The 142,605-nt window shown below is 46.3% G+C and overlaps 4 protein-coding genes and 1 long non-coding RNA gene across 9 annotated transcripts; 3 read left to right on the forward strand and 2 right to left on the reverse strand.

Annotated features, from left to right (window-relative positions):
• Positions 1-24: 24 nt before the first annotated feature.
• LOC310697960 (protein FAM162B-like) lies at positions 25-7,606 on the reverse strand. Its single transcript, XM_083484550.1, has 5 exons — positions 7,588-7,606; positions 5,046-5,143; positions 2,921-3,026; positions 1,403-1,511; positions 25-582 (listed from the first exon to the last, which is right to left on the reverse strand). Exons 2-5 carry the CDS (start codon positions 5,125-5,127, stop codon positions 469-471), a joined length of 411 nt encoding a protein of 136 aa, XP_083340676.1. The 5' UTR covers positions 5,128-5,143; positions 7,588-7,606; the 3' UTR covers positions 25-468.
• Positions 7,607-12,503: 4,897 nt separating this feature from the next.
• LOC310698847 (putative CENPB DNA-binding domain-containing protein 1) lies at positions 12,504-14,514 on the forward strand. Its single transcript, XM_083486613.1, has 2 exons — positions 12,504-13,153; positions 14,078-14,514. The coding sequence occupies exons 1-2, from the start codon at positions 12,671-12,673 to the stop codon at positions 14,369-14,371; spliced, it is 777 nt and encodes a 258-aa protein (XP_083342739.1). The 5' UTR covers positions 12,504-12,670; the 3' UTR covers positions 14,372-14,514.
• Positions 14,515-21,731: 7,217 nt separating this feature from the next.
• SLC6A14 (solute carrier family 6 member 14) lies at positions 21,732-76,102 on the reverse strand. 2 transcript variants are annotated; one of them, XM_083486425.1, is made up of 14 exons: positions 75,530-76,102; positions 48,055-48,214; positions 47,284-47,415; positions 45,279-45,443; positions 42,886-43,021; positions 41,283-41,415; positions 36,920-37,060; positions 35,586-35,814; positions 32,309-32,434; positions 31,383-31,501; positions 30,072-30,171; positions 28,312-28,421; positions 26,941-27,108; positions 21,732-24,711 (listed from the first exon to the last, which is right to left on the reverse strand). In XM_083486425.1, exons 1-14 carry the CDS (start codon positions 75,713-75,715, stop codon positions 24,562-24,564), a joined length of 2,055 nt encoding a protein of 684 aa, XP_083342551.1. In that variant the 5' UTR covers positions 75,716-76,102; the 3' UTR covers positions 21,732-24,561. The 2 variants fall into 2 exon arrangements, with proteins under 2 accessions (XP_083342551.1, XP_083342552.1); XM_083486426.1 differs by lacking the exon at positions 75,530-76,102 and adding an exon at positions 51,876-52,094.
• Positions 52,100-94,965, forward strand: LOC310698881. Of its 4 annotated transcripts, XR_014521770.1 has the most exons (5): positions 52,100-52,237; positions 55,147-55,358; positions 75,022-75,217; positions 82,460-82,547; positions 88,570-89,783. It is a non-coding gene; the product is annotated as an uncharacterized lncRNA (long non-coding RNA). The 4 variants fall into 4 exon arrangements; XR_014521767.1 differs by lacking the exons at positions 75,022-75,217; positions 88,570-89,783 and adding an exon at positions 94,829-94,965 and having other exon boundaries at positions 55,147-55,362; positions 82,463-82,547; XR_014521768.1 differs by lacking the exons at positions 75,022-75,217; positions 88,570-89,783 and adding an exon at positions 94,829-94,965.
• Positions 94,966-102,080: 7,115 nt separating this feature from the next.
• LOC310698867 (uncharacterized protein) lies at positions 102,081-108,268 on the forward strand. Its single transcript, XM_083486652.1, has 5 exons — positions 102,081-102,151; positions 103,108-103,219; positions 105,530-105,678; positions 106,192-106,342; positions 106,745-108,268. The coding sequence occupies exons 2-5, from the start codon at positions 103,171-103,173 to the stop codon at positions 106,810-106,812; spliced, it is 417 nt and encodes a 138-aa protein (XP_083342778.1). The 5' UTR covers positions 102,081-102,151; positions 103,108-103,170; the 3' UTR covers positions 106,813-108,268.
• Positions 108,269-142,605: the final 34,337 nt, after the last annotated feature.

Genomic DNA, 142,605 nt, shown 5'->3' on the forward strand with positions numbered 1-142,605 from the left:
ATTAACTATTTTGATTGTGGGTTGGGATGGGGATATAACAGTTTGGCAAAGGCCAGCCTTCTTGGATTTCCAGCTTCCACCAGCCCCAGCCAATTGTGTCCAGCACTGCAATCCAGCAGCCTCTGGATGGCACCAGATTCAGAAAGGCTGGTGTACAGAGAGAGATTTGGTCACAGGTGATGGTTGTCCTCTAATCAGAAATGCTCAGCTGAGTCCAAACGTTCTCCACTGTCCAACTCAGGTCTGAAAGATGGAAGTATTTTAAATGGTCACAGTCTATGGGCAGAATTAAATACTGAAGTCTTGAGATTGGTTCCCCTTGGATTCCATTAGGCTGTCTACAGTTACAATAAAAAGGAAATGATTGTTTTCCTATCAGGTATAGAGTAGACACCCAAGTCTTAGAGGAGCATCTGCTTGATGGCGCTCTCTGTATGGACCACTGGTCATCCTTTGGGATTATCCCTTTCATGGTTGCTCAGATTTTCCAGCCATTTCTTCCTTTTCCACCTGTCCTTCCGCTCTCCACTTAGCTTTCTTCTCTGCGTTTATCTTCAGCAGCGTGTCTTCTCTTTTGACAGCCTTCAAAAATAAGAACATCTGGTTGGTAACATTCCCTACAGCAGAGATCCAAGGTAAAGATCACAAGGGCCCCACACAGCTGACTGTTTCTTGAGCAGCCCCCAAGTGCAGGCATCACTTGTCAGTGTTTGAAAAAGAAAATGTTCTTTGGGAGAAATATAGAGAACTCAATTTCAAATTAGAAACATGAGAAACTTGGGCAGATCCACACCATATATTAAAAACATGTCCAATGCTTGTTGAAAGCCTATGGCTTCTTTCCAACTGGAACTGTAGTTTAGCCTTTACAGAGCTACAATTCACAGGATCCTTAACAAACTGCTGTTCCCACGAATCTTTGTGGCAAGTCATGTGCCGTACTTTAAATGTACATTAAATGTGCTTTGAATCTTAGGCGTGGCTCTACTCCAAGAGAAATCAGAATGGACAGATCTGTCCATCTCTGGCGGTAGCCCTATACAGGTGTGATCCCTCGCAGGGAAGCCGCTCTCAAGTAGACACAAACAGCAAGGCATGTAGAAGCACTGGTGGAGGAAGAGGGGGTGGCGGGTGGAGCGCACCACCCCCAGCAGCACGATCCCGGTGGGGTTCCATTGTGGTTGCCCCCCCCACGCTGGGTCCACAACCCCAGGCCGTGCACCACACCCCTGTGGGCGGTGCACCATGCCCCTGGGCAGAGCACCAGCCACACCACGCCTGCTCTTTGCCCCCCCCCCCAGTGCCAGAGCACTGTATGTGAACCCCTCTCTCTGTGTATGTGTTTAAAACACGTTGGGTTGTATTTCTTGGTCTGAGAAACAAATGAAGTCAATTCCTTTACCATTTTACCAGAGATGATCATGGCCACGCATCCTAGCAGAGTCAATGCAATCATGATGTAGCAGATTCGGATCCTCAGCTGGCTCTGAGCAGCCTTGAGGACTTCAACTCTGGAAAACCAGAAAACAATGGCATTGTAGTGTCATTGACTACTCTAGGCTCCAGGTGGAACCTCCTGGTTGTTTAGGGACTCCATCAGCTCCAACCAACATGGCCAACGGTCAGGGATGGTAGGACCTGGAGCTCATCATGTCTGGTGAAGGGTGAGAGCCACCCGTGATCTAAAGTATGTCCTCTCTTCAATTAGCACAACACAACACCCTAGATACTATGCCACCAAGTACAAAGTACCACATGTTGTCACGTATCAATTTTCGGGCAACAAGTTTTGAAATCAGGCCCCCAAAACTGCACTCCCCTCCCCCTCCCCTCTTCTGGCACAGCTGCAGGTATATATGATTCTAGGATATTGGAGCTACCACAATAGTTAATTGATCTCTGGTTTTATTATTTTTTTGTGCTTTTTGCAATACGATCTCATGTTTTCTTGGTGTAAAGCACTGTTTTTTTATGAATAGCAATATACATTTTTTATTACTATAAATAAATATATGAATAATCTTTTGGAAGGAGGCAACAGCAAATTTATTTTGGCTTTCCCCCACTCTCCAACATTTGTGTGTTACTATCAAGCACCATACAGATGAACCATGATAAAAATGCTGCAGAGATCCTCTGTGTACCTTGTCATGGAAGCAGCTGAGTGCTACAGTAATTTGCTTTGCAAAATTTCTCTCAAAAGCAAGTGGAAGCGGTTATGGATAAACGAATCTTCCAACTTGGTTTGGTTTATTTTTGGATGGAGACAATGATCGGCGCCCACACACTGAACTTCCTGTATCACACACAGCCCCGGTGAAGCTCTTCCAGAGAAAGTACACACTTGCCATTAAATGTATTTTGGGTGACAAGGGAATTAATGGCTGCGCAGGCGTTATTATGAAGAGCAAGCAAGTGAGAGAGAGAGGAGTCGGGATTTAGTTCTCTCTGCTTGGAGACAGGAAGTTGCTTCTGAGACAGCAGATGGGTGGAATGATGCAACAAAATGTGACAGGGTCTTAACTCTCATTTCGCTGGTCTTGCTGCCACCCCTTGTTTCACAAATCTGGCAGGATGCCTCTGAATCCCAGGAGCTGGGGATCCCAAGTGGGGAGGATGCTGCAGGTGCCCTCAGGACTTGCTTGCAGGCTTCTCAGTGGGGCACCTGAGAAAACGGTGTGCAGTGTCCTTTTACTGTTGAATGAGCACTTTTAGTTAACGATGTTTCTTTTTTAAAAAAAGTCTGATGTATTCTAAATTTGGCATGGTATGGGGTTTTTTTTTTGGGGGGGGGAGTAAGCAGCTTAATAATCATGCTAGTGTCATATAAAGAAGCCATGAAGGCTGCACTTGACCCCTGGCTCCCTTTCCTTTTAAGGATATTGTAATAAATAACTAGCGAACCCCTGTGGCTACTTACGACAAGAGGTGTGGGATGTCTTCTTCTTTTTTAAACCGTCCCAACCACAGCAGTACCTTTTTGTCAAGCTTGGTTGGTCTTCTTTCATTTCTGAATGCTCTGTGACCTTAAAAATATAACCAAAGTTCAGCAGTTGTTGGTTCCAACTGCATCCAGCACAGGATCCTTGACCCCCCCGCCCCCCACTACTGAATCAATGGATAGGATTAACCACTCTAAATAATTGCCTTGTAGGATGGGATTTGTGGATCATCCCTTTCCAGCAGGCAAGTGATGGAAAAGCCACAAGTACTTTTCAAGGTGAGATGATGTTTTCTTCCCTTAAACTTTGGTTAAAGGGCAAAAGGGTGTGGGGAGGTTCCCCCCTCCTTTCCCTCCACCCAATTTTTTTAAAACACACACAGCCCAGATGGAAATGGCAAATGTCTCGTCTCCCTTTAGTAATTCTCTTCACTGAAATCAATAAAGCTCACAGCTCCCAGAACAAGCTATGCAATGAAAAGAGTCTTTAAATGATTTATAGTTTGTGGGAAGAAAGTACCCAGAATAAATTGCTAAGCCGGGAAGTTATAACAATGCTGCTGCAGCCCAACTGGGTACATACTTCAAGAAATAGATTATTTAAAATAAGATTTTAAATTTCATTTAAAAACACCCTTCTTCATTTCTACCCGTCTACCTTCTGCAAGGAAATAGAAAGACTTTTACAAGAGAAAGAGAAAAATCATATGCATGCCTCTCAAGTCTTCCATTATTCAGAAGTGAGCTGTTGTTTTTTTGCTTTGATTTTCTAATAACTAAAACAGGGGGGACCAAGCTAGGTAACAGATCAGGAGTGGAATTAGATGCAGTTCAAATTCCCTGCTTCAACTCTGAAGATTGTTTGGTGACCTTGGACCAACCACCATCTTATTTCTTTCTTTCATTTATTAGGTACCCAGTAACAGCAGATTTTGAAAAAAAGGTTGCACACGAGGGAATCTGGCCCTTAGGTGAAAAAACCTCCCTACCTCAGGCTTACTGTTTTCCTAATATTTCATTTATTTGAACTATTTCGATATCACATAACTCCAATAGTCCAGACCCTCCAAGTGTCCCTATTTTCCAGGGACATCCATGATTTAGAGACGCCATCCCAGTTTCTGATTAGATCCCAGAATCTCCCACTTTTTCTTAGGATGTCCCTGTTTTCACTAGATAAATATTGGAGGGTACAGAGTTATCCGACCCCCAAGCCTTCTGAAGGCAATCTTGTATAGGGAATGTTTTTAAATGTTGTATTATGTTTTTATTTATGTTGGAAGCTGCCCAGAGTGGCTTGGGCAACCCAGTCATATGTGTGGGGTATAAACAGTAAAACTATCATTATGGAATGGGGAGTCCCTATTTTCTTCAGAGAAATATCAGAGGGTATGATAGTCTCCAAGCAGTTTGGAAAGGTACAATACCAAAAATAAATAAAAGCCGGTTAAAACTATAAAATCAAACCTCAGTTAAACAAATGCTAGCTGGAATGACAAAATAAAATAAAATAAAATCTTCAGTAGATGCTGGTTGTTCAACAGGTAGAGAGCCTGTCTGGACTTAACTGGGAGGGACTTGTACTAATTTGGGCACGTAATATTGAACACAGGGCTTCTGACTGATAAAAGCTGTGCTCTAAACCATGGGGGACCATTCACAGCGACTCCCCCAAGGATCCCAGTGATTTGGCAGGGAATAGACAGGATTAGGTGGTCCCTTGGACCCAAGTTGCTATGGGCCTGATAAAGTAATGCAAGAACCCTGAACCTGGCCTGGAAGCATGGAAACAGCCAGCACAAGCTTTTGAGCACTGGCATTGTGTGATGTCGATTGTCTGTTCCCATCAATGGCCTAGCTGCAGCAATTGTACCAGCTGGAATTTCTGGACAAGGGAAGGATGGTTGGATGCGTGCACACACACACACACACACACACTGCAGTAATTGAGACTTGAGGCTAAGATTGTGTGGCTTATGGTGGGCAGACTATCCCTTTACAAGAACGGTTGCCTGCTGTGCCCTCCCCCGTGTATATTCCACTTGTTCCATTACTTTTCACACACACACAAATTCTAAACAGCTTTAGAACTGCTCTTACCAACCTGAAAAAGTTCTAGGAGATGCCAGCCTACTCTTCACTGAGCCCTCCGTTTCGGGCAAAGGGGTTGTCCTCGCCAGTGACATTCCGGTGCCATGGCTCCTACAGAAAGCACCTGTTTTCCACAGTGTGGCTAGAGGCCTGTGTCCAAACAACCTTGCAAACATGCTGGCAGCCTCAGTGCTCCCTTTGGAGTTCTGGCTAGGTAGGCAACACAGGAGCAATTGAGTCTGTTGACTGAAGCAAGGCAGTATGGAACAGGCCGCTCCCTCCTGAGGTGACTCAGAGGCAAGTTCAGCCTTGGAGGTTTTCTTTCTGGGTTAAAGCTGATGATCATTATATTATCATGAACCTTCTCCCAGTTAGATCTCCAGAGTAACAGTGACAACATCAATCAAATCTGCTTCCTTTGGCTGTGTACACACCATATATTTAAAGCAACCCCCACCTTCCAAAAAAGAATCCAGGGAATTGTAATTAACCCCTCATAGCACTGGATTTAGGGTGGTGCAGGCAGCTCTGCCATACAGGACACTGAACCAAGAGGGTGCAAAATTGAGAAGATCCATTTGGGGGTGCTAAATTTTGATCTCACACAGTGCACCATATAGTACTACAAAAGATTACCAAAGACCACACCTGCCCTCACAGATATACAATTCCTAGCACCCTTAACAAATTACAGGATTCTTGGTGAGTGTGCTTTTAGAAGTACTGTAAATGTATGGTGTGCGTTCAACCTCTCCCTTTTGCCACAGGCCATGCATCCCAGAGGAGTCTGGCACGGGAACAGCTTGGGAAGCAACCTTGCAACGTTCATATAAGTCACCTTCCTTCTCCAGGGCAGAACTCCCATAAACATCCAAATGTAATAGCGCCACAAAACTTAGCTGTGGGTGGTGATGGTTGGCCAGTACATGTGACGCTATCAGGACACTTCGCCCCTCAATCCCTGGAGAAGTTCTGCAACTTTTTTTAGAAAGTGGTTTTGGTGTTGGGGAATAAAAGGAAGGATGAAATGTACATAGAATTGCAGAGTTGGAAGGGACCATGAGGGTCATCTAGACCAGTCCTCTGTAGTGCAGGAATCTTTTTTGCCCAACATGGGGCTTGAACTCATGAGATTGAGAATCATATGTTCTGCCAACTGAGCTAGCTCATCAAAATTTCATTTCTAGAAGGCAGAGGGTTCGTATGAAGTAGGGTGGGTTCTCCCACACTGCAGGTCTCCAAGCAGACAGCCATCTCTTGAAGGTGCACTTGTTCAGGATTCCCTGCACCAAGGGTCCTTCAAGTCTGACTCTATAGTCCTGTGTTGGAGTGGGCTAACCCAGCGTTTGACTCCATGCAAGGATGGGAAAGTGGGAAGGAGCCTGGCACACTAGGAACAGAGGAACTTGGCTTCTACTTAGTCAGGCTAGCTCAGTATTGCAGTGTCCGGCAGTGGCTTTCAAGGGGTTGAGGAGGAGTCATTGCCAGCACTATGTGGAGATGCTAGGGCTGCTGTGACTTTGTTCATGCATATAGCATACCCTCCAACATATGGGTGATCCAAATGGGATTTTTGGTCTGGTGCTCTGGTCCAAGCCAGTTGACTCATGTCAGAGCGCCAGACCAAAGAATGGGATATTATGGGATCCAAGCAGAAGCCAGGTATGGCTTCCATAATTCCAGGATGTCTTGCTTAAATCAGGATGGTACAGCAGTATCACATGGAGGGGACTACACCCTGTGACTTCTCTTTAAATATTGATGCCTGCTCTTCATGCCCCCAGTGACTCCCATTTCTCGTTGCTACACATCTTGCTAGAAAAGCCAACAGGTGGCATTCAGTGTTAGCCATACTCAGAGCAGACTCATTGAAAAGAACTGTGATGACTTATTTAGGTCTGCTCAGTTCAGCTGGTCCATTCTGAGTGTGCGTTAGTTGGCGCCTGACCTACAATCTTCCACTTACATATTTAATATGTCAGCCCTGGCAATGAAAAAGAATGGTACTGGTGAGGGATTTGTCACAGAAGGCTCCTGGCCCAGTGAACTTTGGTTGAATATGAGTGTGATTCACCTTTGTGGCTATAAAAAAAGAAACAGCAATGTTTCTATTTTTTAGGGGGGGGGGACATTTGCAGGAAGCCAGATGATCCCCAGGGAAGTTGCAGCAGGAACAAAGCCCCCCCCCCCGCCGCCTTTAGTGAAGAGCCCCAGATCTGCTTACCCCACCCACACCTTTTAAAACAGGCATGGCCAAACTTGGCCCTCCAGCTGTTTGGGGACTACAATTCTCACCATCCCTGAACACTGGGACTGAGGTGTGCCACCCACTTGCCTGCCATTTTGTCACCCTCCTCAGTCATGACACCCGGGTGGACTGCACCCACCACACGCCTCTGCCCTTCCCAGGTTGGAAACCCCCATCCTCCCCTCACTTCCCTCTTCCGTATGCACAGAAACTGCCTTCTTGGCCTTTGGACCCATGACTGGTCTCATCTGCTCAATCTGCCAGAGCCTGTCTTCACACGCAGGGCACAGGCAAGTCCCTAACTCACCTGATTCACTGAGAATCTGTTGGAGATGTGGAGACTTTTGGAAAGATCCTGTGAAAATGTGGGAGACTTTGTGAAGGGCTTGTCTGAGGGATATTGGACTTTGTCCCAGCAAGAACCTTATAAGCTAGAGCCCAAGCTAGACTCAGAGAGTGAAGACTTCTTGCAGCAACTGTAAACAGTGTTTTTATATAGTGTGTGTGTTCGTGTTTGCTGTGTAAAAGCTGTATCTGCAATACTGTTGTTTCCTGTGGTGAGCCTAAATGCTTGACTGAACTTCTGTGGCACATACTCAACACAAAACACCCCACCCCCACCCCCACGCAAGTTTTGTGCTGAATGCCCCCCTTTTGAACACCCTAAAAATCTCAGTGACTTTCCAGTTTAGCAGAAGCCAGCCTTCCTCGCTGAATTAATATGAACTGCTTGTTTGGAATCAAACTAATTGAGCATTTTGACGTGAAAGGTTAGTCTTGTAGATATCCTTTAGACTGCATTTAATCAAAGTCAAAGCAAACATGATTCAAAGGGGCTGAGGTACTTAGACAAATATGATCCACATGAGAAATTCCAATGAAGTTGATGCAAAACTCCCAGCAAACTTGAGTAGGTAGAAAATAAGGCAGGCTATAAAAGACAAAAGGGCCCTCTTATGCCTATGGAGTGTAAAGGTTTGGGTAATGGCAAGAACACACCCTTTGCATGTAAAAGTCCCAGGACCAAGCCCTGAGATCTCCAGGTAAGGCTTGGAAATACTCCCATAGAAGAACCTGGAGGGTTGTTGCCAGTGTAGAAAATGCTGAATTAGATGGAATAATAGCCTTCTATAAATCAATTTCTTATTTTTTCTTGTTTTATCTCAAAATGCAATCTGTAGACTGGAAGGTAATTTCAGATCACAGCTTCTGATGTGATGAGGTGAAAAACCTGTGAAGTTTAGTAGGTAGTTTCTATAAGTAGCGGTCATGAGGCCCCCACTCTCCTCATGGATACAATACCCAGAGTTCCCTTGAAAGAGGGATGGAATGTTAAACCAAGGGTGGATCTACACACAGGAAAAAACCACAGTATAAATAATACAGAAATTAAATGGTTATAACAAAAGAAAAAAAATGCTATGGGAAATCTCAAGGAATTTTTTTTGCTCTCCATCGCCATCTGGTGTTGCATGTTTATAACGTATTCAAAGCACTGTTTTTTGACTGATGTAGGTAGGTGAGTTCCAGGTCCTTAGTATGTGGGCTGAGAATTGCAGCCTTCAGGGGCACCAGTCTGAGCTCTGTCCTCTATGAACATCTCCATCTAAAGTCACTATGCTAGGTTCCCCTCTCCCTACAGTAGCCTTTCACATGACCTCATACCTTCCAACATCCCAGTGAGACAAATCAATGGAGGCCATGTCCCTTCTCAGGCCCCACCCCTTCTCTGTTCTCAACTCCCTCCCTCCCTTGGGGCTCACCAAATTCCCACTTGCACCATCCTGCTGGTGGGCCCATATGCACTTTTGCCCACCACCACTCCTTCAAGAGCCACTGCGACTTGGCTTTCCAGACAGCATACTTCTGGAAGCCGGTGCCACTTCTGGAGGGAGGAAGAGGAGTGTGTGATGCTTGGGCACAAGGTGAGAGAGCATCTTTTGGTCTCATCTTTTGGTCCCATGCTTTGGTGGGAGTCAACTGACTCGTACCAGAATGTGGAACCCAAGAGCACGCATATTTTGGTCCTGTATTCTGGCACGGCCAGAGCACGGGAGCCACAACAGGACATCTGGGAATGTGATCAGAAGCCAGGGTGGCTTCTGTAAATCTGAGGTGTCCTTTTAAAAATGGGACAGTTGCACAGTATGTGAGCTGCCAGGCCTGAGAGCTCTTAAGCCTTTCTGGGCAGTAGGCTAGATTAAATGTTCCATACCCAGGTTTCCTAAACATGTGAGAAGAAATGATCCCCTCACTTCAACGGGACCTGGTAACACCCACTTTAGCTAATATGTTAATTTCCCACCAGTGACGTTTTTCCTCATTTGTTACACTTTGTGGTTTTTATTTGAATGCCTGAAACTGTGGTTAATGCTGATGTTTAATTACATCCCCAGGACCCGTCCCCATGACATCTGTGGGCCCCCACCCCCGCTTCTCAGGTTTTGGGAATCTCAAGGCATTTCGAAGTCTGGAATGTGCCTGACTGTGCTGCAGATGAAGCTCTGGAGAAAGTCTGCCTAGTTCCATTTTTGAGGCTGTGCAGGAGGCAGTAAGACAGGCCTGGCCCAGTGCACTTTAGGGACTTGTGTTTGCCAAATTGATTTTTGTCCTTGTTTCTGAACAGTATTCAACGACATCTTTGATCTAAATGTATGATGTTTCTGCTGTCATTTGTATAATGTTTGATATGTGTTCGGAGGATTTTCTTTTCTTTCTGCCTGTGATTCTTGTGTTCTTTTAGGGTGGTCTGGGAGCTTTCTGTTTTCCTGTGAACTGCCATGGGCAGCCTTTGCAATCATGTGCCCTCTATGTTTGGGGCTACAGCTAAATCATCCCCAGCCAGTTGTTGCCTCCAGCTTGTGGAGGGCACCAGGTTGGCCAAGGCTGGTTTCAAGTAAGCTCAGTTAGAATAGGAGGCTTATTAGTGGGATAGGCAACAACCTATTACACTGTAGTTTTAGGTTTTTTAATTTATTTTTCAAGCATCCATTCTAATGTGCTTGCATATTGGTTAGACTAAAGCTGTGCATGCACTGACTCATACTGCTGGCATGTTGACTCCTGATTATGTGAGGCTCTGGGAATCCCACTTATGTGGAAGCCTATAAGTCACTGACTTGCACTGATTTAGGCCAACAGCATTGTAGATCAGTATTGTCTACACTGCCTGGCAGGTGCTGTCTCTGGTTTCAGTTAGGCATTTCTCCTAGCCCTACCCAGAGAAGCGAGATTGACCCTGGGACCTCCTTCTACATGCAAAGCAGATGCTCTACCTGCTTCCCCAATATACATGCAGGTTTCCATGCTTAGATTTCATCTGTATAGGCTTCTGTACAGCAGGGCCCCACTTCCTAGTATAAGTGGGCAAGCCTTTGCATGGCGAATGCATGAAGGGAGCTGCTGTTATGCCCCATTACACCTGGGGGCAGCAGGACAGGGGCAAGCACTCAGCTCTTTCCTCCAGCAGCTAGCTCTTGCTGATTGTGTGTGTGTGGAGGGGGGGGCGGGAAGCACACTCTATCAAAGAGGAGAGCCGGCCCCGCTCTGCTGTTCTGTAGCTTTAAAGGCAGTTTTTGCCCTAGCCTCTGCCTGTTCTGGACCACAGCTTTTGGTGATGTAAGCAGGATGCTGAAGGTCAAAGAAGAGATATAATACAGTAGTGCCCCGCAAGACGAATGCCTCGCAAGACAAAAAACTCGCTAGACGAAAGGTTTTTCCGTTTTCGATTTGCCTCGCAAGACGAATTCCTCTATGGGCTTGCTTCGCAAGACGAAAACGTCTCGCGACTTTGTTTCCTTTGTCTAAAAACCGTTAAAACCAAGGGTGCTTAGCTTGAGCAGCTGCAGTTGCAACTTGGCTTCGAGGAGCAACTGTTAGCACGTGGTTTGGTAGCCTTTTCTCAGACTTTGCTCACTTTTGAAGATTTTCCAAAACTTTTCCAGAACGTTTCCAGAACTTCTCTTTCATCCATTTGGTAAGTTAAACTTTTATAACTTTTTGGGGGGGTTTTGGATTTTGGGTTGGGGTGTTTGGGATTCAAGGACTTAGTGTTGGGAAGGGGTTTGCAAGAATCTGGGGGCTTGTGGGCCTTTTTTGGGAATTTTTATGATTTTCTGTGACCACTGGGCCAGGTTGTTGTTTTTTTTGAAAATTTTTCTGAGTTTGAATTTCTGAGTGCTGGCTGGCTGGGGGAACAGTGGGGGAGGTTTCTGCAGAAATCTGGGGGCTTGTGGGTTTTTTTCTGGAATTTTTATGATTTTCTGTGACCATTGGGCCAGGTTGTTTTTTTTTGAAAATTTTTCTGAGTTTGAATTTCTGAGTGCTGGCTGGCTGGGGGAACAGTGGGAGAGGTTTCTGCAGAAATCTGGGGGCTTGTGGGGTTTTTTTTGGGAATTTTTATGATTTTCTGTGACCATTGGGCCAGGTTGTTTTTTTTTGAAAATTTTTCTGAGTTTGAATTTCTGAGTGCTGGCTGGCTGGGGGAACAGTGGGGGAGGTTTCTGCAGAAATCTGGGGGCTTGTGGGGTTTTTTCTGGAATTTTTATGATTTTCTGTGACCATTGGGCCAGGTTGTTTTTTTTTTTGAAAATTTTTCTGAGTTTGAATTTCTGAGTGCTGGCTGGCTGGGGGAACAGTGGGGGAGGTTTCTGCAGAAATCTGGGGGCTTGTGGGTTTTTTTGGAATTTTTATGATTTTCTGTGACCACTAGGCATGGTTGTTTATTTTCAATTTTTTTTCTGAGTTTGAATTTCTGAGTGCTGGCTGGCTAGGGGAACAGTTGGGGAGGTTTCTGCAGAAATCTGGGGGCTTGTGGGGTTTTTTTGGAATTTTTATGATTTTCTGTGACCACTAGGCATGGTTGTTTATTTTTGAAAAAATTTTCTGAGTTTGAATTTCTGAGTGCTGGCCATGTTGTTATTTTTTGAAATTTTTTTTTGTCTGGGTGGGGAAGCAGTTGGGGAGGGGTTTGCAGCAGTAGGGGAGGGGCTGGGGGAGCAGTTGGGGAGGGGTTTGCAATTTCTGTGTTGTGGGTGGGTGGGTGTGTGTCTGTGGGAGCAGTTGAGGTTTTTGAAGACATTGGTGATTTTTGAAGCTTTTCCTAAACTTATTTTGCAGCCATTTGAGGTTTCTGAGGACTTCGGTGGTTGATTGCTGAAGCTTTTCCAGAATTTCTCTTTCATCCATTTGGTAAACTAAACTTTTAAAACTTTTTTGGGGGTTTTTGGATTTTGGATTTTGGGTTGGGGTGCTTGGGATTCAAGGCCTTGGTTCTGGGTTTTAATTTCTGCGTGGTGGGTGGCTGGGTGCTTTTGTATTTTTTGGGTTTGAAGCACATCACTGATTTTTTTTTCTTTTTCTGAGTTTACGAAGGTAGGACCTGTGCTGCCATGGGACCCAAGAAGACTGCTGCTGCGGTGGCCGGCGAGAGGAAGAAGGAGAAGGTGACGCTGGAAATGAAGAAGGAGATCATCCGGAAGCACGACGGCGGAATGCGTGTGACGGACATCGCCAGGGAGTACGGGAGGAACCCATCGACCATCGGGACCATCCTGAAGATGAGGGAGAAGATCCTGGTGACTGATGCAGCCAAGGGAGTCACCAGGATCGTGAAGAACCGCCCAGCTGTCCTGGAGGAGGTCGAGAAGTTGCTGCTCATCTGGATAGAAGAGAAGCAGCGTGCAGGGGACACAGTGTCTGAGGCCGTCATTTGTGAGAAGGCCAAGGCCTTGCACGCTGACCTCATCCGGGAACAGCCAGGAACCTCAGCCGAGCCAGAAGTCTTCAAGGCTAGCAGAGGTTGGTTTGACCGGTTCAAGACAAGATCTGGCATCCACAGCGTGGTCAGGCATGGAGAGGCTGCCAGTTCTGATGTTCCTGCGGCTGAGGACTTTGCAGCGGAGTTCCTGGAGGTTGTGAAGACGGAGGGCTACGTTCCGCAGCAGGTCTTCAACTGCGACGAGACCGGGCTGTTTTGGAAGAGGATGCCCAAAAGGACTTTCATCACTCAGGAGGAGTCCAGGTTGCCTGGCCACAAGCCCATGAAGGACCGTCTGACCCTGCTCTTCTGTGCCAACGCAAGCGGCGACCTGAAGATCAAGCCCCTGCTGGTGTACCACTCGGAGAACCCACGGGCCTTCAAGAGACACAAGATCAACAAGGAGCGGCTGAGTGTCATGTGGCGATCCAACAGCAAGGCTTGGGTCACACGTGTGCTGTTTGTGGACTGGGTCAATCTTGCTTTTGGCCCTGCTGTCAAGCAGTACCTGCTGGACAACGACCTGTCGCTGAAGGCTTTGCTTCTGATGGACAATGCTCCTGCCCATCCTAAAGGCCTTGAGGTGGACTTGTTGGAGGAGTTCAGCTTCATCAACATCATGTTCCTGCCTCCTAACACCACGCCACTGCTCCAGCCGATGGATCAGCAGGTCATCGCCAATTTCAAAAAACTCTACACCAAGGAGCTTTTCAGGCGATGCTTCGAGGTGACTGACTGCACCACCATCACCCTGAGGGAATTCTGGAAGGACCACTTCGACATTGTCACCTGCTTGAAGATGGTCACCACGGCCTGGAAAGGGATCAGCCAGAGAAATTTGAATTGTGCTTGGCGCAGCCTGTGGCCGGACTGTGTGGCACCAAGTGACTCTGATGCACCAGAGTCAACAGTGGTGCAGGACATTGTTGCCTTGGGGAGGACCATGGGCCTGGAGGTCACGGAGGAGGATGTCTGCGAGCTGGTGGAGGGGCACGACGACGAGCTGACCACCGTGGAGCTGGTCGAACTGCAGGCAGAGGCTGCGCAGGAGCAGGCCTCACTGGAAGAGGAGGAAGCAACTGAGGAACGGCTGTCCTCCGAAAGACTGAGGGACATTTGCCAGAAGTGGAAGGAGGTGCAGACTTTTGCAGATCTACACCACCCTGAGAAGCACATGGCACATGACGCTGGGAACTTTTATGATACGAGGGTCATGTCGCCTTTCAGGGAGGTGCTGAAAAGGCGGATGAAGCAGCAGACTATGGACAGGTTCTTGACCAAGAAGCAAAGAGTGGAAGAGGAGCCTTCTTCGAGTGGTCCCCCAGAGTCTTAGAAAATGTACTGTACACTTTGTTGATTTTTAAATGTTTTTCTGTCATGTTTATAAAGTTAATTTATTTTCCCTTCAATTTTTGAACTGCTCTTTACAGTATGTGTGACTTTAAAGAGCAGTTAATAAACTGTTGTTGTACCAAATTTGGCTTTGTTTGGACTTTTTTTGACCATAGGAACGCATTAATTGATTTTCAATGCATTCCTATGGGATTTCGTGCTTCGCAAGACGAAAAATTCGCTAGACGACAAAAATTGCGGAACGAATTAATTTCGTCTTGCGGGGCACCACTGTAACAACAACAACAACAACAACAACAATAATAATAATGTTTTTATTAGTTTTCCACTATTTCCCCAATAATAGCCAAATTATAACAATATCATTTTTTTTCGAATTTATACAATTATTCAAATGCCAGAGACAGTTTTAAAAAGAAGGAACTTGACAGAGATGGATGGTGGTCAGGTTGAATCCTGACAAGACTTAAGTACTGTCTCTGGGGGGCGGGGGGACGACTCCCTTGTCCTGAATGGGGTAACTGTGCCCCTGAAGCACCAGGGGCATAGGCCAGGAGTCATTTTGGACTCACAACTGTCCATGGAGCCGCAGGTCTAGGACAGCTGTCTACTAGCTCCATCTGGTATGCAGGATTGGACCCTACCTGCCTGCCGACTGGCTTGCCAGAGTGGTACATGCCCTGGTTATCTCCCGCTTGGACTACTGCCATGCGCTTCACATGGGGCTACCTTTGAAGGTGATTTGAAAACTACCACTAATCCAGAATGCAGCAGCTAGACTGGTGACTGGGAGCGGCTGCCGGGACCATATAACACCAGTCCTAAAGGATGTTCACTGGCTCCCAGTACATTTCTGAGCACAATTCAAAGTGTTGGTGCTGACCTTTAAAGCCCTAAATGGCCTTGACCCTGTATATCTGAAGGAGCATCTCCACTCCTGTTAAGTTGTGGGTGAACATATCAGTTGGTCAGTCACCGGCGAGGAGGCCCAGGAGCGGCTTGTGGTTGGTGATGAGGTTGAAAGTCCTGCCGTAGAGGTATTCATGGAACCTCTTCACTCTAGCCACAAGTGCCAGTGCCTCCTTGTCGAGCTAGCTGTGATTCCGTTCAGTCGGAGATAGTGTCCTGGAAACGTAGGTGAGCGGTGCTTCTCTTCCGTCTGGAAAACGGTGACTGAGGGCAGCGCCGATGCCAAAAGGTGAGGCATCGAAGGCAAGGACCAGTGGCCTGGCTTCACTGTATGGTATCAGCACACTGTCCTATGAAAGGAGAGCCTTGACTGCGTTGATGTGGCCCCTTCTGGAACACTTCCGACAGATGGCATCTCTGAATCGACACTTGGCACAGGAATGGTTGCCTCTGCAGCCGGCACATTCCGGTTGGCCCTTGGACTTCTTTTTGAACTTCCCGCACTCCCCTTTGTCTGGTGCACGTCATCGTCTTCACTGGAGGATGCCTCATCACTGCTGGCCTCTTCGTGATGCACTGGAACTGGCTTCCTAGCAAGACATGGGCTGCTGGCCTTGCGGATCTCCTGGGCAGCTTCCGAGGCCACAGCCTCCTCAATGGCTTTCTGCAGTGTGAGGTCTGGCTTGGCGAGGAGACACCATTGCAGACGGATGTCCCAGACCCCGCAGACGATTTGATCCATCAGGGCATCGTCTAAGTCTCGGAACTCACAGTGCATTGCGGCCTGTCAGAGGGTGGCGGTGTAGTTGTTAATTGACTCCCCCTCTGCCTGGTTCCGGTGGTAGAACACATGGTGGGCAGCAATCTTGTTTTTTTATATAAATATTTATTAAAGTTTTCACAGTATTACATAATGAAAAATAAAAAATAAAAAACAGTTAAAAATAATTCCATCTTTTCGTCACTTATCTTTCATTTACTTGTTTCCCGGACCTCCTCATACCTCCCTTTTTTGTATTCCAGTTCAATTTATTAGTTCAGCAATTCCGTTCCCTCCTTATTATGCTGATCTTTAATCTTAATATATTGTAACATTAAATTTTTACCTATTAAAAATCCAATTTTTCCATATTCTTTTATACCATTACAGCTAGAAACCACTTAACTTCAATCAAACATCATTCTAACATTCATTAATTTTGCAGTATTTCTGTAAATAGTCTTTAAATTTCTTCCAATCTTCTTCCACCGACTCTTCTCCCTGGTCTCGGATTCTGCCAGTCATTTCCACCAATTCCATGTAGTCCATCATTTTCATCTGCCATTCTTCCAGAGTGGGTAAGTCCAATACTTTGCAATAAGTATTCTTGCTGCTGTTGTAGCATACATAAAGAAAGTTCTGTCCTTCTTTAACACCGATTGGCCGACTATGCCCAGGAGAAAGGCCTCTGGTTTCTTCAAGAAGGTATATTTAAATACCTTTTTCAATTCATTATATATCATCTCCCAGAAAGCCTTAATCCTTGGGCACGTCCACCAAAGGTGAAAGAATGTACCCTCAGTCTCTTTACAGTTCTGGGCACCACAGTTTAAGAAGGACACTGACAAACTGGAACGTGTCCAGAGGAGGGGAACCAAAATGGTCAAAGGCCTGGAAACGATGCCTTATGAGGAACGGCTAAGGGAGCTGGGCATGTTTAGCCTGGAGAAGAGGAGGTTAAGGGGTGATATGATAGCCATGTTCAAATATATAAAAGGATGTCACATAGAGGAGGGAGAAAGGTTGTTTTCTGCTGCTCCAGAGAAGCGGACATGGAGCAATGGATCCAAACTACAAGAAAGAAGATTCCACCTAAACATTAGGAAGAACTTCCTGACAGTAAGAGCTGTTTGACAGTGGAATTTGCTGCCAAGGAGTGTGGTGGAGTCTCCTACTTTGGAGGTCTTTAAGCAGAGGCTTGACAACCATATGTCAGGAGTGCTCTGATGGTGTTTCCTGCTTGGCAGGGGGTTGGACTCGATGGCCCTTGTGGTCTCTTCCAACTCTATGATTCTATGATTCTATGATTCTACATTTCCAACATTTGTTATCGGGCAAATGGTAGATTTTTGCAAGCTTGACTGGGGATATGTACCACCTGTATATCATTTTCATAATATTCTCTCTTAAGGCATTGCATGCCGTAAACTTCATACCTGTGGTCCACAACTGTTCCCAGTCAGCAAACATAATGTTATGTCCAACATCTTGTGCCCATTTAATCATAGCAGATTTCACCGTTTCATCCTGAGTATTCCATTTCAACAGCAAGTTATACATCTTTGACAAAGTCTTAGTTTTGGGTTCTAACAATTCTGTTTCTAATTTTGATTTTTCCACCTGGAAGCCGATTTTCTTAAACAAATTGTATGCCTCCATTATCTGATAATAATGAAGCCAATCACGCACTTTGTTTTTTAGTTTTTCAAAACTCTGCAATTTCAATCTATCTCCATCTTGTTCCAAAATTTCCCAATATTTCGGCCATTTGACCTCCATATTGAGCTTTTTCAGAGCTTTCACTTCCATCGGTGACAGCCACCTTGGGGTTTTATTTTCCAATAAATCCTTGTATCTTATCCAAACATTAAACAATGCTTTCCTGACAATATGGTGGGCAGCAATCTTGGACGCCCTTGGCGCGTAGTGGTTGCGGAGCTTCTCTTGAATCATGTCCCATGGTGCTGCCTGGACTGCTTGAGGCGCAACTAATGCTTGGGCCGTCTCAAACACCTCGGACCCACAGAGGCTGAGAAATAGGCCCCACTTACACTCCTATGACACTTCCGTCAACTCATTGGCTTGGAGGTAGCAGTTGAACCGAGCGAGGTAGGAGTCCCATGATTCAGAGGCTGGGGCAAAAGGCAGTAGAGGCACGAGTGAAGCCATGGTTCCAATGCCAATATGGAGGGCGATGGATGGAACACAGTGCTCTAGCCAGAACAGTCAGCTCTGAATTATGATTTTGCTTGGTGTTTCAGCTCAGTGATTCAGCTCAGCTCAGAGGGTGGCCGCATCTGGCTGTGCTCTGATGTCCATCAATCCCATCCTCATCGCCAGTGTTAAGTTGTGGATGAACATATCAGACGACACAGCGATTCTTCAAACAGCTCTTGTTTATTCACAGGCCAGAACAGAACTGAACTGAAGGGTTCAGCCAGCCTGCTTATATAGAGCTCCACTACAACGCAACTGTAACACTTTCTGTAACTATTCAATCATTGAACGTCACTTTCAATCCCTTATTTGCATATGTGGACCTGAGTGAAAACTATCTACAGTATCCCCCTGCTGGTCCAGGGTGAGAACATCAGTACATAACAGGTACCCTCCCTGTGGAACGCCCTCCCATCAGATGTCAATGAAATAAACAACTACCTGACTTTTAGAAGATATCTGTAAGCAGAGCAGAAGGTTTTTTATGTTTTATGTTTTATTGTGTTCTTATATCTTTTGGAAGCTGCCCAGAGCAGCTGGGGCAACCCAGTCTGATACACGGGGTCCACATTAAAAAGTTATAATTATTATCATTATTAGAGAGAAATGTAAACTGCTTAGAGTTGTTTTATGATGGTGCAGTGTAGAAACTTAACTAAACAAACAAACAAACAAACAAACAAACAGAGAAACGTCGAGGAACAGGATTACAGCTGGGCAGCCCTATGCAAAGCTGGGGAGTACATAACTGATCTTGTTCCCAGTGCCACTTACTTTGTAAGAATTGGGCATGGTAACAGCTTGCCCTGCAATGAAATGCACCAGGCATGGCTGCAAATTTGCAAGAGCAATGACGCTCCATGGTATCCACTTTTGATAACACTTTTTTGTTCTCCCAAGTTGTTCTTTTTATTATTATGCATATGAGCCAATAAAATTGCACCACGTGCAAACTACGAGAAGGGTGCATTTGCTGAGAACGGGGGCGACAAGGACAAGGAGGCAGCAGAACACCTTGAGCTCCCCCCCCCCCCCGCTTCTCTTTCCCCTTGTCAAGGTTGCTGAACTAATCAACAGGAAGGCATCACGTGGGCTTGGGGATTTGCCCAAGGCCAATTACTCTGGCAGGTGTTTGTGCGTGTTGAGTGGAAGCTGGGTGTTTCTTGAAAACCAGCCCATAGAGGGCAGCATAACCCAGCACTAAGCATCAAAAGCACTTTGTGCGCTGATGATGAAGATTCTCTAGCCCATATGGGGACTCCTGCACGACAAAGTCCCAAAAAAGAAGGTGGATCCAAACAGCACAGTTGCCTCTTTTCCATTTCTTTATAAAAGGCTCACACTGTGCAATTTCGTTTTCAGATTTGTCCCTTTAAGTTATATCTCAGGGCTACTACCGTGAGAAGCATTTTTAAGCCTGCCAGGCATTGCACAGAGTTATAAATGGGAGGCCTTGAGGGTAGAGAAGCTGCGCAGGCAGCTTCTACGATGCAGAGGGGATTGGTGTATTAGTGAGCCTCTGTGGTGGTTCTTAAGAAGGAAGCCTCCACCTTCAGAGGCAGTTTACCTAGGGCTGCTATGTGTTGAGGACAAACAGCAATGGCTGTCCCTGTCTGACCTGCTTAGAGACAGGGTACTGGGTCTATTTTGACCTAAGCTGGCAAGCCAAGCCCTCTGCTACTGGTTCTCTCCTCCCCACTTGATGTGGATAATCACCCCAAGGAATTGTGAGATTGTAAAAGATAAAGGTAGGTAAAGGACCCCTGGACGGTTAAGTCCAGTCAAAGGCGACTATGGGGTTGCAGCGCTCATCTTGCGTTCAGGCTGAGGGAGCTGGCATTTGTCCACAGATTTCTGGGTCGTGTGGCCAAACCGCTTCTGGTGCAACAGAACACCATGACGGAAACCAGAGTGCATGGGAATGCTGTTTACCTTCCCGTCGGAGCGGTACCCATTTATCTACTTGCACTTTGACGTGCTTTCATACTGCTAGGTTGGCAGGAGCTGGGACAGAGCAGCAGGAGCTCACCCCATCATGGGGATTCGAACCATCAACCTGATCGGCAAGCCCATGAGGCTCTGTGGTTTAGACCACAGCACCACCTGCATCCCTTGTGAGGGTGTACATTGTTAGGGAGCCAAAGCCTCTAGTCTCAACCCCGATCTCCTTCTTTCCTGTTCCTTTAAAAAACACCATACAGTGGTACCTCGGGTTAAGAACTTATTTTTTTTCTGGAGCTCCGTTCTTAACCTGAAACTGTTCTTATCCTGAGGTACCACTTTAGCTAATGGGGCCTCCTGCTGCCGCCGCCATGCGATTTCTGTTCTCATCCTGAAGCAGAGTTCTTAACCCAGGTACTATTTCTGGGTTAGCAGAGTCTGTGACCTGAAGTGTCTATAACCTGAAACGTCTGTAACCCAAGGTACCACTGTAATTGTATTTGTTTCACTTTGGTTACAGGGTGTGTCCAGAGGCATGTATACTTATAAATTAATGCATTCAAATTTCATGTCAGTTTGTGTTATGGGCCTTTTTAAAGTACCTCACGACACTTCTGAATCACCAAGCATTTGCAATTTGACCTTGTTGCTACCACATGCAAATCCAGCTGAGGTTTCAGTGAAATCTCATCTTGGGAGACCTTGGTGATATCTTGCTGGAAATCAGCACAGATGCTGGTGGCAGAAGGTCAGTGGGGGCTAGGTGAGGTGCATCACCTTGGGAGCTTCTGCCACCCAAGGTGGCTCCTTCACCCCACCTCATGGTTGGGCTATGCCAGGCCTGCAGCTGAATCAGACAGACAGAAATCAGGCAGCAGGAAGTGGGTGAGTTCTTTTGAACTGCTTGTTAGGAATGCTGCAAAGTAAAAACCCAACAATGGCATAAGCTGAGGCTGCCCTCTAAGGGCGAAAAGTCTTGAATGCACAGCACACCGATGTCTCTTGCAACTTGCTTGTCAAAACTTTCTGTGCCTGTGGACCTATTTCCAAACCGAGGTCTTATCCATAACGACTTAAAAGCTGCCTTGTTTTTCATATATTTTGTGTGTGGGTGAACCACATCACATTTCTATAAAATGGCTGATGTGCTGGTTTTGGGGAAGGCAAAGATCCAGCTTCCTACTAGCAGGCAATAGCACAGATCCGATTACATGGCAACTTGCCTGCCAGCCTGTATTTGCCAAACCTTGGTTTTGTGGTTAGCCCACTTTCCCCTCTCTCCCAAGCCACTGAACCTCAACCTTCCCTTCCTCCTTTCTTTTGTTGTCGTTGTCACTGCTGTTCATTTCCAGTTGCAACTTTCTCTCCTTTCTGGGCGGATTTACCTGGGAGGTAGTTTCTTTGCACTAAACAGTGCTTACTTTTGAGTAGTAGGGTTTACCAGAGGTACAATTCTGATTGTTAAACCACTCTGAGAATTGTAGCTCTGTGAAGGGAAAAGGGGTCAAGCAGGTCAAAAACAAACAAACAGAAATTTTATTGGTTTTGAGATGGCAACATGTTCATTTCCCAAAACAGACATTATGTTTTTTGCAGTACAAAAACACACCTGGGGGAAACCCAGAGCTTCCCACCTATCACCACAGGCTTGGTGTCCCTGGCAAAGAAAGTGTCCTGGCCCTATTTTATGTCATGGACTGTGAAGGCAGCTAAAGGACTCTTTTCAGTGAAAGTAGACTTCCAGGACATTGGCCTACAATTGACAGGAAACGTGGAAGGAAGGTGGGTCTAGTGGTCATGCGACTGCTTGGTACGGCAGCTGGAACATCCTGCCACATTGCAGTGGCATTTTTCTACCACCCACCCAGAATCAAACATCTGGGGACAAATGGTGGCCACATCCACACTATGAGTTGAAAGCACCATGACACCACTTCAAACGGTTATGGCTCCCCCCACCCACCCAAAAAAGAAAAAAGAATTCTGGGAGCTGTAGTTTTTTAACGCCACTGAGAGTTATTAGGAGACCCCTGTTCCTCTCACAGAGCTACACTCCCTAGAGGGGCTTAACCATCCCTCTTCACAGGGAACCCTAGAAATTGTTGCTCTGTGAGTTGAATAGAGGTTTTCTAACAATTCTCAGCACCTGCTTTAAATTTATGTTGTGAATGTGACCTGTTTCTGGGATCCCTCCTTGTGGCTGCCATCAGAACCAGAGTAGCCAATGCTGCCTGACCTGACGTTGTTGAACTACAAGTTCCATCACCGGCTAAGCTGTTTGCGGCTGGTGGGAATTAAGAGTCTATCAACATCTGGAGTGCATTGTGTTGCCTACCTTTCCATTAGAACAGTGTTTCCCGAACTTGGGTTTCCAGCTGCTTTTGGACTACAATTCCCACCATCCCATGCTAGCTAAGGATGGTGGGAGTTGTAATGCAAAAACTGCTGGAGAGCCAAGTTTGGGAAACTCTGCATTAGAAGGATGAAACAACTCCACTTCCATTCTTCAACTGAGATGACTTAGGGCAAAGGAAGAGTGTTCTTGTTCCCCCACCCTGGGCCCAAAGAGGCTGTTATCTTTCAGAGCATGGGCCAGGGCTCAATAATTGGTGTCCTCTAGATATTATGGGGAACCTGTAGCTCTCTGGCATGGGCAGTGGCTGGGGATGATGGGAATTGCTGTCTAGCAACATCTGGAGAGCTGGACATTCCCCCTCCCAGGTGTTCAGTGGGACAAGGCTATGGACATCTTGCTGCATCCCATTATAGAACCACAGAACTGTAGAGCTGGAAGGGACAACAAGGATCATCTAGTCCAACCCCCTGAGATGCAGGAATCTTTTGCCCAACCAAAGGTTTGGACCCATGAGATTAAGAGCCTCAGGCTCTACCAGCTGAGTTATCTTCTAACAACAACAACAACAACATTCTGAAATAATATATATATATTTAAAGTCACTTTTCTCTTTTGGAAGTAAACAAATTTGATGCCATAAAACTTATAGAAGGAGCTTCAGGAAAGTTCCTTTGTAACTCAGGTTGCCTGAGGGTTTAAAGAATGGCATTTTTGAAGAAAACTAGAAAACAAGTGCTGACTCACTTGTGCAACATCCTTAAGAAAAATGACCCTCTCCAGAGACACTCACAAATTAGAGATTCAGGAGAGAATGGGGATGAAGATGGATGAAAGGAAGAGCCTCTTGAGAAGATCGCAGCCATTACCAGCTCAATACAAGATCAGGCAGAACAGAAGCATCGTGAAAGTCAGGTCTTTGGGCTGGCCAGCCAGCCACTCTGGGCTTTCTGAGACTAACTAAGGCCACAAAGCACAGAATATGGCACTAGGCACAGGACCCAGCTTCTGAAGTGTCGCATTTGAAAAACAAACTCCAAACACCAAGCTGCTAGCCTATATTGCTGGGACTGTGACAATATGCTTAAAGGTGTGGCAGAAACACCAGCTGAAATCCCCCAAAACCAAAGAGTTGGCTGGATCTTTAGCAACTGCATGAGGGGTGGAGAGCACGTGGCTTATCCATCCAGAAGAAAATCTGATCATCATCATCATTATTTTGCAAGAGGATAAAAACAATAAATTATGCAAAATAAAATAAAAAGTGCACGTCACTCAGGTTTCTGTGGTGCCAAATTTGGAATGCCTGGATGCAGAAATACAGATATAGATCTGATGTATCATACACATAGTTCCAGGAACAGGAATACAGAAACAATAGCTAATTGTCAAAAAACTAATCTATTTGGGATTACATCCCACTGACTTCAACAATGCTTTCTTCTAGGTAAGGCTCTTGTGTGATACTGAATCACCTTCGAGCATTATGGAAGTGTATTCCTATCACAAAGCCTGTTAGGATGGGCAAGGCTGCTGCCCTTATTTTTTCAGTGGAGGATTAAGACTCCGGGGAGGATTTCTGCAGGGTCGTTACAGGAATGGATCATGATGGATCATTAGGGAATGGAGCCCACTCCTAGCAAGATCTATGTCACAGCCTGCCCTGGGAACAGGGACTAAACTCTGGAACTTCTTCCAGCTCTCCCCATGCATAGCATGGACCAGTTTTAGCACCAGCTAAGGGGTCAGGAGACATGCTGTCTTCCTCACTATATCTAGCAACTGGGCAGGTCAATAGGGCAGTACATGTTAGCGACGAAGAACCTGCCTCCACGCTCCGTTGACTTGCTGTCCATTGATCTATCACAATATACAGTTCTCAGAATAAATAATATGGCTTCCATTATATAAAAAAAACCCGTTCACAGAAACCCAAAAACCCCACTCTCTCTGCTGCACATGAGTGCCAATTGTCTCCCAACGGGCCACTTCACTCTGGCTTGTGTACGTAGGCATCCACAGTCGGGATTTCGATGTCTTTCTCCTTCTCTGTGTCAACCATGTTGCGGTATCTTTCTCCACGATTGCGCTCTAGGGCGGGACCCCAGTTGGGCTGGGGCTTGCAGCAGAAAGTAATGCGCTAGAAGGGGGAGAACCAGAAAGGGGGAATGAAGGCTCAGTCTAGAGGTGTCATCCTAGTAGCAGACACAAGAGGCCTGGCGCAATTCTCTGCTGCAAGGTGTGTAGGTGAAAGCTTCTGGTTTAGATAGCTCCTCCAAACAGATTAGGTCAGTAGTATGGAACCTCAGGTTTGTGGGGGAATGAATGTGGCTCCTCTCCCCAGGCCTTTCTATCTAGCCCCTGGGATTCTCTCCAGACCATGCCCTTTCTTCTCAGACCACATCCCTCACCACTCCTGCTCCATGCCCTTATGAGAAGTGTCCACAAGTTTCTAGTCCTTAACATTATGAAGAATGACTGGAAGGCCTGTGTCAGTTATGAAGAATGACTGGACATGGCCTGTGTCAGTATGTGACACAAAAACTCAGGACCCCAAGGGACAGGAATCTGAGCAGCCGCCATGCAAGGGTTCAGAGGCACCATATTCCCAAGAACATTGAGGAGCTGACACAAAATCTTATGTCGCTCCATGTCTGGCTTCATGTTAGGCTTCAACAATTGGGGGAGGGGCCAGCTCCCTCAAAAAAGAAAAAGATTGGTGGGGGGGGGGCAAAGAGCCTTAGGCCCCCTGGAGCTGTTGCCTATGCAAGGTTTCTTGGCCAGCAAGTCTTTGCGGAAAGTAGAAAGCTTATAAACCAATGCTTTAGATTGCTTAGCAAAATTGTCCTAGCATTCATGGGAATTTACATATGCATTATTATTTGCTATTGTTTCAGCTCTGGCTGAACTCAGTGCCTCTGGGTGCCTCCAGGCTGATGTTTTACTGTGGGTGTACAGTGGTGCCTCGCAAGACGAAATTAATTCGTTCCGCAAGTTTTTTCTTCTTGCGAGTTTTTCGTCTTGCGAAGCACGGTTTCCCATAGGAATGCATTGAAAATCAATTAATGCGTTCCTAGGGAAACCGCTTGCCAGGCTGGCGGTGCGGAGAAGGGCTTTTCTCCCCACCGCAAGCCTTCAGCACAGGTACGAGAACAGAGGGGAAGGCGCGCAGCGCTTTCCCTCTGTTCCCGGGGCTTGCGTGGGAGGAGGGTTTTTCCTCCCCACCGCCAACATTCAGAACAACATTCTGAATGTTGGCGGTGGGAAGGAAAACCCTTCTCCCACCCCAAGTCTTCAGGACAGCCATCCGAAGGCTGGCGCGGGGAGAAGGTCTCTCCGCCCCCCCCCCCACGCCAGGCTTCGGTGCATCCTTCAGAGGCTGCTGCCATAGTCACGCGTCACTTCTCCAGCTGGGAGAGGGTCGCGGGGCTATGGCTTCTTTAGACCCGCGCGCGCTCTCCCGGCTGGAGAGGTGACGGGCGCCTATGGAGGCTCCTGCCATAGGCGCGCGTCACCTGGGAGAGGGTCGCGGGGGGCTTCTTTAGCCCCGCGCGCGCTCTCCCGGCTGGAGAGGTGACGGGCGCCTATGGAGGCTCCTGCCATAGGCGCCCGTCACCTCTCCAGCCGGGAGAGCGCGCGCGGGGCTAAAGAAACCCCCCGCGACCCTCTCCCGGCTGGAGAAGTGACGCGCGCCTATGGAGGCTCCTGCCATAGGCGCGCGTCACTTCTCCAGCCGGGAGAGGGTCGCGGGGGGCTGGTTTAGCCCCGCGCGCGCTCTCCCGGCTGGAGAGGTGACGGGCGCCTATGGAGGCTCCTGCCATAGGCGCGCGTCACCTGGGAGAGATTTCCCTATGGGCTTTCGTCTTGCGAAGCAAGCCCATAGGGAAATTCGTTTTGCGAAGCGCCTCCAAAACGGAAAACCCTTTCGTCTAGCGGGTTTTCCGTCTTGCGAGGCGTTCGTCTTGCGGGGTACCACTGTATTCTGCAACATTTTCTTAACATAACAAAAGTGCAGTAATAGCTGGTTTTATCTGCTTTAGTTTGGTCTGTGAAGTTTCTCCAATGCCACCACATTATTGATGTCTGGAGGGGCTACAGCAGAACAAAAGCAGGGCACCCGCCTGCCAGAACATTTGTGGTATGAAAAGTTAAGGAATTTCAACCGGAAGTTACAGGGTATGCACTGATGGGAAATGAAGCTGCCCCAAAATCTTTACAGGCACAAACAGTATCAGGATTGCGTCTAACCACTTCAATAGCATTGTGATCACAAATCATCACGAATGCACAATTAAAGGACATCTGAAGGGACCCAGAGAAGGGCGACTATCCCATCAGAGCAGAGTTCATGATACCTCAAAGCACTCACCTGCCACAAGCTCCCTTTTGCTTTTGATATCTTGTAAATGGCAATGATGGGAATCCAAATCAGGCAGAACATGATCATGCACCAACCAACAGCAGCTCCCCAAACTGGGTATTCCACAGAGCCAAATGTTGGGCGCTCAAATGTGACCAAAGACCAAATCAAAATTGCCTGTTTGGAAAAAAAGTTAGAGAAACAGGAGAGTCAAACTTAGCCAAGACTAAGCTGCATGTGCAGCATTGAACAAGACCTGATCAGGCATGTTTCAGGCCCAGCTTTCAAGACTTGGTTTCCTAACCTCAAAATCTGGCCAAAAGGGAAAGCCAGGATCTGAGACTGAACCACAGCTGTAGAGCTGGTGGCCCCTGGTAATGTCATGAGGTGGGCCTGGAGATGGACGCTAATTGGAAGAGGGGAGCAGAGGAGGGCAACCCCCCCCCCAAGTGTTTGTGCTATCATTTGCAGCCAGCTCCTGCCAGACTGAAGCCTGCGCTGTCTTCTTACTATATATATTTTTATTAAAGGCACCCTTGCTCACCTGGAGATCCAAGCTCTCCACCTGACACCTGAAGAGGCACCAGGCAAACCTGGAGACTTCAGAGCAGACCTAGATGTCTGGCAACTGCACCAGGGAGAGAAGCTCACCTTGGCCTGTTTTCACACTGCATTTGAACATGGTTGAGCATGGCCCCATCCTTGACCTATTCATGCTTAATGTTTGCAGAGTGCCAAGGAGAGTCAATGTCATTGTCTTCAGTGGTGCAGCCAAGCCTAAAATCAATGTGGCTTGTTTCCTTCTGTGTACCTAAGAACCATTCCAAGATAAGGCATGCCCCCCCCCCAAGAGAGGCATCTCATGGGAGTGCTGGGGTGAGGGAAATATTTTGCTCTCTCTAGCCCAGGAGCTTATCCAGTCAGCCAGGATATTTCTGGGCAGCCCACAAAAAGACTACAAAGACCTCCAATATTATACGTCATGGCATTACAAGGAGTGGGAGCAAGTAGTATTAAGCTCCTCCCTGTGCTTCTGCTGGTGAGCCAGATTCTGCAGGATTTGGGTGTGCAATGCAGTTTCCTGCAGGGGGCGGGGCGGACATCTCACACATCCAAAGGATTCCTAGATGTGCATGTGAGTTTAATCCTGCTTTCTGCAGGAATCAACCATGCGAGGTGCTGATCCAGCCATGTTGCCACCTGCCCAATACCTGACACCATATATGATGTCAGCTGTGGAGATTAGGGACTTGGATTTGGGAAAATATGGGGAAGCTTGGCTGGGGGAAAAATGACCCACGGAGGTTCCCTGTAAGCCCAGCTCTACCTCCCCCCAGCCTCAGAGCTACTGAAATCTCTTGCTAAAAGTTGGCTACTTACGAGGAGGAGGAAAGGTGTGATGAAAAACCAGCAGACTCTCCACCACAGCCAGAACAACCAGCTTTTCTTCCCAATCATCATCTCAGTGTCTTCGATAAATCGGTTTCCACCTGTGCAAAGGGGACACAAACCGCTGGGTTAGTTCTGTGTTTGTGAAGAGTCAGCTTTCTTTTACTCCCCTTGAGAGTGATGGGATGGCCTGCAGACTGTCCTCAATTGCAGGTGTGTGGCACTGAGGTTTCTGCCTTGGAGTGGCTGAAAAACTGCTGCTAAAGTGTTTTAAGATGGGGACAGACAGAGAAGGCACAGGACTGGAGTGATGGAGTGGATTCCAGAATCTAATCCAAGATGTGACCGGCTTGGATCAGATCCTGTGACTCCATGCTAGAGTCCTGCGATTCCTCCCCACTCCTTCCCTGCCTACCTCACAGGGTCGTTGTGAGGATAAAATGGGGAAGGGAAGGAACATGTATGCACCTTCAGTTCTGTGGAGGGAAGATGGGACGCAAATGTAATGACGAGGATGATGATGATGCAAGAATTAAACCTGGGACCTTCTGCATGCAAAGCAAGTGCTCGGCCACAGAGCCCCTTCTCACAGGCATAGTGGTTAGAGTGCTGGACTTGCACCTGGGAGACCAGGGTCTCATGGAACCCACTGGGTGACCTTGGGGCCAGTTGCTGCCTCTCGGCCTAGTCTACCTCACAGAGTTGTTGTAGGGATTAGATGACAAGAGGTTCTTTCTGTGTGAAATAAACAAGCTGAAGGTTCCTGATGTTTGGGTTATACCCTCAGAGCGCTGAGTACAGCTGGCTTAAACCGGTTCTCTTATCTCTTTCTGTCAAGGTTGTGCTGACTATGATAATCGGCCAGAAGGAGCCTGGGTTTAACTGTCTCTTTTTATCTCTTTTCCTTCTGGTGTGGTGTTTTGTACATAGTGTGCTTAGTATTAAGGTTTAGTCTTATTATAAGTTATTGTAAATTTAAGTTAAGTCTGCTGCAACAGGATTTCTTATGGACAGTGCCAATCCTGAATATATTGGATTTTTAACCGTTATGCTCATTTGCCTTCAGTAGCAGTAAAATTCTTCTGGATAAAATATAATTGCCTCTGGTCTATTTTGAGGGGAATCTTGCAATGTGTTGAAGTTTTTATTCTGCTAACTATACTCTGGAGTTCTGCTCTGGATCAATATTGAGTAGAATTTCTTGACGGAACCATGTACACCACCTTGAGCTCCTTGGAGGAAAAAAACGGGATATAAAAGCAACAAACAAACAAACAAAGCTGCTAATTCAATCTTACAATTATGGGTGTCACTGGGTCTAGCCATTTGACCAGGGCGAAGTAGCATATAAAGCAATGCATTTGGGAGACTGAATTATCAAAATTTAAGTTAGATGTCAAATGTTGATCACTGGCAGAGGGGGGTGGGGGGAGCGCACTGCCCCCGGCACCACGATCCCGGTGGGGTGCCATGGCAGCTGCCCCCCCGCGTTGGGTGCCACGCCCCCACAGGTGGTGCGCCATGCCCCCAGGATGCACGTAACGCCCCTGCGGGCAGCGCACCACCCCCAGGACACACGCCAGTCTGCCCCCACCTGCTCTCTGCCCCCCGTGCCAGAGCATGAAGCTCCACCACTGAGGTTGATGAAGCCTTCCTAATCATCAAGTTGCTGTTGCTGCTTTGGAACTGGGGAGTGTTTGGTGAGGTTAGTGTTTTATTAGGGGCTGGGTGACACGGCATTCATCATTTACCATAAATCCAGCAGATCCCCACCAGCTCCAGGACAGCTGCAAAAAGGATCCCCCAGCCAGCACAGAAATGGTCCACCAGGTTGACCCAGTAGATCCCTGCCTGCAGAAACAGGATGAAAGGCAGCAGAAAAGTTAGTTCCATTTCACACAGATCTCTCTCAAGTGTCTCTAGATTAGGGATAGACAAGTCTGTCAATTTTTGTTTCCTCTGTTTCTCAAGTTCTTAAGTTCAGTTCACATTTTTGCAGCATTAACAAAATGCAGCAATTTCTCATTTAAATCTTCATGAAAATTTATCAGCATTTTAGTGTGATTTTTTCCTAATATACACGTTTATTGTATGCAGTTTTGCCTAATATACACATTTTTGCAAAGCCATTTCCTCCACTGTATTGCATTTTCGTGTTATTTTCAACAGCATATGCATTTAAATTGGATGCAATTTTTGTACCCAGTACTTGGCTGGAGAACTGCATTGCAAATTTCGGAGGAAGATGAATTTGGGAGCATGGGTGTGTTTCAGTTTGTATACTGTTTTGGAAATCCAGTGGGTTTATCTTTCAACCCAAACTTCAAATTAATTTCTCCCCATTCCTTCTTCTGAGTGTCACTACTTCCAGGAGGGACTGAATCACATCTCAGAAATATAGCCTCACGTAGTTAAAAGGGCACTCTCTGGCCCTGCACAACAAATCCTCTTATCCTTATTCTCCCTTTAAAAAAGACTTTTTGCAGCTAGGGAAGTGACAGGAAATGCACTGAGAAGTGCAGGGTGCACAAATCTTTAGCAGGAACATGCAGGGCCAACCAGGATGATCACTCAATAATGATGGGAACAGGGCATCAGCTGGGCCATGATTCAAAGCAGTATCACACCACTTCAAACAATCATGACTTTCTCTAAAGAATCCTTAGAAGTGTAGTTTGCCATGGGTGCTGAGTGTTGTTAAGGAGATCCTTATTCTCCTCACAGAGCGACATCTCCCAAAGCTCCCTGGGTAGAGGGAACAAGTGTGCTAAACCACTCGGGGAGTTATAGTTTTGAATAGGGTATAGGGGTTCTCTTAACAACTCTCAGCACCATCACTGTTTAAAGCACTACCACAGTTCTTTAAATGCATAGTGGAGATGGAGCCACAGTCTGGCCAGTGTGTAAGCTTCATGCACATAAACCAGGGTGCATGCTCAATAGGACAGTCATCTGGAAAAGGCTATAGTGATTCCCACCCCCCTTTGTCCCTGAGATGAGAGATTCACAAATTCTATCCTCAAGGGAGAAGGTGGGCCCATGGGGGCTTTGCTCCTTCCTACCTGCGTAACACAGACAAGCCCAAGCAGGAACAGCACGGTGCACAGGCCCAAGGTCACTGGGATCCTCATTTTCTTCATAAGTTTGGGGTAAACATCTTGGATGGTGGTTGTAAGGGTCTCTGCAGGATAAGGTGAGCGTTAGTACTACTGATTTATTTTATCATTTCAAGCTGCGCTATACACACACTATACATTTAAAGTGTGCAACTTCCCCACCAAAGAATAATGGAAACTGTTGTTTCTCAAGGGTATGAGGAACTGAATCCCTAGAACTACAGTTCCCAGGGTTCTTTGGGGAAGCTGTGTGCTTTAAATGTGCGGAAGTTCGCCAATCCAACATGCATTGCAAATAATTCATTTCTGCAGAAGGGTTTGCAGAGTTTAAGGGACTGTAATCCTAGGAAGACAGTTCAGAGTGGCAACCTGATGAAATAAAATTTAATACAATCTCTGCCGACTGATTAATCAAGGGTTCATTTGAGGAGGTTTGAAATGTTAATAAATTATTAACTAAAGAGTGCAATCCTAAGCACACAACTTTTCTGTTCAGGCCAGGCTACCCAGACATGGAATTTTGTTGTATATATTGCTTGCGAATCTTATCATGTCTATTTGTTTATAAAGTCTATTGATTTTATTGCTATTTCCCCATCATACTAGGTTTAAAAGCAATACATAAATGAACACCTATGAATAGGCTTGTGCAGAGTTTGTCTGAGGCCTGGGGCTGGAATCTTGCTAGAATAAAATTATAAACTTAAACAAAAAAGGAGCCAGTCCTTGGCGGAGCCCCCCCCCCCCCAGCCAGCTTAGCTTTCATCTTTGCGTCAGGAAACCAGCTGCGTGAATCAAGGCTGGAGATTAGCATGAAGGTCACAGGGAAGAGTGGCTGAGATAGGAACAGCTTGTTTTGTAGCATGACTCACCTACAGTAGCAAACTGGGAATCGAGCCCCAGGAGCAGGAGCATGAAGAAGAACAAGAAAGACCAGAGGGGGGCGACGGGGAGCTTCGAAAGGGCCTCTGGATAGGCAACAAACGCCAGATCAAAGCCTGTAACAGAAGAGAAACAATTGTGGGATGAGAAGGCAACAGGAAGTGGTTTCTTGCGGTGTCTCAATGGAGGCCTCTGATGCTATGGATCAAGGAAGAGCAGCAGGGAGGCTGCAATCTCCAGCCTAGTTTCATCAAAATCAGCTCTCATTCCATTCATTCTGCTGCAATTCGGCATCTGCTAAAATCTACCTTGTTCATCTTGCTATTTGCCATGGCCAAAACTAATGCAATTAATTACATAATCATGCATTTGATTTCAGTGGAGGAAAACAGCATATTTATTCAATGCTTGTGGACTAAAAACAACTCACAATGACAGCGAATGCCGCTTATAGTTGCTTGTGGGATTTCTGTTTCTGGCCTTGGAATATATGAACTGATGGGATTTTTTCTGCTTCCAGTTTCAATGAAATGCTCCAACTTCCCCACCAACACATATCCCAAGAGCAGCACAACCCCCGGACACCCACAGCCTGTTATAGCAAAAGTAGGTGCCCCAGCAGGCTCTGGCTGCAGATGGCCAAGTATCCTCCAGCTGTGCTGCCCAGTGGTCGGAGGGCACCAGTTTTGGCAAGGCTGCTGTAAGATCATCAGTAGAGCCTTGCTGCATCAGAGCAGCTGGGCTGGCACAGAAGAACATTTAGCCACCTAAGGTGAAGGAGAAGGTGGCGTCTCCCCACATGTCAGGGGGGAAGCATCCTCTGTAGCACCTGAGGTTTTCAACCTTTTTGGGTCCACTGCTCCCTTGACCAACTACATTCTTTCTGTGGCTCCCCTGTGGGGCTCAGGAGATCAGTTATGTCCCCCCCCCCCTTGCCTGCAGAGCTGGCAGCCCCTCACCCTTTTTCAAACACCCTCCCTGGTGGAGTGCTCCCTCAGGCTCCTCTCCCCTCCCCTTGGGAGTCCTCTGGGCAGCTGCCCCCACCCCCTGCAAAGAGAGGTGCCTCCTCACACCACCCCACAGGGGCTTGGGAAGAAGACATTCCTAGCCTTGGTGGCCCAATGGAGACTGACCAAAGGTGAACATGAGGCCAGCACTTTACCTTGGGAGGCAGCAATGGCGGCATCAGGTGCTGCCAGGCCTGCATGGCAGAAGGGCTCCCCTTTAGCACAGGGCACTCAGCTCCCAGGTGGGCCTTGCACACAGTGAGCACAAGAAAGGCCAGTGTAATGGCTGTCTGCCTGCCCGGCCTCACATTTGTCTGTCCATTTCCCAACAGCAAGGGCTGCTGGGCTGGCTGTCTGGGCTCCCTTGCCCGCTTGCTTGCTTACACCAAGGCTGCCTGAGCTCCTGGCAACCGGCACCCCATGGCCAGTCCCAGTCACCATTTGCCTGCGAAGCTTGTAGCCAGGGCTGCTGCAACAAACAGCTGGGCAAGCCTTTGGCAGGCTTGAGAGAGAGCATCAGAGGAGGGAGGGAAGGAAAGAGGGACAGAAGCCAGGGTTGCCCGCGGCACCCCTGACTATCCTTCAAGGCGCCCCAGAGTGCCACGGCACACAGGTTAAAAACCACTGGGCAACCATATAGGGTATGGGGCAGGGCACAGGGCACACAAACCTGTGCTCGCTCCCCATCCTTCTGTACCCTCAGCTCTCTCTCTGCCTCATGGTAAGGCTAGGATCCAATCTGTCACAGTTCTAAGAAAGCTCAGGAGAATTAATGGAAGATCTTTTTTATTTTGCTTCTCCCAGCTTGTTTGCTTTTTCGGTCTTAGATTCTCTACATTCTTGAAGCAATTGGTGTACTTTCTTGGTGTACAGAGGCATGAAAATGTGCCAGTGTTTCATCATTTTTGTGTGTGTGTGTTCGTAATCAACACATTTTTTGTATATTATTTTGACTGCAAACATTTCTGCAAGTCACTTCCCAGTTCTGGGGAGGGCAGGAAACAAATAAATAAATACCTAATGGAATGAATTTTTGTATGTCATTTCCACGAATGCTTTCATTTTTTAGGCATGCTTTTCTCTGAAATAAGCATTTTTGTAAACATTGGTTGGTAGGAGAGCTGCATTGCCAAATTTGGAGAAGTGCATATTTTGATGGCTGGCTGGCTGTGCTCTGCTTCTCATATACTTCTTGAAAGTGCAAACTTGATAGATCCAACTTTAAATGCAAACTGCATAGAATTTCTCCCCCACAGCCCACTGATGCTCTATAACACCCAAGAGCGCCACATTTGAATGCCCGTTTTCTCTCCCCACATTCCAGGTCAGGACTGCAGGCAGATGCACACAGGGTCCATGGCTTCAACACCAGCCAGCCTTTCCTCCACCCAACCTTTACTGCTTAGTATCTAGTGTGATGAAAAGCCATGGAGAACCCCAATGTTGGCACACTATCATTGTGATATTTTATTTATCATTAAATCATTTGCTTCTTAAAATAAGGCCCGATTCATCCTTTCCCCAAATAACCGAGGGCAGCAAACCACTAACTTAATAATTCCAGTACAAACACAGACTGGGAAAAATCTCCGTTTAAAAGAGGAAGGTGTTCAGTTGGCACTGGAAAAAACATCAGAGGAAGTGTCTGTCTAATATTTAATGGGAGGGAGTTACATAGGATAGGTACCACAACACAAAAGACCTGATTTCTTTGTTGTGTGGAAGAAATCTCCTGATAAGGAGGCCTTCACATGCAGAGCACAGTAATTGATTGGGGTGAGATAATCTTTCAGGTTTCCTGGTCACAAGCCACACAGGGCTTTATACACTTAAGCCAGCACCTGCAACTTGGCTGTTAACTGCTAATTAATTGGCAGCCAGTAGCAATTAGGCGGGCACTTTGGTTGAGCAAATAAAAGTATTGCTGTAATTTGGATTAAAAAAGAAGATTCTGAGCTACAGGAGGACAGCTGTCTTGAGCCTCCCACCCTTACGTCTACTTATTACTTATAGTCCTCCTTGTCAAGGAGCCACTGCAGGACAAATGCATTTGGTGCATCTTCACCCAGGCATGAACTAGGAACACATCATACATTAAAGCACAGAGAATCTTGAGAACAGAGCTGCAATTCCCTGCACCCTTAACAAACTGCAGTTCCCAGGATTCGGGGGGCGGGGCGGGGGGAAGTGTCGCATGCTTTAAATGTCCCTTAAAAGTACTCAGCCATAGATTGATCTAAACAGTATTTCTCCAGTCTACCTGAATCGACGACTTCTGAGACTTTCTTGCCTGCCTCGTGTGCCATGTGTCCCAAGATGGAGAAAATCGCAAAACCAGCAAAGACGCTTGTGAGGCAGTTTATCACGCAGACAAAAATGGCATCCGAATAGCAGTTGTTGTTGAATTTGTTGTATGAGGAGAGGGCGACCAACCCTCCCCACGCAACAGACAGAGAGAAAAAAATCTGCGTGGCAGCATCTTTCCAGACCTTGAGAAAGACAGATGGAGGTGGGGGTGGACAATATAGATATTATTGCATCACAATCCCTGCAATGTAATAGGCATGTGTGTCACAAAGGCTGTTGTACACAGGTATAGGCTGGGGTAGCCAACATAAGAACACAAGAGCTTGCTGGATCAGGCCAAAGGGGCCCATCTAGTCCAACATCCTCTTCTGACAGTGGAGGAAACATCTCTGAGGAACAAGGGGAAGTTTAGGTGTGTGGCCTGATTCTGCTCATATTTATTTTTTAAAATATAACGTCCCTGCTCTCTTCATCTAGCAATGTTAGACAACAGGAAGTTTTTGCAATGATGCCTGCCATGTTCAGACTGGGAAATGATGCATTTTTAATGCCACACTGGAACTCATACTTTGGGGGGGGGGCAGAGGGGAGGTATGTAGGAATTCCCACTTTGCCTGTTATCAGTAGTGTGGAAAGAGGATAACAGGGACTTGATCCCTCTTAGGAACATCATAGGAAGCTCCTTTATATAATGTCAGACCATTGGTCCATCTAGCCCAGTTATGGAGATGTTAAGAGGTCATGACTCCCCAAGGTTTCAAGGAGAGGACACCCCAGCCCTGGAAAGTCTGTTGGGGATTGAACCTGGGGCCTTCTAAATGCAAAGCACTTGTTCTACCATGCACCAATGACCTTTCTCTTAAAAGGTAAGGCTTCTCTTGGTTGAAGATAAAGAGCTGATTTAATGGTACATAAGAAGCTGCCTTACCTAGGACTAATCTACACAGGTGAGTTATACTGTTAAAAATGTGTTATAAAAGTGTGAGGGCACTGTAGAGCAGCGATCTGTCACCAGTGGGAAATTGCCCTGAGAGCAATATTTTTATAGCATTTTTATAGCGTTCTCCTGATCAGTGTAGATCCAGCCCTAGAGTCAGACCCCTGGGCCTATCTAACTCAGTATTGTCACTCTACACTGATGGGCAGCAGCCTTCCAAGTTTTCAGGCAGGGGACATTCCCAGACAGTGCTCTAACACTGACCCTTCTGTGGCCCTTCTGTGCTGCTATCTAATATCTGGCAGAAGCCATGCTCAGCCCAATTCCACCACCTGCCAGGACACACTCACCTCTGCCTCTGTGAGCTTGGTGAAATTAGACTGCTTTCCAATGTAGAACTCAATGCCCTCCAGAGCACCGTCTAGAGTGGCACCTCGGACCAACAATATCACAAGGACAACGTAGGGGAAGATTGCTGTGAAGTAAACAATCTGTGATGACGAGAAAAGAAATGAAAGAATGATCAAGATTTTGGATTTGGGAGGAGGATGTAGAAAGTGGAGTCAGGGTGGGACCGAGTCTTAAATGGAGGATTTCACTAGATCTGGAGCAGGGAGCCACTTGCAGCCAATGAGATGGATGCCTTGTGTCCCTCAGCAGCCACAGGTCATTCTGACAGATGGGCAGAGATGCCCACCCATCAATCACCCAATGATATGATAATGATAATATCATTATGTTGGATATTATAATATGTTGGAAAAGAGGAGACTGAGAGGAGATATGATAGCCATCTTCAAATACCTTAAGGGCTGTCATATGGAGGAGGAAATATGCCTGTTTTCTCCTGCTGTGGAGGGTAGGACTCGAATCAATGGCTTCAAGTTACAAGAAAAGAGACTCTGACTAAACATATGGAAAACTTTCTGACAGTAAGAGCGGTTTGGCAGTGGAACACACTCCCCCGAGAGGTGGGGGACTCTCCTTCCTTGGAGGTTTTTAAGCAGAGGTTGGGTGGCCACCTGTGATGGATACTTTAGCTGAGATGCCTGCATTGCAGGGGGCTGGACTAGATGATCCTTGGGGTCCCTTCCAACTCTATAATACTATGATTCTATTAAATAAGTAAGTAAGTAAGTATGTGAATAAATAAATAAATAAATAAATAAATAAAGAGTGTCTCAGAGCTATTTAATAGAAAACCAGTGCTTTTTAAAAAAGATGGTATGCAACAGTAGGCTGTACTGCCACCTCTCCCCCCGCCCCCATGCTACAAATTCATGTGACCCTTTTATCATCGCCAAGTGCCTGATTATTGCAAAAAGGTGGTGCCAGAGCAGAGGCGCTTTGGCACAATCCTTTTGTGATTGTCAGGCAAGTTCCTGGAAGGCACTTTGCTGATCATAAAAGGATTGCGCCAAAGTACTTCTAGGATGCAGCAGGCAAAGGTGTGAGGGGGGAGGGAGTGGGCGGGTGGGTGGGCAAGTGGGGGCCAGCATGGTGGCGGAGGGGGGTGCGAACAGGCAAAAAGCAGCAGGGTGGGAGAGATGGGGGGGGCATGGTGCGTACTGGCACCATTTCCCCTAGAAATAAAGCACTGTGCATTACATACATACAGTTGTTAAATAATATGTGTAATGATTGCCTATAGAAAATATTTCTTGAAAATAATTATAATTGTAAAAGCTGCTCCTTCTATCTACATGCAAAGCAGCTGATCTGCATTTCATAGAATCATAGAATCATAGAGTTGGAAGAGACCACAAGGGCCATCGAGTCCAACCCCCTGCCAAGCAGGAAACACCACCAGAGCACTCCTGACATACGGTTGTCAAGCCTCTGCTTAAAGACCTCCAAAGTAGGAGACTCCACCACACTCCTTGGCAGCAAATTCCACTGTCAAACAGCTCTTACTGTCAGGAAGTTCTTCCTAATGTTTAGGTGGAAGCTTCTTTCTTGTAGTTTGGATCCATTGCTCCGTGTCCGCTTCTCTGGAGCAGCAGAAAACAATCTTTCTCCCTCCTCTATGTGACATCCTTTTATATATTTGAACATGGCTATCATATCACCCCTTAACCTACTCTTCTCCAGGCTAAACATGCCCAGCTTCCTTAGCCGTTCCTCATAAGGCATCGTTTCCAGGCCTTTGACCATTTTGGTTGCCCTCCTCTGGACATGTTCCAGTTTGTCAGTGTCCTTCTTGAACTGTGGTGCCCAGAACTGGACACAGTACTCCAGGTGAGGTCTGACCAGAGAAGAATACAGTGGCACTATTACTTCCCTTGATCTAAATGCTATACTCCTATTGATGCAGCCCAGAATTGCATTGGCTTTTTAGCTGCCGCGTCACACTGTTGGCTCATGTCAAGTTTGTGGTCAACCAAGACTCCTAGATCCTTTTCACATGTACTGCTCTCAAGCCAGGTGTCCCCCATCTTGTATTTGTGCCTCTCATTTTTTTTGCCCAAGTGCAATACTTTACATTTCTCCCTGTTAAAATTCATCTTGTTTGTTTTGGCCCAGTTCTCTAATCTGTCAAGGTCGTTTTTGAAGTGTGATCCTGTCCTCTGGGGTGTTAGCCACCCCTCCCAGTTTGGTGTCATCTGCAAATTTGATCAGGATGCCCTTGAGTCCATCATCCAAGTCGTTGATAAAGATGTTGAATAAGACCGGGCCCAAGACAGAACCCTGTGGCACCCCACTAGTCACTCTTCTCCAGGATGAAGAGGAACCATTGATGAGCACCCTTTGGGTTCGGTCAGTCAGCCAGTTACAAATCCACTGAGTGGTAGCATAGTGGTAGCATTTGTGACGGCCCCTCCCTCAATTCTGCCGGTACTGCAAAACTTCCTTCTGGGTAACAGCCTCCCTCTCCTCTGCTGCAATTGTGAGCAGGCGTGCAGGTTCTCTGGAATGCATGAGTGTGTGAGTGATTGTGTGCATGAGTGAGTACACTCCCATAGGTGATACCCCACAGGAGCCTCAGCTCTTGTCCTTGGGATCACCTCCAGATGAGCAACATAGATAAGAGCAACCCACAGCTTCCTGCCAAACTTGTCCTTCTATGCTGGCCCTGCAGAATTGCTTAGGAGAACCCAAATGCCGTGCCAAACTAGACTCCTCTGCCACGTTGTTAACTGCTAATTTTAGTGGAATCACCCTGCCGATGATTCTCAGTGACTGGAGAAGGAAAGGGAGTTGGCCCCAGAGCTTAGCAGTGCTTAGAATAATCATTGCACTCTCAGGATGTCATCACTGAGCCAGCCAGGCTGGTTCTGCTCTCACAAACAGAAGCCCTCTCATTGCTTCACCACCACCACTTGCCAGAAACCCTGTGCAGATGGATAACCCTCTAAATCTCTCTCTCTCTCCACCCTGAATTTAAAACACCATGATACTGCCTTAAACAGTCGTGGTTTCCCCTAAAGAATTCTGGGAGTTGTAGTCTGTTAAGGGTGCTGAGAACTGTTGGAAGACCCCCTTATTGCCCCCACAGAGCTACAGCTCCCAGAGTTCCCTGTGAAGAGGGATTGACTGTTAAACCACTCTGAAAATTGCCACTGCACCCTTAAACTACAGCTCCCAGAATTCTTTGAGGGAAGAAGCCAGGGAGGTTTAAAGTGCTTTAAATGCATGGTGTGAAGGCGAACTCTCTTCCAACTCAAGGGAGTTCTGAGCTAGGCTGCACAATCTCTTCTCAAGGGGGATTTTTTATTCTGTAGATAGGTATGAAACAAGCCTGAACATCCCACATTGGAACAAGGGGACAATTATGCCATTGCGGCTGACTGGAAAGAAATGCAGGCTCTCATAAGCTCATGTATCTGTGAGCACCAGTGGCGTAGCGTGGGGGTTGCAGGGGGGGCGGCCGCACCGGGCGCAACATCTGGGGGTTAGGGTTAGGGGGCGCAAATCCACGGGTTAGGGGGTGCAAATTACTTGCCTTGCCCCGGGTGCTGACAACCCACGCTACGCCACTGGTGAGCACAAGTCTAGGCAGTGGCTGCTGGTACTCTTGCTTTGGTGCCCAAAGGTGCTTGAACTATCCAAAGTTATTCTGGATTTTCTAGAGTGGGCCTGACCACTGCTGCATAGGAAGCTGCTGTAAACCAAGTCAGACAACTCGTCTGCCTAACTCAGTAACGTCTACATCTAGATAGCTCAGATGGTTAGAGCATGATGCTGATGATGCCAAGATTGCAGGTCCGATCCCCGTATGGGACAGTTGCATATTCCTGCATTGCAGGGGTTTCGACTAGATGGCCCTTAGGGTTCCTTCCAACTCTACAATTCAACGATTCTATGGTTCTTTGATGGTCACAGCTCTCGAAGGTTTCAGGAAGGGTTCCCTCCCAGCCCTACCTGACATTGGGGATTGAACCTGGAACCTTCTGCATGCAAGGCAGACCCTCTACCATGGACCTATGTCCCTCCCCTTGAAAACAGTGTCTCACTATAAATAAAGGGCTGGACTTAGGAAACTGCTTTGTCCATCAACTTCAGTACAGTATGCACTTGACAAGCAGTTGCTCTCCAGGGTTTGAGATAGGGAATTCATCTGAGTGTTTTCCTTTCAATGTGTTTGCATCCCATTGGAGCACAGGCTTGATCAAAGAGAGGGAGAGCAGATCTGGTGGACTGATTGTATCCTTTCCTCACGCAAAGGAGGCTGGCACTGCAGCTGGTAGCCCAATGTGTCTGGGTTAAGCCTACCTTTCCCGAAGACTTGATTCCTTTAAACAAGGCCACTGCCACAATCAGCCAGGAAAGGAGAAGGCAGAGGGCGAGGTACCACACAACCTCCCCGGTCTCGTCTAAGCCACTTGAACGCTGAAGGACCTTGTTGCTGGGGGGAGACAAGGGAAGCATCAGCAAAGACATCACTTAGAAGGGAGTGCTGTAGCCAGCTGTGCAAAATGAGGTGTTCTAAAGGAGGCATCTGTGTAACCTCCAAAAGGGGCTCCTACATCCTGCAGACCCCAGTTTGGCTTAGGAACTTTTATTTCACCCAGGAATGGGAGAATGGCCTAAGAATATGTTACAGGCCAGACAAAGGAGTTTAGAAGCTATTTGGTTTTGATTCACCAAGATTTCCACTGACAATAAATCAGTTGTCTTAATCTTGACTTGGTCATACACCACGTCTGCATGTCTGAACCAGATCTAGCTTGCCAGGTTTTCATCCTGGCCCTGGGCACTGATTTTTTTGCCTCTGGGTTTTGAGCTTGGAGAACTGATCTTGTGAAGTCCCACCACCAGCTTGCAAGGTTTCCCAAGCAATATTGGCAATGTCACATTTCTCAAAGCAAACCAGGATCCATTTCTCTCTTCTGGAGGTTGTACCATGTTGTTTCACTAACAACATAGCTTTTATTACTCATATTACTCATCAGGCAAATGTGCCGCAACCCATAATGATTAGTGCACAAAAGAAGCAGGGCAGGTGACACACCTGCAAATTAGTTGTGTTCAAGTGTCATTACCACTCTCCAATGCCTGCCCCTTTCAGGTTGTATACACCTGAACAAAGGGGTCACCTAGGTAGATGCTTAATGATCAATGAGTTTTGGGTGGGAGACAAAACTGCCTAATATTTCAGGATCTGCCCTCCTGTGTTGTTAAACTGCTTCAGGATAGGTAGTGATTGGGGGGGTGGGGGGGTTGCAAAAAGGTTGATGATAGAGGTGGGTGGACAAAGGTCAGCTTGGATATGGAAGAACCCTGTTGCTCATGTTTGTGACCTTGGGCAAGTTTCTCAGTTCCCCATCTGTAAAATGGAGGTCAGCAGAGTCTTACCTCACAATGCCATTGTTTTAAAGGTCATAGGTAGTTGCCTATGGCTGATGCAAACCAGACCTTTAAAGCACATTATTCCTCACAAAGAAACCTGGGAATGGTAGATTACCTCTCACCAAACTAAGGTTCTCAGCACCGATAACAAACTACAGAACCCAGGATTCTTTTTGGGGTGGTGTGCTCTGAATGTGCTTTAAAAATCTGATGTGTACTAGAGTTTGACTAAGTGAGACCACTGGCCTATTTAGCTCAATGCGGTCTGTACCTTCTTTCTCCACTTGCTGCACATCATCCCTGGCCATCAACAAGAGTCGTGGTCTAAAACATCCAGACGGTACAAGGTTGGGCAAATGCTGGTCTACACTGACTAGGCATTTTTCCACCTGGGGATGCCAAGGATCAAACCTGAGTTCCTTCTGTGTGTAGCTGTTGAGCCACAGCCCCTCCACCCACTGAGGGCAACCCCAATGACACCTGCAGACCACATTTCAACTGGAAGAGCAACAGGCCCAGGACTCACTTCCAGTATTGTTCGCTGGGAGCCTGGGTGTTCGCAAACACCTTGGTGCCATTGATGCAGGTGTAGTTGTTTTTCTCAACCCAAGAGTAATTCGCGTTGATAGTCTCATCGTTTAATGTAATGTTGCAGTCTAACACTGAAAGACAAAAAAAGTGTTGCTCAGCAGTTCTGCAGAAGGAACGGGGTACAACAAGTATGTGAAGCAACAGCAGCAAAAACATTTTTAACCCCCAGTGTGATTTTGACCTCTGACCATTTCTTATGAGCAGAATGCCCATCGCAATGACACAAAGGGTGTGTGCCGGTACGGAACAAGCAAGGATGGGGACCTTGATGTTGATGGATGTTGTTGTGGTTGTTGGCATTGTCACATTTATTAATCACTTCCCAAACCACTGTCAGAGTGATTTATACATATGACAAAAACAGTTAGAAACAGAAAAACAGCAAATACCTTTAGAGCAAAACTAAAACCGTAACCAGTGAACACTTACGGTAAAGAGCCATTTTATCTAACTGGGAAAGCCTGTTGGAGCAAAACTGTCTCCAATGGTTTCTACAAGGTGCAGGTGATGGTCGTCTGTTGTATATCAACAAGAATGCTATTCCACAGACAGGGGCAACACACTAAAAGCCTTGCTCCAGGTTACTGCAAAGCAGGCTTTCTGAGATCTTTGGAACTTGCAGGAGAAACTCTTCTGCAGAGCACAGTGAATGTATAAGAGATAAAGCAGGTCTTCCAGGTAATTTGGTGCTGAGCAGTGTAGGAACCTATACTCTCTGCTGTATTATGAATCCCCATCATCCCTGACCACTGGCCATGCTGGCTGCTAATACTGAGAGCTGGAGGCCAGGAACACCTGGAGGAACCAGGCCAGGGAAGATTGGCCTACAGAAAATGATGGGGGGCCTGATAGCCACCAATTAACACCCCAATTGCATTGGTTCTTTTTATGTGGTGCTTTGTCAGTTTGCATCAGCACTTGCACACATAGGTTAAAACACTGTAGAAAACAGGCCATCTCAATGTGACTGCACATCCAGGTGTATTAAGAGTCTTGGTGTGGTGTTTTACCACTATGCATGGATGCCTATACCTATCAGTAGATCACCCTGAAAAATGAACTGAACATAAGAAGCCTCCTTAGACTGAGTCAGACCATAGGCCCATCTAACTCATATTGTCTACACTGACTATCCAGGGCTTTGTACAGGAAGTCTTTCCTGGCCCAGCCTGGAGATCCTGGGCTACTCTACCATTGCACTACAGAGCTTCCTTGCATTGCAATCATACATATGACCACATCAAGTTTGCTCTTTTGCAGTGTTTTATCAGTCCACATTCCATACTGGTAACATGGAGGTTCAAATGAACAGAAGTTGTTGAGCATGGAAGCAAACTCTGTACAGTGGTGCCTCGCAAGACGAAATTAATCCGTTCCGCGAGTCTCTTCATCTAGCGGTTTTTTCGTCTTGAGAAGCAAGCCCATTGATGGATTAGCGGATTAGCGCTATTAGCGGTTTAGCGGCTATTAAAGGCTTAGTGGCTATTAAAGGCTTAGCGGCTTAGCGGCTAAAAGGCTATTAGCGGCTTAGCGGCTTAGAAAAGGGGGGGGGAGTGAAAAAAAAATTGGAACACTTGCAAGACGTTTTCATCTTGCAAAGCAAGCCCATAGGGAAAATCGTCTTGCGAAGCAGCTCAAAAATGGAAAACCCTTTCGTCTAGCGGGTTTTCCGTCTTGCGAGGCATTCGCCTTGCGGGGCACCACTGTATTTCCCCAGAGAAGTAGATGCAGGCGGGGGGGGGGAGGTAGAGTAGTAACTGTTGGGGGGGGCACCGGTGCTTAGCGGACCTCCCGTCTCCAGTTTTGCTGCAGCTTACCCAAAAGAAGGAGGAGTGGTGAGGTCAGCATAGTACAAATGCATTGGTAGGAGTGCCAGATTGGTTCTGCCAGTGTGTTTGCACTGTGCCAGCCTCATCCCAGGTAAGAGCCACTTGCCCCACCCTGGCAACCACTACAGACTTAGAGGACACCATTAGCAGTAGGGTCCCAGCTTGCTTTCTGCCCATGGTGACTTGGCCACAGAAAACCAAACTCGCTTCTAACCGCATAGTGCCACGTATGCATGTCCACACGCTTCATTTGCAGAGTCCATCTCTGTTTCTTGGTCACACACTGATGTGTGATGGACTGTTGCAACATTGCTCTTATATACTGAGGCACCATTTGGGAGGGGTAAAGAAAAATGATGCACTAATCCAGACTCCAAATAAGCCATCATTCAGCAACAGCAAGAGACCACGGCATCAGTTTACTGTAAATAAGTTGCAACACAATCAAGGATTATTGAATGAGCTTGAAAGAACATTCTTGCTGCTATGGAAGTCTTACCTAGCCTCGTCTTGCTGCAATTTGCATTGGCCCACTCAGGATTGCAATCTGCCCAAGGGAGGACGCTTTGGAAGGAGGCAAACAAGTAGTAGAGGCTGTAGCCAATGATGACATTGTAATAGATGGTCACAAACGTTGAAATGATCACCATTGTGACTCCGACTCCTAAAGGGATAGAGAGGAGACACCGTGATAAGAGCAGGAAGAGCATTTCTAATGGCCATGATGTTCGTTCCCTCAAAATTATTTAACAGACTCACTGGATTGGAGAATAAGGCTTGTGGGGAGCCGTCCCTATCTCATCCCTCCTGCCCAAACTGTCCTCCAAACTTTCTAGTTGAAAACGGCATTCCACATGGGTTAAAGCACTTTCTAGAGCAGAGATGGGCAACACTGAGCCTAAGGGAAGCATCCCTTTCCAGGGGCCACATACTAGATGCAAAAGTGGACAGAGCAACAAATGTTAATTTTACCTCTGTACAGTACCCTGGCTTCTACACCTATGCAAGAGGCATGATAAGAGTTTAAGGGCACATTTCCAACCAGGCAAAAGCAGTCAAGGAGGATACAAATCAGATGTGTTGTTGAGTTTATGAATGGTCCCCAGGGATCACGCCTCCTACCTCTTAACATTTTTCATCCAAGGGGTGGTGAATATCCCGTATGCTATTATTGTAGCACAGTTTTGACCACCAACCATGCAATTTTGCTTCCTCTGCTGCTTTCCCAATAAGCCACAAGCAAGGAAGATGCAAAAGACGGAGTGGATGGAAACTGATTGACTCAAGTTCTAGATCAAATTCTTTTGGGGGTAAATATTGTGGGATGTAATCCATGAGAGGCAGTCAAGTACAACATTCCTTGAAAAGCTAGAGAAGACGTGTGAGGGAGTGTTTGGTTCAGCCAGTCGAAACTTCCCGTTCCTCCTGGCTAGAGCATCCTTCTTTTTGCATGTGATAGAAGGTGGGCGTGATGTAACCTGTCCAGGTATCAAAAGGACGAGTCACGCAGCACACCTCTCTCTTTTTCACTTCTTTCTTCATTTGACCAGCTTCTAGCTAGGACTGCTCTGTTAGCTCTCAGCTAGCAGAACACTGGGATTACTCCCCCATATGGGGTAGATCCACATGTACATATTTGTAACTAAGTCTGCCTTCAGGGATTCAACTCTGAACTGATGTAAGTAAACTTCTTTTATTGACTTCTTTATTCTTTGAAGAGGGATTCAAGGGAACTTACCAGGAATGTACAATTGAGACAGACTGTGCATTTTTAACATACAATGTCTATGGGTCTCCCTCCACTGTTGGAGGCTGTGTGCCTCTGAATACCAGTTGCTGAGAATCACAATTGGGGAGAACGCTGTTGCACCCACATTGGGGCATCTGGCTGGCCACTGTGAGAACAGGATGTTTGTTGGGTTAGATGGGCCTTTGGCCTGATCCAGCATGGCTCTTCCTATATTCATATGTTCAAGGCTGTTGTGCTGATATATAAACCCCTGAACAACTTGGGTCTAGGGCACCTTAAGGACTGCCTGTGGTCCAATCCCTGAGATCACCTGGAGGAGTGCTGTTTGTTGCCCCTCACGTTGCAATGGCCCAAATGGCTTCATCCGTAAGTCAGGCGTTTAGTGTCACCAGCCCCATTCTGTGGGGCACTCTTCCAGCAGGGATCCAGCAAGCACCTTCACTTCTCAGGCATCTCATAGAGGTGTTATCTTGATGGCAGGCCTATGCAGTTGCTTAAAACTCACACAAATTGTCTGTTCTGTGCTGCTTAAAAAAATGTTTGTATGTTGCTCTGCACCACCCTGATATATTATGAGAGGGTGGTAGATTAAAATACATTCCAAAATAAAATAATGAGCACAAACCACCCTCGATTTTGCATTAGAGAGCTACAAACAGAAACCTTCCCAGGAAGTGTTGTGTATGTGTGTGAGTGTGTAGATGTTTCATAGCAGCCCAGTGGAAACCAATGTGGAAAGGGTAACAATGCCTACCTTGTAAAAGGGGTAAAATCCTCCAAACCGAAATGGGTCCCAAGCTGGCAAACTGCCCAAGCGAGCATTCCAGGAAGAACAAAGGCAGCCCAGCCAGAGCCAGCATGATGGTATAAGGTATCAAGAAGGCCCCTGCCAAGAAGACAACAAAAGGAAAGAATGTGAGCATTGGACCAGCCAACCTTCCAAGACGTGTGTATATACAAAGGCAACAAAATGTTACGCACCACAAACATACTGGGGAATAGGCAGATTAGCAGCCTGCTGATGGTGTGGGCACAGAGAATCATAATCGCTCCACCCCCACCCCGGAAAAAAGCACCCTTAAACAGGCATTTGGCATTTGGATGAATTCTGTTGTTAAAGTATTACCCCCAACTTCTGCGTTAATCTAAACCGGGCTTCTAGAAATCTGGTGTTTGGGGCTCCCACTCCCAAAAGCCTTGCTGACTGGGACTGGTGGGCATTGCTCGAAGCACTGCACCTTTTATGCCAACCACACTTGGCACAATGTAAGTTATTTCTAGCCTGCAGCATTCATGCTGTTTGTGTCTCAAGGGCTGGATGAGGAGTGGGAAGAAATGCCTTTCATGGAAATTTACTTGGCTGGTCGCCTAAAAGCACTTTCAACACACTCTAGGTAAGCAGCTCTTTGCCAGCATGCATTATAAGACAGGCAACTTCAACAAACGCTCCACTAAGGTGCTTCTCCACTTTCTCCTCCTAGGGTGGCCTTGCCACTGACACAGGAAGCACAAACAGAAAGCCTACCTCCTCCATCCTTATAGGTGAGGTATGGAAAGCGCCAGACATTCCCCAAGCCAACGGCATAGCCAACCATAGAGAGGAGGTAGTCTGATTTGCGCGACCAGTTTCCTCGTTCACTCTCTTCATCTTTTTCGGTAATTTTCTCAGTAGACAAAGTGAAATCCTTTAAGAAGGAAGAGAGAAAGTCATTCATGCATTTATATCAAAACCTTTGCATCCCACCATTCTGTCCATGAATGAACATTGGCGAGAGAGGGAGAGAGACAGATGATACAAAAGAATGCATGCCAATTATTATATTAGTTTATTATATTATTATATACTCAGAGTAGACCCACTGAAATTAATGAATATGCCCATCTTAGGTCCATCCATTTCTATAAGTCTACTCTGAGTAAAACTTAGTTGGATACAGCCCAATACTTAATATTTATTAATTTATATTAATTAGTTTACATTAATTTACATACACGACAAGGCCCAAGTAGACCCATTTTGTTATATAACGACAGTTATAATGCTCACCAGTCATGGCGACTATGTTCTGCCTCCATTACAAGAGGCATAATGCTTCTGAACACCAGTTTCTAGGAATCTCAGGGGAGAAAGTGCTCTTGCAGACCCTCCAAGTGCCCCTATTTTCCAGGGATGGTCCCAGATTGACAGAAGCCATCCCAATTTCTTATTTGATCCCAGAATGTCTTAAGACGTCCCTGTTTTCGCCAGAGAAATGCTGGAAAGTATGGAGTTATGTGACCCCCTGAGCCAAGGAGATAAGTATACAGTGGTACCTCGGGTTACATATGCTTCAAGTTACATACGCTTCAGGTTACAGACTCTTCTAAGCCAGAAATACTACCTTGGGTTAAGAAGTTTGCTTCAGGATGAGAACAGAAATCGTGCAGCAGCAGCAGGAGACCCCCATTAGCTAAAGTGGTGCTTCAGGTTAAGAACAGTTTCAGGTTAAGAACTGGCCTCCGGAATGAATTAAGTACTTAACCCGAGGTACCATTGTACAACCTTTAGAAGACCTCTAAAGGCAGCCCTATATAGGAAAGTTTTTTTAATGTTTAGTTATCTTTTAAATATGTTGGAAGCTGCCCAGAGTGGGCAGCAAATTGCAAAATTATTATTATTATTATTATTATTATTATTATTATTATTATTAGATAGGACACCCCTGTTTTCATTGGAGGGTTTGTTGTTGTGCTCATATCCTTCTTGGGGCCTACCCTTGGGGGCATCTGGCCGGCCCCTGTGAGAACAGGGTGCTGGACCAGAAGGGCCGATCCCGCAGGCTCCCATGATGTGCCTGTGTTCTTGGCAGTTTACAAAATAAAAAAGCCAAGTTACACCAACATTAAACTATAAACACCCATGACTGAAATGCACAATAAAAGAAAGCCACTTATAACAATGCAGCAATTAAAGGCAGGAGACTCAGGAAAGGCACCTGAGCCAAGGACAAGGTTAATAACGCCGCCCCCCCCCATGGTTCACCAATCAAAGGCCAGAGATGGAAGAGATGAGCCTGAATGCCAGGGGGCTGCTGGCGGGGGGGGGGGGAGTTGCTCTTGCACTCATGTGCTGCTTTTGCTTCCCAGAGGCGGAAAGGGGAGCAGGGCCACTGTGCCTTAGACCTGATCTAGCAGCCAGGTACTTCCTGTATTTCTCCACCACCAGGGCAGAATCAACAGCAGCATCAGTGAAGCAGAAAAGCATTTCACATAACTCAATTTTTCTGTGGATATCCAGGTCAGAGCATGTCCTGGGCTGCAACTGAAATGACTGCTGTTGCTTTAGAATCAGCTGAGAAAAAGGCAGAGAATCTTTAGTTCTACATGCAGAGCATGGATTCCTCCAAGGCAGGAGTGCCATCTTGGCCCTGCGACTGTGGGTGCCCGGGGCTGTGGTGGGTACCACGCAGCTTGCCTGGTCCTGGCGCTGAAATTTGTGGGTGCCCAGCCCATTCATGGGAATTTTGTAGGCGCTGCTCAGGCACCCAGGGCCCCAGGCACCTAGGCCCCAAGGCATCTTAGGAGCTGTAATTTGCCCGCAGCAGAGCAGCAATCCCCACCACCCTTAACTACACTTCCCAGAATCCTTTTTTGGGGGGGAGGGGGGGAGAGTTGTGTGTTTCAAGTATGCTTTAATTATACGGCAAAGTCAAAATAAATTTGTCAGCCACCTTTAGATCTCATGGCAGTTCGCGGCATAAAAATACCAATGCTTCCCTCACCTGCACCTGCCACTTTAGTTCTGATACTTTTTTTTAACACACACACACACCCAGGATCAATCCTCATGGGCATGGCCGGGGGGGGGGGCAGGGGGGTAGTTGCCCCCCAGATCAAGTAAAACAGCAGAAATACTTAACTAACTGAGCAGTCACCGCCCATCAAAATCCCTCACTATGCGCACGTTAACCCTTTTACCTCTTGGCCATTTCTGCTCCATCAGAGGTTCCCAAGGGGGGGAGCAACAAAGGTGAGCTCTTCTGTTCAACCTTGTGGAAGCCTTTGGGCTGCCAGAACCCTGCTAATCTTCAGTCATGGAAGCCTTTGCTCCCCCTTTCGCTTCTGACTCCGTTTCCCCTACCCCTGGTCTCACCCTGGGGTAGAATGCTATTCGTTCGTTCGTCTGTATCTATATCGATATACTTAGCGATAAGACTGTAATGAGAGCCTCGAACTACAGCAGTTCAGAGACTTGTTCCCTTGTTCTGGATCTTGATAAGACGCAGTTAATCACTAAAACCAGGGGCGAAACCAGGCTTTATTTCACCCGGGTCAAAGACCCAGTTTGGCACCCCAAGCCCACGTGCAACCCCCCCCAAAACCCCCCACACAGGCAGGGCGCCTCAATGGCGCCCCTCTGGAGGAGTCACAAGGCAAAAAACCTGGCTAGCCCCGCCCCCCAGCTAAGGCACTGACTAAAACCATCTATTTATGCCAGTGACTTACCAAGCAGGACTTTTAAATTATTGTAGCAAAAAGCAGAGCAAGTGATGAAGGCACAAGCCCAAACCCTTTGCTGTAAGAATTGAGCATTTCTGATTTGCAAGCTATTGTTCGTCGTATATCTGTGTCTATATATCCCAAAGTATCTATATATCCAAAAGCAAATCAGGAGCAGATAAAAAAAACTACCATAGTTAAGCTAACCAGGGGTGCCAACTTGAATAAAATATGGAGCGGGAGCCCCGCCCTGCATAATCGATCACATTACACGGGGCACACACACCATTTGAATGGCAATGCCCATCAATGGGGGAAGCAGTCCTCTCAAATATTTTATGGGGGGACGGACGGACGGAATCAAAGGTACCTTGGCCTCTCGGAGTTGGCTCCAATGAAACTACCCATCACTAACTTGCTCTAAATGTAGAATCCTTCATACTACAGGAAGCGGCCCCCTCTTTGCAACTTGAATGAGCGACCCATTGAACTGAGGGGGCTTTGATGCACAGGGGGTGCAAAGGTGCATGGGCAACGGGGCACACAAAACTTCCCTCTTGCGCTCTGAAAAAGGCTACAGGCAAAGAGGAGGAGGAGGAGAATAGGCAGAAGTTACCTGCCGCAAGGAGCTTACAATCTAAACCTCTACCACATATGATGGAGGAGCCCCTAGGAGCTTCCACCCACCCCGGCTTGCTGCCCCATGTTATTTAGCGGGGAGGCGGACTTTTCAGTCGAGGCACCACAGTTTGTTTGCGGGGCATCCTGGTTATTCCGAGCAGCCTCCTCCCGTCCCTCCTTGCGCGTCCGGCCGGACGCCGGTGACGCCTGTTCGGCTGCATCTTGCCCATCGCTGTGCGGACTCACCTCCTTGTTACCGCACCGCAGGAAAGACGGCAAGCTGAGCCACCCCATTGCTGTCTGTGCTCGAAGCCCGGAGTCTTTCGCAGACTGCTACCTCCTGCCCTCCCGTCCAGGTAGCTTTTATGGGGCGAGGCGGGCCGGGCCCGCCCTAGCTGCTCTCCTCCTCCACCTCTCCGGGAGGGACCTTACAGGTGGAACCGGGATAAGGGCAGGCCCCTCCCCCCCGTCATGTCCCGTCCCGTTTGGGCATAGCACGTGGGGAGGAGGCCACGGAGCAGCGTAGCCATCACCCGCCTCCACTTCTCCATTCAGGCAATTTCTCCCCCCGCCCCAAATCGGAGCCTACCCCGGTCTCAGGAGGACAGGTAGCCGTTCAAACGTTCCTCTGTCGCTTCCCTTTTCTTCAATGGATTCACGTCTAAGTTCACTTCCCCTTGTCTCTGCCGCTCAGGCGTCCCATACTTCTTTCCTTCCCCCCTTTCCCCCCTTTGCTCATCTGCGGACCAGCCGCCCTTCCCGCTTGCCCCCTCTCTAGCAAGGCTTCCCTTACCCGCTTCAAAATTTTAAAATGAATTTTTCACCACGGCGGCGAGAGCTTCCTTACCCTAGCCTGGTCCACACGTGACCTTGAACAGGAGTCCAAGCTGCCTCGGTTATTTATTTACTTCTTACATTTATGTCCCACATATTGGTCCCCAAGGAGATCAAGGTGGCCTGCATCCTTCTCCCCTTTCTCATTTAAGCCCAGCAACAACCCAGTGAGATCGGTTAGACTGAGAGGCAGGGACTGGCCCCCAGGTCACCCATCAGGAGCTTCACTGCTGCGCAGGCTTCAAACATGGTCTTTCCCGTGTCCTAGTCCCAGAGACTCTAACCCAGAACAGCCCAACTTTTCAAACCAAGTGGGCCGAAAAAGTACTTTGACACAGAACCCGTAGGTTGGACACTGCCCTGTTGTGTGGGGGTGGGGGTGAAGGCTGCCAAAATTTGACACCCCCCCCCAGTGTGCTGCCTTGTAACACCATACAATCAACTAATAATCTACTCCTGTATAAGATAAGTGTGCGCACTAAAGTACATAGATGGTACCCTTGCTGAATAGCGCACATTAAGAACCATAGGCGTGCGCAGCTCAGTCGGTTTGTGTACACAGATTGTGCACTCATTTGGATCTGATGGTTGGTCCATCGAGCCCAGTATCCTTACTGGCAGAGGCTTTCTCTCTCTCTCTCTGCCTGGAGATGCCTTTGGGGGTTGAGCCTGAGACCTTCTGCATTCAAGGCAGATGCTCTGCCACGGAGCTACAGCTCTTCTTCTAAGAACAAAACAAGGTACTAGTCCTCATAGTTTTTTTATTAAGGGTGGATTTGATAAGAACATAGAAAACTGCCTGGTACAGAATGAGATCATTTTGGGTACAACCAGCTCAGTATTGCCTGCACTGACCAGCAGTGGCTCTCCATGGTTTCAGGCGGGCGACATTCTCATCCCAACCTGCAGAGGCCATCAGATGGAACCTGGGCTCCACCTGCAAAGTGGGTGCTCTGCCACTGAGTCAGAGCCTGCCGAAGGCAAGAGCAGAGGGCATAGAGCTCCTCCATTTAGAAGGCCAGAAAGATAAAATCTGTGCCTGATTCCAGGAAGGAAAAGTAGGCAGCAAGATGCTAAAGATCCATCTGTCCACTGAGCCTTCTTTTCAATCCATCATCAACTGCCTCTTTAGGACTGTTTTGGCATCTATTCCTCCATCTATTCCTCCCTTTCAGTCCAATTATCCACCATTCCATTCATTTTTGCCTGGCTCTTTATCACGGACTGCTGTGTGTGTATGAGAATCAAGGGGGGGGGGAGAGGGGGAGGGAGAGAAATGTCTCTGCTAACTTTTCAGAATCACAGTCTCTCTCACTTTCTCCCCTCTCAGCCTCTATCCACACATTTCATTTTATTTGGAGCAATAACATTCATACATTTTGCAAAGTACGCTTTTCAGCTCCATCTTTTTTTAAAAAAGGAAACCATAGGAGCCAACTCCTAGGGGGCCCGGGGGCTTTGGCCCCCAAGATAAAATATTTGAGGGGGCCAGGCCCCTGCAAAATTGATGGGCATTGCCATTCAAATGGTCTTGTGTGTGCTGTGTCATGTGATTGATTATGTGGGGCGGAGCCCACCTGCGCCCCCATAATATTTTATTCAAGTTGGCACTCCTAAAGGGAAGCACACAAGGTCTGTGTTTCCTTGCTTTTCGAGTCGACTCCCACAGTATAGCTTTGCAAACAGTGCAAAGCAGGACAGCACTTGCGTCTGAGGGACAAGCAAAGCTAAGCTAGGAAAAAAATGAGATTGCATTGCTTGGATAAGATGTTTGCAGTCTAGGGAGCAAGTAGTGGACAGGAGGACAAAAGAGTTTTAGCTCCCCCACCCACAGCCAAATCCAGCTGAACAGAGCCTCTCCTACGGAAGGGCTTTAAGAAGACCAGAAACAGTTGGAAGGGGAGGAGTTTGGCGGCAGGGATTCTTTTAATTTTATTGCTTCTTTTTGCATGGCTTTTTATGTATTTTGGTATTTTATGTATTGCAATTCTGCTGCTATTTTTATTGATTATAATTTAAGTAATGGTTTATTGTAATTGTTGAGAGCAAATTTCCAATCGTTATTTGTTGATACTTGAGTGTTGATTTTGTTGTGTACTATAATAATAATCATAATTATTTGTACCCCGCTTCTCTGACTGGGTTGTCCCAGCCACTACATTCTAATGGATTATTGAATACTACATTATTTGATATGTTGTTTATTTGAAGTCATATTTTTGGTATGACTTGTATTGGATTAGATGGTTGTAAGATGTGTGATATTTGTTGGTTATTTCCTTGTTTCTTCTGTCTGTAAACTGCCTTGTTGTGTAGCAATACAGAAAAGCGGTATGCAAATTATAAATGAAATGAAAATGAAATGAAGGTTGTTAGAGTAGGACCTGGGAGACCAGGGTTCAAAGGTGCCTCTCATCCTAGCCTCCCTCACAGGGTTGTTGTGAGGATAAAATGCGGAGAGGGAGAACCATGAGCTCCACCTTGAGCTCCTTGGAGGAAAGGCAATATAGAAACGGGATAAATAAAATAAAATAAATATTGGGAATGTGAGAGGTTTTGCCATGGTTTGAAGAACACATAAATCCGGTGGGGGGGGGGAGGGGTTTAAGTAGAAAGGGTAAGGCAAGTGAAGGATAGCTGCCAGTTCAACATTTCTTCACGCTTCTTCTTTCATTCTTTGTAGATCCAGAACTTTGCTTCACAGTCAGCTGAGAGAAAGGGTGACTTCAAAGAGGAAAATCCAGAATTGCCCCATCACTTTTCCTGCACCCACACAGTTGCTGTGCAATGCAGAATTTCATTCACTCTGAACTAACAACTCTCCAAGGTGTCTTGCAATGTATCTGGAAAAACCAAAGTCACCATCACAAACAGCAGCTGGAGCAATATACCAAGGTAGGTAGGTTGACTCATAAGGAGGTAGAAACCAAAAACTGAAGACCATTAGAGCAACCAGAATGGCACAAAAGAGTGTGCAAGCTTTTGAGTTACCAGGAAAAGTGGGTAAACAAAGCAACCGGGATCTTTTGTGGGCGGGAGTGAGGGGTGGAGATGAAGCTGTGAGTTTGCAACAGGGAAGAGACTTACGATGGAATGTGGGAGGAGATAGTAGACATTAGAATGAGGTGCACCTGTGTGTGGTGAGGTTTCAGGGTGCACAAAGGGCTGCTGAGAAATAAGAAGGAAAAGGGGAGGGGTCATAGGTCAGCAGCAGAGCACCTGCTTTGCATGCAGAAGAATATGCCAGGTTCAGTCTCCAATGGCATCTTCCCGTAGGGCTGGGAGAGATCCCTGCCTGAAACCCTGGAGAGCTGCTGCCAGTCAGTGTACGATACTACTGATGGACAGCTTCCTGTGTTCCTAACGTACAGTGACCGACTCCCCATCTGTGGGAATTCAAAAGAAGAAAATTACCTTGATCCATTGCCACCCTTAGGAACAACACAGGTGTCTTGGAACAGGTGGGAAACAGGAGTGAAGAGGAACAAGGCAGTAGTTATGTCAAGCAGGTACAGGCTAATTTTAGGTGCTTGAGATTGCTTTATTCCTCTTACCTCCTGCTCCACTTTCCCTTGTGTTGTGTTTGCTTAGATTATTGGCCTGTGGAGAAGGGACTGTCTTGTTTTGTATGTAACCTCGTTTGGGAACAACCCCCCGCCCAATGGTATAAAATCCTTTTTCCAGTTTAGAATTTTGCATCCGAATTGCTTAATTTAAAAATAAATAAATTCTAAAGTCGCATAAAAAGTTAGAATCTGGAATCCATTTTGGGGCACTATCTTTATTAGGCCACCAAAATGTCACAAAGTATAGGTCCGGATATTATTAGTATTGTTGAGATCTGGAAATGGCCTATGTCTCCAGATTTAAGGACTTAATAAGAGCATTGCTAGATCAGCAAACGTTAAGCACGTTGGTGTTCATCATCATCATCACAGTCATCATTTTATTATTTATATCCCACTCATCTCACTTGGTTGCCCCAGCCACTCTGGGAGGCTTCTAACAGATATTAAAACATCATACATTAAGAGATTCCCTATACAGATCAGACCAAAATACTTCTTTCCTGCACTTACAGTATCCTTTTCAGAGTGTGGTGACCAAATGTGGCAGCACCATAGATAGGTATTGCAGTACCGACAGTTTCAACACACAGTACACAAATGTCCCCATTTAGAAGTCAAGAATAAATCTTTTGATTGCCTCAATAGCTATCAGGGACGCAAACTTGGGTCTCAGCTTATAGGTGCCCAGCATATGTGACATAACATCATGATGTGACATCGTGATGTGATGTTATGATGTCACACACCCCGTGACCTCAGAACCTGACTTCCAGTGCCACCGGAAGCCAGGTTCCAAGGTCTCACAAGGCCTTTGATAGCATCTCCAAGGTCTTGCTAGATGCTTTGTGAGGCCCCCAGGGCTCCCTATAGTTGGTACCCCTGATACCTATGTTCTTCCACTGTAGAAGGAAGCATGCCTCCAAATATCAGTAGCTGAGGTCAAAGATGTGAGGTGAGGATAAATTCAATCCAGTTCAGATTTTAAGACATCCTTCAGAATTTGCAGCTCTCCAAATTTTGCATCGTGGTTTTCCAACCTACCAAATGACTACAAGAATCCAAATATTTGGGGAAGTTGTGCATAAAAACAAATATATTAGTGAAAACAGCATACAAAAAATGTAATATATTAAAGAGAAATTGCCTGCATGCATGTGTGAATGAGTCAAAACTGCATACAAAGATGTGTTTCTTAGGAGAAATTTGCACAAAAATGCTGAAGAATTTTCATGAGGGTTTTTTTGAAGGAAAAAAAATGGAAAAATCACAGATTGCTGCAGCAACATGGAAAACTGAATTTAAGATTAGAAAAATGAGAAAACAGAGAGAACCTTCTCCCACTAGCTGGGAATTGCAGGTGTTTGGGTGCTGATGTGCTCATATCTTGCTCCCAGGCTTCCCATTGGAGTACCTGGTTGGCCACTATGAAAAGGGGATGCTAGACTTGATGGGTTACTGGCCAGATCCAACTGTCAGGCCCTTCTTGTGTTTTTATGCTTTCTGGTTCAGCTACATTTGTGCCTAACTGGCCAGTATACCTTGAAAAATGATAATGTGGGGCTGGGAGAGGGGGCAGAAAATAGCAAAAAACACCAGGGCCATTGAAAATGTTGTTTCCTTCTCAATGGCCTTTGGAATCCCTTCCATTTATGAATGCATTAACCAGGGTGAAGGGTTGCTTATTAGTCTTCTCTAGGGAATATCCCCAAACAGCCAAGCAGTTTCCCCCCTTCAAATGGCCAGTTTTGAATACATTGGCACGGTTTGGGATTCTGCGCCCATGTCCTACAAGGTTTCTATATGCCACAAAGCCAGATGGGCATGCCTGTTTCCAAAGGGGACGATGAGAGTGCCTGGGATAGGATGGCCTACTGCGCAGTGCACTGCAGAACATAGAATAAATGTCTGCAAAATGCTTGCTCTGCTGAGTGACCAGGAGAAAGGGTCCTTCCTTCAAAACAAACTCGGAGCAGGATGTTGAGTGTGGAACAGCATTCCTGTTGAGATTTAATAGGTACCTGCTACCTGCACTTCCCAGGTACAATTGGAATACTTTTTTTTTGTTGTTGTTCCAATGGGCTTTCTCAGATGGATAAATGGCTTTTAGTATTTTGTATGGTTTTAGTTCTGTTCTACATGTATTCGGTTGGGGATTTGCTGTGTTTTTAATAGTTTTTATTGTACATTGCCTTGAGACAATTGCATAGAAGATTAATGAATACATGCTAATGATATTAATTATCCCCACCATCTGTCCCCTGAATGGCTGCTAGAGGCCACTCAACACACCCTCATTCAATGCATTCCACTCACCATTCAGGAACATTTATCTATGTTCATCTGGCAATCCAGAATCTCAACCCTTTCTGATGTATTTCCATGACCATTTGGAAGGGCCATGGAAATACATTAAAAGGGTTGAGATTCTTTTTGTTCTGGCCATTTGAAGACGGTCCCTAAGAATCACCAAGGACACTGGGCCAATCACCACCCTGATGGTGGGAAAGTTGGGGCCTGGCATTCCTTTGGCTATTCAGAAGGAACCAATGTATTCCATTTGCTACTCCCTGTTATTGGCTTGAATATCTCCCCAAGGGAAAAGCAAAGGCATTTGGAGCTTTGGAGAAGGGTGGATGGGTTATAAAAACCATGCGTGGTGCAGAGAAAGCAGGCAGGGATCATTTTTCACCACCTGCCTCTTATGCCACTAGAACTCAGGGGCCACCCAATGAAACCAGCCTGCAAGAGGCAGAGAGCAAAGCGAAAGGGGGCACAATTAGCTAGTGGAATTTGTAGGTGCACAAAAGTGGTTTAAAGAGGGCTTGAAGGAGGGGATCATTATTCTGTTGTGGTTGTTACAACCTTAGGTCTGATCCAGCAGGACTCTCCAAATTTTCTTACTAAATCGCCTCCTTTCAAAAGCACAAGAAAAGGAAAACCTTCTGCAGAAAGCACCTTGATTCATGACAATTTTGGGCTTTGAATGCTTTGGGGGGAGCACTCAAGGCACCATGCCACACCTGGTTTGGGGCTAATCTAGACGCTGTATTAGCCATATACCGGTATGTATATAAGCCACCCTTTTTTTAGATGATCTCCACCACATTTTTGGAATGACGCAGCCTTGGCTGGGGCTCATGGGAGCTGTAGTCTAAAACATACGAAGGGCACTAGGCTTGCAAGGGCTGCTATAATACAGTTTTCAAGTCCATTTATTGTAAAATGAGAAGTAATGGAAATTAAAACTAAAACTAATAACCTGTGCAGCATAAATCAGCCAGAATAAATTTTAAGAGACAGATTAAATTGGTATACAACTGTATAACAAAATATATTTACATTTACATAAGGGAACCCTGCTGGGCCAGACCAAAGCCCAAACTAGGTCAGAATCCAGTTTCTTGCAAGTTGATGCACCTGGAAGAGACCATAGATCAGTAGCAGAGCATCTGTCTTGCATGTTAAGGCCCCAGGTGTGACCCCTGGCATCTAGGTTGGGCTGGGAATGTCCCCTGCCTGAAACCCTGGAAAGCTGCTTCCAGTCAATGTAGACAAGTACTGAGTGCGATGGATCATTGGTTGACTCAGCACATGCAATTTCCTTTGTTCCAATGGGATGCCCACAAGAGGGACTTAAGAGAACAACGAGCCCTCACTGTCATATGTCCACAGCATTTGGTAAGCAGATGTAGACTGCTTCTGAAAACAGAGGTTCCATCATAACTCCTAGCTGCTCATTCATCGATCCAAAATTAAACGTAGCAATGGTTTTTCACTGTCAAACAAACAACAACAACGACTTCATAAGCAGAACAGAAAGCAGCAAATGTCTGGGGGGAGGATGCAATTAAGGCTGGTTTTTAACTAGGCACCAAAAGCTACACAGCAAAGTAGCCAAGGCAGGCATGACTTGGGAGATAGGGTTGTAATCACAATAAAAGACCTGCTTCTTGAGTCACCTGCTCAGTTTCCCACAGGTGTTTGAGATTCATGCCCTCCTGCCCAGAAGTGCACAAGGCTATCATTTGCCAATAATAACAAAAGTGTTTTCTGAAGACTGGCCCTAAAAAGAAACCAATTTGCTCCAAGCTATCATTATTACAGTGGTACCTCGGGTTACATACGCTTCAGGTTGCAGACTCCGCTATCCCAGAAATAGTACCTCGGGTTAAGAACTTTGCTTCAGGATGAGAACAGAAATCGTGCTCCGGCGGTGCAGCAGCAGCGGGAGGCCCCATTAGCTAAAGTGGTGCTTCAGGTTAAGAACAGCTTCAGGTTAAGAACAGACCTCCAGAATGAATTAAGTTCTTAACCTGAGGTACCACTGTATTTCAATTTATTATTGGCCCCTCAATGTAGGGTCTCAGGATGAACCAGTTAAAACTATTTTCAAACAAGATAATAGGGCTGGCCCTTCTATGAAGAAGAAGAGGAGGAGGAGGAGTTTGGATTTGATATCCCGCCTTTCACTCCCCTTCAGGAGTCTCAAAGCGGCTAATATTCTCTTTTCCCTTCCTCCCCCACAACAAACACTCTGTGAGGTGAGTGGGGCTGAGAGACTTCAGAGAAGTGTGACTGGCCCAAGGTCACCCAGCAGCTGCAGGTGGAGGAGCGGGGAAGCGAACCCGGTTCCCCCAATTACGAGTCTACCGCTCCTTACAACTACCACCACACTGGCAAGATGAGGCAATTGCCTTGGGTGGCAGGATCCACAGGGGCAGCAAATCTGGCTTCCAAGAAATGCATCACCCAGTGCTGCTGCCACTTCCATAATGACAGTAATGGCTGTGGTGACTCAACATCCTGTTTGGAAGTCCCCCCACCCCCACCTTCTCTACAGTGGCCTCTTGACAAATAGGAGACACTACTGGTTTCCTCCCACCCCTAGGGAGGAAATGGTGGGAGCTTCCCTCTGGGGTTTCCTGGGGTCTGCACCTACAAGGTGTGATTTAAAGCAGGCCGCCACTCCACAAAGGCCTTTGATTCTCACTTCAACTGTCAGGTAAGCCTGATTTGATTCCACTGCCCTTATTCCCAGTGTAGACCTTCACTCACCCCCCTTCTTCCCTGGAGGGGGCCCACCATTTTGTACTTTGCCTCAGGTCCCAGATGTCTTGGTTCGCCACCCCCCTCCCACACACAGCAGATGGTGCTCATCCGCCTGGGAAGGGAGACCACCTAGGAGAAGGAAAACCCTGATCTTAAACCTCTACTGCCTTGCAAGATATCTTCAGGAGAAGAAAAGGCTAAGGGGTAAACCTACAGAAATCTGGAGTCCCTAAGAAGGGTTGGGTGGCGCTTTGTACGTCACCTTCCGGCAACTCCTGCAGCCAAGCTGGTGCCAAACATCTTGCTCTGCTTTCCTTTGGACCACATCAGTGAGGCTGAGAGGGAGGGGTCTTGCCATCTGGGCAGCCCAGGACCTCCAGACACACTGCCCAAGCTTGTGCCCCTGAGGGGTCACTTCAGTGCTGCTAACACAGCAGTTTGACTTCCTCCACAGAGGCATGGGGAGGAATTTCTACTGCTAAGGAGCTGCCACAGAACAATGATATTGAAACCCTACTCAGGTGGATAACAAACACCCTTAGGCTTATACAACCCCAGGCTTGGTGGAAGGTTTTTGTTATGATTTTTTTTTTAAAGAAACAAACACTCTATTGGCATCTTGCCTTAATGATTATGGAAGGCTCCTCTGAGATAATCTGTATTTACTTGGCAACACACCCTGATGCCAACCACACTGTGCAGTCACGTTCATCCCTGCTTAGCAGGATGAAAGTATATTTTGCAATGTTAATGATGTCATGCTACTGTGGTGTTTTGTTTCTTTCTTTTTAAAGGTGCAAGCACAAGGTGCCCAGAAAGCAAAGTGTCAACACTGCAAGATAAACAGAATTTAATCCTCATAGGGGGTGGGGGAAACCTGGGTGTCTGGGGGATATTTACATTATTTCCTTCTTTAAAAAAATATAACCAGTGTGTGTAACTAGGCTGGCAACTGCAAGGCTATGGTGGCTGCTGTGAGAGGGGTGGGCTTGGCCTTACAAGAAGGAGTCTGAAAGCCAGTTCAAGCAGGATTTGGAGTTATGGGGGTGAGGAGGAATCAAGCTGCTATTATTATTCACTTTCTACACAGTTGTCTCAGGCAATGTACACTAGAACCTGCCAAAAAAACCTAGTTAGAAATATAAAAAACAACAGATTTAAAACAAAAACAAAACCATACAAAGTATACAACTCACAGTGAAGACCCATTTATCCAGCTGGGAAAGACTGTTAGAACAACAGCAGCAAATGTCCTCAGTTGCTTTTGGAAACTCTGGCGGTTAGAGTCCTGGGTTGAGACCTGGGAGACCAGGATTCAAAGCCCCACTCACTGGGTGTGACCTTGGGCCAGTTGCTTTAGCTCCTTGGAGAAAAAGGTGGGATATAAATGTAAGCAAAGAGATAACAAATAAATATGTGTTTATTCAGAAGCAAGCCCCAAGGTGCTCAGTGGATGTTATCCCCAGGAATGGTTGTGTTGGGATTACAGCCTTAAATCCATGTGATTGGCAGATTAACCAGCCAATTAAGTAACAAAACGTTTAGTCGATTAACTGGGGGAGGCCAGTTCCAAGCTGCAAGTGATGCTGAAAGCGAAGGGGAAAGCTTGTTGTTTCTGTGCCATGGAGTTGTGACATTTAGGAGGGGGGAGTCCCCACCCTTCTAATAACCAAACATGAATGAGAAAAGGAAAATTCATAATTGATTCTTCTAAGAATAAGTGGCAGCTGCTGTTTATAGATCTGTAAGTTATCTTTCCTCACTTTGTAACACTTCCCCCAATATATTAGTTAAACTGTGGAACTCACACCCACAGGAAGAGTTAGGTATGGCCACCAACTTGGATGGTTTTAAAAGGGGGCTGGACAAATTCATGGAGGAGAAGGCTATTGGGGACTGCCAGTAGCCTCTAGCAGTGATGGCTGTGCTGCACTTCCACAGTCAGCCTCTGGCTACCAGTTTCTGGAAACCACAAGTGGGGAGGGTGGTCTGGTTCTCTGTTCCTGTTTCCAGGTTTCCCACGGGCCGCTGGTTGGCCACTGTGAGAACTGAAAGGTGGACTAGATTGGCACCCGTTGGCCTAATCCAGCAAGCCACCTTTGTGTTCTTACGCTTAGGAGACCTTTGTATCAGGGGTTTCAAAATAGCACTTTCTTTTCTTCACTGCACTGGAACCTTCTGCCCTCTTGCCTAGGACAAGAGACAGGTATGCCAGCCAACTTGTTTCTGTTTTCACCCAAACACTTTCAGACAGGTTCTCATCCCTCAACTTGCAAGTGGAAAATGCAAGATCCACAGAGTAAATCAACTTGTAGGGCAAGTCTGCCCACATGCCACTCATGGAAGCGAGGTGTCCCTTAACAGGAAGTCTTCCCTGAAAAGTGCTGGCAGGAGCAACGAGTGCATGCCAGGGACTTAGATGCCATTGTGGTGGAGATGAGTGACTGTCTTACAAGACCAGGCTGGGCACCCCGTCTGACATATGCGAGAGGCAGCCCTTACACAAGCAGGTTGGCCGAAGGAGAACACCCAGGTCAAACAGTATGTGTCAAGAGGTGCTGCCCAGGTGATGGAATTGCAGAGCTGAGTGACTGTCAAAGCAAGGTCAGTTCAACACAGAGAGCTCCAAGTTGCTTCCAGGCCAAATGGGTGTGCCTGGCATTCCAATTCTCGTCCAGACATAGTTTCAGGAGTTACCTTAAACAGAACAAAGGTACATGTGTATTCGGACTCTGACCAAAGATAACCCCAGTTCTGTATCACCATCAATTTTGTCAACCTGGGATTTTTTTTATTACAGTGGTACCTCGGGTTACAGACGCTTCAGGTTACAGACTCCGCTAACCCAGAAATAGTACCTCGGGTTAAGAACTCTGCTTCAGGATGAGAACAGAAATCGTGCTCTGGTGGTGCAGCGACAGCAGGAGGCCCCATTAACTAAAGTGGTACCTCAGGTTAAGAACAGTTTCAGGTTAAGAACGGACCTCCAGAACGAATTAAGTTCTTAACCCGAGGTACCACTGTACTCATATTGCATATTTCTGTGTAATTTACCGTATTTTTCGCTCTATAACACGCACCTGACCATAACACGCACGTAGTTTTTAGAGGAGGAAAATCCGTAGGCATGCCACCTGTAGGCATTTCCTCCATAACACGCACAGACATTTCCCCTTACTTTCTAGGAGGAAAAAAGTGAGTGTTATGGTGCGAAAAATACGGTATTTGGCTTCTCAGATTTAATGAAATCTATGAATATGTGTGGGTGGGAAAGACTTGGTGGTTGAGCAACTACCAGGACCATGATGCAGCACAGCAAGATCAAGCAGGGTTTTGTTGTTGTTGTTTTGTTTTTTAAACCCTTCAGGAATGGGGAATTTGTAGCTCTCCAAATGTTGCTGGGCTACAGCTGCCAGCCTCCCTGGACATTGGTCCTGCTGGTGGGGGCTGATGGGAGTTGTGGTCCAACAACACAGAGAGAGCTAACCATCCCTGTTCTAACTCTAACTCTAATGGTGAAATGTGCACCATTGGGTTGGCAAAAATGCTAAAATTGTGCTATATCAGTTACAGGCACCCCCCCCCCCCCATTCACACGCATTCAGTATGTGTGCAACTGCGCACACGTGCATAGTGCGGAACCTGGAAGTGACCTGCTGTAAACTTCACAGAAAGGGGCAGAGTGAGGGTGGACTTTTCCAGTAGTATTTCAAATATATGTGATTTCGCTTAAATGCACGGTACCTTGGAACGTAACCCCTGTGAAAATTGGAAGCTGTCTGTACTCATTTTTCCAAACTTAAATTTAGTTTGTGGATTTTTTGAAGTCCTCATGGAAATTCATCTGATTTTAGTGTGAATTTCTCCCAATATACGAATATTTGCATACAATCTTGCCTAATACGGACATCTTTGCAGAGCAGTGCTTATTATTATTATTAGCCCTCCCTTTACCACAAGGTATCAGGGGCAGTTCTTTGACTGGAAGAAGTAGAAAGTGGAGTCCCATAAGGATTGGTATGGGAGCCTGTGCTTTTTAACTTGTTCATAAATGATCTAGAGTTAGGAACAAACAGTGCGGTGGCCAAATTTGCCGATGACACTAAATTGTTCAGGGTTGTTAAAACAAAAAGAGATTGCAAAGAGCTCCAAAACGACTTCTCCAAACGGGTGGAATGGGCAGTAAAATAGCAAATGCAATTCAGTGGAAACAAGTGTGAAGTGATACACCTATGTGCTAATGGGATCTGAACTGGAAATGACAGACCTTCATATGAGATAGCTTGATGAAGATGTTGAGCCAGTATGCAGTGGCTGTAGAAAAGGCAAATTCCATGCTAGGGATCATTAGGAAAAGAATTGAAAATAAAATGGCAGATATCATGAATGCCATTATAGAAATCTATGGTGCAACCACATTTGGAGTCATATGGACAGTTCTGGCCGACTCACCTCAAAAAGGCTATTGTGGAGTTGGAAAAGGTTCAGATAAGGGCAACTGAAAAATAATCAAGGGGGTGGGGGTGACTCCCCTCTGAAGAAATGTTGTAGTATTTGAGACTTCTTAGTTTAGAGAAAAGGTGAGTAAATAGCAGCATGACTGAAGTTTGTGAAATTATGCTTGGCATGCAGTCAAATGCATGGAGAAAATGGGTAGAGAAAAGTTTTTCTCCCTCTCTCATAACACTGGAACTCGTGGACATTGAATGAAGCTGAATCCTGGAAGATTTAGGAAAGATAAAAGACAGTATTTTTTCCAAGTAGCACATAGTCTAAGTGTGGAACTTGCTCCACCAGAAGGCAATCAACTAGGGTGGCTTTAAAAGAGGATTGGGCAAACTCAAGGAGAAGAAGGCTACGCATGGCTACTCGCCAGGAGGGCTATGCTCTACCGCCACAGTCAGAGGCAAAAGTGCTTCTGGTTGCCCTCCTAGGGAGGGGAAAGTGCTCTTGTACTTGAATCCTGCCTCTGGGTTTTCCACTGGGGCATCTGGTTGGCCACTGTGAGAACAGCAGACTCTCCAAGTGTCCCTATTTTCCAGGGATGTCCCTGATTTAGAGAAGCCGTCCCAGTTTCTGATTTGATTGCGGAATGGGACATCCCTATTTTCACTGGAGAAGTGTTGGAGGGTATGGAACAGGATGTTGGGCCACTTGCGTGATCCAGCAGACTATTCTTATGTTCTTGTGGCAGTTACAACCATTACAACACAATGGCTAAGGACAGTTTAAAACAACTTACAGCCACAGAAATAAGGCGAGTCCTGAAATAGACATCGAAGGGGCCTACAGATGTGTCTTTAGCATCTTTCCACGTTATTTTAACCAATAGTACATTTTAGGCACACTTTACCCAAGTGAATGTGTTTTTGTACACATTACTTGGCTAGAGAAGTGCACTGCAGAATTTGGAGAATCTGGAAGGAAAGCTGTGTTTTGGATCATGTGCAAATCAGGCAGATTCGCCTTGGAATGCAAGTGAGACTGATTTCTTCCCATCCTTATCATCCTTGACATCACCCGAGTTGAGCATCATTGGACTTAGCAATGATACAGAGGAACAGGCTGCCCCTGTCTTGGGTTTCTGACGCTGTGATAGAAACCCACAATGGAGATGGCACAGCAGAGGAGGATGCACAGACCGCTTTGCATTACGGTGCAGAACTGGGTTCACTGGGATTAGAAATGGCAGCAGTGACCAACCCTTTTTCCTGCAGCCAAAGGGCCCCCCTGCCTCCCATCTGGGGCTAGTGTGTTAGTGATGGCTGTGGCCACTGCCAACTCTCACCTCACATGCACACATCAGAGCACCACAGTGACCAGCTGGCAACCCCTCTCCTGTCAAATCCTCAGCAAAGGACAAGGGCCTGGGGGGGCAATTTCCTCCCCATCACAGCGCTGGGATGGGCAGAGTGCTTGAAATCTCGGCCCAGTGCTGAGATGGGGAGGAAAACCGCAACCGCTCTGCTCTTCAGATGAGAGGCAACAGGACTTGCTGTTACCTATGAGATACTCAAGGCCACTGTCGTCCACCTCCTTCTTCCAAAATTCCTGGATCTGGGCAGTGCAAGGATTCTTCCATGAATCATTCTTTTAATTTCCCCAGGCAGTTTCAGTTTTTGATTGACTCACATTCCTGGGAATGTTGAACCCTCCTCTTGTTCCTGTGCTGTTACATAAACAGCCGTTCAGTAGTTGATGGGGGAAGTTTCTCTAGGGTGTCTCAGTCCAACCATCTAGTTTCCAACACATTCCCATCTAATTGGGGGGTTGGGGTTGGGAATGTGCCAAAAAATACTTCCAAAGCCTTTGGCCGTAGAATGGGGCTTCCTAAACATTTCTTGAGCCTTATACATGCTGCTGAGGTCTTCCAGGTTTCACTGAAGGCGAGGAGCCAGCCTACCTTCTCCTGGCGAGCGGCTCCAAATCTTTGCTTTCCAAGAAACAATAAATGTCATAATTCACAAGGAAATACTCAAAATGTAAGTCATTTTCAAAGGAGGTTGAATCGGTGCACATACGCTCTCTTTGACTTGCTCATAAATTCTGGTAAAATATTGCGGTGGCACATCAGCACAATCTGTTTCTTTTTTGAAACCTTCGTTTCCTGCTCTTCTGGTGCAAAAAACCAGCACACCGGGCGGCTTATGGCTTTTAACATTGCAATGACATTTGAAGCAATATAAAATAATTGTGCAAGGTGACAAGGTTGGTGTTTGAAAAAAGGATAAAACGTAAAAAGTCTGCCAGAATCCAATGGTCTTTGGGTATCGATGCAGGAGCAAGGCATATTTCATATCATGAGGCAAGATGTTCCATAAAGTAGCTTGGCCTTGGCTAACCTGAGTTGTAGTCCAAAACATCTGGGGGGCACCAGGCTGGGAAAGGTGCTGAGATATGAATTTTATTGTGGGAAAACAGAAGCTAGTGGCTCACCAGGTATGGGGCTGCCACTGAGAAGGCTTTTCTATAGAACATAAAAGACTTCCATATCCAGCTGGAATTTGCTCCATTTACCTGTGTGGGTGGATGTGTGAAATCTCAAGGCGTTCAACATGAGCAAATGAAGTCATCTTACCCTTTTGAGTCAGATCCTTGGCACATCCAGGCCAGTATCACCAACACTAAATGGCAGCAGCTCTCCAGCATCACAGGCAGCCATCCTTAGATGGTGGCTTAACTGGAGAAGTGCACTTTTTCATGAAATGCTTCCAATTTCCTTCTTATGGTCCTCAGTGCATCCTCTGACTTGTGTGGTTAACAGAGTTGTTTTTCTGGTGATGCAACCATTTTTATTTTTATTTTTAAAAAAGTATCAATCTAAACTTGCCTAACTAGAATTGCAATACACAGCACACAAACCTGTTCAGCAACAGCAACCTGCATGTGGTAGAAACTGAGGCTATAAGTCAATAGATGCTTTATCCTGCCAGATTATTTGCCAATGTGACTGCTTCCTTTTGTGCTCCTTTGGCCACATTCCTTATTTGTTTTTATGCAATACATGTTGAAGAAGAGTTCCCCCATCTAAGAAAATTATAGACTCCTTTGCAATAGTCATCAAGTGTTTGCGAGAACATGCTGGTTTCTCGCTCCCCACCCTCCCCCTGCCAAACCCAGTGAATGCAGATATGCAAAGAATGTATAGAAATATCTCAGCTTGCCAATACAACATTTGCATTCAAAATTAATAGGGAGCAAGCTTTGGAGTTCACCAGCACTCTTCATCAGACTGTATGGGTAGCCAACATGGTGTGTTCCAAATGTTGTTGGACTACAAACTCCATCAGCTTCAGCCAGCATGAGCAGCCATCAAGGAAGATGGGAGTTGTAGTCCAACATCAACGTCAAGGCATTTTCACTTGACAGAGTTCCAGAGCAGGGGAATAAAGTCCTCACCCCCACATCTTGTGGAAGGGTACCATGTCAGCTCTATGGGGTTCAGGTTTCAATTTGCTCTGCCTTTCAGGAGTGCCAACTTGAATAAAATATGGGGGGGGAGGTAAGCCCCACCCTGCACAATCAATCACATGACACAGTGCATGCACACCATTTGAATGGCAATGCCCATCAACCTGGGGGCCTCCTCAAATATTTTAGGGGGGGGCAAAGATCCCTCAGCACCTAGGAGTTGGCTCCTATGCTGCCCTTAACATAAAAAGAGATGGCATGCAGAAAGAGGAGTCAGGAACTAAAATGCTGAAAAGTCTTCAGCTGGGCACTGGCTGGTCTCCCAAGCAGGTATCATATTAGTATGGAGAATTTGGCACTGGGTTTCAACAGTCAAGGGAGCATGGAAGTAGACCAAGCAGACAGATCAGTGTTGCTTTAGGGGGAAAATAAATATAAATGAATGGTGCATTTCCAAAACAGACCAACCTAGTAGATGAATGGTGCCTGCCATGGCCAATGAAACCTGTCAGATCAGTTGACAATGAGTGCAAGATGGTTGCACAAGAGCATAGTGGATCTTCATACACAACAAGAGGAGGCATCTATTTCATCACTGCTGCACAGATTTCATCAAATTTTGCATGGAATTTTCAGTTTGGAGTCAGCTCATAGATTTACTTCTTCAGAAGGGGACAAACTCTCAGGCCTTGTCTTCTGAGCCCAGGAAGGGGATATGATTCATTTTGGAAGCTGTCTGGTTTTTTGTGTTGTTGTTGTTTGTTTGTTTTTGAGTCAGGAAGGATGTCACAAGGTTACATGTACATTTCTTTTGAAGTGTGAAATGCATACATTGTGTTTCCTCCAGAATGAGCTCCAAATGATTCAGACAGGGTCTCTAGGTGGGCTGTCCTTCCTTCATGACTTTTATCAAGGATGGGCTAACTCAGGTTTCAAACCTGAAATCTCCTTGGAAGGAGGAACAGGGGAAGCAGATTTCATCAGCAGCACCCTTGAGAAGCAATGTTGCCTAGGCTTCCGGGTGCGTTTCAGGCTGCCCCCCCCCATCACTCCCAGGGTTACAGGAGCAGAGCAGAAAACAAGCTAAACAACAGTTTCAAGGCTGTTTACCGACAGATTGGTTAGATCAAGATTGTGTGCGTTATTTGCTGCTTTAATAATATCTGACATTTAGTGAGATAGCATATCAAATTTCTGCTCAAGCAGAGCTGGGGCTGCTCTCCCGTCCAAGGCCAGTGCCTGCCTTTTTATTATTGTACACATCTGAGTCTCTGTCCTCCTCCATTGTAGCAGAACTTCCCCGCCTTCTTGGTCCTGCATATTGCCTTTGGCCATGTCAGCATCTGAGGCCTCCTCTGAAGACTCAGGCAGAGCTCCCTCTACTTCTTCCTGAAGATCTAACCTTGCTGAGGCCGTGTAAAACTTTTTGATTAGATGTCAATAGGATCCATAACAGGTGTAGAATGGGGGTGTGAGCCAGGCGCCCCTGCACAGAGTGTCCCATCCCACCCTGCCTGCTGCTGCATCCCCAGTCCCCTCACTGAATGGCTGCCTGGCCAGCATCAGGGGGGATTTGCCCACCAAGAGCTGCATTGGTCTACCGGGCTCCACATGTGTGGGCAGGGGCACAGCCCTGCTTGGCTCAGGTGGTGCACGGGCTCCATGAACCCTCTGCACCTGGTGGACATGTGCTCAGCAGTGTTGGTGGTGATGGCTGGCCTGGCGCAGTGGCTTCTGTGGCCCTGCCCTGCCCAGCACACACGCACACACATGCATGTGTCCCAGGTGTCAAAAAGGATGCAATACTGCTGGGATCCAGTCTGCTTAGATTGGAGACAAAGAGCTATGCTGCCATTTCGCTTTCCAGCTAGCCACAGTCCCACCCTAGGATTCTGTATGGCACTGCAGACACTCCATTGTGTCAGGAGCAAGGAGCCATCCCTGGAGGACACTGTACCCATCCACCAATGACACCAACAGCTGTCCAGAGTTCTGGGTGGGGTAGGGGATTAAAGGGGAAGAAATGCTGGTGTGATGTGAATGATTTTTGGACTAGGGAGAGGTTGAGGTTTTGTTTATTAAGTAGAGAGCCTGAGTGTTGCTTTTATTATTATTAGGGTATGTTTTATATGGACATTATGGTCTCAACTTGCTGGTAGTTAGAAAGACAAAGACCAGAGTTGAGAGTTGTGTGTGCAAGCTAGAAGCTGGAAGCAAGCAGGCTGCAGCCTGGGCAGCTGGGAGGCAGAGCCATGCCTGATTTCTACTGGAATCCAAGACTGTGGCTATGGGAGAAGCAAGACCTTCTGGGGTGTTAATGCTGTGAGCCCCTCCATGGTAGTATCAGGTTGCATATATGTGCAAATAAGCCATATGTCATGAAGACACCCAGTGCCGAATTCACGTATAAGCTAAGCAAACTATAGCTTAGGGCCCCACTCTCTCCCCCAAAAATAAAGGAAAAAAACCTGGATGTACATTTCCAAAATATAAGAAAAAAATAAATAAAACCTACATATTTTGTTATGTGCAAATGGCTTGAGATACCTATTAGGTCCATCAATTACCATATAGCATATATTCAACACAAAAACCAGGAGCGAGTTGTTGTTGACAAAGGACAGCTGGACATATAAAGGGCCCCATTACCTCCAGTAACTTTGGGCCTCATCAAACCTAAATCCAGCCCTGAAGACACCACAGTTGCCACTGAGCCTCATTATCGAAGGAAATATGAACCCTGGGTAAGCACCTGGAACCCCTGGAATCTTGCACCACTCAAGAGATTATGGTGGCCTGCAGCTATACTATTCAAGGGATTCTGAATACTATAAAAGCCAGAGTAAATAGGATGGCCTTTCCCTAAAAAAGATGAGGATGGGCAGATCTGCATAGCTTTCAACAACCTGGCATGGCACCAGTGGCGTAGCATGGGGGTGCAGGGGGGGCCGGGTGCAACATCTGGGGGGGCGCGCACCCGCGCTCGCAGCTCTCTGCCCCTACCTGGCTCACTCACTCTCTCTCACTGCAGTGCTGGATGTGCGAATCCGATCCGAGCCGCCGGGTCGCCGCCCACTGTGGAGGGTGGGGGTCCCAGGCGTGCGGTGCGGAGAGAGAGCGAGGGACTATCTGGGGGAGGGACAGTGCAGCGGCCGCCCAGCGCAGCGCTGAGCGCGGGAGAGAACCACACCAGACCAGACCTGGCAGCAGCAAGAAGAAGCTGGCAGCGGCGGCAGGTTAGGGGTTAGGGGGCGCAAATTACTTGCCTTGCCCCGGGTGCTGACAACCCACGCTACGCCGCTGCATGGCACCCCCAGATATTTTGCTAGGGGCTGATGTGAGTTGTCAAAAACATCTGGTTGGTGGAGCCTGGACTAGGGAAAAAGTGTGCCATGTATGGCAGCCTCCAGCAACTTGGTGCCCTCCAGAGGTTATGGACCACCATGCACATCAACCCCTGGAGGGTGCTAGGTTGGCAAAGTGTGGTTTGCAACTCTGTGTCCTGCAGACTCCATGGATATGTCGATAGATGCTATTAAACTACAGAATCTGATCTTTGAATCATTGATAAGGGAAAGGAACAACGAGGAAATGGAGATTAGTTTAGGGTAGGTGTGCATGAGAATGTACAGACTTGCTGCCCCAGATGATAAGGAAATGGTGAATAAGGGTAAGGGCGTACAAAAAGATGCATTATCTGATGACAAAGATAATGAGACATTAACAGACTCCTCTCCACCAAGAGTGAGTTTGGGATGTTGTTGGAAAAATAATATTTTCATAAAACTGTATTTTGGTTATTATGTTTTATTTTGAGTCTATGGCCTAGCTAAACTGAAAGAGCCTGTACCTGCCTCTTACAGTACAGAACTAGCTGCTTTTAGGTACTGTAAGTAGCTAATGTCCGTTACAGAACATTGAAAAGAATAAGCTGGTGCACAAAAAAAGAATCAGCTGGACACAGTAATTGTGATTAATCTTGAATTGTTTTGCAGACGGATGAAAGGCGACATTGGAAGACTTTTAACCAGCAGGAAAATTAGTTAAAGTCTTAACAGAGAAAGACGCTGAAGAATGGTTAGATGTAATCACATGATATTATGGTGAGGGCTGATCTGAAGAGTCAAATGACTTTGACTGGTCCAGGATGGTGACACTAGGTTGCAACAGCTAAGATTGCTGTGATCCTTTGAGTATTGAATAGAAATGATGTGTGCAATCTGGAAGTGTAAAAACAAGAAAAACCCATGGCTTTGGATGTGGTTCTTTGCAGCCTCCTCCTTGCTTTTGGGGCTGGCCCTGTTTGCATTTGTACAGTCATACCTCAGGATAAATGTGCTTAAAGTTAAGTATTTTCGGCTTGCGCTCCACAGCGACCTGGAAGTAATGGAGCACGTTACTTCCAGGTTTCGCCGTGCGTGCATGTGCAGACGGTCAAAATGACATGCACAGAAGCAGCAAAACGCAACCTGTGCACGCACAGACGCACGGACACGGATTGCTTTCACTTCAGGATGCGAACGGGGCTCCGGAACGGATCCTGTTCGCATCTCAAGGTACCACTGTATTTTAATAAAGGCCTATCTTCTCACTTGGAGCTTGCATCCTTTTCTTTTAGGTTTCTAGGAGGGATACCTCCAGTCTAGGAACCACTTTTTAAATTTATCCAACAATGTCTCTTTGGAAATGCCCCAATACGAGACCAGGCCTCTTGAGGCGTGGCCCCCTACCTGTGGAGTGCTCTTCCCAGGGAGAATTGCCGGGTGCCATCTTTGTACAGCTTTTACATGTTTCTGCTGGCCAAGGCTTTCAGTTAAGTAAGGGTTACCTCCTGTGGCGTTGCTTGTTTCAGTAGGTGGGCAGGACGTGGTCTGTATTATTAGGTTGCTAGATGAACATTTTACCTACCATCAATGTTTTAAATTTAGCATGGCTTTAAACTGTTTTCAGCTGTGCTGTGTTTGATTTCCGTCAAGTTATTTTGAGACATTTGATCGCAAAAAAGCAACTGATAAAAGTAATAAATAATAATATAATAATAAATAAAATCACTATAAAAATTATATACAGTCTGAAGATCGCAGGGGAATCTTATATAAAACACTTAAATAAACTTATATAAAATATAAAGCTCTGTCTACTCCTCCTCCCCAAGAAACAAATATATACATTACATGTGCGCCAGACCAGGACAAATCTACAATGTCCAAAAATTAAAAATAAATTTATAAATATAGATACATTATTTCTTGCCCACCCTTCATCATAGAACATAGAATAGAACATAGAATCATAGAGTTGGAAGAGACCACAAGGGCCATCGAGTCCAACCCCCTGCCAAGCAGGAAACACCTGTCCCAATGTGGATTATACCAACATATTGCACAGTTAGGAAAACAGGTAGAACTATTATAATGATACAACAAGTAAAGACCATTCCAAGTGGAACAGAACAGTTATAGATGAAAGAGGGTGACAAAACAAGACACCTTTTCTGTCAAAGGCAAGGGTAGAGGGGGGCATCTCTTATATTGAAATCAGGCTCCATATACCTGCTGTGTATCTTGCAATGATGCCTAGAGAGAAGGATTCAAGTCTAGCTCTCTCTCTGATAATATAATTTTTAGGTACCCAAGTGCCTAAAGGAGTGCCTCTCCTAATGCCTCCCATCTTGGGTCCTAGGATCAGAAGGGGAGACCCCAGTGGTGGTGGGTTCAGTGCTGCCTGCTGCCTGTTGACCACAGCAGGTCCTTCTCAGTGGTGGCCCCCCATTGGTGAAATGCCCACCCTGGTAAGGGATGTTTCTCTTCTTTTCCTCCCTTCTGTTAACATTCAGAAGGAATTTAAGAACATTTCTCTCCACCCAATCATTTGATGGCTCGAAGAAACTTGAAATTATTAAGTGTGAGGGTGTGCAACTGTTTGTCATTCTTCTTAGATACTGTAATTTTTAAAATGTCCTGTGGTGCATTTGATTTTTTTTATTTGTTTTGTTTTGTTTTTAATTCCCTTGTTTTCTTACTTTGTAGTTTGCTGTCACCAGCTCCTTGGGGAGGAAGGATGGGACAGAAATATAGTAAAGAAAGAAAGAAGTCAAATTTTGTCTTCCAGAAAAGGAGCCTGCCCCAAAGATCCTTATCACTCTTGGGAGCTGTGCTGTTCCAAGTGGAAGTCTAGGAACTGATGTGGGACAAACCACACAGCAGTACTCACCAAATTCTAAAGGTGCTAGTCAGAAAAAGAATTACTCTGTGTTGACTTTGATGCTCTGCAGGAAAAAGGCAGAGGAGAGTCATTCAAGAACATGATGACGGTTCTTCATTTTGTGGTTTAGTATCTGGGCATGAACATCTAAGGTCCCTGCTCACTTGAGCATGAAGCAGACAGTGGTGCCAGGTGGAACATCATGTGGGCCCCAGGTGAAAAAACTTTCCTCTCACCTCAGCCCTACCCTCTGAATTACACACCAGTTTTTTGCTCCTGTCTGAAGCATGCCAACCCAGTAACCCTATATAGGGATGAAAATCAAGCACCTACTTTGTTCCAGGCCTGAGCCTCTGGACCTGGCTCGCCAGTCCCGGTTCCTGAAGCATTATTCTGTCCTTTCTGGCTGAGGGTCCACAACCACAGCAAGCCCTGGTCCCACATTTTGGGGGGCAGAGCCTTCATGCTGCCAAGTTCTGGACTGCTGGAGGCTAAGAGGGAGAGAGGGAGGCCCACCATGCACTGGGTGACCCCTGGGGGCTGAGAGTTGAGAGCAATGCCTGCCTAAGCACCCAGCTGATGCACAGCGGGTGCCGTTCAACATTCTAAATCCCCACCCAGTAAGTGGCTTGACTAAAGGATTGCTGGCCAGTTCTAAGCATGGGCTTCTATGACCTTGGATCATGTTCGAGGGTTGTCTTTGGCAGGCGGGGCTTCATGTGGAAAACCCCCAGAAGATGTCCCATCTCCCAAGGAAATGGAACAGGAAATGCCCACACCACTAGGATCCTCTCCCTGCCACCTGACTCAGGTTCTGGCTAAATGGCACTCATGGCTCCCACTGGCTGGCTTCTTTGAAAAGCTTCAGCTGCATCTACCTTTATGACACCAGGTTTACCTCATTAGCTACTTCAAAATGAGCAAACAATGAAATTAGTCAGAGGGATGCCTCTGAGTGATGATTGGGTGTCCCTTCCTAACCTGTTGTCCTTATGCCCCTTTCATGAGGAAGTAAGATTGTTATTTAATGACACTGAGGGAATTGCTGTTCCTTCTTCCTCTAGTGCTTGACTTGCTAAGATCAACATTATTCTCAGTACAGACTTTCCACAGCAAACTTATTTTGGTTGCTGGGTTTCTGAGCTTTCCATGTTTCCTCCAAACTTTCCATTTTATTCAGCAACATAACAGCATTTTGAAATTTTGTGGTCAGATGCATGGCTTTCCAAAGGTTCTGAGTGTGCTTGGGGAAAAGGTGTTTCCCTGTAGAAAGTTATAGTGCTTGTCATAATCACCAGTCCAACACAAGTCCACTTCACTCTCTTTCAAGGTATGCTATTCCTACTCTCTATTGCACAAGCCCCACTCAAAATGGGGATGCCCCAAATTCTTCATGTCCTGCATTGCACAAAGAGCACTTAGTTCAGGAATGCATCAAATGAAGCCATTCAGAACTCACTCCACCCTTTCATATCTGCCACCAGCTGTAGAGGCAAAATGTACAGGACTAACATTCTTTGGCACTTGTTTGAGTGACAAAGTGAATTTACCTTCTGCAGTGTAACGTGGACTTAGTCATGAAGATAAATTAGGCATCTTAATTCCTCTGCACAAACACACACATACACCAGCTCCATGTAATCTTACCTGCAGGAAATGTACAGCACAGCAGTGCCAAGTTCTAAGATTACCACACCTGACTTCCTTGTTTCCCTTGATGGGCACAAGCAGTCCAAACACAGCTGAACCAGAACAAACATTTTCAGGCCTCACAAGTCAAAACTTTGAGGCAGCAAAAATAATACCATAGAATTCAGACTGCGATACAGCAAAATACAATATTAGAAATAAAAACTCAGTTAACAAAAATACAGTGCCTAACACAGCACATTCCAAATGATAAAAGAGGCAGAAAAATTACTAGGTGGTCTGCTAAGACCAGCAGCAATTTTCAAGTGGTTCGTGGGGGGAGGGGGGTTTGGAGCCACATTAAAAAAGAAAAAGTGTAGTGGTTAGAGTGTTGGACTGGGACCTGGAAAACCAGGGGTGAAATCTCCACTCAGACATGAAGCTTATGAGCCTAACCTACCACACAGGGATGTTGTGGGGATTAAAGGAGGAGCAGTAGAACCACCTTGAGTTCCTTGGAGAGAAAACCAGGATATAAATACAGTAGATAAAAAAAGGATCCCCGGTTTATCCTGGATCCTCTAGATGATGTTTAACTGAGCATTTGCTGGCGGGGTGTTTCATTGGTCAAACATTTGCCCATTCAATTCTCTGTTACTTGCCTAAATGCAGCAGCCGGCTTCTTTTTGAAAGTGCATTGTTGCAGCAGGGTAACAGCACTTTAACCCACCTAAAGAAGGCAAACCTAAATCCTACCACAGAATTAAGCCACATTGGATCAATGGTCTTGAGCCCAGTGATTGTACCTTAAGAGTGGATAGTGGAGCTATCTACTGGGAACTTGAAAATCTTACAAACACAGGATTGCTGAAAGTGTCCTTGAGGACTCTCCATAATTAAGGTCCCAGGTGGGTAACATGCCTCTTGAGGCCCCCAGCCAAAGGGGGCCCATCTAGTCCAGCATCTTGTTCTTCCAGTGGCCAACCAGATGCCCTAATGGGAAGGGCACCCACAGGACTTGAGGGCAACAGCAAGTCTCCCCACTTGGGAGTCCCAGCAACTGATATTCAAAGGCAGGTGGCCTCTGACCCTGGAGGGAGAACATGGCCATACTGGCTAGCAGCTGTTGAGATAGCCTGGTCCTCTGTGAAAGCCATTGAAGCTGGTGGCCATCACTGTCCCTTGGGGCAGCCAATTCCATGTTGTTCTTCAATTCCATGAAGAAGTACAATCCTTAGCATCTCCAGGCAAGGCTGGGAATGTCCCTTGTCTGGAACTGTGGAGAGCCTCTGCTAGATAGAAACCCTGAGCCAACTGCACCCAGAAACACGGGAAGCTGCCCTATACCAAGTCAGATGATTGGTGAATCTAGATCCATATTGTCTACACTGACCAGCAGCAGTGGCTCTCCAGGATTCCAGGCAGGGGTCTCTCTCAGCCCTACCTGGAGATACTGGGGATTGAACCTCAGATCATTTGCCAGGTCTTCTACCAGGGAACTACTGTTGCTCCATTATGGACCAATGGTCTGACACAGCTGAAGATGGATCCATATGTTCTTCAAAACCTTTAAGAGTAGATCAGTATGCTTCCTAAAATGATTTGTGCTTCCCAGAGAAGCCTAATCTAATGAAACTGTTCCATCTCACAAATGGAGCTGGATCACCTCCAGAATTCTCAAAGCTCTTATTATTGTTTTCCTTTCAGAAACTGTATTTTGTGTACTTCAAGTGACAGCTTGAAAACAAATGAATCACTGAGGCCTGGACCAAACCACTGATGCTTATCTTCTGTGCCCTATGGAGGCTTACTTTGGGCAAACATGTCAATGAGAAACCCCAAATTAGTGTAAATGTGATGTCATTCTTTCTGTTGGTAGCCACCGACTATGAATCAACCTTAATCGTGTTTAGAGTAAGGGATTCTTTGGGCTCAAGCACAGCCTCAAGAAACCAGCATTTCCCTAGGTACTGCCACTAGGATTCTGACTCTGGCAACAGCCCCCTGGACTTGTTGCAGAGAGGAGGGGGCTCAGTCAGAGAGAGGATGTCTTGTCCAAAGGCTTTCTATAACCTGGCACTGACTGTGCAGAACACCTATGTTTAAAGCTTATTTAGCCCATTATTTTCTCCCAAAGAATCCTGGGAGCTGTAGTTTGTAAAGGATCCTGGAATTGTAGCTCTGTGGAGGTAAACTATGCTTCCCAAGCTTCTTGGCAGGGAAACCATGTGATTTAAATCATATGGTCATTAAAAAAAGAAACTGTATAGATTTGTATAGAGTATAAGATGTAAACCATAAGCATCACAACCTGGAAGGATAAAAGTACAGAGATACAGCGCAGCTCCGAAGGGATAATAAAGTGTTAACTCATACAAAGGTTCCCTTTACAAATAATAAAGATGCATCAAAATAAAAGTATTCTCCACCTTGAATTCCATCATTATTGAGAATTAAGGTTCTATGTGGTCTTAAAGGAACAAGACCTTTGCATATCATGGTGCCTATGAGAGCTCATCCGCAGGAGGAGTATTTCTGAATGTGCCAAAGCTGAGCATTCAGGACCCCGGAAAACACAAGGTGCTTCAGTGCATGTTGCATACAAGGGAACTTCAAGGAAGGCACAAGTGGAGTCACTCCAGGAGGAGACAGTGGAGCCCTCCACATCCTTTGCCCTTGTACTCATGTGCCCAAGAAATGGTTGTTGCTGAAAGGCAACGCAGGGAGAGCTGCACTGATGGTTGCGATGCATCCATAGTTATAATTATGCTATAGCCATGAGATTATTTTAGAATCTTAGCAGGTTTGTAATCTTAGAAATTGCCTTGGCTGTGACTATTATGAAATGACTCTGCACGTCTGAATTTGCCACTACGCTACTGCTTCTGAGTTAACATCAGACCAGGCTGCTAATCACTTTCAAAATACGTAAGGCAGATGTGTTTTAGGGTCTTGCTGCTTTGAGTTGGCTTACCTTACGTTTTTCTTTTCAACTCGAGTAGGAATTATTCCTTATATTGAAACTTTTGGCCAGAGTTCTTGATTACCTTAGCCAGATGGCATTAGGTGCACTGAAGCACCACAAAACAGTGGGTAGGAATTTTGAATCAAAGACCTCTGGGTTATTTTTATTTTGAAAAAAGAAAGTATATAGGAAAGGGACCAGAGTACTAAAACATGCATTGGGACGCAGGTGGTGCTGTGGGTAAAACCTCAGCGCCTAGGACTTGCTGATCGCATGGTCAGCGGTTCGAATTCCCCTGGCGGGGTGCGCTCCCGTTGTTCGGTCCCAGCGCCTGCCAACCTAGCAGTTCGAAAGCACCTTCGGGTGCAAGTAGATAAATAGGGACCGCTTACCAGCAGGAAGGTAAACGGCGTTCTGTGTGCTGCGCTGGCTTGCCAGATGCAGCTTGTCACGCTGGCCACGTGACGCGGAAGTGTCTCCAGACAGTGCTGGCCCCCGGCCTCTTGAGTGAGATGGGTGCACAACCCTAGAGTCTGTCAAGACTGGCCCGTACGGGCAGGGGTACCTTTACCTTTACTAAAACATGCACGAAAACTTTCAAGCACTCCTGTGATGCCATGTTTCCACAATGGATTCTATGATCCTCTTAGCAGTCATCTGCAGGCTGAGAAGAATTCAGGCCTCCAGCAAAGCATCACTGTTTGCCTGGCACGTGGAAGACTTTTTGTTCCACAATGGATACTAAGCAGATGAACAGTGAGAGGTAGATGGGCTGTTCGTCTTTCAGGCCTAAAGCTCTGAACCATGGGCATACACCTCTCAGTGTTAAAACACTGGAACCCATAAATGGCCAGAATTAAAACAGAGACAAAATTACCAATGAAAGAAGAATGGAGGATGAAATTGATGGACTATGCAGAGTTAGATAAAATAACAGGTAGGATTCGAAACCTGCAGGACCAGAGATTCTCAGAAGACTGGAATAAATTTAAAGTATCTGAAAAGCAATTGTCATGAACAGATTATGCTAGTAGGATTGCAAGAAGTTTTGTTAGGTGAACTATTTGAAATATTGCAAGAAAGACTATGAGGAGAATTATTAGTTAAAGATAATTAAATGTAATATAGAAATTAAGAAATGCAGAATAAGTGATAGAGAATGGGAAATCATCAGAGGTATTGATGGAAGTCTAAAACATTTTATAAGATGAGAAGTTATGTTGTATGAATGTTGGAATTGATATATTAAAAAATTAATAAAACTGTATATATGTGTGTATATAGATATAGATGATAGATAGATAGATTAGATAGATAGATAGATAGATAGATAGATAGATAGATAGATAGATAGATATAGAATTAAAACAGAGAGAGTAGTTAGTTAACTGTGAAGTGTCATGTCCTGATGGAAGTTCATTTAAAAAAATAATCAAGAGAGAAACCAGATTAAGAGATTAAAAGAAGGAGCTTTTCATATTCACAATGTCATATAACTGGTTGGTTGATGAATGCTGGTATTTTTAGCAGTTGCCTGTGTTTTCTGTGACAGTTGTAAAACTTCTCCCTCTCTCATGGCAGTAGACCTCAAGGTCACACAATGAAACTGACTGAGAGTAGATTCAAGGCAGGCACAGTGAAGTACTTCTGCACATGACACATAATTAATGCTTGGAATTTGCTGCCCCAGGAGTCAGTGGTGGCCACTGGTTTAGATGTCTTTAGAAGGGGACTGGACACAGTTGTGGAGGAAGATGGGTTATTAGCTATTAGCCAAGGTGGCTGCATAAAGCCTCTGTGTTCAGGGAGGTCTGCCTCTGAATGCCAGTTGCTAGGTACAGTACTAAAAACAGGGGAAGTCCTGCTTGTGGACTTCCCAGAGGCATCTGGTTGACTGCTGTGGGAACAGCTTGCTATAGAATTGTATGGTCTATTATTCATACAAAGATTTATTTCCCATGTTTCTTGAGTTTAGGTACCACCCAGTGTGGCTAAAAAGAGTTAAAAGGGGCAATATCATCCCACAGATGTTCTTCACTTAGAAGAACAATACAGTGGTACCTCGGGTTAAGAACTTAATTCGTTCTGGAGGTCTGTTCTTAACCTGAAACTGTTCTTAACCTGAAGCACCACTTTAGCTAATGGGGCCTCCTGCTGCCTCTGTGCCACTGCTGTGCGATTTCTGTTCTCATCCTGAAGCAAAGTTCTTAACCCGAGGTACTATTTCTAGGTTAGCGGAGTCTGTAATCTGGAGTGTCTGTAACCTGAGATACCACTGTACGATAATTCTCAGGTCAGTCATAAAGTTAGAATCTATGCACAGAGGTGAGGACAATGTTGGAATAGGGAATAAGCCTCATGCTCCTATGGGGGCATTCTAGGAAGCAGGTAGAATTCCAGGCAGTGAAACTCCCATTCTCAAACAACTTGTGCAATATGCACAAAGATTTGCATTATTGGAAAGTTTTTGTGAACCATGTTGTAAGCCCAGAAACCCTAAAGAATGCGGATTGGATTAAAGGTTAGGGCACTGCCAGGGCTGGTGATGAATAAGCTGCACCTTGGCTGATCAAAGGATACCACATGGAGGAAGCTCAAAATTCATAGATAGATTTATCTAGCACAGCTTCCTCCTTGCCTGAGATGCTATTTATATTTTTTGCACACAGGAGATTTTGACACAAGGAAGCCTTCAAATGTGAATTTCCCCATCAGTGTGTTCTTAAGTGACAGAACCCCAGGAGATTTCTGCACTCGGTATGTATGTGTGTGAGCGAGAAGTGGCAGACCATGGGGTCTCAAATTTCAGTGACACCCTGTGCAGTGCCAAACTTCGCATCCCGATTCCTGTGCTCAATTCCAAATAATAGTTGTGGAGACCCTGCAGCTCTGTGCACAGTGCAACCAAGCTGATTGGCTCCCCAAAATCCACCTCTGGAGATATTTCTCCAAGTCCACTCACCTTCTTAGGTGGGGGCTGTTGCGGGCTGTCATGATTCTGGCAGCAGAGGCCCCACTTCCTGGGACACTTTTCAGGCAGGAAAGGACGTCCCTGGACTGAGCTTGCTACCTGGGAACTGGATTCATTCTGCTCACACAATTGGCCAATCGAGATCAGGCTTGGGGTGGTCCACTCCTGGGGGGTGGACCCAACCAGGCCTGTTGGCTTTTCTCAAGTCCCCTCCTATGGGGCCTCCCCCTCCCCCCCAGGATTTTTTATTTTTTATTTTTTTTATAAATATTTTATTAAGTTTTAACAATAAAAGAAATTTCAAGAAAAATACAAAAACAAGAAAAATACAAAGTCACAAAATACAATACAAAAATACAAACATTAAACACAGCGAAAGAAGAAAAAAGAAAAAAGAAAGGCTCTATGGGGCCTTTGGCTGGCCTTGGCAGCCACTCCTTTGCTGGATCATCCTCCCTCCCTATTTTTCTGTTGTGTGTTGCATTGAATGGCCTTGCCAGGGATATTGGCCATCACCATATTTGGCAGCAGGTTGGAATTTTCCCATTTGGCTAATTGGCTGCTGCCATCTGGTTTTCTCCATCCTTGTAGGCAGTTTAGGCATTGGGTAGGCGTAGTCTTGGACCAAGCGGAAGTTGTAGCCTCTGCTTGCCCCTCCAGAAAATGAGGTATCCCATTAAAAGGATCCAGCAGTGATGGTTCTGTCTGGATGCCCAGGCATGGGCTAGGTCCACAGCATTTCCTAAGTGCAATCCAGAGGGGCAGCTACTTCCTGATGTAGGTCAAGAACTCCCTCCTGGTGACCCCATATTAAGTACTTGCAGCAGGTGGGCTGGAAGAAGTATGGTCTACCCCATGCCTATGCCAAACCTCTTACAGCTGTAGTTGATAAAGCTGTAGCCTGATTTGACCCAGACGCGCTGACTGAGGCCTCAGATGATGCTTCCAGGGTTATGGCAGGGGTGGGGCGGTGAAGTTGGGGTGCACATCTGCAGCTGCAGCAGGCCCCAACAAAGGCCCCGTGGTGAAGACAGAGGCCCAATCCAGTTGCCACTGCAGGGCTGGAGAGCTGGAGGTAAGGCAGCAGGTGGCAGCAGGAGGAGGCCGGGCACCCACAGTGAAAATTTTGTTGGTGCCCAGGCCCCCCTGCAGATGGCACCAGTGATTTGATGAAAAATGGAACTTGTCGGTTCTTATAATTTACAGTTTAAGATGTTCCATCAGATAGGGATGCCTGGGAACGCAAGGGACGTTCAGGGGTGCAACGCTCACATGACATAATTTAAGAGGTTCCTCCTTTACCTGCCATAGGCCAACAAAAATGGCACAAAATAGGGTGAAAGCTTTCAAGTTCACCCAAATAATTTTATTATTTGTACCCAACCCAGCTGACTGGGTTGCCCCAGCCACTCTGGGCAGCTTCCAACAAATTATAAAAGCACAGCGAGACATCAAACATTACAAACTTCCCTATACAGTTATACCTTGGGTTGAAAGTGCTTCGGGTTGAGCGCATTCAAGTTGTGCTCTGCGGCAACCCAGAAGTAACGGAGCGCGTTACTTCCAGGCTTTGCCACTCACACATGTTCAAACGCTCAAAATGATGTCATGTGCATGCGCGAAAGAGCCAAAACATGACACACGCATGCGCAGACGCACCGTTGCATCACAAAATCACAAGAATCACAAAACAGAGAAACCAGTAGGAGAACACTTCAATCTCCCAGGACATTCTATACAAGATCTCAAAGTAGCTGTTTTACTACAAAGGAATTTCAGAAATAGACTGGAAAGAGAAGCTGCTGAATTGCAACTCATTACCAAACTTAAAACAATGGAGAGACCTGATCTGAACAGAGACATTGGATTCTTATCTCATTATACATGACTAAGCCATTTCTCACCTTCTCACCCCTTGCCTTTTCCTGTAAGACCTATTACAGTCGTTAAGAGTCGTCAACAGGCTCATCTCAGCTATCTGCCCATCTCCGATTCCCACCACCCTTCTGAGTAATACCCCTCCCCACCTTCTCACTATATAGAAGGATCTGGCAACTTCTGTTTCAGTGTATCTGAAGAAGTGTGCATGCACACGAAAGCTCATACCAAGAACTAACTTAGTTGGTCTTTAAGGTGCTACTGGAAGGAATTTTTTTATCTTACGTTGTGTTCAGGATGTGAACGGGGCTCCAGAATGGATCCCATTCGCATCCCAAGGTACCACTGTATAGTACTAACAATGCAGTTCTTCTGGTACCAATGTTATATGGTCTCGGCGGCCGCCCCCAGTCACCATTCTAGCTGCCGCATTCTGGATTAGTTGTAGTCACCTTCAAAGGTAGCCCCACGTAAAGCACATGGCAGTAGTCCAAGTGGGAGATAACCAGAGCATGCACCACTCTGGCGAGGCAGTCCGCAGGCAGCTAGGGTCTCATTCTGCGTACCAGATGAAGCTGGTAAACAGCTGCCCTGGACACAGAATTGACCTATGCCTCCATGGGCAGCTGTGAGTCCAAAATGACTCCCAGGATGTGCACCTGGTCCTTCAGGGGCACAGTTACCCCATTCAGGACCAGGGAGTCCTCCACACCCACCCGCCTCCTGTCCCCCAAAAACAGTATTTCTGTCTTGTCAGGATTCAACCTCAATCTGTTAGCTGCCATCTATCCTCTAATTGTCATTAGAAGTAAAATACAAGCTATAACAATATAATAAAATAGGTGGACGTTTTAAGCATATTGTACAGCCCTTGTGTTTGTCAAGAGTGGCAGCAAATACCCAATAAATAAAAGTGTCTCCAAATGTTTTTTTTTGGGGGGGGGCAGGGAGAAGCAGTACCAGTTTGGGGGTGAACTGAACAGGTTTTTTTTGAGAGACGCAGGTGGTGCTGTGGGTTAAACCACAGAGCCTAGGTCTTGCCGATCAGAAGGTTGGCGGTTCGAATCCCCGCGACGGGGTGAGCTCCCGTTGCTTGGTTCCTGCTCTTGCCAACCTAGCAGTTCGAAAGCACGTCAAAGTGCAAGTAGATAAAACGGTACTGCTCCGGTGGGAAAGTAAACGGCGTTTCCGTGCGCTGCTCCGGTTCGCCAGAAGCGGCTTAGTCCTACTGGCCAGATAACCTGGAAGCTGTACACCGGCTCCCTCAAGAGAGATGAGCGCCGCAACCCCAGAGTCGGTCACGACTGGACCTAAAGGTCAGGGGTCCCTTTACCTTTATTTAGAACAGGTTCTTTAATAATTTTATAGACTTATTCAAAAGCTCTAGACCAGGAACTTTTACTAGTGGACGCTCCCACCATAAGTGGAAGTATGTATCACAGGACCCACATCCCCCAACTCTTCTCAAGATAATACATGAAAGGTGTATTGGGGTACAGTACCACTTGCCCACCCTACTGTTGTCCCCGTCAGCTCACCGACTGAGTGAGACTCCCTGCCACCCTCTCCTCCCTGAGGAAGGACCAAGGGCAGTGGAAGCGCAGCCATTTGGGTGTATGAAGCCCTGCCCTGCATACTCTCTCTGCCCAGTGCCAACCCCTGCCTGCTTGCTTTCCTGCCTGAAGCTGGGACAAGCAACAACTCTGGATGTCAGCTGCCTTCTCCTACTTAGTCCCAATTCTGCCCTTGTAGAACTGAGCAGGGAGAATGATGGGGACAAAACTAGAATGAGACACTCTGTCTGTCCATGGCTCTGGCACCACCTGCTGTTGGTCTTCCAGCCTTGCCAGGCACCAGGGGCCAAGGGATCCTTCTTCAGAGTGAGGCATCGGGTGAGGTGGCTGAGGGAGCACCTACACTGCTGCAGTTTGCCATGGTGGTGTTAGCGAGACAATTTTCCTGTTGCATACACTGGTGAAAGGTGATATTGCGGACCTGAACTCTGCTGATCAAATAACTGATAGTGCAGGTAATAGTCCAGCAAACTTAGCACATCTTCTCGAATGGATGCTGTTGCTCATGCCCCTTTCATCGCTGCCTTGTTAGAAATTATCCTCTGGTCCCCCATATGTCTGTCATTCATTAAAATGCCTGCGCTTCCCATGAGAAGGCGCTAGCCCTTCCTGGGCATTCCTGGGTGGAGAGCTGCTGTACCCCAGACCCCAAAAGAAAATCCATCAGGCAATGCTAAAAATGAATTCTGTTTTAAATGCAGTTTTTAGATATATTTGCACAGAAGAGCAGCCAGAAATGTTAAAAGTGCCTGTGTTAGGAATACAATTGGGTTTCTAGCTGTTTTTGGACTACAATTCCCATCATCCCTTACTGCTGCTAGCTGGGGGTGATGAAAGTTGTAGTTCAGAAAGAGCTGGAGACCCAAGTGTGGGAAGACCTGCTCTAGTGAAAGGCAATGATATGGACATGAACTGTTCTGATTAAATTGTAGATTGGATCTTTCATAGCTCCGATAAGAGTGAAGTTCAGGGAGCAAACAGCCCTCCTACTCCCATGACATCGTTCCCCCTGCCTTGCTGAACTTGTGGGTGTTTACTCCCTTGTAGCCAAGGGATCTGCTGTTGCTCATGCTCATGCTGCTATCTTTGCTGCCTTGTCAGAAGCTGCCCACTGGTGTCCCCCAACCCCAGCCACCCCCGTAGATGCATCAATCACTATAAGGCTTGGACTTTCCATGGCGATGCACAAGCCATTCCTTGCCACTGGCGGAGAGCCTGCCCAGACCCCAATATGTCTCTTTGGTGCTCTGCCACTTCTTGTGCCAAAGATTCCCCATTTTTCCACTGGGCACATGGGCAAGAGGGGAAGTAGGCATACAAATCCTTAAGGCTGGGTTTGCTGTGAAGTCCACAGGATCTAAGCCAGGAAACCTTGGTTCATTGTGGGGATTTGTTTCTCTGCGCACATGTAACTCGTTAGGAAATTAATTTTGGAAATGCATGGTTTGCGATGTACTGGATTTTCCCAAAAGGGCAGTCAAAAAAGTGAAAAAATATTATGATGCTTTAAGCCAGCCAGCTAAAATGTGAATTTGAAAAGGAGAAAGGGCTGTTGTGGTCATCCCTCTGTCTCAAGAGACCATGGCGTGTGCCTTGGGGGCTGAAGCCAAACCACTGGGCTAGCAGCAGCGAAGTGACCTCCCCAGGGCATAAGCCTGGGCAGTGTGTCTGGTGGTCTTGGGCTGTCCAGACGATAGGACCCCCCTCTCGGCCTCGCTGATGGGGTCTAGAGGAAAGCAGAGCAATGCATTAGGCACCAGCGTGGCTGCAGGAGTTGCAGGAAGGAGGCACACAAGGTGACAGCCAACTGCCTTATGGACTCCACTCCGCATTGTGTAGGGTTTACTCCTTGGCCTTTCCTTCTTCTGAAGATATCCCACAAGACAGAGGAGGTTTAGGATCAGAGTTTTCCTTTTCCCAGATGGGCTCCCTTCCCAGGTGGACAAACCTCACCTGCCCCTCAATTCCCACTCCAGCACATGCAGGAACCGCCTCCTTAACCACTGGACCCATTATTGGTCCCATCTGCTCCATCCTCCGGAGCCTGTCTTTGCATGCAGGTGAAGTCCCTAACTCACCGAGGGTTTGAGACCCATTGGCTACCCTCCCCTGGTTTAGCCAGCCAGTCGAAGCTGTTCCTGGCGTGTGGCCTCTGTCACGTGCTGACAGCTTCTAGGACCAATTTACATTGAAATGGATGAAAGTAGACACAGAAGCATTTGGAACACACCCACAACCACATTGCTTTTCTATATTTGCTGTAAGTCATGTGCAGAGCTTCGGGTGACAGGCAACTAATAAATGAAACGATTATACTTCCTTCTACCATGATACCTGTCACTTCTATGCTGTCCAGCACTCTGTGTCACAAAAGCCGCTGTTGGAATCTGCAATAGGAATACACTGGCATATAAACCAAGAATGGCTGTTAACAGGGTGAGTGAGAACATTTATTTGACATTTAAATGAGAAACTGTACTTTGTTAAAATTGTTCCATGAGGCTTTGTTCACACTATAACTGCAAAGCACATTCAAAGTACATTCCTTGCCCCCGAGAATTCTGGGAATTGTAGTTCACTAGGATTCCCAGCAGCCCTTAATAAACTACAGTGCCCAGAACTTGAGGAGGGGGGGAATGTACTTTGAAAGTACTGTACTCAGAAGCATAAGGCAGAACCCCAACTCACGAACTACAGGTATTGGGATATTCTCTGATGAGAATTTCTCTCTTCTGTGGGTTCTTTGATGTGAAAAAAGGAGTACACTTCCTTCCACGTTCCAAGCATCTGCTTGGAAATTCTCTTATTTCCTTTGATTTAGCAAACAAGGTCTGGAAATTTCTACGGTACCTCCTCTTTGTGACCCAGCTGATGTATTCCAAGACTTAAGGGAGACACAAAAGACTTTTGACTTTTGGAGCATATAAGCTGTGAAGGTGAAGGAGAGGCAGCACCATCTTCCGCCTGCGCTCTCTCCTCTCCCAGGCTCTGCCTCCTTGGGGATAACTTGGAACCTTAAAGAGCTAGCAGCCCTGTAGCCTGATGTAGGCACTCCTTCTCCTGCCTGGACTGGTGGTTCCACAGGCTCAGGGGAAGCTACTTGCCAGGGCCCTGCCTCTGACCTACGGGATCAGGTGATAGAGGAGCTTCTTCTGAGGGCTCCGAACCTGGTCTGGATCCTTGGCTGGAGAGTGCAGCCCCTGAGTCCAGATGGTCACTGGGCTTTAAGATCAGGACAGTGCAGGTGACAAAGATAGGGATGGTGTGTCTTGGCAAAAATGGTAGGGGGTGGATGAAAATTGAGGGTGGTGCCAAGTGGTAATTACCCAGAGTCCTGAGGCCTTTCTTTTAGGGATAATAAGGTCCCCAAGAAATGATTAACTTACCTTTGCAACAGCAGCAGCTAGAATTTTGTACGCTCAGAACTGGAAAGAAGAGAAAACGCAGACGAAAGAAGAATGGATTTTGAAGCTAATGGACTATGTGGAACTGGTGAAACCTAACCGCAAAAATAAGAAATTAACATGGCAGACTATTTGTGGATGAATGCAAGCCCTTTCTGGAATACAACAACAACAACAACAACAACAACAACAACAACAACAACAACAAAATTTATACATCGCCCACTCTAGGTGGCTTCCAACTGAATATTAAAAACAATACAGTGTCAGACATTAAAAACTTCCCTAAACAGTTGTCTTTTAAAAGTAAAATAGTTGTTTACTGCCTTGACATCTGCTGGGAGGGCATTCCACAGGGGAGGCGCCGCTACTGAGAAGGCCCTCTGCCTGATTCCCTGTAACCTCACTTCTCACAGTGAGGGTACCGCCAGAAGGCCCTCAGCGCTGGACCTCAGTGTCCGGGCTGGGTGATGGGGGTGGAGACGCTCCTTCAGGTATACAGGACATAGCTGTCAACGTTTCTCTTTTTTTAAGGGAAATTCCCTTATCCCAAATAGCATTCTGCACAAGAAAGTGGAAAAGTTGACAGCGATGATACAGGACTCAAGCCGTTTAGGGCTTTAAAGGTCAGCAACAACACTTTGAATTGTCCTCGGAACGTACTGGGAGCCAATAAAGAGCTTTCAGGACCGGTGTTATATAGTCTCGGCGGCCACTCCCAGTCACCAGTCTAGCTGCTGCATTCTGGATTAATTGCAGTTTCTGAGTCACCTTCAAAGGTAGCCCTATGTAGAGCACATTGCAGTAGTCCAAGCGGGAGATAACTAGAGCATGCACCACTCTGGCAAGGCAGTCTGCGGGCAGGTAGGGTCTCAGCGTGCGTAGCAGATGGAGCTGATAAACAGCTGCCCTGGACACAGCTTTGACCTGCGCCTCCATGGACAGCTGTGAGTCCAAAATGACTCCAAGGCTGCGCACCTGGTCCTTCAGGGGCACAGTTACCCCCTTCAGGACCAGGGAGTCCTCCACACCAGCCTGCCCCCTGTCCCCCAACAGTACTTCTGTCTTATCAGGATTCAACCTCAATCCGTTAGCTGCCATCCATCCTCCAACCGCCTTCAGACACTCACACAGCACCTTCACTGGTTCTGATTTGAAAGAGAGGTAGAGCTAGGTATCATCTGCATACTGATGACCATTCAGCCCAAACCCCATGATGATCTCTCCCAGTGGCTGCAAGTAGATGTTAAAAGCATGGGGAGAGGACAGAACCCTGAGGCATCCCACAAGTGAGAACCCAGGGGTCTGAACACTCATCCCCTACTACCACTTTCTGAACATGGCCAGGAGAAAGGAGCGGAACCACTGAATAACAGTGCCCCCAGCTCCCAGCCCCTCTAGACGGTCCACAAGGATGTTATGGTTGATGGTATCAAAAGCGGTTGAGAGATCCAGCAGAACTAGGAAAAAGCTCTCACCTTTGTCCCTAGCCCACTGGAGATCATCGACCAGTGAGACCAAGGCAGTTTCGGCCCAATGATGAGGCCTGAATCCTGACTGGAAGGGATCCAAATGGTCTGCTTCTTCCAGGCGTGCCTGGAGTTGTTCAGCAACCACTCGCTCTATCACCTTGTTCAAGAATGGAAGATTTGAGACTGGGTGATAGTTGGCCATATTGGCCAGGTCTAAAGATGTTTTTTAAAGAAGCGGTTTAATGACCGCCTCTTTCGGTGGGCGTGGGAAGCATTCACCACCCCGCAGAACCCATCACTCAGCCCTTCCCGTCTTGCTTTTATCAGCCAGGATGGACAAGGATAAAGAAGACAGGTGGTTTCACTCGTCCAAGCAGCCTGTCCATTTATCATTATTATCATTATCATCATCATCCCACTTTTTCCCCTAACAGAAACTGAAGGTGGTTTTCAAAGTAAATCTGGATTATTTTGAAAGTTGCAGCTAGTTTTGCATTAAATGTTGAGTGCTTGACAGAACTGGCCACATTATTTCGCCACTTTCTGCTGTGTGCTCTTCACATTTTTAGAACAAAAATGCAACGAATGATAGTGTGAGAAAGTAGCTTTAAATCCGCCAAGGTCAGAGTAGTTATGCTCAAGACATTCACTGATGATTTACTAGTAACTGCTTTTCTACATAAAAATGCAACCATAATTTTAAGTGATAGACATTAGGCCAGTAGAAAAAGAGTAAAATAAACTACATCTCTGTTAAAAGAACATGCAGAGAATATAGCTCACATTTGCTCCAAGCAAGCTGCTTGAAATTATCAAAGGTTTTTGTTTCTGGCAATGATCTATTTGGCAATGATATCATAATCAGTTGAAACTGTGTGCAGGATTTAAAATGATAATATTTGAAATAGAATAATATGTCTTAGCTGAAACGTTTATCAGAATGCAGTATGTAAAAGGGACGGGATTAAGAGCAGCAGGGATGGAAAGGCGGGAAGCCAAAGTTTAAAGAGAAATGTACGTATAGCAAATTTGAAAGCTGGAATTTATATGTAAAGAAAAGAAGAAATGGAGGTTGGTTGCCCATTGAGTCCAGCATCCTGTTCTCACTGTGGCCAACTAAGTGCCTGTGAGAAACCAGGGCTAGGGTTGGAACCTGCACTGGGAGAAGGTTTGGAGGCTCAGATGGCTCAGAGTCCTGTTGTGGGGCAGATGGTGGCTGCACCTGCCATGCCCACAGAAGGAAGCCTCGGTCTTAGCTTGATTTGCCAGCAAGACAAGCAAAGGGTTGCAGGCGACAGTGGCATCAACTTCCTGCTGTGGCAGGGCAGCCCTGTGCCTCAGAACATGGGAAGAGCCTTTAAGGAAGATTGGAAAACATTTGTAGAATCATTGGAAACTGATGAAAATGTTAGCAGGGTTAGAATAGATCCAGCAGTTTAAATTAAGTGAAGATATAATGGGGGAAATTATTATTATTTAATTAGCATATGCAGTCGTAACGGAAAACTAAAACGAACCATGGAATGGGGGGGGGAGGGAAGTTGATGACTATTGTATGGTAATATTAATTTGAATGTGAACCTATGTAATGTAAAATTACAAATGCGTTTGTTTTTTTAAAGAACACAGGAAGAGCCATGCAGCTGGGTCATGCCAATGGCCCATGCAGTTCAGCCTCTCGTCCTCTCAGTGGCTGATCAGGCACCCAGAGGGCGGAAGCCCCCAGGCAGTATTCCAGCACAAGAGATCCCTCCTCCCCTGTGGTTTCCAGCAACTGGTATTCAGAAGACCTCCAACTGAGGAGGCAGAGCATAGCCATTGTGGCCAGGAGCCATTGAAAGCCCTCTCTGCAATGGCTATCTACTGAATCCTCTTTGGAAGCCATCCAAGTTGGTGGCCGTCACTGTTTCCTGGGGGAGGGAGTCCCAGAGCTGAACTCTGTGCTGTGTGAAGTAGGTCTGGATCTTCCCACATTTAGCTTCCCAGCTCTAGTGTTGGGAGAGAGGGACCAAAGCCTTCCTCTGACTGCCAGCACAGTATGCTGATGCAATAAATACTCAGAAAGATAGGGAGAAAAAGTTCAAAATGCACTTCAAAGAGTGGTTGCTTCAACTCTTTTGCAGGAGAAGTGACCTGTTCCAGGTGGGGGGGGGGGGAGATGGCTAAGTGGAGTCCTTCATATGGTGAGGTTAGCTGAAAACTTGTCTTGTTTACTAAACTTAGCTTTCCAAATCATGCAACTTAAAAGCAATACAAAAAGACCTTTTGACTTGTTCAGGTCTTGATCAGTTTGCTATCAGGAGTTTGAAGGAGGCATGGCAGCTGGGAGTCTGGGAAATTATTCAGTGCCAGTGTTTTGCTGTTTCCTGTGTAAAAGAAAAAGAAGACGAAGAAGATAAGAAGCGGTTTTATACATTCCTAGTATCTTTGAAAACCCAAAACAATGCAATGCCTGGGACAAAGGGAATGTAAACTATTTCTGCACAGTGTGGGAACTCTCAGAATCAGAACAGTAGAGTTGGAAGGGACTCTGAGGCTCATCAAGTCCACCCCCCTGCAGTGCAGGAAGAAATGGGGCCCTGTTAATACTGGAATCCTTGCCACCTTCCAGTCAGCTATTGGAGATTCTATAGCTCTTGATTCCCTGCATTAAACAGGGTCATTTATTTATTGCTTGTCTGATTTATATGCCACATTTTGGGCTGCAATTGGCCCAAAAGAGCATGAGAAGAACCTGTCAGTAGCCCATCCAGTCCAGCTTCCTGCTCTCATGGTGGTCCCCCAGATGCCTGTGGGAAGCCAGCAAGCAGCGCCCATGTGCAAGAGCTCTCTCCTTTCCTCTGGTTTCCATCATCTGCTGTTTGGGAGCACTGCTGCTTCTGGTCATGGAAGCAGAGCATAACCACCCTGGCTAGTAGCCATTGGTAGTCTTAGCCTCCACGAGTTTATGCAGTCCTTTTTTAAAGCCATATTCACATAATGCAATAGTGATGCTGTTAATAATGATTCAATTAAAACCATCTGATCACAGGCTCCCTTCCACACAATATAGGAGCTTAGTCTTTAGTGGGGGGTCCCTGCCTTTTGGAATTCCCTCTCCTTAAAATAATAGACAGGCACTGTGTCTGTTGTCTTTTCAACACCTGCTGAAGTCCCCTTTCTTCCAGTAAGCCCTTGAAGTAGATATCTATTCTAGCCTGCATATGTTGGAACTGATTATAAGTATTTAAATCCAGGTGGGGAAAACCTGTACCTCCTCCAGATGTTGCTGAACTACAGCTCCCATTATCCCTGACCATTGGCTTTGCTGGCAGGGGCTGATGGGAGTTGGAGTCCAGTAACATCTGGAGGTCCACAAGTTTTTTCTTCTGTGTTTTTATTCTTTTATTGCCTGTGTGATTGCTGCCCCTGGCTCCTTTGGAAGGAATGGCAGGTATGAAATTAGTACTGGTATTACTATTTCTGCAGAACCTTCTTTGGCTTGCCTTCTCCATCTTAGAGATGAAGCAATCTTGGTAATATTGCCACAACCCACCAATCAGGGACTTGTTCAGGCAACAACGGCCATGCACAACTGTAGACAAACACATTATGACAATGACCAGAGCAGTCCCCTACAATACCCTCTGCTTCTCCGCATGCCCAAGTGGGGTGAAACCCCAATGCAGCCCCCCCAACCTCTCTCAGCCCCTCCTTACTCTCTGGAGACTACACAACTTTCTCGCATGTTTTTCCCTAGATGGAATGTGTCCTTGAAGTGTGCCTGGATGAAAAATAGTGATGCAGACTCCTCTGACTCTTGAAAGGCTGGAAGGCAAGGACCACACACCTTCCTCTGACTGCTTTCACAATAAATAAAATACTTTTTGTTCTGCCTGCTCAGTTCCTGCATGCACTTCCTAAGCCTAGCCTAAAGAAGCTCACAACCAAGTCTGGGGCAAAAGAGCACCTCCACTCCTGCGGCTTCCAGCAACAGGTCCTTGGACTTCTTCCTGGGCCACGCTCTGGTCATTTTTGAGCTGCAGCTTGTAGCTCTTGGGTGCTCAACATAAACATAAGTGGTGCCAGAAGTGGGGAATCCATAGGTGGCAACCATCTCTTGACCATCACCCAGAGGAACATCAGAAGATCCTTTATTACCAGGTCAGATGAGGTGCCCATCCAGGCCAGCACTGTCTACACCAGTCTATGTCTAAGCATTTGCCCTGGCCAATGTCTTGCAACCTCCTTCATCCCAGTTCCTGTGGAAGATCTCTCATGAGATCCTCAGCAGTGAACATCCAAAGAGTCTTCTGGATCAGGCCAGAAGCACATTCAGTCAGCATTCAGTCCAGCATCCTGTTCTCACAGTGGCCAACCCCCAAGCAGGATTCGCACACAAGACCACTCTCTCCTCCTGTAGTTTCCAGCAACTGGGATGCAGAGGCACCACTGCCTCCAACAATGGAGGCAGAGCCTAGTCATAATATCTAGAGCAGGCATGCCCAACAGGCAGATCGTGATCTACTGGTAGATCATTGGACGTCTGTGGTAGATCACTGGCTCCCCCCAAAGAAGCTCAACAACTTTGGCTCCCCTAAAAAAAAGCTTAACAACATTGCCCTGAACCCCTAAAAATGGGGCTTTCCTCCTTCCTAAAAAAACTGCCAGTTTTTAACTCTGTGAGTAGATCGCAGTCTCTTGGGAGTTGGCCACCCCTGCTCTAGAGCCTCAGCAATCCTCTCCTCCAGGACTCAGGTTAATCTTGAGGCCCAAGAAGACCCCTAGATTTTTTTTTCCACATGTGCTGCTGTCAAACCAGGTGTCCCTATCCTATATTTGTGCATTATTATTCCTGGCTAAGTGTAGAAGCTTTGTAAATTCATTTTGTTAGTTCTCCAATCTGTTAAGGCCACATGGAATGCTTTCTTCTGCAGCAGGTTGGTGTCACTGCAAATTTGTTGAGCACCCCCTTCCATTCCTCCACCCAAGTCATTGTAAAGACGTCCAAAATGTTCAGACCCTTGACCAGAGTAGAGGAAGACTGAGATTTAGATCCATTTTTTAAGAAAAGAGATGGTGAAATATGACTTCTAGGGATGGATAGAGTGTGCAGGCTTTGTTGATGCTTAGTCATTTGTGATATATAGATAGCACAGGTGAGGGGCCTTTAGAGTAAGGTTACCAGAGTCCCCATTTCCTGGGGACAGTTCCCGGATTTACAAATCAGTCCCCTGACAAAATCCACCTATTTAGTAGGAAGTTGAAAAGCGTCCCCGGATTCATTGAAAAAATCTGGTAACCTTACTTTAGAGACATCTGTGGAGCAGATGCAACTGTGGTGCTGCAGGTATTTCAAGCCCCTTGTATAGTGGCTTGGCATCTTCTACACTTGAGGGATTGCCTTACGCCCTGTGTGCCTACTCAACCTGCACAACTGAAGAAGAAGAAGAAGAAGAGTTTGGATTTGATATCCCACCTTTCACTCCCCTTCAGGAGTCTCAAAGCAGCTCACATTCTCCTTTCCCTTCCTCCCCCACAACAAACACTCTGTGAGGTGAGTGGGGCTGAGAGACTTCAAAGAAATGTGACTGGCCCAAGATCACCCAGCAGCTGCATGTGGAGGAGCGGAGATGCGAACCCGGTTCCCCAGATTACATGACTACCGCTCTTAACCACTACACCACACTGGCTCTCCACACTGGGACTGTTACAGCTGCCACGTAAGACTCATTCCACACTTGCAAGAAATCTATATTTTAGTGCAACAGCACTAACACTTTGGAACTCCATGCCTTCACTGTGCTCTTCCCCACACCTCTGTAAAGCCTTCAGGTTTAGGGGCCTTTGGAAGACATGTGGAAGGCTGCAGGGTGTGGAAAGCCTTTTGCTTACTGCTGAGTTTAATGGTCATGGCAATATTTTGAAATGTGTGCCTGTATTTCACTGCTTCATTAAGCATGAAGTGACATTACATGACATGAGGTGTTTTCGTAAACTTGCTTTAATTTTTTTGATAATCAATTTGGGTATAAATGATATAGGATGAATTAAGTTATATTAAATTAAAATGAACTCAACTGAAGTTGAATCAGAAGTGGTGATGGTCTATCTATCTGCTTGTGACTTATGTTATTCCTGTACTGGATTATTTTTGTGCTTCTTCCTGATTTTGTTGTGTCTTGAGACTGAGATAAAAGCCTCTCGACCTACAGCAGCCATTCTCCTAAAAATATTCAGGACTGACTTCAAGGGCTGCAACTCTTTCCTATCTAACCTTTCCTCTGTTTTTTTACCATGTAGAGGTTACATGCCCCATATGTTTTAGAAAGCTCTCCTCCTTTTATGGAAACTTTCCCTCAAAAGGCCCACACTTGTGTTCTATGACAAAAGCTTCTGAAGAATGTTTAAAGCGTTCAGTGGAATTCATCTTATTGTGAGGCTACTTATGTATCCTGGGAGTAGAATAGGGCATATAACATATTTCAGATCATTTTTACAACAGCCTGCAGTTTGATTCCACTCTTTGGCTGACAGAACATGGGAAGTCATGAACTGGACAAGCCTAAGTTATGGGGATAGTGTTTATCCCCACTGAGACAGGGTTATGCTGTTATGCTGTGTGGGTATATCAGAGCCAGGTTGGGGGCTCCTAGATAGTCTTCTCGCAGCCTGAGGTCAATCCTTGTTGGGGGCTGGCAATGTAGCTATCATACCTGAGTTCCCGGGGTTGTGTTTTCATTGTGGCAGCATGGCCTATAAGAGGCTGCCAGTGGGGGGTGGCTCAAAGGGGATCATTTTCCAACGTCACCATCACCCGCAACATCACAGGTGAGGAACCTTTGAACTAAGGCAGCTTTGCACATAGAAGAGAATCGGGAGAAGCAACTGCAAGCCCCTTAAGAGACAGAAATCTGTCCTGGTTGTGGTTTGGGGAAAATATAGTGGTGTTGTGTGGGTAGGGTCACGGGGCAATTTTCCTGGGCACAAAATTCTTAGGTGCTTAAAATTTTGAAAAAAGAAAGAAAGTAGTAATAATAAATATAACACACCCCCCCAAATCTCCCAACATTCATGTGAGGAGCAGATTTGGGCTATGGTTGGTTGCAAGGGCACCCTCCACACAGTCTTTAGTAAGATGCCCACTTCCTACCAATCCTCTGTGCTCAGTGCTCAAGGGAGCTGTGGCTGGCACTCAGGTAGTTTGCCGAGCTATTGCCCCTTTGTTGCAGCCTGTTGGGAGTTCTGCCCTGCCCCACGACCCCTTGTTCGCTGGTGCCAAGAGAGGTCCCCCCCCCATCTCTGCAAAGGGAAGCTGGTGCTACCTCTGTGGAGGAAGCTGCTGGTCTCTGGGTGCTGCAGGGCTGAGTGAGCTGGTGCGGGGCTGGTGGGGCTAGATTGAACTACAACTCCCTTCATCCCTGGCCATTGGCCATGCTTTCTGGGCTTGATAAGAGTTGTAGTTCAGCAGCATCTGGAGTTTTCCACTCCTGGTATATATGAATGCATAGGTGGTGAAGTGTGTGACCCTTATTGTTGCTCTAACAATGGAAGGGGGAGTTTAGTGCTGGGGGGGGGGTTGTCAGTTTATGCTTCAAGAAGCAGAATGTCCAGTCCAAGATTGCAAATGCTGGCTATATTGGCCAAAACAAAATGCCTAGATCTTTGTTTTGTTAAATTATAAGGAACACTGTTAGAATATCACAGACAAAATATGCCTGCACAAGAAAAGCAACCAGGTGTTTCAAAAAAAAGGATGGGGAAGTTGGGGCTTTGGAAGGGCCTTTACTGTGACCCCCTCCAGATGTAGATGTGCCAACCGTCTGAGGAGTCATGACTTCTCCTCCCTGCTGTAGCAGCTTAGAATAATAGATTCACAGAATTGTAGAGTTGGAAGGGACCCCGAGGGTCATCTACTCCAAGACATGGGTGGTTCTGATGATTCCCCTGTTAAGAAGGGGTAGAACATATGAGGCTTTGGGGCTATGCGAGAGGGGGAAAAGTGGGGACATAATAGAAATATGCATGATGTGGAAAAGGTGCAGAGCAATGCTTTCTCCCTCATACCAGAACCTGGATCTCTTTAAGAAAGCGGAATGATGGCAGATTCAGGCCAGACACAGAGTGCCTAGTGACACTGAAATTTCCTCCTTCCAGAGGCACTGAGGGGGATGGCTTTAAGAGAGGATTAGTCAAATTCATGGAGGGTTAGACCATGTTGCACCTCCAGCCGCAGAGGCAGTCTACCTCTGCCTACCCGTTGCAGGCGTCCCCAGTGGGGAGAGGGGGGCTGCATTTGGAGTCTGCTTGGGGCTTCCCTTGGACATCTGCTGGGCTGCTGATAGCTGGACTAGATGGGCCTTGGTCTGATCCTGCAGGGCTGTGACAATAAGAGCCTGGAGTATGGCGGCTTTGCTAGCAATTCAGGGAACAGTAATGCAGAGTTGCATCTCCCTGGGAAGGGGCACGTGCTCAGCAAAGCTGTCTCTTGCTTCTGGTCCTATGAGTTGGGGTGGGGACAGGGAGGTAAGGGCTTCTGTATGTGGGAATGTTCAGGGAGGCAGGAGAGGATATATTGTTTAATTATATCCTTCCCGACTTGTGTTAACAAATTCTACAATTTAGCAGAGTAACAGTCCCCTTTTTAAACTTACACAGCGAATAACACTTTTGCCAGGATTGTTTAAGCCTCTAAAATAAGTTGCCTGGTAATTTCCCTTTTATTCCCTCCTAAAAAGATAGACACAATACAGTCTTGTATAAAAGTATAAAATAGCTCATAGTTTCATTCAGTTCACAAAAGGATCCCTGAAGGCAGACTTGTTACAAAACATATACACCTGGAATCTATCCCATAAGGAGATAGTTCCTTTGATGCTTTGATGAAAGCAAAATGGAGAAGAGAGAGATGTGGTGGCCACTCCTGTGCTTTTGTTACCTGCACAGGTAAAGTCACGCCCACCTCTGGTCACATGTAGAGGAAGTTTGTTCCAGCCTAGGAGGAAACAGAAAGTTCATCTACTGGCTGGACAAACATCCCTCTTCATGTCTAAACATGTCAACTCTAGGAATGTTGTATTTGACTGCTTTATGTTTCACAGCCCATACTGCAGAGGCCAGTCTCTCTCCTACCTCTCCCTGCCACCTCTGGTGTGCCCTAAAAGGCAGTTGGCATAGAAAGCGAACCAATAGTCACGTTCATCTGTACTGGCTCAGTATGCCCTATTCTGACAGATGCTGCCTTTCGTATTCACGCCCAAGAGCCTTTCCGCTCCAGAGACCTGGGCCTGAACCCGGGATCTGCCCGCCAAGGCTGGAGTAAGAAAGAGCCCTTGCCAGCTGGCCACGTTGGGCGCCTGCCTGGAGAGCGGAAGCCGGGGGTTGGAGGGACATCGTGCTGCTCCTGGCAACCCCCACCCAACCCGACGCCCTCCTCCGCCTGAATCCCGCTTCCCCTGGGACGCACTTCCCATCCTGGAGCGGCGGGAGGGGGATCGCTCCCCACCCCCCTTTCCAGACCCCTTACTTCATGCCCCCTCTTCGCTCCTTCCAGCCTGGTCTCCCTCCCCGTGTCAGTGGGCATCCCACTGCCTACAGCATGCCAGGATTCTCCAAATCGCGAAACAAACGCTCGGGTGTTTTCCTGAGTGTATCTTCACAACCACCCTCTGTGAAGGAGGCCCATCTTGATAAAGGTCTGGCCCAAGGTAGCCCTGTGAGGCTGAGAATGCGAGCGGGGCAGCATTAAAGAAGTGTCGAACACAGCGGAGCTGCAGGTCTCTGGCTCTTTACCTTTGCCAACCATTTCAGAGCTGACAGTGAAGAAAGCAGTTTTATTGCCTGAAATAATAAGACTGAACGAGTGAAGTTTGGAAATACTGGTGTATCATAAACCATACATTAAGTCTTGTCACTGGGTCTTAGGAGCTTGTAGTCAAAAGGTAACTTTAGAGGAATTCTGACAAGGCCGCTGGATGTCGCTGGATGCCATCACCCAACACAACACACAGAGAGTGTGTGTGGGGGGGAGAGAAACTTCTGTTTTGGATGAGAAAGGGCATTGAGTCATGCTAGTGGCCTTGACTTGCTCTCAGGCATCCCATCGCACTTTGTTTTCATACTTGGCATTGGAGGAGGGCAACTGACCCAAGCACATTCAACGCCTTGAGGGGAGGGGGGCAGAACTGCCCTCTTCCTTCTTTTATTGGCCGACTGCAGTACGCGAGTTCCAGCCTTTCCCCGACAATTCAGTTAATTGGGGAGAGCAGCACATCCCAGGTTGGAATCTCTGCTGGCGGCTGCTGTGTCCGGAGCTCGGACTAAGCCAGGAGAGCGCGCGTGTCTCGAAGCGGAGGCTCCTACAGAGAGGACTTGCCGGAGCATCCTCGGAATGGAAAAGAAAAATCCGCCCGAGAAGCCCGAAGAACCTTCTCCTGCCCAGGTTGCTTGGGAGAACTGCAGGATCCGATCTCCTATTCTCACCTCTTTTCTCTTGCGCCAGGAAAGCTTGGTGCCCTGCCGCCGTCCAGAGCCTGTGTTTGAATCGCGCGGGCCCCACGACCCGTCGACCAGGGCTCCAGCGCAGGCTCCAGCGCAGGCTCCAAGGCAGGTTCCAGCGCAGCCTCCAAGGCAGGCTCCAGCGCAGCCTCCAAGGCAGGCTCCAGCGCAGCCTCCAAGGCAGGTTCCAGCGCAGCCTCCAAGGCAGGCTCCAGCGCAGCCTCCAAGGCAGGCTCCAGCGCAGCCTCCAAGGCAGGTTCCAGCGCAGCCTCCAAGGCAGGCTCCAGCGCAGGCACCAAGGCAGGCTCCATCGCAGCCTCCAAGGCAGGCTCCAGCGCAGGCACCAAGGCAGGCTCCATCGCAGCCTCCAAGGCAGGCTCCAGCGCAGGCACCAAGGCAGGCTCCAGCGCAGCCTCCAAGGCAGGCTCCAGCGCAGGCACCAAGGCAGGCTCCAGCGCAGCCTCCATCGCAGCCTCCAAGGCAGCCTCCATCGCAGCCTCCAAGGCAGCCTCCAGCGCAGCCTCCAAGGCAGGTTCCAGCGCAGGCTCCAAGGCAGGCTCCAGCCCAGCGACGTCCGGATGAAAAGGTAGGGAAAAGTTGGCAGAACCCACAAGCTATTGTGCTATTGCTATGTTCGGTTTGTGGGGAGAATAGTGCCTTTTTCCTGCGGGTGGGCAGCCAGCAGCAGGGTGGCATGTGGGCCTAGGGAAATGACTTTGTTGGGGACCCTCAGAACTCATCCTCTGCATGTTTGTTCCCCATTGTACCAAAGTGGGAACTGTCTTGCAATTCAGGCTTGTGGCACACAGGTAGAGAAAGTGAGCTGTTCATTTCTTCAGATGCCTGGGAGAAGAGAGTAGTGGGTGGGGGCAGCCTCTGCTACTCCTTCTAGAAACATGAGGGCAATTCTGGGTGGGAAACATGTTTTCCCATAATGGATTTGGGGGGGATGCTGCTGCCAGCCAGTGTGGGCTATTATATAATATTATATATTAAGCATCTTTTCCCTGTAGGCCTGTTTCTTTTGCTGTATTTCAATGATTGCATATTTTCTGACATGGTTTTAAAGTGTCTTGAGATTCCCACATAATTGGTGGCAGGTAAATACTCTAAAAAATTAAATTACTTCCCCCCTATCATGTCACAAAGTCAATTACCATAGAGCCTAAAATAATGCCAATGAGCTCTTCTACCTGGACGTGCAACATTAGCCCTTAACACAACAGCCCATTTCCCCCCTTACTTGAAGGAGTCATTGGATAGCTCAGTCAGTAGAGCATGAGACCCTCAGAGTTGTGGGTTTGATGCCCACGTTGGGCAAAAGGATTCCTGCACTGTTGGGGCTTCAACTACATGACCCTGGTGGTCCCTTCCAACTCTACAATTCTATGCTTCTATGAATAATGCAGGTCTGAATAGTGATCCTTTGGTCTTCAAGCCACAAAGACCCCCCACCCCACATGCAGAAAAAGAGCATCTCCCCCTGAAATCCTTCCACTTTAAAGTGTGTGAATAAAATACTTTGGGTCATGTGTCTCATAGAAAGTGCCTCCTGGCCGACAACAGGCTCCTCAGGGAAACAGGCAGAATATTTTCCAACCTGCAATGAGATTTGCCGAAAGAGCTACAAGAACATGGACTCCAGATTTTGGCGGTGAGCTGACTTGGTTTGGGGTGGGAGAATGTGCACTGTGTGTGACTGGTCTGCTTATGCTCATTTCTAATTGGTGTGTATGCTGTTTAGGTGTGCATCCTCTGAACTACAAATATTTGACTAGCATTGTATTCTTCTCCTGCAAGGCTGCAGTTAGGTTGGCCAGATGGTAAATCCTGATAGTTGGGTCAGGATGCATATGGAATGGGTTGGGGAAAGAGGGAACTCATTTATAAACTCAAGAGCTGGTTGTATGTTGGGATAGGGGAGGAAGAGGGCTGGGTAGACTCTTACGGTTTGTGTAACAGGCTGTGAGAGCTTTTGGCATTTTCCTCAACAACTGTGACACTGCATGCTAGTATGAAGGTGGAAACCAGCAACTTTCCATTGTGTGTGGGGTGTTGACCACGGCACTTTCATCAGGCTGTGGTCTGAATGGAGATACATTGCAGCCTTAGGACTCAACTTGATTCCTTTCCTAAATTGGTGTTTGTGGTTTTTGCAGCTGGGAATAAGAAGAAAGCATCTGGTTTTGTATTCAACTCAGACCAAGAGATCCATAGTTGGGCGTTTGGTGGTGGCTTGGATTGTCACCTTTGGTTGGGTAAAATGCAAGAAAGGTGGGGCAGGGAGGGGGGCAGAGAAGATGGGGGGGTATTTTTTTACCTGGTGCTGAAATGACTTCAGAGTAATCCATTACAAAGACACATGTGGTACCCGGTGCTTTATACAATGAAAATACATCAAGAAAAGCATTATGGTTTAGAAGTGTAAGAAAAATATTACATACTGTGTGCTTTGCTGGGCTTTGTACTGCTAACTGTTTTGACACAAATCAGCATGAAATATCTGCTGCATGGTTTCCACCCCAATCAATTGGAAACTCTCTGTAACTTCAAACAAGAATTAAGCAAATTAACATCTTTGTTTCTGTGGAAAGGGCCCGTCAGTAAGTCCCTCTGTATTGAGCCAATAGTCACTCCACCCCCCTCCTTCACCTTCCACGACTACATTCTGTCACTCCTTGCTGCATTCAGCAGTGGTCTGCCTTCAAATATAGCAGGGAATGGGCTTGGGATTTTGCCACAAGTCAGGGGAGGCATAAAGGGGTTAGGATTTGGCACAGCAGGGCAAGTTAAACACATTGCATACGACATGCATAGCTGAGCTGGCTCTTGTAATACTATTTGCTTAGAGGCAACCTGCATAGGATTTCACAGCAATAACTACAAGCATTCTCAAAACAACTCCAGGCATGCCTGGAGGACCATTTGGATCCCTTCCAATCAGGATTCAGGTCCCATCATGGGACAGAAATTGCCTTGGTTGTGGTGGTCTCTGGTGCGCTAGGGTCAGAAGTGAAAGCTGTTTCCTAGATCTGCTGGATCTCTCAGTGGCTTTTGATATCATTGACCATGGTACCTTCTGGACTGCTTAGGGGGATTGTGAGCTGAGGGCACCATTATGCAGTAGGTCTTCTCCTTCCTTCTGCTGTGATCAGAAAGTGGTGGTGGGGAATGAGTGTTCAGACCCCTGGGCTCCCACTTATGGGGTGCCTCAGGGTTCCCTCCTCTCCCCCATGCTTTTTAACCTCTATATAAAGCCACTGGAAGGGATCATCAAGGGGGTTGGGCTGGGTGTTCATCAGTATGCAGATGATACCCAGCTCTACCTCTCTTTCAAATCGGAACCAGTGAAGGCGGTGAAGGTCCTGTGTGAGTGCCTGGAGGTGGTTGGAGGATGGATGGCGGCTAATGGATTGAAGTTAAATCCTGACAAAACAGAAGTACTGATTTTGGAGGACGGGGCGGGCTGGTGTGGAGGAGTCCCTGGTCCTGAATGGGGTAACTGTGCCCCTGAAAGACCAGGTGCGCAGCCTGGGAGTCATTTTAGACTCACAGCTGTCCATGGAGGTGCAAGTTATTTCTGTGTCCAGGGTGGTTGTTTACCATGCCCGCCTGGTACACAGGCTGAGACAAAGAAGAAGAAGAAGAAGAAGAAGAAGAAGAAGAAGAAGAAGAAGAAGAAGAAGAAGAAGAAGAAGAAGCAGCAGCAGCAGCAGCAGCAGCAGCTTGATGTCAAATGTGCAGTTGGGTTTGTTTTTGTCACCCATGGATATTCTGCCACCCACTCTGAGCTATATACTGATTTCCTCTTCTGCTTCTGGGATGCATGTTGTAGACATCCTGAATAGATTAAAAACTGCAAAAGGTTCCTATACTGAGAAAGCAATGGGAATATTCGTTCTGTTTCTCCTTTTCTTCAGAAAATCACAACCCTAATACAATGTCGCCTCCTCTCCCACCCCAGGTACTCCTGTGCGGCCTGTCGCCTTTCGTCCAGCTGTGCTACGTCCTGCACCATATCCAGCCAGGACTTGGATCCCTGGCTGCTGCTGCTGCTGCTGCACCTATGCGGCTGCCATTGCTGCCGCCTTACCTGCCACTCTCCACTACCAGGCCAGTCACTCTATTCCTCCTTTAAATTCATTGTGTTTTCAAGCAAATTAATTATCAAACTTAACCAAAGGTCCAAGTGCCAGTCAACATCATCAGTGTATTTTAAAACTTTTCCACGTAAGAAAACAAACTATTACACCCTGCATAAATCTCATTTTCAGAGTTCATAAATACAAACACAGATCCGAGTTATGAGAACCACACCACAGAATGTCGCCACCCTGGACTATTTAGTTTGCTGCAATCACCTTCCCCATGCAGCCTCACAGAACCACGTTCAGTGCAAGAAAGAAAAGGGGAAGAGGCATACTCCAAGAGCGTATTTTAAAACTTTGCCACATAAGAAACAAAACTACTACATCCCACATAAATCTCAATTTCATTAGTAGATTTCATAAATACAAAACCCCACCTGCTTAGTTTGTTTCTGTCACTCACAAATTCTTTAACCAGTGTCTCTGAGTCTTCTTTAAACACCTGCAGTAAATGTCTACCCATCTCTGTCCTCTCCAGGAAAATCTGGCTCAGAAGATGGGGGTCGAGAGACTTAGGAGGGATGTGCAAAATACATATAGCGATAATCAGGCACTTAACGGAGCCATTCAGGTGTTTGAAGCAGACACCTTCGAGCGTGACGCAAGATTCCAGGAGCCGCAAGCAGGAGGTATTTTTGAGAATCCTGTCTTCACAAATTCCGGAGACATGGCCCTCCCACTGATGTTGGGTTTCAAGTCCCATCATCCATGATGAGCGCTGGCCATGTTGGCTGGGGCTTAGGGGAGTTCCACCACAGTCTGGAGCACATTTCAGTGCGCATTTGTGGGGAGCTGGTAGCCATGCCACGGTTGCCTTTGCTGAGTGGAAGGGGTGGCATCCCTCCCCCCAGGAGGCCAGAGGCCAGTAGCAGACTGCGCCTGTGCCTCTGAAGGGCACCAAGGTTTGCTGTCTTCCTTGTGTGCCCATTTTCTTGCCAAAAAGAATAAAAAACAGCTTAATGAAAATACAGCATATGGTTGCACATACCAGGCACCAATTTTAACCCGTGGTTCTTTGGCTTTTCCCGCAGGTGAGGAACAGGAGGAGGAGCAGGAGGAGGAGCAGGAGGAGGAGCAGGAGGAGGAGAAGGAAAAATAAAGAAAAGTGGAGGATATATTTTTTCATATCTATTTCTATTATCAGTTATATTCCTATAATCATTTTTAAAAATACATGGTGTGTATTTATAATAGAGATTAGTCTTCTGAGCACGGTCTGTGAAAAGGTTTTCTGAAGATCAGCAGCACTTGGCTTTAGCTTGCTGCTAAGAAATCACTTGTTGCTCTTACCTTTCGTATCCAGGGCCGGATTTAGGTTTGATGAGACCCTAAGCTACTGGAGGTAATGGGGCCCTTTATATGTCCAGCTGTCCTTTGTCAACAACAAATTATCACTTTTTGTGTTGAATAGATGCTAATAGATCCATACATAACACAAAACACTGATGCTGTATGTAGGTTTTATTTTATTTGTTTTTTATCTTATATTTTGGAAATGTACATCCAGTTCTTTTTTCCTTTACAATTTTGAGGCCCCCAAGATATTGGGGCCCTAAGCTATAGCTTGTTTAGTTTATATGTAAATTATTGTTGTTTTTTCTGCTGAATATATGCTAATAGGTCCATACACAACACAAAACACTGTTGCTGTATGTAGGTTTTATTTTATTTGTTTTTTATCTTACATTTTGGAAATGTACATCCAGTTCTTTTTTCCTTTACATTTTTTTGAGGCCCCCAAGATATTGGGGCCCTAAGCTATAGCTTGTTTAGTTTATATGTAAATTATCGTTGTTTTTTCTGTTGAATATATGCTAATAGGTCCATACACAACACAAAACACAGTTGCTGTATGTAGGTTTTATTTTATTTGTTTTTTATCTTATCTTTTGGGAATGCACATCCAGTTCTTTTTTCCTTTATTTTTTTTTGGGGGGGCGCAAGAGAGTGGGGCCCTAAGCTATAGCTTGCTTAGCCTTATATGTAAATCCGACATTGTTCATATATCACTGTTTTATTGCAGTCCTTGCCATAGCTGTCCAGAGAAGTATTCTCAGGATCCTGTTGAGGTTTCTGCCTTCCCTCCTTCCCCCCGGGACAGAACTGGTTCTTTGGAATCTGGTAGCCACTGCCCCTTAAAGTTTAGCCTTTTGAGACACAGGACCCACTTTTCACCCACGCATGCACCTGAGAGCTCCTTTCTTAAATTTCTGGGGCATGCATTTATATTCCCTGAATTGTGGAGGCTCCATTGACAGCAATGAGAAACCGAGCCTTTAGAGTCATCAGCCCAGACCTGTGGAACTCCTTGCCAATAGAGATTAAGAGGGCGCTTTCTGTGCCAACTTTTAAACGCCTGCTGTTTCATTCCACCAGGCCTATGCGGGCACACCTCCCACAATGGTATATGGGTGCGCCTTTAACTTTTTTACTTTTGGATTGTTTTTAGTGTTTATGGTTATATCCTATGACTTTTATCTTTCTGATTTTGTAACTTGCTTTGATATATTTAATGGTATATATTCCTTTATTAATAAATAAAATTGTTAATTAAATATGTTGAGAGTACTTCTGTTTTGAAGCTGAAAGCAACACTTTAAAGCAGGTGTGGGGAACCTCTGGCCCTCCAGATGTTGTGGATCTGTCGCACCCCCACCTCTGGTCGTCGGCTGTGTTCCTGGGGGGCTGTTGGGAGTTGCAGTTCAGCACCAGGCTCCCCAAACCTTCTTTAAGGTATCACCCTCTGGGACAAAGGGTGTCTGGGACCCTGATCTGACAGCTCCAGGTTATTAGAGGACAACATTTATTTTCCACAGCAATCAGCCCCAGTTTGGTTTGCAGAAGGGCCATAATGTAGTGTGGGAGCAGCTCCCATGAGAAGGTCCCCGTTTCAGACCATGATGTCTCCAGTCAGAGCTGGGAAAATCCCGCAGAACGGCTGCCAGTCAATGCAGAAATATGTCCCCCGTCTTTTGATTTGGGAGAGCTGAACTCAAAGAAAGGAGCAAGGGGCACAAGCGGCAGAGCACGGCCAAGAGAGACTAAAATAAAACAGGAGTTTACAGCACCTTGTTTATAACCTGGGGCTCGGGGAAGAGGGTGAGCATGTTCAGCTCCAGATTTAGAGTGGTGTGGGGCGTTCCACTGCACAGGGTGCCAAACAGAGGTGCGCACAGCAGCAGCAGCAGCAACATTTATTATGGAGAAGATCCATTAAAAAGCAACTGCATCAAAAGGAATTAGTGTGAAAATAAGACCTGGGTGTGGCACCAAATTTTGTCCTCGCTTAGAGAGCCATATTCCCAAAATGTGCCTTTCACAAAAAATGCACCCCCAGCTTGGAGCCAGAGGCTCTTGATTAGCTTATTTTGCAGAGTGGGTTGACGGCAGATAAAGATCTGGCCTCCATCTCACCAATGCCCTGGCCTTTTGCCACCTGCTGGCATGAGCCTCTTGGCAGAAGCCAACTTCTAAGAGCCATGGGGGCTTCAGACCCCACAATAAAACATTTGGAGGAGCCAGGTCCCCCTAAAGTTGATGGGCATTCCCATTCCAATGGTGTGTGTGCACTGTGTCATGTGGGATGGGGCTTACGTAGGCCCCCGCAATATTTTATTCAAGGTGGCACCCCTGGGCTCCGGGCAACCACACCATATATGCTCCAGGGACCCTCTAAGCTGGCAGCTCTCTCTGGAGTTCGCCTCTTGCTTTCTTCCCAGCAGGATAAGGCTCCCAACTCTGGAAAGCAATACAGTGAAAGCTGAAGTTCACCAGGCGTCCTGAGTAGGGACCCCCTGTTGACAAGCCTCCTCCTCCTCCTCCTCCTTCTTCTTCTTCTTCTTCTTCTTCTTCTTCTTCTTCTTCTTCTTCTTCTTCTTCTTCTTCTGCCTGAGCCTTCCCTCTCCATCCTAATATCGGTCAAGAGCATGGTTGTGAGCTCCCAAATTATTTCTGGGGTAGTTCGCTAGCCAAACCCAGGTCCCGTCTTAATCTCTGCCTTTGCTGCATTGGGTGATATGAGAGAACCTTCTGCATCCCCAAACAACTAGAGAGCTCCAGCAAGGGATGGCACACACTCTCAAGGCTTCTTCGGTTCTCGGTAGGGAACTGGGTGCCCCTTTGCAGGGAAGAGGAGTGGAGAAAGAAGCAGCAGCAGCAGATTTGCGGAAGATCTTCCTCCTCCCCAAAGGCACCAGCAAATAAGGAAGGGAAGGGAAACTGCATCACTTTGCAAGTCTGTGTCACATTATGCTCCTTTTCCCTGTCAAGGATTGGTTTGATGGAGACATGCAGGCTGCATACGTGGATTTGAGGGCAAAAATATTTCCCATCCTTATGACAAGTAGAATTATGCTGCCCTCCCCCACCTCACAATGCAAATTAAACAGTAGATTCATACAGGTTGCAAAAACGTGAAAGTGCTAAGTAGGACCATTGTAGAAAGGGTTACTTGTAATGCCATGCAGTGAACAATCCATGCCCTCCAACATTTCTCCAGTAAATATAGGGACGTCCTAGTCCATAAAAATAATATTAATCATTTTATTATTTATACTGCACACATCTTACTGGGTTGCCCCAGCTACTCTGGGTGGCTTCCAACACATATAAAAACATAATCAAACATTAAACATTAAAAAATCTTCCCTATACAAGGCTGCCTTCAGATGACTTCTGGTTGTATAGATACTTATCTCCTTGGCTCAAGAGTCATAACAAGACACTGACACTAGCTGAGCTAGTGTGATCAATGTATAAAGTGCAATTCCCAAGGTCTCCTGGGAACTGAAAAGACAATTGGTAACTCTGTGAGGGATAAATTACACTTCTGCTGCAGGGTTCTGACCTGGGTCCGTTATTGTTCAACATCTTTATAAATGACTTGGATGAAGGAATTGAGGGGGTGCTCATCAAATTTGCAGATGACACCAAACTGGGAGGGGTAGCTAATGCCTCAGAAGACAGAATCAGAATTCAATATAACCTTAACACACTTGAGAACTGAGCCCATACTAACAAAATCAATTTCAATAGGGACACATGTCAGATTCTGCACTTAGACAAGCAGAACCAGATGCACAAATACAAGATGGTGAACACTTGGCTTACCATTACAGTGATACCTTGGGTTACAGACGCTTCGGGTTACAGACGTTTCGGGTTACAAACTCCGCTAACTAGGAAGTGGTTGCTCCAGGTTAAGACTTTGCCCCAGGATAAGAACGGAAATTGCGTGCCAGCGGTGCAGCGGCAGCAGGAGGCCCCATTAGCAAAAGCATGCCTCAGGTTAAGAACTGTTTCAGGTTAAGTACGGACCTCTGGAACAAATTAGGTTCTTAGCCTGAGGTACCACTGTAGTACATATGAAAAGGATCTAGGGGTCTTGGGGGACCGCAAGCTTAACATAAGTCAACAGTGTGATGCAGCAGCAAAAAAGGCTAATGCTATTCTAGGCTGCATCAACATAATCAAGGGAAGTAATAGTACCACTCTTTTCTGCCTTGGCCAGAACACAATTTAAGAAGGATATTGACAAGCCGGAATGTGTGCAGAGGAGGGGTCTGGAAACTAAGCCTTTTGAGGAACACTTGAAGGAGCTGGGTATGTTTCGCCCGGAAAAGAGGGGACTGAAAGGAGATACGATAGCCATCTTCAAATACCTTAAGGGCTGTTATATGGAGGAGGAAACATGCTTGTTTTCTCCTGCTCTGGAGGGTAGGACTCTAACCAGTGGCTTCAAGTTACAAGAAAGGAGATTCCGACTAAACATATGAAAAATCTTTCTGACAATAAGAGCTGTTTGGCAGTGGAACATATTCCCATGAGAGGTAGTGGACTCTCCTTCGTTGGAGGTTTTTAAGCAGAGGTTGGATGGCCACCTGTCATGGATGCTTGAGCTGAGATTCCTCCACTGCAGGGGGTTGGACTGGATGACCCTTGGGTCCTTTCCAACATTATAGATCTAAGATTCTTTGATTCTTTGCAGGGAAGCCTTGTGATCTAAATGTGCTAACTAGCTAGCTATTTAGTGATCTAAATGTGCTAACTAGCTAGATATTTAGTTATTTAGTTGTTATTTAGTTATATTTTAAAACTGCATTGATTTAATCAAAGGCAAACATGAAAAACAAAACTTGCAAGCATTAACCAAAAGGAGGAAAACAAATAATAAAAATATAAACCATAAGCATCACAACCTGGAAGGATAAAAGTACAGAGATACAGCGCAGCTCCGAAGGGATAATAAAGTGTTAACTCATACAAAGGTTCCCTTTACAAATAATAAAGATGCATCAAAATAAAAGTATTCTCCACCTTGAATTCCATCATTATTGAGAATTAAGGTTCTATGTGGTCTTAAAGGAACAAGACCTTTGCATATCATGGTGCCTATGAGAGCTCATCCGCAGGAGGAGTATTTCTGAATGTGCCAAAGCTGAGCATTCAGGACCCCGGAAAACACAAGGTGCTTCAGTGCATGTTGCATACAAGGGAACTTCAAGGAAGGCACAAGTGGAGTCACTCCAGGAGGAGACAGTGGAGCCCTCCACATCCTTTGCCCTTGTACTCATGTGCCCAAGAAATGGTTGTTGCTGAAAGGCAACGCAGGGAGAGCTGCACTGATGGTTGCGATGCATCCATAGTTATAATTATGCTATAGCCATGAGATTATTTTAGAATCTTAGCAGGTTTGTAATCTTAGAAATTGCCTTGGCTGGAAGAAGCGGACCATTTGGATCCCTATCAATCGTGATTCAGGCCTCATCATAGGATTGAAACTGCCTTGGTCACGCTGGTCGATGATTTCTGGTGGGCTGGAGACAAAGGTGAAAGCTGTTTCCTGGATCTGCTGGATCTCTCAGCAGCATTTGATACCATTGACCATGACGTCCTTCTGGACTGGCTAGTGGGGTTGGGAACTGGGGCACTGTTATATAATGGTTCTGCTCCTTTCTCCTGGGCCATGTCCAGAAAGTGGTGATGTGGGATGAGTGTTCAGCCCCTGGGCTCTCACTTGTGGGGTGCCTCAGGGTTCCGTCCTCTCCCCCATGCTTTTTAACATCTACATGCAGCTGCTGGAAGAGATCATCAGGGGGTTTGGGCTGGGTGTTCATCAGTATGTGGATGATACCCAGCTCTACCTCTCTTTTAAATCAGAACCAGTGATGGCGGTGAAGGTCCTGTGTGAGTGTCTGGAGGTGGTTGGAGGATAGCTGGCGGCTAACAGATTGAGGTTGAATCCTGACAAGACAGAAGTGCTGTTTTGGGGGGACAGGAGACGGGCAGGTGTAGAGGCCTCCCTGGTCCTGAATGGGGTAACTGTGCCCCTGAAGGACCAGGTGCGCAGCCTGGGAGTCATTTTGGACTCACAGCTGTCCATGGAGGCACAGGTTAATTCTGTGCCCAGGGCAGCTGTTTATCAGCTCCATCTGCTACGCAGGCTGAGACCCTACCTGCTCGCAGATTGTCTTCTCTCTTTTTTTGAAAATTCTTTTTATTTTATTTCTGACATATACACCAACAAAAAAACCCCCCACAAACAATCCACAAAGGATAAAAAAGAGAAAAAAAAAGAAATAAAGCAAAATACAAAGGCACAAAAAAGTCACATAACAAAAACATTAGATTCATACTGTATTGTTGAACTGACTGATTGTCTTCTCAAAGTGATGCATGCTCTAGTTATGTCCCACCTGGACTACTACAATGTGCTCTACGTGGGGCTACCTTTGAAGGTGACTCAGAAACTACAACTAATCCAGAATGCAGCAGCTAGAATGGTGACTGGGAGCGGCCACCAAGACCATATAACACCGGTCCTAGAGGATCTTCACTGGCTTCCAGTGCATTTCTGAGTACAATACAAAGTGTTGGTGCTCACATTTAAAGCCCTAAACAGCCTCAGCCCTGTATACCTGAAGAAGCATCTCCAGCCCCCATCTCTCATCCCGAACAAGGAGGTCTCCTCCGAGGGTCTTCTGCTGTTTCCCTCATTGCAAGAAGTGAAGTTAAGGTAACCAGGCAGAAGGCCTTCTTGGTAGTGGCACCCTCCCTATTTAATGTTCTCCCTTCAGATGTCAAGGACATAAAAACTTCATAACTTTTAGAAGACATCTGAAGGCAACCCTGTATTGGGATGTTTTAATGTTTGATATTTTACTATGTTTTATAAATACTGTATGCCCCACCCCCCTGAAACTCAGCCAGATGTGCGGTGTATAAATAATAAAATTATTATTATTATTATTATTATTATTATTATTATTATTATTATTATTATTAGCCAACCAGGGGATTTGGGAACCTGGACATTCTGGAATTATTTCTTCTTCTTCTTCTTCTTCTTCTTCTTCTTCTTCTTCTTCTTCTTCTTCTTCTTCTTCTTCATCTTTGGCGATCTCTGGTAGACGAGTAAAATTGTCTTCCATAAACACGGTTTTAACAGTGAGTCTGTAAGTGACTGTGGAGGCCAATTCTGGATCCACATTCCACAGTGGGGACATAGATTTCTGGGTAGGAGTTGATCATGTTGAGGGTTTGCCAAGCGTGCCTTCCTCTTACCACATTTCTCCCTTTCATCCTGAGTTTGAGAATCTTCAAAGCCCATGACACCTTTGGTAAAGGCTGCTCTCCAATTGGAGCACTAACAGGCCAGTGTTTCCCAGTTGTTGGTGTTTATACTACTTGGGGGGGGGGGATGAGCCTTGAGAGAGTATTTAAACCTCTTTTGTTGACCACCAGCATTATACTTTCCATTGTTAAGTTTGGAATAGAGTAGTTGCTTTGGAAGACAATAATCAGGCATCCACACAACATAACCAGTCCAACAAAGTTGATGTTGAAGAATCATTGCTTCGACACTGGTGATCTTTGCTTTTTCCAGTACACTGGCATTAGTTCACCTGCCTTCCCAAGTGATGTGTAATTTTTTTCAGAGACACCATTGATGAATCTTTCAAGGAGTTGGAGATGGCATTTATAAGTGGTCCATGTTTCACAAGCATACAGTAAGGTTGGTAGTACAATAACTTTGTAAACAAACATTTTTGTTTCCATGCAAATGTCCTGGTCCTCAAACACCCTGCACTTCAATCGGGAGAAAGCTGCACTCGCAGAGCTCAGGCGATGCTGGATTTCAGCATCAGTGTTGGCAGTTGTGGAAAGATGTAACTGCCCAGGTAGGAAAAGTGATTGACATTTTTCAACATTACACGACTGAGTTGGATTTGAGGCACTGCACAGGGGTTGTTTTGTGTTTGTTGGTGCAGCACTTTGTTTTTTTGTATGTTGAATGATAGTCCAAGCTTTTCGTAAGCTTCTGCAGAGATATTGATTATGGTTTGGATGTTATCTTCTGAGTGTGCACACATTACATTTTCATCAGCATATTGAAGCTTTATGACAGAAGTTGCAGTTACCTTCCTCTTTGCTTTCAGCCTACTCAGATTAAAGAGATTTCCATCTGTTGGATATATGAGTTCTACTTCGGTAGGGAATTTCCCTTCGACAAAGTGTAGGATCATGGCAATGAAAATAATGAATAGAGTTGGGGCAATAACACAACCCTGTTCGACACCTAGAATAGAATAGAATAGAATAGAATAGAATAGAATAGAATAGAATAGAATAGAATAGAATAGAATAGAATAGAATAGAATAGAATAGAATCATAGAGTTGGAATACACAAGGGCCATCAAGTCCAACCCCCTGCCAAGCAGGAAACACCATCAGAGCACTCCTGACATATGGTTGTCAAGCCTCTGCTTAAAGACCTCCAAAATAGGAGACTCCACCACACTCCTTGGCAGCAAATTCCACTGTCAAACAGCTCTTACTGTCAGGAAGTTCTTCCTAATGTTTAGGTGGAATCTTCTTTCTTGTAGTTTGGATCCATTGCTCCGTGTCCGCTTCTCTGGAGCAGCAGAAAACAACCTTTCTCCCTCCTCTATGTGACATCCTTTTATATATTTGAACATGGCTATCATATCACCCCTTAACCTCCTCTTCTCCAGGCTAAACATGCCCAGCTCCCTTAGCCGTTCCTCATAAGGCATCGTTTCCAGACCTTTGACCATTTTGGTTGCCCTCCTCTGGACACGTTCCAGTTTGTCAGTTTCCTTCTTGAACTGTGGTGCCCAGAACTGGACACAGTACTCCAGGTGAGGTCTGACCAGAGCAGAATACAGTGGCACTATTACTTCCCTTGATCTAGATGCTATACTCCTATTGATGCAGCCCAGAATTGCATTGGCTTTTTTAGCTGCCGCGTCACACTGTTGGCTCATGTCAAATTTGTGCTCAACCAAGACTCCTAGATCCTTTTCACATGTACTGCTCTCAAGCCAGGTGTCCCCCATCTTGTATTTGTGCCTCTCATTTTTTTTGCCCAAGTGCAATACTTTACACTCCCTGTTAAAGTTCATCTTGTTTGTTTTGGCCCAGTTCTCTAATCTGTCAAGGTCGTTTTAAAGTGTGATCCTGTCCTCTGGGGTGTTAGCCACCCCTCCCAATTTGGTGTCATCTGCAAATTTGATCAGGATGCCCTTGAGTCCATCATCCAAGTCGTTGATAAAGATGTTGAATAAGACCGGGCCCAAGACAGAACCCTGTGGCACCCCACTAGTCACTCTTCTCCAGGATGAAGAGGAACCATTGATGAGCACCCTTTGGGTTTGGTCAGTCAGCCAGTTACAAATCCACTGAGTGGTAGCATAGTCAAGACCGCATTTTACCAGCTTCTTTACAAGAATATCATGGGGCACCTTGTCAAATGCCTTGCTGAAATCAAGGTAGGCTACATCCACTGTGTTCCCTTCATCTACCAGGCTTGTAATTCTGTCAAAAAACGAGATCAGGTTCGTCTGACATGACTTATTTTTCAGAAATCCATGCTGACTATTGGTGATCACAGCATTCCTTTCTAGGTGCTCACAGACAGTTTGCTTAATGATCTGCTCCAGAATCTTCCCTGGTATTGATGTCAGACTGACTGGGCGATAATTATTTGGGTCCTCTCTTCTGCCCTTTTTGAAAATAGGGACAACATTTGCCCTCCTCCAGTCTGCCGGGACTTCGCCTGTTCTCCAGGAATTCTCAAAGATGACTGCCAGTGGTTCTGAGATCACATCTGCCAGTTCTTTTAATACTCTTGGATGCAGTTCATCTGGCCCTGGAGACTTGAATACATCTAAACTAGCCAAGTATTCTTGTACTATCTCCTTAGTTATTCTGGGCTGTGTTTCCTTTGCTGAATCATTTGCTCCAAATTCTTCAGGTCGGGCATTGTTTTCTTTATCGGAGAAGACTGAGGCAAAGAAGGCATTGAGGAGTTCAGCCCTTTCTGTGTCCCCTGTTTGCATTTCACCATCTTCTCCTCTGAGAAGATGTGAATGTGAATAGTTCACTTTGAGAGCCATTGTTATCTGCAATTGTTGCTGTCTTATTATCATGGAGGAGCTGAATAATATTCACAAATTTATCTGGGCAGCCAATTTTCAGAAGGACAGTCCACAGGGCATTACGATTTACAGTGTTAAAGGCCTGTCAGGTTAATAAACGCCATATACAGGGGTTGGTTTTGCTGTCTGCATTTTTCTTGAAGCTATCGAGTGGTGAAAATCATGTCCACTGTCCCCTTAGAAGGTCTAAAAACATTTTGGGATTCACGAAAGGTCACCTTGGATATTGTTAAGAGATGGTTTGCTAAGATCCTTACAATAATTTTGCTGTCCACAGCTAATAGAGATGCCTCAATAGTTTCCACAATCCGGTCTGTCACCCTTTTTAAAAAAAGAAATTGATAATTTGGCATCCCTAAAGTCTGTTGGGATCTTCTCTCTTTCCCATATTTCTTCAGTTAGCTTGTGAAGTTGTTGTGTAAGTTCAATTCCTCCCAGTTTGAAGACTTTGGCAGGTATCCCATCAGGTCTGCTGTTTTTGTTGTTTTTCATTTGGTTAATAGCTGTACACAGCTCTCCCAGATTTGGAGATACCCCAAGCTCATCTCTAATTTGTTTTTGCAGAATTTGTGAGAGGACCTCAGCAGGTACAGGGGAGATGTGGTTAAGGAGATGCTGGTAATGTTCTTTCCAGTGCAGTGCAATAGTTTATTTATCTTTTAGAAGTGTGGTACTCTGTTGAATGTGGGGACATATGCCATGATTTATTGGCCCATAGATGGTCATTGTGGTTTTAAAGAAACTCTGTGCATCATGAATGTTGGCTACATGTTGGATTTCTTGAGCATTTTTATCCACCAAGTGTTCTTTATTTATTTATTATGATTCATAAATTTTTATTCATATTTGCATAAATATACAGGAAAAACATAAACAACAAATCCACCACATACCTTATACAAATTATATCCACTTCACAAATCATAAATAAAATACATAACTGACTTAGTCTCAACTGCGCCTTGGACTTCCCTCCACTCCTTTGGTAAGTATCGAATAGATTATATAGTCGCGTACTTTTTAACTTTTTTACATAGGCCTTTCCCGCTGTTAGAGTTATTTCAACCCCGCCAGTGTCACCTGAACTTTAGATTCCATATACATTAAATATTTCTTCCAATTATCATGAAATTTCTGTTCGTCTTGGTCCCTTAATCTTCCTGATATTCTATCAAGCTCAGCATAGTTTATCATTTTAACCTGCCACTCACTTATGTTGGGTATTACTTCTAATTTCCAATTTTGTGCTAACATAGTTCTTGTAGCTGTTGTGGCATATAGAAACAAGATCTTATCTTCTTTTTTAATTTCTTTACCGACCATTTCTAACAAAAAAGCTTCTGGCTTTTTGGGAAATGTATATTTCAAGATTTTTTTAAGTTCATTATAGACCAATTCCCAAAGCCTCTCACTTTGCAACATGACCACCACATATGATAGAGGTCACCTTCTACCTCTCTACATTTCCAGCATCATTTATCCTTCAACTTATAAATCTTGGCTAATTTCACTGGTGTATGGTACCACCTGTAGATCATTTTCCACAGGTTTTCCTTTAGTGCCGTGCATGCCGTAAATCTCATATTCTTATTCCATAGCTCCAACCACCTCTCAAAGTCGATGTTATATCCAATGGCTATCGCCCACTTAGTCATGGCCTCCTTCACCTCCTCATCTTTAGTATACCACTCCAGCAAAATATCGTACATCCTTGATGTGTTTTGTTCTTACCATCTACCTTACTGTTCTTACCTTCTACAACCTCCACATTAAATTTAGATTTTTTATCTTCAAATCCTACTTTCTTTTTGTCTTCTTTTAGCAGGTCATTTACTTGGTGGTATTGCAACCACCCAGTAAATAAATTTTTGATCTCTTCATATGGTCTAAGTTTAATCCCTTGATCTGTCTTCCAAATTAGTTCTTCATAGGTGGCATTCTTCCCTTTCATATTTTTTTTTTTATAGTTAACACCTCAATTGGTGAAATCCACCAAGGTGTCTTCCTTTCCAATATATTTTTATTTCTTTCCCATACTTGGAATAGTGGTCCCCTAAAAATATGATTTAGAAAGCCTCTATGAACTTTCACCTTTTCGTACCACAGGTACTCGTGCCACCCATACCTGTTATCAAAACCTTCCAAGTCCAAGGTGTCCCTATTTTCCAATCTTATCCAGTCCTTCAACCACACTAAACACGCCGCTTCATAGTATAAACTTAGATCCGGTAGAGAAAATCCCCCTCTTTCTTTTTTGTCCACCAATATTTTCATTTTTATTCGTGGTCTTTTGCCTTGCCAGATGTATCTCGCTAAGGCTCTTTGCCACTCTTTACACTGCTTTAAACCTTTTAATACCGGAATGGTTTGAAACAAAAATAACATTCTGGGGAGAACGTTCAGTGTTCTTTATTTTTCTGGTTCTTCTTTCAACCTCAGCCTTAGCATAGGTTTTTTTATTAGTGGCACAGTTTCTATCTCTTTGCCAGATCTGAAAGACCTTCCTTTTCTTTTCAATAACGTGCTCAATCTCACTGTCATTCTCATCAAACCAGTTCTGGTGTTTCTTGGTTTGGTATCCTATAATTTGTTCACAGGCTGCAATAATGGATGTTTTCCCCTTGGTCCAGTGTTCCCCGATGTTATTGGGGAATTCCAAAAGCAGATGGTCCTTAAGAGTCGTTTGGAAGCAATCCTGCTTAACAGGAACTTGAAGTGCTTGAGTGTTCATTTTGCGCCTTGGTTTCCTTCTTTGAAGCCTGCGTTGAAGTATACAGTCAGAACCGCGGGATGAATACCCTTCGGGTTAGGCAAATTCGGGTTGCACTCCATGGTGACCTGGAAGTAACGGAGTGCGTTACTTCCGGGGTTCGTCACGCGCGCATGCGCAGACCGTCAAAATGACGTCACGCGCACACGCAGAAGTGCCGAAACGTGACCCGCGCACACACAGACGCGCCATCACGCCTTGCGTTCCATTCGGGATGTGAACGAGGCTCCGGAACGGATCCCGTTTGCATCCGGAGGTACCACTGTAATCTAGATAGCCGTCATGGAGCATATTAATCGGTGATCTGTCCAACAGTCATTGGCACTCTTCATAGCTCTGAGCACATCACGGCTATCTTCAGCTCGGACAATTACCTAGTCTAAGAGGTGCCAGCGGTTTGACTGAGGGTGCCTCCAAGATGTTTTTAATTTATTTTTTTGTCAAAAGAGTGTGTTGGTAATAACAAGGTTGTGTGCTGCACATATTCCAATTCCTTCTTTCCCAGTAGTCCCAGGCCACAGAAATCTCACCCAACTCTTGCATTAAAATCACCCAGGAGGAAATTTTTATCCTCCTTAGGCATCTATGATAGGATGGTAGCCAGCTAAGAGTAATTTTTCTCTTTAATGTCTTCATCGGCATCCAGTGTTGATACATAAGCACAGAGAACAGTAGCCTGTTGGTTTTTGGCACGTCTTATTCAAAGGGTTGAAAGTTGCTCATTAATGCTGGGAGGGACTTCTGACAAGATTTAGTTGGAATTATAATCATTTAGTGCAGGCTGCTCAGAGAACATTAATATGGGGCAGTATGCTGATACAATAAATACGAAGGAAGAGAAGGTGAAGAAGTTTAAGAAGAGTGGTTGCTTCAACTCTTTTGCAGGACTTGTTCCAGGTGGGGGGGGGGAGAGAGAGAGAGAGAGAGAGAGAGAGAGAGAGAGAGAGAGAGAGAGATTTGGCTAAGCGAAGCACTTCAAATGGTGAAGTAAGCTGCAAACTTGCCTTGTTTACTAAACTTAGCTTTACATATCATGCAACTTAAAAGCAATCCAAATCCACCTTTTGACTTGTCCAGGTCTTGATCAGTTTGCTAGCAATAAATTTGCCGAGAAGTTTGAAGGAGTCATAAAAGGCGGGAGTCTGGGAAATTATCTAGTCCAGCTTCCTGTTTTCATAGTGGCCACCCAGGTCCCAGGAAAGCCAGCAAGCAGCGCCCGCATGGAAGAGCAATCTCTCCTCCTGTAGTTTCCAGCAACAGGTGTTCAGAAGCATTGCTGCTTCCAAGACTAGTAGCCATTGATAGTCTTCCCTCCATGAGCTTGCACAGTCCTTTTTAAAAGCCATATTCAAAAAATGCAAGAATGATGCTGTTGATAATGATTCCACTAAAACCATCTGATCAGGGCTCCCTTCCGCACAATATAGGAACTTAGTCTTTGGTGGGGGGGTCTCTGTCCTTTGGAATTCCCTCTCCTTAAAATAATAGCCAGGCACTTTGTATGTTGTCTTTTCAACACCTGCTAAAGACTTTCTTCTTCCAGTAAGCCCTTGAAGTAGATATCTTTTCTAGTCTGCATATGTTGGAACTCATTATAAGTATTTAAATCCAGGTGGGGAAAACCTGTACCTGTGACAATGCCTGCTGCTTGCCTGGATGAAAAATAGTACTAGTCCAGAGCCCTCCATGGGCATAGCCAGGATATATGGGGGGGGGGCAGAACACCCACCTGTCATCATCCTCTGGCTCTGTCTAGCAGATTCAGAAGAAATGTCTCAACAACAGTTGTTTTAATTTACTTTCTTTTGACTTCTAGTGCTCAGAAAAATCTGTCAAAATCTTCAGTCATCTGAAAACTAGGAAGTTAACGGTAACATCATGTGGTTAACGAGTATATTTTGCAAAAATTTCAAAGAACATGCCTTTTTCATTTTTTATTTTTTAAAAAAATCTAAGCTCAAACAAGTTTTCTTGGATTTGCTGAAAAGCTTTTTGATGCTTCCTTATCAAATTTCTCCTATTGTCTATTGCAGCTGTGTAAGCATAGCCCATTGAGATGTTCCCTTGTCATCCTCGACCTTAGCCAGGTCTTTGCTCTCTGCAAGGGACTGAATGGCTGCTCCAGGGTACAAGTGGTGCCTGGCTGAGCAAGAGAGATGGTCAGTTAGACCCACTGTTGTAGGATCCTAAATTTGGATGTTCTGCAGAGAGTGGCTCACACATTTCAACAAAGTAGTAAATTATATGCTACATGCATAAGTGTAGCAAAAGCAGGCACTGACTTTTTCTAGAGAAATGCTCGTTAGGGAGTGAGATTGCAGTATCTTGGCGAGCATTTCAATTTCAAATATTCTAATTATTTCTGCTTTTAGTTAGGTATTGCTGTTTATTTACTTGATGGGGGGAGCTGCCCAGCTGTCCCCCCCCCCACTATGCCCATGGAATCATCTGACTCTTGAAAGGCTGGAAGGCAAGGACCACATGCCTATTTCTGGTCTACGCTCTGGTCATTCTTGAGTTGCAGCTTGTAGCTCTTGGGTGCTCAACATAAACACAAGTGGTGCTGTTATTTGTCCATTTGACTTTCATTTATTCAAGATGTGCATTCTCTGGCCTTAAAAGCCCTCAAGGAGAACCTAGGAGACTGTCTTGCTGAAGCAGAAAGAGAGCCCAAATGGGTGGCCATGCATTTCCACAGCTCTAGCATCACAGGGCAGCTCTGGCTAAAGTTTCTGGGAATTGGACTCCAGACTGGGGGGGAGGTCTGGCTGTGTGGTGTAGTGGGTAGAGTGTTGGGCTGGGACCTAGAAGGCCAGAGTTCAAATCCCCACACAACCATGAAGCTGTCTGGGTGAGCTTGGGCCAGTTCCTGCCTCTCAGCCTAACCTACCTCACAGGGTTGTAGTGAGCATAAAATGAGGAGGGGGAAGATCCTTGAGCTGCATGGAGGAATGGTGGGAGAATAATGCTGGGCCTCCACAAGGGTTGCTAACATGAATAAAAATGAGGGGAGGGGGTAAGCCCCTCCCTGCATAATCAATCACACACACCAATTGAAGGGCAATGCCCATCCACTTTGGGCTGAAAGCCACCTTTGGAGTGAAGTCTAGCCATTGGAGATAATGCAATAAACACATTAATATCCTGTTCCACACACTGGCTGACTAGATGCCTCTGGGAGGCCCACAAGCCAGGCAGGAAAGCAACCTCCCCACATGCTGCTTCTCCCCAACAGCTTGTCTCCAGTGGCATTCTGTGTCTTGGAGCAGCAATTTATACATGGAGGTCCTAACAGCATGGAACTGGGCCAGGCCCACAGGAGGTCGGAGGGGAGATGGGGGCAATTCCAGGGCTGATGGCTTGCATCTGCTTCCTGGGTCAGGAAGGAGTTGCACTGGAGCTCAGTGCTATAAAGTTTCAAACCATGTACCTGTTGTTTACTGCTTCCTCGAACATTTTTGTGAGGCTTTTTGGGGGGGGGTGCAAACTGCATAATGGGGTTTCTTTTGACAATCCAATGGTATATAAATGCTATTGGATAAATTAAATTAGAATGAACTCAACGGAAATTAATTGTGAAGTGGTGAAGGTCTAACTATCTGCTTGTGACGTCTGTTATTCCTGTACTGCATCATTCCTGTTCTTGTGCATGATTTTGTTGTGCCTTGAGAGTGAGATAAAAGCTCTAGACCTACAGCAGCTATCCTTCTGCAAACAACCAGGACCTCAAGAGCTGCAATGCTTTCCTATCTAACCTTTCCTCTATTTTTTGACCATGTAGAAGAAACATGTTCCAAATGTTTTGGAAAACTCCCGGATAATCATCCTCCTTCTATGGGAACTTTGCCTCAAAAAGCCTGCACTTATGTTCTATGGCTAGACACAGCCTTCTGAAGATTGTTTAATAGCATTCATCTTATTGTGAGGCTACTTATGTACCCTGGGAGTAGAATAGGGCATATAACATATTTCAGATCAATTTTACAACAGCCTGCAGTTTGATTCCACTTTTTGGCTGACAGAACATGGGAGGTCATGAACTGGACAAGCTTAAGTTATGGGGATAGTGTTTATCCCCACTGAGACAGGGTTATGCTGTTATGCTGTGTGGGTATATCAGAGCCAGGTTGGGGGCTCCTAGATAGTCTTCTCACAGCCTGAGGTCAATCCTTGTTGGGGGCTGGCAATGTAGCTATCATACCTGAGTTCCCGGGGTTGTGTTTTCATTGTGGCAGCATGGCCTATAAGAGGCTGCCAGTGGGGGGTGGCTCAAAGGGGATCATTTTCCAACGTCACCATCACCCGCAACATCACAGGTGAGGAACCTTTGAACTAAGGCAGCTTTGCACATAGAAGAGAATCGGGAGAAGCAACTGCAAGCCCCTTAACAGACAGACACACTGTGTTTCAAAAAGTCATGTCCAAACTGTTTCCAAATTTAGGGTTTGTAGAACTGGAATGTGCCATATCTAATATATCTGCGAAGCTTGCTATTGCTTTTAGCAGTACTATGAGAACTAATGGTGATTTGCAGGAGGAAATAGATTCTCTTGTTCAAATAGTCATTCAAAATAATATGGCACTAGGGGCTCATCCACACTTCCAGAAAGCTGCTCTTTAGCATTCAATCAGAGCAAACAGTCAACTGGGGATTTCCCCACCATCATTTGTCCTTATCCATCACTACAGAGCAGGTTTTCCCTTGGAAAGGGAAAACTGCTCAGATGGTGCTTTCTAGCCATATCACAAGCAGAAGTATGGATGAGCCCTTAATTTCACCCAGAAGCAAAGAGGGGAAGAGTGTATTATTACCGTATTTTTCGCCCTATAGGACGCACTGGTCCATAGGACACACCTAGATGGGGGGGAATAAAGGGGAAAAAATTATTCCCCCCCCCAGGCGCGGGGCTGGGGCGGGGGAAGCCCGAGCTTCCCCCTCCCCCAGCCCCCAGAACGGGACCCAGAGCAATGCCGAAGCTGCGTGTAGCTTTGGCATCGCTCTGGGAGCTTGCAGGGCTGGAGGAGGGGGAAGCCCTCCGCCAGCCTTCTAACCAAGTCTAACCGAGTTTGCGGGGCTGGCGACGGGGAGGAGCAGGCTTCTCCCCCCCGCCAGCCTTCTAGCCAAGTCAGGGGACAGCGGGAAAGGCGCGCTGTGCCTCTCCCGCTGTCCCCCGAGTTTGCAGGGCTGGCGACAGGGAGGAGCAGGCTTCTCCCCCCCGCCAGCCTTCTAGCCAAGTCGGGGGACATCGGGAAAGGCATGCTGCGCCTCCCGCTGTCCCCCGAGCTTGTGGGGCTGGCGGTGGGGCTCTCCTGAAGCCTGGAGAGGAGAGGGGTCGGTGTGCACCAACCCCTCTCACTCTCCAGGCTTCAGGAAAAGCCTGCATTCACCCCATAGGACGCACACACATTTCCCCTTCATTTTTGGAGGGGAAAAAGTGCACCCTATAGGGCGGAAAATACGGTATTTATTTGAGTGGTTGTCATTATGTAACTTCTTTGGGGCAGGTAGAGGCTGAAGTGCAGAGAATTAAGGAAGCAATCCATGTGTTTAATGAGGGGCTGACATTTCTCATTAACAAGCTGGTTGCCTAGCAGCACCTTCTGATTAAAAAAGCTGATAGTGGGATTTACTTCTGTAGTAAGCATCCTGTTTTCAGGCTAATGTCTGGTTCAATGGCTTCGTAGGCTTACCCAGCTTGAGATACAGGATACTCAGTGTGCCATCTTGAAAAGGGCACACAAAATTGAAATGTTAATTAAGGTTGTTGCAAGAGTTAAAGTCTGAACAGGAAGAGGGAGAAAGGTTCATGAAAACAGAGGTGCTACAAAGGTTCTGACTATGCAAGAAATTATTAAAGGCATAAATGCCTTTTAAGGCTAAGGGGGAGGCTGTTGTGGAAAACAAGGTTTGAAGAACATAGAGAAAGTCAGAGTACATGTATGTTGAAAAGGGTAATGCAGTTAAATGCTTGAGGGTGGACAAAATTACGTTTCTGGGCAGGCTTTTGTTGGCATCCATCTGACTTGAGAGACAATGGAGTATGCCTACAGGGGAAGATGTTAAACTGTTGAATTAGCAGGGAAATGACCACCCCATTGCACAAGCTGGCACTGGGTGTATAGAGGTCCTAGGCTGCCCAGATGATAAGACCCTCCCCCCCCCCTTGAGCTCACTGATCTGGTCCAAATGGAAAGAGCAATAATACATTTGGCATCAGCTTGGCTGCTGGAGTTGCTGGAAGGAGGTGTACAAGGTGCCATCCAACCACTCTTGGAGATTCCATTCTGGATTTGTGTAGGGTTCATTCTTTAGTCTTCTCCTCTCTTGAATATACAGTGGTATCTCGGGTTACAGATGATACAGGTTACAGACGCTTCAGGTTACAGACTCCGCTAACCCAGAAATAGTACCTTGGGTTAAGAGCTTTGCTTCAGGATGAGAACAGAAATCGCGCAGCAGTGGCAGCGGGAGGCCCCTTTAGCTAAAGTGGTGCTTCAGGTTAAGAACAGTTTCAGGTTAAGAACGGACCTCCAGAACGAATTAAGTTCTTAACCTGAGGTACCACTGTATCATGCAAGGCAGCAGAGGTTTAGGGTCAGAATTTTCCTTTTCCCAGATGGGCTCCCTTCCCAGGTTTACCAGGCCCATTTGCCCCTCACTTTCCTTTACAGCATGTGCAGAAATCATCTTCTTGGCTGTTGGACCCACTATTGGTCTCATCCACTCAATCCACAGAAGCCTATCTTTGCATACAGCCAAAGTCCCCAACTCACTGGGGTTTTGAGATCCATTGGCTACTCTCACCTGGTTTAGCCAGCCAGTTGAAGCCATTTTTCGGGGTGTAGCCACTGCTACATGCTACATGCTATAGCAGGTTAGAATCAGAGAATCACAGAATTGTAGCACTGGAGTCCAGCTAGTCCAGCCCCCTGCAATGCATGAATCTCAACTCAAGCATCCCTAACAGGTGGCCATACAACCTAGGCTTTAAAAACTCAAAGGAAGGAGAATCCACAACCTCCCAAAGGAATCCATTCCTCTATGGCTTGCCCTGTGACTGACAACAATAAGAGCATATTCTAGTATGGCTGCTTTGCAAGCCATTTAGTGAACAGCCCTGCAGAGTTTCATTTCCTTCAGCAAAGCTCCTGTATATGCTCTGCTTGTGAGCCTATGTTGCACAGCAGAACTTTTGCTTCTGGCCCTAGGGACTGAGGTGGGGACATGGAGATAAGAGGTGCAGATTTCTGTAGAAACCTCTCTCTCTCTCTCTCTCTTGTCTGATGTGACCTAAAAAGTTCACAGGAAGTGAACCAATAGTTAGGTCCATCTGTACTGGCTCAGTATGACCTATTCTAACAGGTGCTGTCTTTGCAGTTTGTGCCCAAGAGCCTTTCAGCTCGAGAGATCTGGATCTGAACCTGTGACCTGCACGCCAAGGCTGTGGTAAGAAATAGCCTTTGGCAGGTGGTCATGTTTGGGCCCTGTCTGTGTGGGAATGTTCAGGGAGGCAGGAGAGGATATATTGTTTAATTATATCCTTTCCAACATGTGTTAACAAGTTCTATAATTTAGCAGAGTAACATCTCACTTTTAAACTTACACAGTGGATAGGTTTGCCAGGCTTGCTTAAGCCTCTAAAATAAGTTTCCTGTTAATTCCCCTTTAAAGGTAAAGGTAAAGGTAAAGGTACCCCTGCCCATACGGGCCAGTTGTGTCCGACTCTGGGGTTGCGCGCCCATCTCGCTTAAGAGGCCGGGGGCCAGCGCTGTCCAAAGACACTTCCGGGTCACGTTGCCAGCGTGACAAGCTGCATCTGGTGAGCCAGCGCAGCACACGGAAACGCCATTTACCTTCCCGCTGGTAAGCGGTCCCTATTTATCTACTTGAACCCATCTCTGGTCAGAAGGAAATAGGAAGTTTATCTACTGGCTGGACAAACATCCCTCTCTAGGAATGTAGTATTTGACTGCTCTGTATTTGACATCCCACAATCTGGAGAGTTGAACCCAGGGATTCTCAATTAGGATCACCAGGGCCAGCACAGGACATTATGCTGCTACTAGCAATCCCTACCCTACCCCAACTCCCACCTCTCACAACCTTCTCCTCTGCCGTAACCCCTCTTCCCGTTGGATGCAATTCCCACCCTGGAACAGGTTGCAGGTGTCACTTCCACCGCGCCCCCCCCTTTCCAAATGCGGTTTGGTTCTCCTCATTCTTTTTGTGCCCTCCAGGGTGCCAACTTGAATAAAATATCCCCACCCCACATAATCAATCACATGACATGGTGCATGCACACCATTTGAATGGCAGTGCACATCAACTTGGGGGGCCCGTCCCCCTCAAATATTTTATTGTGGAAGGGGTCCAAGGGGACCTGGGCCTGTGAGAGCTGGCTCCTGCGATGCTCTCTCGCGCCTTCCTTGCCTGGTCTCTCTTCCTCTCTCTGCCATCCTAAAACTCTCTCTGGATTTTGCTCCATTCTCTCTCCCTCTCTCTTTCTGTGTCCATGTTGCTTCACTTTCACTGTCCTCCCTTCAGTCTCCACTATTGCGTTACTGTATGCCCCCTCTCCTGGCCCATCCATGGGCATTCCACTGCCTGCAGCATGCCAGGGTTCTACACATCCAGAAGCAGAGCCTCAGGTGTTTCCCCTGATTGCATCTTCACCACAACCCTGTGAGGTAGGCTAAGTGGTTGGTAAGGGACTGGCCCAGTATAGCCCAGTGAAGCTGCCAAAGCCAGCAGGATGGCGGTAAAGATTAAACACACACACACACACTTTCCCCTCAGATGAGAAAGCCGGGATGCGTCATGCTAGCAGCCTGTGGCCATGATGGGCTTAGAGGCAGCCCAGCACACCTGGTATTCCACCTCTCAACCAAGGAAGAGAGAACGAGCCAAGCGCCACCAGCGCAATTAGCAGCCACCTTGCTGACGAGCATCCAGGACCCTTTCACACCAAAAGCAGCCCGTTAGCAAAGCGCACGGGCAGAGGCGGGCACCCCAAGGCCAGGCGGTATCTCTGCCCGCCCCCGTCTCTGCCCCCTTGTCTGCAAGCAGGCTGCCTCCTGGGAGGATCGGCGCCTTTCTCACGGGACACCAGCGCACGACTTTCCCCTCCCACTTGCCGCCCGCCCCAGTCTTTCTCCGACGCCTCAGATCGGTGCGCGCAGAGACTCATCCCAGGTGGGAATTCGGGTGGCGTTGCTTGCAGAAAGCGGCAGAAACTCCAATTCTTCTTATTCGGTAGGTTTTCTGTGATCCAGACAACTTTTTACCAAAAAGTATGGGTTGATTACTGATTTACCATTTAAACGGCAAAAAGACCTAGGTTTGTAGGACAGGTGAAAAAAACCACGACTTACATTTAAAGTTCTGCGAGGTGCGAAGGAAAGCTTGCGTTTTAGACTTCTGTTTTACAGCTTGTTGCTTGGTGCGGTTAACGGAATGGGGGATATTGAGAAATAAGAGACTTTGGGAATTAGAAGGTTGGGATTTAAGGGTTAGATGGCTTGGATATTTGTGGTAGATAAAATCAAAGTAATTGCGCACTTTAAGAACCACTCTGATAGACGTGCGTGGCGTGTTAAGAATCTGGAAATAGATATAAAGTTAGTTTATGCGCAAAGACTCCATTTTGGGTTTCACCAGAAGCCGCTTTTTACAGAAAAGGGGTGACGGATAAAGAGAAGTGGCTAACCTGTCGAGAGTTCTTAAAGTCGTAACGAGGAGATTGTAAAATTAAAACAAGGGAACAATTAATACTGGAAGGTTACAATTTCCAGTGGTTTTCTCTTTTACAATTTATAAAAGAGGGCTCGGTTCTTTTTCGGGGGAGGGGGTGGCGGGGATGTTTGCTGTTGCTGATGTTAATTTTTTACCTCTTTATTTTGGATCATATGATTTATGTGGAATATTATGATTTACGTGGATTTTTTTCAATTTGGTTGTGTACCTTTTGACATTTTGTTCATTGTTTATGACTAGTTTTGCTGTGTTTGCAGTTATGTAATATTTTATTTTTTGTAAGCTGCCTTGCACATGGTTTGAACTTTGGAAAGGCAACATACACCACTGGGTTTTTCAGGTATCCAGAGAAATTGTGGATTTTAGGACTTAGAAATGGGTCAGTAGCTTTATTTGGCACTGCCAGAAAAGACTGCCCCTTAAAATTCTGTTTCTAACGCGTAGTATTTAAAGTACAGTATATAAAGGCAAACTTTATCCTGTTTTATGTCAGGAGTTGGGAATTCTAGAAGTAGAATTCCTTTTTACACGTTCTTACTTCCTGTACTGCTTGAATGGAAGAGTAAAAACTTCACTTACTAATTAATTGTGTTAAGCGAGGCAAACGTTAGGTCAGGAAGCGAAAGAGAGACTATGGAAAGAGAGACTAGAAAGCCGAGTAAATGGGACTGTATTGCCTTCGCTGTCCATTTCTGCCTTCAGGCACAGAGCACAATAATATTTCAGGTGTTCTAGTGTATAATTCGGAGACAGGAGTTGATTTTACTTATTGTAACATGCTGGTGAGCACAGAGAGAAGTACGGCGATGATAAATGGAGAAAGGGAAGGCTGATGGGTCTCTATGCATTTTGAGCAGAGGAGGAGGGTCTGTGGAACTGCCCACCACTGCCGTGTACTGTTCCCAGGATAGGTAAAGATCATTAAACAGTTTTCAAATTGAAAAAGGTGTTTCATTTTTAATAACAGACATACTAAAGCTGTAGTCGCACTTGAAGGACTTATTGGAACTAGCAAGCCACCTGACAAAAAAGAAAGGCTGAGTAGGTTCTTCATTACTTGCTCCAAATGGTCTTAGGGAAATCTTCTGCCACCCACCACAAAATTGGAGCTCTTTCTCGCATTGGGTCTGACTTGCCCTCTAAACACAGTTTGACAAAGTTCTGTAAGTCCCTCCAAGTGCTGCAGGCACTGAGCAGGGTCCGGTGTGGTTTCATATTGGATAGGAGACCATGTGTTGGGATTCCTGCATTGCAGAGGGTTGGTCTTGATGACCCTCAGGGTCCCTTCCAATTCTACAATTCTATTATTCTAACTAGAAAAAGAATAAGGAAGGCACCAGCAGTATATGATCACAGCGGCCAGATTATTCCATGTACAAATATGGAAGGACTTCTTACTACCTACAATGGAAGAATGGTTATTGAAATCAATGGATTTGGCTGAGATAGCAAAGTTGATGTGCTTAATTAGAGAAAAATCACTGTTGACATTTATTAATGAGGGAATTAAAAGGGAAACCCTTTTTTGCACTGAAAGGAACATGAACTTGTGATAATCTGGGTTCAAAGACTGGGGGGGGGAGGTTGGTTTATGGAAAGAAGAAGAATTGGATTTTAATATGAAGAAAGAGTTTTGCATAAGCTTTTTAAGTTGATAGATGAAGAATCAGAAGTCTTCTTCTTTTCTTTCTTATAGATTTTATGTTTAAAAAATGCTTGATATCTGACATTGATTTCTGTATACTGTTTTTTCCTTGTCTTTCAAGCTTTAATAAAAAATAGCCTTTGAAATCAGCCGGTGCTTTGGTCAGAAGACCACAGAAGACGTCCACAGAATGGAGAAGAAAAGTTCACCCAAGTCCCCTCCCAAGGCCCCTGCTGAGACCCCAGCTGAATCGCTGGATGAGCCTTCTCTTCCCCAGCCTGATCCAGAGTCCACTGAGCGCCCAGCTTCAGTTCCCAGCACTGCTGTTGAAAGCAGTGCTGTCTTGGGCCAGGAAGAGCCGAGGTCCCAGCACCCTTATCCACAACTGTTTGGATGGGGCGCCTCCTCCTCCTCTGGCAGAGCTCCCTTGCCGGCCCCTGAGCTGAGCACCGCAGATGTGATCAAGCCCTTACTTTTCTGCCAGCCTATGGCCCATGTATACCCACGGGTCCAAGGGCATGCCATACGACCTTCCAGGTGCTTCACTGGAAGTGTTTCCCTCCCGGGCCAAGAAAAGCCGGCTCTTAGGCTGGGCTCATCACGCCGCCGTGGCATCAGCCGAAGTGTTTCCTTTATGATTGATGAAAGTCCAGCTCCCAGGGAGAGCTCCACATGCCGTGGCAATGGCCAAAGTGCTTCCCCCCCAGGGCGAGAAAATCCATCTCTGGATGAGGTTTCTTCTACCCAGGGAATGGGTCGCAAGCGTGCAGCGACATTCTCTAGCCTGAAGTCTGGGAGTAAGAAAAGTGTGTCCTGCTTTGAGGGCATCTCCTTTGAGAGTGCTCTCCAGGGGACCCAGGCTGTTTCCTCTACCTTTAAGTCTCCAGAGGGGTCTGTCCCAGCTCCGAGCACAGCTGATCTGGCTAAAGGCGGTCAGGGGCAAGGCCAGGTAAGTCCAGATTGAGAGGTAGGGAAAGGGCTTTAAGGCAGTAATGCCCACCTTGAGCCTCTCCAGCTGGTTTGGACAACTGCCCCCATCCCTGACCCCTGACTGTGCGGTCGTGGTCTGATGAGAGATGGAGCCCTGGAACACCTGGAGGGCACCAGGCTGGGGAAGGATGTCGTGAGGTGGAAGGCAAAAGGAAGGCAGGCAGCCAATCCCGGGGTCCGTCCTTCTTCTCCTGCATGCCACATTTCCAGAAGGCAGCTTCTAGCTTAATGGCTCACCTGAGCCTCCATGCTTTAAACTGAGGAAGCCGCAGTGGCTCAACAGAACTCACAAGTTAGGAAGTCCTATGTTATAGTTCCCATCCTATTCGGTTTGTGGGAAGAATAGTGCAGTTTCCCTGTGGGTTGGCAGCCTGCAGAGGGTGGCATGTGGGCCCAGGAAAATAGCTTTGTTAGGGGAGCCTCAGAACTCGTCATCAGCATGTTTGTTCCCCGTTGCACCAAAGTGGGAACTGTCTTGCAATTCAGGCTTGTGGCACACAGGTAGAGAAGGGGAGCTGTTCATGTCTTCAGATACCTGGGAGAAGAGAGCAGTGGGTGGGGGCAGCCACTGCTACCCCTTCTAGAAAGGAGGCCTTTGCCAACATGGGTGCAATTCTGGTCCAGGTGGGAAGCGTGTTTATCCATCATGCATTTGGAGGAATGCTGCTGCCAGCCAGTACGGGCTGTTAAGGATATTTTTACTTTGGCCTGTTTATTTTGCTGTATTTCAATGTTTGCATATTTTCTGACATTGTTGTAAAGTGCCTTGAGATTCCCACACAATAGGTCACAGGTAAATACTCTAAAAACAATAACTCCCCCCCCATCATGTCACAAAGTCAATTGACACAGAGCCTAAATAATGCCAAAGAGCTCTTCTACCTGGAAGTGCAACATCAGCCCTTAAACACAACAGCATGATGTGCAGTTATCACACGGCTATGAGCCCATTTCTCATAGGCCATTAATGCAGGTCTGAATAGTGCTTTTTTGGGAATCCCCACCCCCCTGCAGAAAAAGAGCATCTGCCCCTGAAATCCTTCCACTTTAAAGTATATGAATGACAGATACCTAAAAAATGTCTCCTCTGATATTTGGGTCATGTGTCTCATAGAAAAAACATGCCATGGTTTCTCGTGGACGAAAACCTGCCATGAAATTTGGCAAAGGAGCTACAGGAACAAGGATCCCAGTTTCTGGCGGTGAGCTGACTTGGTTTTGGTTGGGGAGGGTGTACACTGTAGGGGATTGGTCTGCTAATTCCTAATGGGTGCTTGTGCTAATTAGGTTGGGGTGTGCATCCTCTGGACTGCAAAATATCTGACTGACTCTTATATTCTTTTCCTGCAAGGCTGCAGTTAGGTAACTGAGTGGCAGGCTATTGCCTCTCTGGTGTATCAGCAGTACTGTAGAGTTAGGCGCCTAAACTTTATCAGATCGCAAATCCTGATAGTTGGGTCAGGATGCATATGGAATGGGTTGGGGAAAGAGGGAACTCATTTATAAACTCAAGAGCTGGTTGTATGTTGGGATAGGGGAGGAAGAGGGCTGGGTAGACTCTTATGGTTTGTGTAGCAGGCTGTGAGAGCTTTTGGCATTTTCCTCAACAACTGTTACACTGCATGCTAGTATGAAGGTGGAAACCAGCAACTTTCCATTGTGTGTGGGGTGTTGACCACGGCACTTTCATCAGGCTGTGGTCTGAATGGAGATACATTGCAGCCTTAGGACTCAACTTGATGCCTTTCCTAAATTGGTGTTTGTGGTTTTTGCAGCTGGGAATAAGAAGAAAGCATTAGGTGAAGGATCCCACCAGAGGTCATCTCGGTCAGACAAAAGTAAGTGTGCAAGGAAAGCAGTCTCAGCAGTGGTAGTGGATCTTAACACTTCTCCTAGAAAGATAGGAAATAGGTGCTAGACTGAAGCTGTGTGCGTTTGGAAGAGGAACTATGTTGACCAGCCAGGGGAAACTGTAACTGCCTGGTGAGGCAGCTCTTTGGCTGCATGGCCTTGTGTGGGATAGTTGAATTCGAGAGACAGGGCTTCCCCAAGCAGAATGCTGGCCATCCAGAGCCACAGCACAGATGCTCTTTTCCTGAGTTATAGCAGCTCTTTTGGCTGAGGTGTGGCATGCATGCTTGCCTAGAGAATTCGGGGATGGCCACTTCCAATCTACCATTTTTCTGCTGGAGAGGTGGCTTGCTCCAGCAGAGGGAGGGGCCACTCCACAGAAACACTCTCTGTCATACAAGCAGTCCTCTGCAAGGAGATCCTTGGCCTGGGAGCGTGCTGGAAGTGACCATATTCCAGATGAGGGGGAGCATGAAGCCTGGCTCTGGGCTTTTGTTTCATGTTGGAATGGAGATGTAAAATCACTTCTTTTGTACTCAGGTCAGGACAACAGATCCACATCTGGGAGCTTGATGGAGGGTGAAGGGATCCGCTGTGGTTCAGGACAAGCTGCACTTGCTGCTCAGGTAAGGCCAGAAGGGTAGTTGGCGGATGAAGTTAATCAAGTCAACTTTAATAATTTAAACTGCCACGAAAAGGGCCAGTTTAAAATAGTGGCTGTCTAGTTCACCTAGTTCATGAAAAGCACACATGAAAAACTGGTTCTATAATAATGGAAATTGCCTGCTTTGCACCTAAGGAGAGCTTGATAAGGATTGAAGAAATGCAGTGTGATACAGAATCTGTCGTAACTTCTCTCAGGTAAGGTCAGAAGGGTGGGTGGAGGGTGGAGCTGATTGAACTTTAATTATTTAAATCACTCAAAAAAGGGCCAGTTTAAAACTGCAGTTGTCTAGTTCACAAACATCCTGAACAAGCATGAAATACAATCGTGCATACTCATTCTTCTTATTGTGTGCCTGGTTTCAGCCAGAAATGTGGGATTTTCATCATTAAATGTTAACTGGTTTCTATAATAATTGAAATGTGCCTCATTTGTAACTAAGGAGAACTTGATGGCAGCTGAAGAGAACCCAGTTGATCAAAGACGTGCTGGAACTTCTGTTCAGGTAAAGCCATAAGGGCAGGTGGAGGATGGAGTTAATCAAGTCAACTTTAATCATTTAAATTGCCAGAAAAAGGGCCTGCTTAAAACATCAGGCAATGCCATTTATATACTCATAATCCAGAGCAGCCTTTTCCCATACTCCTCTGAAGTACCACCGCTGTAACACCAGCGCTTGGCCTTCTGGCACCTGCAGGCTAGGGAAAGAGCTCTCTGGGCGCTACCTGTGATGCCTTTAGCATCCTGGGGTGGAGCTCCTTCTCAGCAATAGCACTGTTGGCTTAGGTTTGTTGTTGTTATTCCTGAATTCTTTAACCAGGGCTTCTGCATCTTCTGTAAATGTCTGAAGTAAATATCTACCAATCTCTGTCCTCTCCAGGAAATTGAAGCACTGAGGATGGAAGTCAGAAGACTTAAGAGGGAGGTGAAGTCAATGTATAGAGAAGTTGCAATGATACGCAGAAAAAGCCAGGAAATGCAAGGAAGAGGTATTTTTGAGAATCCTGCACTTGCTAATTCAGGGGCTGCTGCCTTTTCTGAGGGCAGTGATATGGCCCTCCAAATGATGTTGAACTACGTCCCATCATCCGTAATGACCACTGGCCATGTTGGCTGGGGCTTATGGGAGCTGGAGTCCAATGCACCTGGAGGGCCACAGGTCTCCCACCCTTGGTCTGGAGCAGAGCTCAGGGTGCCTTTTTGGGAGATGCTAACCTTGCCGGATCACCTTCACTGGGCAGAAGTCTTGGCAGGAGTGGTGTTTGCCCTGCACAGGAGGCCAGAGGCCAGTAGCAGACTGTGCATGTGCCTCTGAAGACACCAAGGTTTGCTGTCTTCCTTGTGGCCAGGATTTCCTGTCTTCCTTGGTTGTCCATTTTTGCCATAAAAAAATGAAAGTACAGCATAATGGAAACAAACCCTCCAACATTTCTCTGATGAAAATAGGGTGATCCTAAGGAAAAGTGGGACATTCTGGAATCTAACTGGAAACTGGGATGGCTTCTCTAAATCAGGGACATCCCTGGGAAATAGGACACTTGGAGGGTCTGTGAAAATACAGTTTATGGTTGTACATGCCATATACCAATTTTAACTGGTGGTTCTTTGGCTTTTCCCTCAGCTATTCTTTCACTTGAGGAAGAAGAGGAGGAGGAGGAGGAGGAAGAAGAAGAGGAGGAGGAGGAAGAAGAGGAGGAGGAGGAAGAAGGGGAGGAAGAAGAGGAGGAAAAGAAGGAGGAGGAAGAGGAGGAGGACGAGGAGGAGGAAGAAGAGAAGGAAGAGGAGGAAGAGAAGGAGGAAGAAGAGGAGGAGCAGGAGGAGGCAGAGGAGGAGGAAGAAGAGAAGGAAGAGGAAGAGAAGGAGGAAGAAGAGGAGGAGCAGGAGGAGGCAGAGGAGGAGGAAGAAGAGAAGGAAGAGGAGGAAGAGAAGGAGGAAGAAGAGGAGGAGCAGGAGGAGCAAGAAGAGAAGGAAGAGGAGGAAGAGAAGGAGGAAGAAGAGGAGCAGGAAGAGGAAGAGGAGGAGGAAGAAGAGGAGCAGGAAGAGGAAGAGGAGGAGGAAGAAGAGGAGGAGGAGGAAGAGGAGCCACCAAAGAAAAATAAAGAAAACTGAGGGATATATATTTTCATATATATTTCTCTTATCAGTTATATTCCTTTAATTATTTTAAAAGTACAGTAGTACCTCTGGTTACGTACTTAATTCATTCTGGAGGTCCGTTCTTAACATGAGACTGTTCTTAACCTGAAGCACCACTTTAGCTAATGGGGCTTCCCGCCACCGCTGCACAATTTCTGTTCTCATCCTGAAGCAAAATTCTTAACCCGAGGTACTATTTCTGGGTTAGTGGAGTCTGTAACCTGAAGCGTCTGTAACCTGAGGTACCACTGTATTGAATAGAGATTACCGGTAGTCTTCTGAGCACGGTCTGTGAAAAGGTTTTCTGAAGATCAGCAGCACTTGGCTTTAGCTTGCTGCTAATAAATCACTCGTTGCTCTTGCCTTTCATATCCAGGGCCGGATTTAGGTTTGATGACACCCTAAGCTACTGGAGGTAATGGGGCTCTTTATATGTCCAGCTTTCATTTTTCAACAACAAATTATCACTGTTTTTTGTGTTGAATAGATGCAAACAGGCATAATCCCTGGCTGCTGGACAGAGGCAGTAATCATTCCAATCTATAAAAAGGGTCCTATGGCAGATCCAGCAAGCTATAGACCCATTAGCCTCCTTACTATCCCACATCAAACTAATTGACTGGATGGAAACTGAGGCAGTTCTGGCAGAGGAGCAAGCCGGCTTCAGACAGGGCAGAACAACAATAGACCATTGTTTTGTATTAGCACACCTCATTGACAAATACGCCAATAAAACACGTGGGATTCTATATGCAGCATTTATTAACCTGAAGGTGGCCTTTGACTCGATGCTAATAATAATACACAACACAAAACACTGTTGCTGTATGTAGGTTTTATTTTATTTGTTTTTATCTTATCTTTTGGGAATGCACATCCAGTTCTTTTTTCCTTTATTTTTTTTTTGGGGGGGGGCCGCAAGAGAGTGGGGCCCTAAGCTATAGCTTGCTTAGCCTTATATGTAAATCCGACATTGTTCATATATCACTGTTTTATTGCAGTCCTTGCCATAGCTGTCCAGAGAAGTATTCTCAGGATTCTGTTGAGGTTTCTGCCTTCCCTCCTTCCCCCCGGACAGAACTGGTTCTTTGGAATCTGGTAGCCACTGTCCCTTAAAGTTTAGCCTTTTGAGATGCAGGACCCACTTTTCACCCACGCATGCACCTGAGAGCTCATTTCTTAAATTTCTGGGGCATGCATTTATATTCCCTGAATTGTGGAGGCTCCATTGACAGCAATGAGAAACCAAGCCTTTAGAGTCATCAGCCCAGACCTGTGGAACTCCTTGCCAATAGAGATTAAGAGGGCGCTTTCTGTGCCAACTTTTAAATGCCTGCTGTTTCATTCCACCAGGCCTATGCGGGCACACCTCCCACAATGGTATATGGGTGCGCCTTTAACTTTTTTACTTTTGGATTGTTTTTAGTGTTTATGGTTATATCCTATGACTTTTATCTTTCTGATTTTGTAACTTGCTTTGATATATTTAATGGTATATATTCCTTTATTAATAAAGAAAATTGTTAATTAAATATGTTGAGAGTACTTCTGTTTTGAAGCTGAAAGCAACACTTTAAAGCAGGTGTGGGGAACCTCTGGCCCTCCAGATGTTGTGGATCTGTCGCACCCCCACCTCTGGTCGTCAGCTGTGTTCCTGGGGGGCTGTTGGGAGTTGCAGTTCAGCACCAGGCTCCCCAAACCTTCTTTAAGGTATCACCCTCTGGGACAAAGGGTGTCTGGGACCCTGATCTGACAGCTCCAGGTTATTAGAGGACAACATTTATTTTCCACAGCAATCAGCCCCAGTTTGGTTTGCAGAAGGGCCATAATGTAGTGTGGGAGCAGCTCCCATGAGAAGGTCCCCATTTCAGACCATGATGTCTCCAGTCAGAGCTGGGAAAATCCCGCAGAACGGCTGCCAGTCAATGCAGAAATATGTCCCCCGTCTTTTGATTTGGGAGAGCTGAACTCAAAGAAAGGAGCAAGGGGCACAAGCGGCAGAGCACGGCCAAGAGAGACTAAAATAAAACAGGAGTTTACAGCACCTTGTTTATAACCTGGGGCTCGGGGAAGAGGGTGAGCATGTTCAGCTCCAGATTTAGAGTGGTGTGGGGCGTTCCACTGCACAGGGTGCCAAACAGAGGTGCGCACAGCAGCAGCAGCAGCAACATTTATTATGGAGAAGATCCATTAAAAAGCAACTGCATCAAAAGGAATTAGTGTGAAAATAAGACCTGGGTGTGGCACCAAATTTTGTCCTCGCTTAGAGAGCCATATTCCCAAAATGTGCCTTTCACAAAAAATGCACCCCCAGCTTGGAGCCAGAGGCTCTTGATTAGCTTATTTTGCAGAGTGGGTTGACGGCAGATAAAGATCTGGCCTCCATCTCACCAATGCCCTGGCCTTTTGCCACCTGCTGGCATGAGCCTCTTGGCAGAAGCCAACTTCTAAGGGCCGTGGGGGCTTCAGACCCCACAATAAAACATTTGAAGGAGCCAGGTCCCCCTAAAGTTGATGGGCATTCCCATTCCAATGGTGTGTGTGCACTGTGTCATGTGGGATGGGGCTTACGTAGGCCCCCGCAATATTTTATTCAAGGTGGCACCCCTGGGCTCCGGGCAACCACACCATATATGCTCCAGGGACCCTCTAAGCTGGCAGCTCTCTCTGGAGTTCGCCTCTTGCTTTCTTCCCAGCAGGATAAGGCTCCCAACTCTGGAAAGCAATACAGTGAAAGCTGAAGTTCACCAGGCGTCCTGAGTAGGGACCCCCTGTTGACAAGCCGCCTTCTTCTTCTTCTTCTTCTTCTTCTTCTTCTTCTTCTTCTTCTTCTTCTTCTTCTTCTTCTTCTTCTTCATCTGCGTGAGCCTTCCCTCTCCATCCTAATATCGGTCAAGAGCATGGTTGTGAGCTCCCAATTTATTTCTGGGGTAGTTCGCTAGCCAAACCCAGGTCCCGTCTTAATACCTGCCTTTGCTGCATTGGGTGATATGAGAGAACCTTCTGCATCCCCAAACAACTAGAGAGCTCCAGCAAGGGATGGCACACACTCTCAAGGCTTCTTCGGTTCTCGGTAGGGAACTGGGTGCCCCTTTGCAGGGAAGAGGAGTGGAGAAAGAAGCAGCAGCAGCAGATTTGCGGAAGATCTTCCTCCTCCCCAAAGGCACCAGCAAATAAGGAAGGGAAGGGAAACTGCATCACTTTGCAAGTCTGAGTTTATAGCACCTTGTTTATAACCTAAAATAATTATACTAAAAGCAGGGGCTGGTTAAGCACAATATTAGCCCAAGCTCTGTACTGTGGCTCCGGTACAAATTTCCAATATCCAAGTACAGTGGTACCTTGGTTTAAGAACTTAATTCATTCTGGAGGTCTATTCTTAACCTGAATCTGTTCTTAACCTGAAGCACCACTTTAGCGGATGGGGTCTCCTGCTGCCGCCGCACCACCAGAGCACGATTTCTGTTCTCATCCTGAAGCAAAGTTCTTAACCCAAGGTAATATTTCTGGGTTAGCAGAGTCTGTAACCTGAAGCATATGTAACCTGATGCGTATGTAATCTAATGTACCACTGTACTGAAATTTAAAGGGAGGGGAGAAGCAGAATGAGGAAAGAATGTCGTTCTCAATATTTTAATATTTTGCAAAGATTCTCTTCTGAAAATCATTCCCTCCCATCAGTTCAATCATGCTTCTGAAATAATGAGGCCAGTGTCAGAGGCAGTGAGCTGTTTAAGGCTTTACAGGTCAAAAGTACAACTTTGAATGGGGTTCAGAAAGTAATTGGCAGGTAGTACAGTCAAGCCAGGATCGATGTTGTGTGCCCACATCTTGTTGCACTGGTGAGCAACCTGGCTGCTGAATGCTGTACCAGCTGAAGTTTCCAAACCATCTTCAGAGACAGCCCCACATATGATGCATTGCAGTAATCTAACAGAGCATAAACAACAGAAGCTAGGCTGTCCCTGTCCAGATAGAGGCACAGCTGGGAAACCAGCTGAAGCTGATGGAAGGCATTCTGCACCACCAAGGTTTCCTGAGCCTCAAGACAGCAAAGCATCCAGAAGTAGCCCCAAACTACATACCCACTCTTTCAGAGGGAGTGTACCCCCATCAAAAGCAGGCCATCTCCCAACCATCCTCTCTAGGGAACTGCCCACTGGCAATGGACTGAGCTTCAGTGAGTTGGCTCTTGTTATGTACTGAGTTGAATAGGATCCAAACTGCAGCAGTCTGATTGGTCCTAGAACAATAGGATCCAAATTGCAGCAGTCTGATTGGTCCTAGAACAATAGGATTCAGAATGCAGCAGTCTGATTGGTCCAAGAACAATGCAGCAGAATGATTGGTTGGCAGGAACCACCCAATCATGCTCCAGATATAAGTGAATCCACAACCTGATTGGCTTACAGTAGAATTCCAAAATTAACCAATCATGTGCAGCCCATTGTGTAAATAATGTATATAAAGCAGAGACTTTGAGGGGACATTCATTCATTCCTCCTCACCACTATGAGCTGAATAAAGAGCATGAAATCACTTTGCGACTCTGCTCTCATCTACTCGGCTAACGAGGCAAGGTCCAGTACATCCGCTGCTACTCCTGCAGGTGTGAAGACGTATTTGCTGTTGTTGTTGTTTAGTCATTTAGTCGTGTCCGACTCTTCGTGACCCCCTGGACCAGAGCACACCAGGCACTCCTGTCTTCCACTGCCTCCCGCAGTTTGGTCAAACTCATGCTGGTAGCTTCGAGAACACTGTCCAACCATCTCATCCTCTGCTGTCCCCTTCTCCTTGTGCCCTCCATCTTTCCCAACATCAGGGTCTTTTCCAGGGAGTGTTCTCTTCTCATGAGGTGGCCAAAGTACTGGAGCCTCAGCTTCAAGATCTGTCCTTCCAGTGAGCACTCAGGGCTGATTTCCTTAAGAATGGATGTGTTTGATCTTCTTGCAGTCCATGGGACTCTCAAGAGTCTCCTCCAGCACCAGAATTCAAAAGCGACCAATTCTTCAGCGATCAGCCTTCTTTATGGTCCAGCTCTCACTTCCATGCATCACTACTGGAAAAACCATAGCTTTAACTATACGGTGGCAAGGTGATGTCTCTGCTTTTTAAGATGCTGTCTAGGGTTTGTCACTGTTTTCCTCCCAAGAAGCAGGGGTCTTTTAATTTCGTGACTGCTGTCACCATCTGCAGTGACAGTGAAGAAGTAATACTGTGTGCCATTGCTGGCAACATGCTCCAAAATTTCAGATTTATTTATTTATTTATTTATTTATTGAATTTATATACTGCCCTATACCCGGATGTCTCAGGGTGGTTCACAGAACAAAATCAAAATATAAATACATAATCACAATAAAAGCAACAACAACCCAATTACCCCTCCCCCATAAAAAACGCCACATTTTAAAAGGGCCCAGGATGTCAATAAAATCAACCAAAGGCCTGGTTAAAAAGGAACAGTTTTGCCTGGTGCCTAACTTCCCTGGGGAGAGCATTCCACAGACAGGGAGCCACTGCAGAGAAGGCCCCGTTCTCGTGTTGCCACCCTCTGGACCGCTTGAGGAGGCACAAAAAGAAGGGCCTCAGAAGATGATCTCAGGGTCTGGGTAGGTTCAC

This window comes from Podarcis liolepis (genome assembly GCF_965112155.1).
Source record: "Podarcis liolepis genome assembly, chromosome: Z".
Lineage (NCBI taxonomy): Eukaryota > Metazoa > Chordata > Lepidosauria > Squamata > Lacertidae > Podarcis > Podarcis liolepis.

Bases quoted from the DNA above. Each gene is read 5' to 3' on its own strand.
- LOC310697960 (XM_083484550.1), bottom strand. From the start codon at position 5,127: ATGTCACTGGCGAGGACAACCCCTTTGCCCGAAACGGAGGGCTCAGTG. The intron at 1,512-2,920 runs GTAAGTAGCCAC...CTGGTTTTCCAG, and splicing joins GACATCCCACACCTCTTGTC to AGTTGAAGTCCTCAAGGCTG. The intron at 583-1,402 runs GTAAAGGAATTG...TTATTTTTGAAG, and splicing joins TGATCATCTCTGGTAAAATG to GCTGTCAAAAGAGAAGACAC.
- LOC310698847 (XM_083486613.1), top strand. From the start codon at position 12,671: ATGGGACCCAAGAAGACTGCTGCTGCGGTGGCCGGCGAGAGGAAGAAG. The intron at 13,154-14,077 runs GTTCCTGCGGCT...CTGCAGGCAGAG, and splicing joins GAGAGGCTGCCAGTTCTGAT to GCTGCGCAGGAGCAGGCCTC.
- SLC6A14 (XM_083486425.1), bottom strand. From the start codon at position 75,715: ATGGTGGGCCTCCCTCTCTCCCTCTTAGCCTCCAGCAGTCCAGAACTT. The intron at 37,061-41,282 runs GTAGGCTTAACC...TCGTCATCACAG, and splicing joins GAATCAAGTCTTCGGGAAAG to ATTGTTTACTTCACAGCAAT. The intron at 31,502-32,308 runs GTGAGTCATGCT...CTTATCCTGCAG, and splicing joins TTCCCAGTTTGCTACTGTAG to AGACCCTTACAACCACCATC.
- LOC310698867 (XM_083486652.1), top strand. From the start codon at position 103,171: ATGAGATTTGCCGAAAGAGCTACAAGAACATGGACTCCAGATTTTGGC. The intron at 103,220-105,529 runs GTGAGCTGACTT...CTCCCACCCCAG, and splicing joins ATGGACTCCAGATTTTGGCG to GTACTCCTGTGCGGCCTGTC. The intron at 105,679-106,191 runs GCCAGTCACTCT...TGTCCTCTCCAG, and splicing joins CTGCCACTCTCCACTACCAG to GAAAATCTGGCTCAGAAGAT.